Source organism: Chaetodon trifascialis, chromosome 7 (assembly GCF_039877785.1).
Source record: "Chaetodon trifascialis isolate fChaTrf1 chromosome 7, fChaTrf1.hap1, whole genome shotgun sequence".
Lineage (NCBI taxonomy): Eukaryota > Metazoa > Chordata > Actinopteri > Chaetodontiformes > Chaetodontidae > Chaetodon > Chaetodon trifascialis.
Genome location: NC_092062.1, coordinates 8,559,135 through 8,670,289, shown reverse-complemented (window position 1 = coordinate 8,670,289; position 111,155 = coordinate 8,559,135). Strand labels below are relative to the sequence as shown.

The following is a 111,155-nucleotide window of genomic DNA, read 5'->3' as shown; positions in this document are numbered from 1 at the left end:
CTGGCAGCTAATGGGAGAAGTTTTGGGGATGGTAGTTTTGAGCAGTTATAAGAGGCCTGTGTGGATGCGCTTCATTGAAGGAATAAAAAAAATGCTGCGACAACTGAAGTATCCAGGAGTCACACGTCACTATCTGTTTGGAAAACCAGAGTGGACTTCTTTAGCATCCAGATGCTTCAGTGTTTGATCACAACTTCACGTTCACGGCAGCCCTTTTGCAAATCCTCTCAACTGCCACATTCTCATCTGACTCCTGACTAAGACCACCCTCGTGGTGCCAAACCCTTCCCCAAACACAGCTCTCTCTCTCTGACGCTGCGGCGCTGATCGGATTTGAAAGACAACATTAAGAGGATAGAGCCTCTACCTCATTATGGCTGTTAAGTAAATCAGCACCTTTGCAGTAATCTGCTGCAACAAGATCATGACTTTTTGGAAATGACATGTTTTCCCAGCTTACACTTAGTTTAGAAGTTTATTATAAATACACATCAGCAAATAAGAGTGTAGGTCCCTTAGAGATACAGAGTTGAGTGTGGTGTGCCAGCTAAAAATGTAATTAAATACTCCAGAACTGAGGGGGACCATGGAAAAACTGAAGGGAAAATGTCCTTGCCACTCTTGATGGTAAACCCACCTTCTTTGCCCTCTTTCAGGCTGGTTATTTTACAAACATCAGGGTTTAATGTCCAGTACAATGGCTAAAAGTCAACTTAAGATGTCACAGCATTAGCAAAAAAAAGTAGTAAAAAGTAGGAAACAACCTGAAGGCGTCAGTATGCATTGAAAGAAATGTTGGTCAGATCGTCTAATGTTGACGGCACTTCATGGAGCAGTTGGTCAGGTGTGAACAGAACAGCGTTTGAACTTCACTGCCAAGCTCTCGATGTCAGGATGAGGCTACGACAGCAAGCTTTTTCAGGAGCAGAACACTTTTGTCATGTGAAGCATACTGAAACCTTAACACCGTCTCTGCTAGTTTTAATAATCAACTATAGCACATTTCTTTCTTTAAACATGAGATCAATTTAATCTGTTCTTAATTCCTTAAACTGTCATAGTGGTGGGAATTAGTCACTCCAGTGAACGGCGGAGAAAGAATGCTTTGGAATTGGTGTCCTTGTACTTCAATTGGTCACTTGCTCTTCCCATGACCGACACATTCAACCTTTTTCTTTTATTCTTAAGTGAGAGCAGTCTGAACGTGTCCCATGTGGGTGTGATCTTGGGCTCCACCTCATCTCTCGATGGCAGCCCCTCTGTCCTATGCTCTCTTCTCTGCCTCCGTCTACTTGACCACAGTCACAACATGCTTCTCCTTCTCAGACACCACAGGAACTGTTCCGGGTTTGCTGTGCTTGCGGACATTACTCTCCCTGGAAAACAAAAGAGGAAGAGATGCGAGTGACTCAATCTGCTGGTGAGAATATTCAGGAAGGGATGGAGGGGGGGAGGGATCAGCAAACAGAAAGGACGAAGAGACTGAATATGAGACTGTTGACCTAACACCTACGTCAGCGACTACACTAATGCTCTCTGAAAATAATGCATACAGCATGAATAGTAAATCATTCACAGTCCAAACACATGACTGGTGTGTCACAATACCAGTAACCAGTAATTAGGAAAAAAAGGAAAAAGGAAAAAAAAGCCACAGACTGAGCTATGAATCACTGGACAGCAGGGCAAGCTGGGACAACCAATCCACCATACGAGCTGTAGATGAGTATGTAAGGCCTACTGAGACCATGTCACTGGGGGCAGTCCCATCTGTGAGATTTTCCATGAGGTCGGTGTGACTGCGCAGGTCAGACATACCCCATCACCTCTACAGCGACGCAGAGGGGACGTCGTGTCATTCCTATAGATAAATTAGCGAGCTCCGTTTTCCAAAAAGGAACCGAGAGGAGAAACAATGAACACGTACTTTCTGCGGCGAGCCTCCTTCATAATCCCCAGCTCCGCTCTCTGATGGTAGATGCTCTTCGGTAGATGTCGGTGATGGGCGATGCGTCTGATGTGCGGGTGGTGCTGGAACTTCTCCTTCAGCTTCTGACTGTAGTTGGTGGCAGCCCTCTCCCTCGGTGACAGCTACATGAAACAAGAGAGGATGAGTTTGTTAGAAAAAAAAATGCTGTTGCCGTGTTCCAAAGTATCCCAAAAATGGCTTCTACGACTGTTTTCTGATCTGCCGTCATTATGGCTGAAGGTTAGTTAGATTCAGGCGGTTAAAACAGAAGAAAGGTGGGGTGGATTAAAAAAAATGCAGCTCGCAGTGAGATTATTTTGTCAACTACATTGCTAAATATAGGGAACTGGTGAGGTCGAGGTCTTATTGAGCCAAGAAAACAACTTGGAAACATGAATCTAATGTGAGTTCGTTCACACAAAATTCATTAGCTTTTTTGGTTCATGATGTGTCGTGCTGGCAACAGACAGACATGAGTTGTATCAATCTTCTCATCTAACTTTTGGGGAAAAAAAGCAAAAATGCTGCTTCTGAAAGACAACAGTAATTCATACTGCCACAAAACATCATTTTCAGGTAAACACTGGTAGTTTTAGGCATCTAAACCACCAATGCTGCTGTTGTTCTAGTGAGAAGTGTATCCTTCAGAACAGGCTACAGAGGAGGACCCTCTCTGAATGGAGAAGCAGGATACCTTCTAGAGATGAGTCAGTGGCCTTGTTACAGGCATTTAACTTGTAAAGTTGTATTGATACCTGCAGCGTGAACATGAATGTGAACAGCACAGTGGGCTCTGATGGTGAGAGAATTGTCAGGCTGGAGATGGTTGCTGATATGATTCACCAACTTACTATATTTTACTTCTACTTCTTAAACAAGCCCATAAAAGGCTAGAAAGAGGCAGTTTGCATTCGCCTCAGGTGGCATTTTGTTAATTACTGACAGTTACCGGACCCTGTCTTACATCATAAACCGCTGGCCGGTACAGTAAGCAACTTTTTTTTGACAACATACTCATTCAAAACGGAATCGATGTCCGTTAAAAAAGTGAAGACACCAGCTCAACAACATCCCTCCCTCTCTGTCTCCCTCGTAAAAACCACCAGCTACTCGTCCTGGCTGAGGCTGCCCTCCTCGAAGGCTTTTATTCTAATTAAAAGCAATGATTTGTCTCAGATTCAATTTGGTGGAGAAGAGCTGTTAGACGCTGATCCTGTTAGACTAAACTAATTCCCCTGGATACACACACGGTTAGGCTGCTAAACACTGTTTGTATAATCTCAACAAGATGGATATGAGATAGCAGAGGATGAGGCTTCATTTAGATTTTTGTTTGGATAGCGGGGATCATGTGATTTGTACCTATTTAGCACAGAAATATGAAAATACAACAGAGGCATTACTTGCAGGGGCAGTCAAAAAGCTTGAAGAATGAGTTCAACATAGAGACAATTATTAGAGAGTCTACAGCAGCGTGCCAGGAGTCACACAGTGACGTCAAAAAGAAGTGAGCTGACTAGATCTCTGTAACCTGCTCCTCGCTTTGACCAGAGAGAAGAATGCATGGATCACAAGCTGATCTCTGCTTATGCTGCATCAAGTTTGATCCTTTTCTCAAACAGTCAAACATATGAGCAGCTGACGGTGTTATACCTACTAACTGCTAAAGCCGCAGAGTCCTCCAAAGACTGCCTGAGTGCTCGTGTTTCTTGCTCCTGGTCCTCACAGGAGAAGTTTCAGCCTCATTCCACTTGCCCAGGTCAAATGAGGAACTCATGCGCTTCTATCTGTAATCAATACAGCTGTCTCCACCGGCTGTGCGAAGCTCAAGCTGCACTCACACGCATATCTTTTTAAGCTTCAAGTCTATTTTCTTCCACTTCACATGTGTAACTACATTGGCTGCGCATTGGCTTCGGACATGAGTGACCACACAGCAGCGTTACGCTGAACACTTCCAGTGCACACACGGGCAGAGGACTGAAGCCGTTCTTGCTGCGCTGCTGTTCCCTCTCTGACTTCTTTCTAGCAATGCCGCCATGTTCCCTGACATCAGCAATCAACTTGGTAAGCACAGCATGATTGCAAGCAGTAGAAATGATGGACGAACCCACAGAGATGAGACTCAATTTGTAATAATGTCCCATTCTCCTTTAATGATGCTACATGGTGTCTTTGATCAGACTGTAAATACCTGAATATTCTTCATTTGATCAATGGAGCACACAAGCCAAACAGTAACACAGCACATCAATGTCAGTCAGTCCAAACTTTCCAACCTTAAATGAATTGATAGTGATGAGTCGAGGCTCTGAGCGCAGGGCAAATAAATTTAACCGGACTGAAAATAAACAGGAGTTGATCGATTCGACATGTTTTAGGTCTCACAGAGGGCCTTATTTACACTGCAGTCAAGAGGCTGCTGCTGCAAAGTTATGAGGGAAAAAAAGTGATATGCTGCAACTGATAGAGAAGTCCCAATCGGCCCAGTGTGATGCCTTCAGATACAGACAAAGCCTCGATTCAGCATTTCTTGATAATTAAAGACCATTTCAGAACAACTTGATTGTTAATACTTCATTATGTTCAGAGTGGCCCGCTTTAAGTGATTGGCCGATTTAAACTGCTGATAGGAGCAGCCCTTGTCTGATCTCTTTAAGTGCAAAGCTTGTGAATAAATCTTCTCTTACACCGGGACAGTAAAACAAGTGCCAAAAGCGGGCCAATTTTCCACTCTGAAGCTGCATTAAGAGAATAAGCAAGGGTGAATCCGATTAGGAATGAAAGATGGCTGTTGGTAATGGCACATGAGACGCCATTGATTTTTATTAATCAGCCATAACTGGGATTTGGGGCACTGGAACACTTCCCAGCATTTTACAGGAGCTTTATGTGACAGTTGAGCATACATTAAGGCCATCGTTTCTGCTAGCACAGCCTATATTACGTGAATAGAATATACACGATCCTTATTAAACCAGATATTAAAAGTCAATAGAGATGTGAGCGTTTTAGCTGAATCTTTTGTTGCCGATCTGACAAACAACCGCACAAGTCTTTGAGTTTTTTGGACTTCCACCTGCCACAGGAGTAGCTGTGCCAACTGGTACATTGTACTTATTGAGAATGATTCTACCCTAAGTCAGCATCCATCAGGGCATTTGGCAACAGGAGCTCCTGGCACAGTCCCCCACGCTTACCCTGCTGAGGTGGGCCCAGGGCCACAGCTGTGTGGAAGAATGCAGCTAACTCATAAAACAAGATCAGGTAAGAGACTGGAGGGACATACAGTATACAGTGCATCTGACAGCTGAGGGAAATACAGCTGTTGATTGGTACACAGGCCACCACTAATAAGCAGCAAGCTGCCTTAAATATGAAAACAGCTGAAAACACAAGTGGAAGCAGAAACGACAGAGAAGACAAGGCAGGACTCACCACTCCGAGCTTCTCAGACGCGTTGGCTTTCCACAGTCGGATATTCATTTCATCAGACCCGCTCAGGATGTATTTGCTGTCTGCTGACCACTTTATGCAGATGACATGCTGCATGCGTTTGGTGTGGTACACTTCCCTAAATTTCAAAGAGATTTTGTTAGCAAACAAAATAAGCACATATACAGAATCAAGTGTTACAATACACAGGATTACCACCACTCACTCTGATCAGGAACACGATGCTGCTGCAACACTTATCATAAACCTATAAATAATGTTTTGGATTGCTAACAGCAGTGTCGCTTGTTAAAATCCCAGGTTTTGTGGACCTATTCATCCAATTTGTGGCTCTACAACAATGTCACACTTCTTCCTGCTTTACTCTCACTACCATGGCCCTGGTGTGATTAATTGAGACCACTGTTAATTTTACTAACCTGTTATGACAAGTCAAAATGTGCTGTATAAAAGGTCTATACTGGCAGGAAAAAAATATATATCCACACATAGCCAAGTTCCAAATGTTCTCAGATGTTTCTACAACACAGTTATTTAGCATTGTAAGGCTGGACCTGGCCTTGATGTGATGCTACTGCAGCACAACTGTGGCTATTTGTTCTGGAGCTCGACAAAAGAACAAAGAGCACTGCATGTCCCATTACGTCACATAGCGACCAAATAAATGCTATGTCTTGTTTTGTTTTTTTGGTGGGTAAGAAGGTCAGTCATAACAACTAGCATGCCATACTAGCTTTATCACCAAGAAACTATTATCAGCTATGCTAGCCAATAGGTTGATTTCACAGCAGACATTTTGAGTTGCCATAGTAGGTAAGACACGGGTGCTGCTGTTTCTTTAGTTTAAATATCAATAAACCACTCAAAAGGTATGATGTGATCCAATCAACACAGTCTGATCATGTATATATATATATACAGAATAAAGTAAATATACAGAGTAAAGTAAAAGCCTTGTATTGCTTACTCTACTGCGACTCATTCAGACCAGCAGAAATAGTAGTTGATTATGGACCACTAATATAATCACTGTAGACATATAACACAAAGACAACGGTCATCTTTTATACTGGTGTTACTGACCTGCTGCGGCCACCATCCTTAGGGAAGATTCGGATGGTTTTGTCAAAACTGGCAGATGCAAACTCTTTCCCAGTGGGAGAGTAGTCAAGATCCAGCACTGCAGAGACATGGTCCATGTGCACTGTGACTGGCTGCTCCAGGTACCTCATGTCATATGTGTAGAGACTGAGGAGATGAGGAAAGAGCAAAATTAGGCCCATGAATAAAACTGCACTTTACTGGAAAACACATCAGTAAAACAACAATGGGAAAGTGCATTCATCTCCCATCTGTTTTGAAGGTCTGACAATGATGCAGAGCTCAAAATTTTTACATGTAAGAATCCTTCTGTTGGAGTACTGACTCTTGAGCAGGTGAACAGAAGACTTCATTCAGTGCACAAGTACTATCACATGCATTACTCTCCCTGCAACAATCTTCAACACCCTCAACTCACTTGTAGTCTTCATTTGAGCATGTGAAATAATAGGCTTCCATAGGGTTCCAGCATAATGTGTTGCTCCTCATTGTCATGATAACCTGTAGAGGAAAGTAATAACAAAGACAGAAATCATCATTATGAAGAAATGGGGAGAGAAAGATGTCAATTCTTGTAGCAACTGAATGACAGGGCCGACCTTTTTAAGTGGTGCCGATTCTCTCATGTCATACAGTACTATACTTCTGTCAGAGGCACAGCTTGCAAGAAGCTCAGTCTGTGGAAAGAAATAAAGGGTTAACTTCAAAGGCCATCAGCAGGGTGGTGGATTTAAAGAAGTCTGACTAGAACCAGTTTGATGTGAGTATGGACATGGACAAAGCGTTCTTCACTCAGGGACAAGACAGGGCCCGTCTGAGTTTGGTGGAAACATTGTGTCTTACCTCCACAGGGTTGAAGCGGACAGAGCTGAAGCTGTCGATGCCCCAGGTGAAAGAGCGGATTGGGCTGCTCCTCTGCTCATCCCAGATGTCCACCTGCTGGCCACATGTTGCAAACACAGCCTCCTTCCGGTGGTGGTCCAGTCCTGTGAAGACTGTCTGCAGGGGGCAAGTATCTTTTCTTACAATAATAAAAAAGTGATATTTCACTGTCCCTTGAGAGGACAGAGGCCATGGTCATCAAAAGAGCAGGATTTTACCATAATCACAATGTAACCACAACTGTCTTTGATAACAACACTACAGCAGACGCCCACTGTTCATACCTTGCCCAGAATAGTGTTGAGTGGCTCCTCTTCCTCTCCGTAACCTGGCGCCTCTATCTTCCATTGCTTGATTGTTTTGTCGTCACCAACCTGTCACAGTCAGCATGCCAAGACAGAAAACAGAAGCTGCATTAGCGGTCAGCTAATTAAAGAAGACTGGGAAAAGTCTTCTGAGATGTTGCAGGGCAGCAGTCACCGTAAAGAAGGATGTTCCACAGTAGCGGACGACCATTCCCCGGACAAAACCTTCGTGTGCTTGGAGCGTGCGGACACATTCGTGTTTGGTCAGATTCCATATTTTCACCTAAGGATCAAATAAGACATTGTGTCAATGGCAAGAATGACAATGCCAGAGTTCATCACCTGGTATGGTAAAGTATTTGTACTTTGGCAGATAGTTACCTCCCCATCACAAGAGCCAGAGAGCAGGGTGGAGAGGCTTGTGGTGTGCTTGGCCATGCAGTTCACCCCATCTCGATGACCATCCAGAGAGGCCAGGAAAGGCTTGGCAAACACCCTGTCAAGCTTGGTGGCATTCAGAGCCCGGGTGTACTCCCTGCTCACCTCAAATGGATGAAGTGCTGGGTCATAGTTTCTAGGGACTAACAACAGAGAGAGGTCACTCCTTGATGAACTATAAGGACATTTAACTTAAAAGTACAAGATCCGCACACATGCCATAGGCTAATTCACAAATTTCCTCCAGTGACCTTAAATAAATGCTAATGTTGTAGCACACTTGCATGCGCATATTTGAAATGCATCGTGTTTGCTATGTATTTTTTTATCCAAGTTAACAACGTTCAATCTGATTTTATTTAATGGGTTGTGTGGTTGTTGTTTGCTGTGGAAAACTGGGCAGCAGTAGCCGAGTTACAGCTAGCAAACAGTGTTTAGCATTAGCATACCCGAGTTTAAATTTATGAACTTACCACGCTGAATATCAAGCTTGGTTTCCCGAACATAATCATCCGGGTTCCTCGAGAGGACTTTAACTTTCATTTGGTTGCAGAGTGAAAATGTAAACACACTAACAAGTTAGGTTTAGACGAAACAAAGAAAATATTAGCAACCAGTACCATGTGTTGAAAAAACAGAGGAACCGTGTTGCATTGTGGGACGTCCAGTCCTCCTGGCTGCGTCACTAACAAGTTTTACGAAATGGCTGTCAAGTTGCAAAATTTAATGAGGGAAAGACAGGAAATACAGCGATTTAGTCTTCAAACTTTTAACTTTAATTTGTTACTTTACGAAATGCTCGTAAGGAGTATTAGACATAATGATGAAGTTGAACAACAGCGTTCTTTAAAAGAGATAAATAATGAAAAAATACACAGGCTTGGACGAATGAACTGTAAATTTTTCAAAATAGGATTAAAAGAAAAAATAGTTAAAAAAGAAAAAATGATACAGTCATCAAAATGGGACATAGAAAATTTTGAAACTCTTATTACTGTCGTTTTTATCAGCGTCATTCAGATGTCTTGAGACCATTTTAACAAAATCCCATTCACCTTTACGTCACAAACTTCAGTGCTGAACCCCCAACATGTTTCATCTAAAGTGGTTTTATTTTGAAGGTTAAAACCGGAAGTACCTTAAATTATAGTAACTTCACAGATAGTTAATACTAGCAGCAAGGTCGCGCAGTGGCACCGTTGCATGACATGATGTTTAATGTTACAGCAGCTATGGAGTATTACCGCATGTCAACAACGTGGCTCGGCTCAGTTAGAAAATGAAGAAGTTTCCGGGAATTAGTACCGTCTGTATACCACATTTGCATTTTGCCCCAGTGTTACTGATTCGTCGTCTCACTGGTTTAAGATTTTAGCATTACCTTACCTCGCGGTGTAAACACAGCTAGCTGACAGGAGCTAGCTAAAAGTTAATTACGAGTAAACATGAGCTCCGCTCCAAATCCAGGCGCCGTTAGCGTCCCAGAACCAGGTCTGTCACGTAAACCTATTTCTGCCTTCTCAATAGCCGAACACGTCCGACAGGTCTTTAATCATGTCAAGATAGAAAATCTGGTCGCGGGACTCAGTGGAGGTGTGGCGTCAACACTTGTGCTTCACCCTCTGGATCTGGTCAAAATCAGATTTGCAGGTATAATGTTTTTCAAGTCCTGATCACTGTATGTCGTAATCATGTCATCGGTAATACTTTAGTTTCTTGCCGCTGAGGAGCTCTGGGAAGTGTGAACCTATTGTTTCTGTTGCTTGCATGGAAACATATGTTCAGCACTCCTGTTAGAAATCGTATATTTTTAAATTAATTTGCTTGATGACAGCGATACCATGCTGCTATGGCTTTCAGACGACATGACTTAACAAAGGTATTTGATGTCCTTTCAATATAGTAAGCGATGGATTGGATTTAAGACCAAAGTACAGTGGCATATTGCACTGTATGAAGAGTGTGTGGCTGCAGGAGGGACTGAGAGGACTGTACCAGGGAGTGACACCCAATGTTTGGGGTGCTGGATCATCTTGGGGTCTCTACTTCTTGTTGTACGTAACCTATAAGCTCTAAACCAGTTGGACCATGTGTGCGTCATGCTATTTTTCATGAATTGTTTTGGGCTTTTAAAAGGAAATGTAACTGTAACATGTCTTATTTCCCACACTCCCTCCCTTACAGCTACAGTGCAATCAAAGGATACACGAAGGAGGATCGTCAGACTGAGCTGAGTGCCACGGAGCACCTGGTCTCTGCAGCTGCAGCAGGTTGGCCTTACGTGGAACTGAACACTGCGGCCCTGCTGACACACACACACCATCAGCACACAGTCAACAACAACAGCCAGATAATACTGCTCTGAGCTGGCTTCCTCAGGCAGGAGGCAAACACAAATTAGGTTAAACTAACTCCTTCTGTTCATTTTAGTTTCACAGGGGCACATTGATCCGCCTCCCACGGGCCAGTTAAAGTTAGGGGCTGAAAGTGAAGCTTCTGTAGGGTTTTTATTAGAAACACCTGACTCGTAGTTTGCCCACACAACAGCCTTTCACGCATGAAGCATTAAGCTAGAAATGCTCTTGCTGCTCAGATGGCATGTTGGGATCTAATGTGAGTCAGGAAATGGCATGATACCAGCATGTCGTTCTTTAAAAGAGGTTAATTAGTTTCATGGATTCATGGTGTCAATGTAAAAATGTGACTATACTCTCACCATTTTATAATAGATGTCAAGATGTGCTGTTAATAATGTTAAAAACACTTAAAGGTTATTAAAGTAGCTGCTGAATGCACTCCAGAGAATCTGTTTGGTACATGCGGTCAGCCTCACTCTTAATGTGCCTTCCTGTCCTCACCTAGGCGCCCTAACGCTCACCATAACCAACCCAATATGGGTGACCAAGACCCGACTGGTGCTGCAGTACAATGCTGACCCAACTGGTAAACAGTACAAGGGGATGATCGATGCTCTGGTCAAGATCTACCGCCACGAGGGAGTGCCCGGACTGTACAAGGTTAGATATCAGGGGTATCTTTGTATGTTCAATATAGCAGTGCACAAGATGCTTGTTTTACCCAATGACAGGTAAGCTGTTTGGTAGAGGAAATACTACAGCAACAGTTGCCCTTTGACCTACTGGGCTGAAATGCTGGTTTGTATTGATCATGAATCACCACTAGAGGGCATCACCAGCCTACATTAGATTTAGTGGAGAACTCAACAACCCCTGGGTTTTGGCCATAACATCTAGAATTTTTAAGGTACATTTTAGCTTTATGTGAATTCTATTGTCCTGGCAGGATAAAAACCTGATAAATTAGCTTTTAAATAAGCACATGCCTACAAATATAAGGCTTCCCCACTTCTACATGATGGATATTGTGGATATATTAGTACGCCATGAAAGATTGACTTCCAATAATATGCTTGTCATAGGGTTATGTTCCTGGTCTGTTTGGCACATCTCATGGAGCACTGCAGTTCATGGCCTACGAAGAGCTCAAGAGAGACTACAACAAATACAGGAAAGCGCCTTCAGATTCAAAGCTGGTGAGTCATTAACCCCATCTGTCACAAGCAGTCTGGAGACAAGCTCAGCGTTTAATAAAACTCAGGCTTGTAACTTTTCAGTTTAATAAAACTCTGCCCACAGTTGATAACTAGCAGTGACTCATCAGTTTTCCTACTTTGCTCCCTCACTCTCTCTCCATCTGTTTATCTGTGTAAACAGAACGCATTGGAATATATCACAATGGCAGCATTATCCAAAATATTTGCTGTGGCCACAACATACCCATATCAGGTGGTGCGAGCCCGCCTGCAAGACCAGCACAATAGATACAATGGAGTTATTGATGTCATCAGACGGACATGGAGGTATGATACTGATCCACTCACAAAGCAGCCGAACATGCCATCTAGTCTCAGTGTCTAAATTTCTTTTTTTTTTTTTTTTCCCCCTTGTCTCGGCAGGAACGAAGGCGCCATTGGTTTCTACAAAGGCATCATCCCCAACGTGATTCGTGTCACTCCTGCCTGCTGCATCACCTTCGTAGTTTATGAGAATGTGTCTAGTTTCCTTCTGGGAAAACATAAATGAGGCTTTAAAGCATGGCATGGATAGCTGCAACGACTCTGAGCCATTCAGACGCACAAGGCGAAAAGTATGAGACTGAAAGCGAACCCTATGCACAGTGTGCGTGTAAATGTGCTGACGTGAAACGGTCATTTGCACTGAATGAATGAAGAAGATGCCAAACTGTCTAATGGAATGAACTGTGTTTAGTTTTTTGTTTGTTTTTTAAATACAAATTGTGTTTTAGTGAAATGTGATGATGTTGAAGATGGCATTTGTCACTGATGCATAACAGACACTTTGACTCATGGGAAAATCATGTTGCCGTACACACCAAAGGACATGCTGCCACGATGTTTGTCTTTTTTAAAAGTGATGTGTGTATCAGCATATCATGCTCATGTCAGAGGAGGTTGCTCAGTGTTTCCCCATAGTTCTGTTTCCGTTTGGTGTTTTCTGATGGCAGAAAGGGACGCAGGCTGAAATGTGAAAAGCTGATTATCAACAGCAAATCTTCTCAGGTTTCCAGTTGCCTGTGTGTGTAAAATGAGTTTGTGTCTTAAATTATTCCTTTACAAACCACAGCAATGGAGGTGATTTTAGTTCCCGACACACCAACACATTTATCCCTCAGTTCATAGGTTTGTTCAGATTATCTTTGTTTGCTGGCAACAAATCATAAACTGCATTGTCAGTATTTGATACAGACAAATACATTAAATCTATTGCTTTTGTGGCTACACTGAGTTAAGTGTGTGGTATTTCAAAGCTGCTCAACAAGGAGTCGTATAGTTTGTGTTCGGTTCTTTAAAAAAAGACTTTATTAACAGTAATAATGAATACAAACAGGTCACATGAGTACATAGTTCAAATATCGTCAGTGTCTTGTTGCGATGTCTGTTAAATGGTTACTGTAAACCAACAGCAGCCATGAGCAGTACAGCTACAGTACAAAGTTTATGTAAGACAGAATGACACAGTATTCTTGTTTATAGGCCTGTCAACTAGTATGGCACTGAAAGAAAACAAAAACATTCAAGTTACCATCAGTGATGCTGTGACCCCTCAGCAAACCATACCCGATCATTTTGAAGGCCAGATAACATACACTTAAACGACCAGCGCTGGTCCCTCCCTTGAACACAAACCCTTTTTTTTTTTTTTATTTGGGCAGCTCCTCAATGATAATCCTGGATACTGAATTCCACCCTGTAGACGCGTCACCTCTGGGGTAGTCAGCACAGGTCCCCACCCACACAGCCACATCCACCAACCCTGCTTTGACACCCTCACACAGCCCTTCAACTGGAGGGAGCAAAGAGAAGACAACACAAATGAAATCCAGGGAACACCCAGACTGTCTCAGGAGGAGGAAAACGTTCATTGTTTTATTTTCCAAACCCTAATTGGAAGAGTATAACTTTAGCACAGCAGTTAAATAACCACTTAAAGGATGAGGAAAATCTGCTTATTCACTCTCTTTCCAAGATGAGAGAAGACTGATGCTCTCATATCTGTGTGTACAGCTACAGTCAGCAGTGAGTTAGCTTGGCATAAAGACTGGAAACAGCAAGTCTGGCTCCATCCAAAGGCAACAAAAATAAGTAAAATGACTGTTTATGAAGGGGGAAATGTAGTACCTGTGCGTGCTCAAATGCTACAAAGGTAACAAAAGCTGGGAGCAGCCACTGAAGGCGGCCTGTGGAAACTTCAGAAATTACAGCTTCCAGCACATAATCCCCTGCAAACCGCAACTTGTAGTTTTTACACTTACGTTTTTCAATGGATTAAACAAGATATCACATTACTTAGTGAGCTTTAGAGGTGCTGTTAGGTACATTTCATTGAAGCTGCTGTAGGAAGTTTTATTTTGGCACCACTGGCCAAAGATTCCATAATAAACTTTCAGCATATTGTAATTGGAGTGGTTTGACAGAAAACTAGACTTCTGCACCTCCTCTTGCCTCTGTTTATGGGCTTTATAAAATCTTGCCTGCAATGAGAGACTTTGGCCAATCACAGGTCAAGAAAACGCTGCAACTTGTGATAAATTTCCAATATCTCCTTTCTGTAAAGTATAAAAACACGTGTGTGAGCTTCAGTCTCATTATGTTCGATGCTGGCAAAGCAGCATGACAACAAACGGTGGGGAGTAAGGGGGGGCAGTGGTGTTTGTGTGTGTGTGTGTGTGTGTGTGTGTGTGTGTGTGTATGTGTGTGTGTTTGTTTGTTTGTTTGTGTGTAAGTTTGTGTGTTTGCGTGTGTGTGTGTGTTTGCGTGTGTGTGTGTGTGTGTGTGTGTGTGTGTGTGTGTGTGCGCGTGTGTGGTGCACTAGCCTCTCATCCTGCTGTCAGACAGCGTCACAGCTGACTCTGAAGCCTGGGGCGCTCTGCCCTTAGGCCACAAAGCGCTGCTGGGGCATCTTTGAGAAGACGAGTCATGGCGAGAGGCACCGGGGTCTTGGTGAGGCTCACGCCATGGAGAGCGGGCCTTCTGAGGAATGAGGCTTCGCAGAGCAACCAACCCCCTTTGCTACCACCGAAACTCGTGAGCAGAGTGATACAAGGCAGCAGAGAGAGTGGTGGATATTAACTTTAGACAGAGCCAGGCTAGCTGTTCCCCCGTTTCCAGTCTTTGTGCTAACCTAAGATAACTGGCTGATGGCTCAAGCTACAGTTCATCTAACTCTCTGCAAGAAAGTGAATAAGCATATTCCTCAAAAAGGTGAACTGTTCCTTTAAACTTTAGCCTTTAATAGCACTGGATAAAACATTATTAGTTGTTTGTTGCATGACAAAGCCGATGAGTCGTACCTGAGGATGTTCTGTGGATGTTGATGGTCGAGTTGAGTTCAGGGCTTCCCTGGTCTAAGTAGATGATGGACTCTATGGGCAGGGGTCCTGTGCATTCTGCTCCATTGAAGGTGAAGTACCACCTCTGGCAGCATGCACTCTTACACTTGAGTCTGAGGGAACCACTGAAGAGGACTCTGACGGCGCTGTCTGAGCGTAGCTTGGTGAACGTACAGTCCTGCAGCACAGCATGCAGAATTTTTGCCACTTTTATGCATTGTACAGCACTTCTCTAAGTTTATAAAATGACTGAAAAGCAAATCCACATTCCTCAGAAGCATATCATTCCTCTGTTTCCAGATACTTACAGCTACTTTACCCAGGTCGATCCCATAATTCAGAGAGTTCCAGGCACACTGCTTGTAGTTGGGCCTCCAGGGCTCCTCGAAGATCTCATTAATGCACTCGCCTTTCTCACCTTTCTGCCCGTCACGGCCGGGGATGCCCGGCGTCCCCGGGATGCCGTTGGTTCCAGGGTTACCCTCTCTGCCAGGGAGGCCTGCGGGCCCCTGCATGCAGCTGCCATACTGGAAGAACGGAGAAGAGAGGAAGCAGCGGTGGAGGTTGACAATGAAAAGAAGGCACACAACAACATCTGCACAGTCTATTGTTATCTAACTTCCTGTTTGAGATTTTCTTTATCCTCCCTGGGGGATAAGTCCCTGTTTGGGCTGCATGCAACACAAACACCTGAATGCTGCCATTCATCCAACCATCACACACACACACACACACACACACACACACACACACACACACACACACACACACACACACACACAAGACGCCAGATTATACCTCATTAACCAGTCACATAAACAAAGCCAGTGCCACAGGGCTGAAATAAGTGCAACAGCAGATGTGATCCAAACCAAGGCAAAGCAACACAAGCAGCACACCATGAAGCCATGAAGCAAGTGAATGACAGATCGTGTGTTAATGAGGATCCAAAGGTTTGGTGACAGCCTAAATTAGTAGGCGTCTGGCCATACTTCTCTCGGTGTGATTCATTGTCCAGATGAATCTCCTGCTATGTTTAAACAGATGCCGCTTCTTACTAAAGCTGACTCAAGTACACACAGGGACACACAGAGACCGGGGAGCTTGCCAAAACTGCACTACCACATACAGAGATAGACACAATTAAGATCCAAGATAGCTTTGCGTAACGTTCCTCAAAGACACATTCTGAGCAGCAGATTACAGCGTGTAGGTTAACTGTCAAAGCTTTTTTTAGCTGGAGTTGGACTTTACTTTTGATTATGTGATGTCTAAGTGTCATACACTCATTCCCTCGGTCAGGACAGACATAAACTGACACGTAGAAGAACGTCCTCGCCCTTAAGCAAACACTGATGCCAAAAGGATTTAGGTCTGTGCTTTTGTTGGGTCATTGCTGCCCTTTTGCTCTGCATGCAGCTGTGAAGCAGTTATAGGGGCATGGGGCCAAAAGGCATTAGGGCAAAAAAAAAAAAAGTCCACAGGCAAGAGAGAACAAAGAGCTTTTACCCGAGCTTCAACGTCTTGTCTCAACTTGAGTCTCTGGGGTAAAGTAGAAAAATCTACTTCAGACGAGGTGAATGTGGAATATGCGTAAATATGGGGAGTTTTACAGTATTCTCATGCCAGCTGCTGCGAAACAGATGCTTGAGAGTCTGTTTTAGCCATTAAGTGGCCACGCTGGAGCAACCTGGAGATGTGAGGTCTGACATCATCTCTATAGAAAACTGGGAAGTATGTGATTAAAGCAAGAGATGGAGGGTTGCATGTTGTGTAATATACCTAGACTGCGTCCTCGAGGAAAAGGGACAAAATGTCCAAGCACCTCGGCTAAGAGGTGGCAAAATGTGGAAATATAGCATGAGACTGTTTGGTTGATCTTCAGCGAGGAAATATGTCAGTGTTTTATTAAGGGTTGGATTTTTGGAGACCTTTCAAAGCAGACTAATGAAAGGAACCTCTGTCCACTGTCTGCTGTTATAGCTGAGCTGCCTGCCTTCTTGGTTTTAGTAGCACACAGTCCATTACTGTAACTGAAGCATAAAGGCTGCATTTGCCCCAAAGTGCTGAGGAATCAGTAGAATTTCATGCATTAGTCAACACCGAAGCCAGGACTGAAGCTCTCCTGGAGCATGCAGAGCGTGGATACAGTGCGTGGCTCTGAGACTTTTTCAATTCAGAGGATCTCGAGAGGATGCAAAATAGGATTTTTATGATTACCATGTTGTTCAAATAAGTAGATCTTCCTTCTTCAGAGTGTCTAGTGCAGTTGGGCTTGTCTGCATCATTTCCAGTGCACTAGATACAGATGGTGACATAAAATGCTATTCATTATATCCTTCTGCTGCGGTCTCACTTGTGGAGAGAGGCTTTGGAGGATAATGGAGAGCAATTGCCCGAGCTCTGTGGTTCTCAGAGTGGGGTATGCAGACTTGCAGGAGTCCCTGAGGGAGGTCCACAGAGTCTGAGCAAAATAAACACCAGTTTCACTTTCTTTTGACTCCCAAGGGATTAAAGAGAGGACTGTGGGTCCACTAAATTCCGTCTGTCTGCACCTAAGGCGTAGACTGGGGTTATGTAATTCTATACAAAGATAGATTGGAGTTGTTGTGAATTGTCTGCTGTGGAATCAAACAGTTGAACCCTGCTTTAGGTATTTTTTGACAACATTATCAGGTATATTTTGACTCATTTCTAAGCTTTAAAATATCAACCACAAAGTTTCCCCAAAAACCAAAATCGTACATTTTTTTTTTAGCTGATGGTCAAACAGATAACAAAGAGACACAGACAGAATGAGCCAGACCCCAACTTCCTGTTAGGGGATTTCTTTCTGTGCACTCAGTGTGCTGGAGAGCAGCCAAACGTGGAATAACAGAGAGCCAGCTGACCATACAAAGGCTAAAAAGCAGCACTTTCTCTCCTGCTCCTGGGAGCAGGTAATTTTTGGAGCCCGTTTTGGCAAAGCGGTGACCACACTCACTGCACTGTTAGCCCACATGTGCATGAATCAGCGTATCACTGCTGTCTTTTTGGGAAATCAGTCTTTTAAGGGTACAGCTGAAAAACAGCAATGCATTCCGCAAGAAAAAGTAATCCCAGGAGTAGTTTTAGGAACATAACATGCGCATGTTAACAGAGATGCGTTCAAGGACACAGAAATGCGCAATAAGTGACAATAACGTCATTTCAGAACAATCATTATATTTTCCTTATATTTCTCAAATTGATACTTCTTATGATTTTTCGTTCTGAGAAGCTACAATATCTCTCCTGGAATGCCACATGTCTACTTTTGGAAATGATCACAGTGGCTATATGGTCATCTTCGAGCGAACTCTGTCTTACCTTGTCAGCGTCAGGATCCTTTCGGTATCCTCTATTTCTCACCTTTTCCACGCCATAAAGAGGTAAAGCCAAGCAGACAAGAAGCAGCAGGCGGGCAACAAGAGGAGACATCATACAACAGACGGCCGCGCGCTCCCTCTGAGGGATGTGAGGCGACAGTTTGACTCCAACTCCAGCCAGCGGAGTCCAGAGGAGGGCAGGACGAGAGGGAAGGAGCCAGTCAACGTGCAGAGGAAAAAACGGCCTCAGAACATCCCATCCCTGAGATGATCATATGTGGAGCTGTGATCCATAAAAGTGGGCTTAAAGTAAAATGTGGACTAAGGTCTGTCAAATTGCGTCATTACTAACTCACAAAAGTTCGATTTTTTATTCAAATGTGCTTTATTATAATGAAATTGGATTGATACAAAATTCAACTGACAAGATAGGCTACATAGAAACAGTAAAAAAAATTTGTAGAGAGCATTTCATAGTCTATATAGACTATGCTAAGTCCAGGTGCATTATGAGAAAGACCCCCATCCACATGATACACATGTGCTACACAAACAGACCGACAAGCATTCCCTTTTTCAGTGATACTGAATTGTCCCATGACTCCCAAATATAAAAGGTAAAGAAACTTAAGACTTGATCCCTTACACAGCAAAACAGACAGTACAGCATGACAACTCACAGAGGCTGCTCTGGAAGCACTTAAAATATATGGTCCTCGGTCCATATGTTATAAATAAGACCTGAAATAAGCTCCAACGTCTCTTTTTGTGTATGTTTCTGACTATTCATACTTATTAATGAGCAGTTTGTGCTTCTAATGACAAATAGTGCAAAGCCTGTTCGATTCATTTCCTTAACGTGACTCAAAAGTCATCAATTCATTACCTACACCCAGGTAGACATCACACATGCAGAGCATCTGTTCTGTGACGATAAGGAACAACTCAAAGGAAGGCACGTTCTTGCTGACAACTATAAAGCTATGTCCAAATTCACAGGACGCTTCTCTGAAGACATATGCACAAAAGGTGTTTGTACAAAAGAAGTGGAAGTCCATTTTCTAAAATAAAACTTTGCCAAATGAAAATCACAAATTCAACAGTCTAAAAATCAACTACATCAAGTTTAAGAGCATGCATTTTTTTTTTCAAAGAAGCAGTAAAGTAGCACAAAAAACAATGAGGTTTGAAGACATACCATCTTTCCTGGAAGAACAAAAAGACATTCATAAAACAGTTTACCACAGGACGACTCTTTACGTTGAATGTTTGGCATATCATGACCTCTCTTAACGTAACACTCAGTGTAGTGACTAGTCCAGTGAAAGACTTCATTTCCAAAAAAAAAAAAAAAAAAAAATTCTTTACAAAAATATTGCATTGGTTTACTAGTATGCATTCCATGCTATTCAACTAGCAATCTACAAAACAGTAGAGCTAAAGTTTTTAACGTATGCTATAAAAAATATATGAGCATTGGCAGATGTACAGGTGGAACACAGCTGTGCTGCTGCAACATTCAGGTGGAAGGCGAGGAGCTCGGTAAAGCTGAAAGACACACATCAACTGAACAATCCAATGCTGTTAGGCTCTCTGCTGAAACCCACAGATACCACGTTTGAAATACTCAAGGTGTGTTACATTTTACAAGCAATGAACATTCACTGTCTACAATGTGATCAATACAATCATAATCCACGCCTGAAGCTTATTATATGATGAATGACACAAACAGATACTATGGTTTCAAACAGACACATGAATGGGTGGTTTCACAGATGGATGGATGGATGGACTGATAAATTTGGGGGTGGGGGTCAGATGTCTCAGCAGCTGCTGTCCTTTGTGTCCTTGCTCTCCTCAGGCACCCGGTGCACCAGCTGGTGGGTGGAGTCCTGGATGCTGCTGCTGTGTGATAGGTTTAAAGCTGGATGCTGCTGTCCACTGGGGACCTGCCTGGCCTCTGACAGCTCGCTCCTCGGAGTCATCCTGAACCAGCCAGCAGACATCACACATGACTAGAGGTTATCATTTGTGCAGATACACTTCAGTATAGCAACAAACAACAGAGGGAAAAACAGGCTAAACAAAGCTGAGCTGCAACAGAGACGTCGATAATATCAACATGTAAAATACTGCATGCTGTCAAAAGTGTTTCGTTTGTGCTTCTCACACACATCAAAGACCCAACATTTAAGAACTTCAGCCAAGGGACTTCACACCTGTCTCACTTACCTCCCATCTGGGACTCTGTGCATACTCTCTGAGCGGCTGCTGATCTTACTGGAGCTTCCTCCTTTGCTACGTCTCTCTCCTCGCTCCCTCTCCCCCCTCCTGGAGCTTCGGCTGGAGGTGCCCCTGTCCAGGTGCTCCCTGACTGACGCCTCAGACAGAGAACCTTGCACATGGGGGTCGTGATTGCCCAGCGCAGAGGCTCCTTGATTGGTTATGGTGGCGGCGGTAGAGGCATTGGAGGTGGCAGCGCCGGTGCTCGTGCCCATGGACTTGGAGACGACCTTGAGCTTGTGGGAGCTCGGCTTGTAGTGCTTCTTCTTGTGCTGGACGCGGCTGTTGTGCTTGAGGAAGAACTCGCAGGACTCCTGCAGCACCCGGCGGCTCTCGCTGATGGGACTGTGGGTTCGAGAACAGGGGAGTTTAGTGACACTACATATTTATTTCTCATGCAAACTGAATTTGAACATGTAAGTGGACAAGAGATGTGGCCTCACTCTCTCTTGCGGGTCCGGTTGAAGAAGTAGGCCCACTCAGAGCACGTCTTTTTGCTGCTGACCCAGAACACTGCAGATATTCCAACCACCAGCGTCATTAAGTATTTCACCAGAAACAGGGAGAGGTCAGGGCGGTCGAGCTCTGCTGTCTGAAGAAAAGAGACATACACAAACCATAATGGGCTCCTTGTGATTTAGTGTGTGTAAACTAATTAAACCAATTTTTGACTTCTTCGGACTGAACTTCTAACGTCTGAGCTTGTTTGTTTTTCTTTTACACTGTCCTTTTTACATGCTTTCTTTGATTTTCCTTTTCACAACCTACAACTGCACACAATAGCTGGTGGAGTTAAAGTGGTTTATAGATGGACAGCCGCTTTGAAGTGAAAATATAGTTTACAGATTAGCAATATACTGTTGTTTTAGTGACTCTGTGTATCTGCTATGTATCTGGTTGTCCTGTTAACACTGACTGTCAGCCCTCTACCTCATATTTATATTTAGCAGCTTAATTAATTAATTTCGCACTGCACTTCTCTTTTACACACACATGCATTGGCTCATTTAGGGATTGGCCAGACTGACTGTTATTTCATTTTCAAAATAATTAGGTGTGTGAGTTGCTCAGGAAATTGTACTCTTTGCTTTAGAGACATTTTTGGAATGGATATTTATGGCAAAAAATCTTTCTGGATCAGATGGTGCTCATAAAGACTGTTTAATGTGGTGTTTCCATTATTAGCTTCACCCTAATACTCTCCTCTCAGTCTAACACCCTTCAATAGGAGCCATGTTTTGTCTAGTAAAAGCCAAAATTTCACATTTGTGTTAAATGTTAAACGTCCGGAGCTTCATTTGATCAACACAGGTGTGAGTACTAACTCTTTACATTTTTTGTCATCCAAGCTTTATTTTTAAACCTTGCAAACTATGTTAAGCTTTTTGAGCCCTTTGTTGAAAATTGCAAGTTTACATAACTTTTTTTTTTGTTACACAAAAACACTCACTCCAACATTTCCTTTTCAGCTACCATAATAAGCTGCACACTTTCAATCAACAGCATCAATCAAGTGGACATTAAAAAGACAGTGAGCTGGAAAGACTTTTCTAATGCGTCCTTTGGCCTTAACTTGTGTGGAGGCATAACAGTTTCAGTGAGTGAATGAGCCACAGCTACCTTGTAGGAGCAGGGGATGCTGTACTCTTGGCAGCGGTCGTTGATCCAGGTATTCTCCCAGGTGCTGCGGTGACTCTGTTCGTAGGTGTAACAGGCTAACAGGGTGACCAGCGGGACCAGGTAGAGGCAGCTGAACACGCCGATGCGGATCATGAACTTCTTCAGCTTCTCCTGGTTGCGCTCGTCGTGCTGGATGACCTGCCGGACATTGTTGAGAGAAACGATGCCTGCCAGGATGAGGAAAAGGCCGACGATGACGCCCAGACACAGAGGAGCCAGAACAAAGTAGCGCAGGGCGTCCAGGTCGTAGAGCCCCACAAAGCAAACGCCACTGATGTTGTCCCCTTCAACCTTGTTCAGAGCCAGCAGCATGACAGTTAGCGCCCCAGGAATCCCCCAGGCAGCAGAGTGGAACCACACCTAAACACAGAGGACAAATTTATCAATATCTTCAACAGCGTCCACCATCCTTCTGGCTGCTAATAGTTTGCACTTTCTATTTTTTATTTATATTCTATATGTCTTTGCTGTATTCTCTTGCTATTTGCTAACAACTAATGACCTTCAATTATTAAAAAACGTACCGCTTTCTTCTCTATGGCCTCACAGCTCCACTTGGGTCCAGCTGCCAGGAACCAAGTGATGGTGAGTATGACCCACCAGACGATACCGGCAATAGAGAAGAAGTAGAGCAGCATAAAAAGCAGAGTGCAGCCTTTGCTCTGAGAGCCCAGCACCACTGTATCCACACCTGTGGGATGAGCTGCTTTGGTACAGGCTGCATTGTTCCCCAGCAGGAAACCAATGAAGTATATGAGTGAGACAAAGCTGTAGCAGACGGCGTAGAAGATTATGGGGCGCTCTGGGTAGCGGAAACGCTTGACGTCGATGAGGAAAGTGAGGAAGGTGAAGAGCGTGGCGCCCAAGCAGATGATGGAGCACACGCCAATGAAGCTCTTGGCAAATTCAATATCGTGCGGTTTGAAGTACATGTTGGAGCAAGGTGGAGCACAGTCCTGGGCACCCAGGAACGATGATCCATGGCCTGGCTTGGTCTTCAGCTGCAGTGGACACCAGAAGCCAAGGTCCCTCTTAGCTGATGATGAGGGCATTGGGGTGGTTGCGGGAGGTGCCGAACCGTCAGGAAAGCCACATGGGTCCAATCTAGTGGGAAAAGAAATCTTTTAATGGACTGATCAAGAACCACTGGTGTTGCTCTTGTAAATGTGGTTTTCTTACTTGTCACATTGTAGCTCAGGGGGCCAGGTAATACCAAAGATTCGTATGTTCTCCTCACAGTCGGACAGAACGATCTCACACTCCTCTCTGCATGGACGAATCACCTTATTCTCCTCAGTGCATGCTGGGATAAAGGCTTGGCACAGGAAGTGGTGGACGTCTGGAGAGCAGCGTAGGTTTGCCAGGGGCATGAATGGCTGGGGATGGAGAGAAAAGTTACGTTGAAAGGTTGTGATCCATGCTGGAAGTTTATCTGAAAAAACATAAACTTGCACAGTGTACCTAAAGAGGATTTGACAGTTTGTGGAAATGTTCATGATTTAAACATTGGTTTCACCCTTGAAAACATTTGACCATTTCAAGCAGACTGTAGCAGTCTCTAAGGTCACAAGTATACCTTTGTAGATGCAACCCAAAGCTGGAAAACACACAGAAAGTAGCCTTTTGACTTGTGTCTATAAATTTTCAAAGGGACTCTATGTGACTTAATAATTGCTGAGATCACAAATGGGAACAGGTTTTTGCAAGACGATTAAAAACTAACAAAGCCGGCAATAAGCAGGAAAACCTGAATGAATCTATCTCTGAAGGCTTGCGAGATAAAACAAGAGAAAAGTGAATCTGATTTTGGTTGAACTGGTTATAATAACCTCTAGACATATAGAAGTGAACAAAAGTTGATTCTTGTTGGGAACCACTGCTCTGCATAAAGTATTAACTTCATTTAGTTGATCTGCGCTGATCTATAGCGCCACACAAAGGGGCCCATTCACTGGCTGGGAATCCATATTCTTCCATTTCAACACACTGGTCAAGAGCTTGAGGACTGACGAGTGAGTGTGTGTGTGTGTGTGTGTGTGTGTGTGTGTGTGTGTGTGTGTGTGTGTGTGTGTATGGGGGGGGGTTATAGGTGGCAGGAAATGAGTGCACGGACGTTTGGAAACACACAACGACAGGCCAGGAAGGCTGGAATGCACAGAGCTGCTGACAGGTTTGGCTGCAGATGAACCATCTGCATTAGTGTTCGTCCAGGACGATTTATGTGGATTCATCAGTGACGCACAGCTTACACTGGAGACAAAGTCAAGATCATGTCTATGCTAATGTTTCCACATCCTTGGCTTTTTAGTAAATGTATACGTTTTAGACTGAGAGTGACTTAAATCACACAGAATACTTTGCTCACTCACAGCTGCACAAAAACCATGTGGGATTTCAGAGTTTTGTTTCAACCTCATCAACCATTATCAGACTGAGATGCTTGGACAAACTTCTGTCAGTCTATACTGATAATATTTGTACACAAAACACACACATACACTCCAATACAGTCCACTATTCAATGTTTCCTCTGCTCTTTTTTTCTGACATGCAGTCTGGCAGTTGGCCCACGTCTCTGGGGCTTGGGCTTGCCCCCTCTGACAGTAAACGTCCTTGTTTCTCCCCCGTGGAGGTCCTGGACTCCTTCTCAATGAGCTGCCCATTGCTCAACAATCTGACCTTTATTTGCTTTACAGCAGAGTTACTGTAAAAACTGCCCCCATTTCAGAAACCTTCAACCAGGATCAGTGGTACAAGTCAAGCTGATTTGCTCTTAAAGGCAAAAATCCTCTGCAGAGAATTTCAGAGCAAAGTCCTTCAAGGATTAAATGATTTGTGAAAAAAAAGGCTAGAAAATCACTTTTCAAACTTCCGCTCCAACTTTTAAGACCCTCAAGTGTTCCCTGTACATTACAGTGTGTCAATTAGTCTTTCCATTCTCTTTGTGTTCTAAGACTTCAAACTCCTCTATTTTAAAAGCTGGCAAACACGGGTGGAATCTGGGACCAAGGGCGGAAAAAGGTTAGCCCTCCTCCGGAAAATCCTCCTGATACTGTAGGCCAGGCTGAGCCCATACTGAAACAGAAGTCTGCTTGATTACAGCGTCAGGGCTTTGTGATAAATCACTGCACACTTTCCAAGAGAGCTATGTACAGTATGTTAGGTTGAATGTAGGCCAGAGAGTGTAAGCCTGTCACCTGGGAGACAGGACTGTAGAGGTAAGACTGTGTACAGGGGGGAAATGAGTGAGTGATTAACAGAGAGAGAATACTCATTGTGGTATGCAGGGTAGGCTTTGTGTGAGACTGGGTGTGTCCCTCCCCTTCCTCCAGAAATCAAAGGCAGCACACAACAAAGTCAGCGATGTTGCCCTTGGCCAAGTTTGCTGTGAAATAAAAAGCCTGTACCTTCTCGCCTGCTACCTTTGCCAGTTGCCACACAAAAGACTCCTTCAACAGATCACTGTTCATGCTCAATGCACTGACACCAAATGTGTGTAACCCAAACCCTGGCCTTCAAGAATGTCAGGACACAGGATGAAACAACTATGGGAATGGAGATCACTGCTGAGGAGGGACACAAGACGACTCTTGGTCTTAGAAAAACAAGGCCAGTGACTTTCTGTGTTATTTTTCCCTTTTTCTTCAAAAGGATCAAGTCTTTTTTGGACTTATTTGTGTTCACAGTGTCCAAACTTCATGTCTCTGGGTGGGTGTTTCCCCACAGTAGCTGCTGACGGACATTTGAGTCAGCATGCACTTCTGACTGGAACAAGCTATAGTTTAAAAACATTGACAGAAGACGTTTTGATGCTCCCGCACTGGAAAAAGCCGTGACAGGAGGCAGTACGTTTTCCGGTTGTCCGTCTGTCCGTCCGCCCCCTTTCTAGTGAATGCGATATGTCAGGAATGCATTAAGATTTCTTCAAATTTGGCACAAACATCCACTTGGACTCCAGGACGAACTGATTAGATTTTGGTGGTCAAAGGTTAATGTGACCACACAAACCACATTTTTGGCCATAACTCAAGAATTCACACGCTTATTATTTTTAAAATAGATCTTCTATGCTGCCAGCTTGAAGATGTGTGTGAAGCATCCACATTTTACAGTTTACAGCTTCTTTGCAGCAACATCCATATTTGAAGCATTGTAGTCCACCACAAGCTCATTGGTTTTGCTCATATTCAGGTGATTGTTGTTGCGCCATGTGATGAAGCTCTCCATCAGTCCTCTGAACTCTGAAAAAATAGCCAACTACTGTAACTACTGTAGCGTATTGACTAGCAAGCTAAGTTAACAAGTGCTACTTGTGGTTCAGCACCTTTCAATGTCTGCTGAGTTATCAGCTCCAGCTCCTCACATAGCAGTGTTACATTCATTCTGCATTACACAAAGGAGGTTGTCTGCATCTCTTGCATGGGTCCAGCCGTGGTGACAGAAAATGACCAGATTCTCAAACCTCACAGCTTATGATGTCAGATCAGACCAAAAATTCAAACATAATTTCACTCTGACATAATAAAACACATATGCTCAACATCAGACAGGGAGCACTCAAACCAAGTTTACCTCCTTTGCACCTCTTCCCTTCCTTTTCTATAAAGCATCACAGAGCAGCTGGACTGAAAGCTTAGTGACATCGCCCCACATGGTTTGTGGTAATCCATCCATCCATCCATCCAACCATCCATCCATCCATCCATCCATCCATCCATCCATCCATCCATCCATCCATCCATTTTCCATCCATCCATCCATCCATTTTCTATACCGCGTATCCCTTTCGGGGTTGCGGGGGGTGCTGGAGCCTATCCCAGCCGTCAACGGGCGAGAGGCGGTGTACACCCTGGACTGGTCGCCAGGGCACAGAGGTTCGTGGTAATGAATAATAAAAATATATTTTTTAAAAAGTTAGCCTACCTGGAGCTGCTAATGGTCAAAACTGCCCCACACTAATTAAACTGAAACCATTGTGATTCTGTTGGGAGCGTGCTACATAACTTTCAGCCCTGGGTGGATGTAACCCGTCCACTGTAAGTAAGAGGACATTCCTTCTTCCACACTAATTCACCACCACATTTCAATGTGGCAATGATGTGCTACGGGTTTCAAAATCGATTATTTGAGAATTCAAAATGAATGCACATATTCATAGCTATCATGTCCTCAATAATACCACTGAACAATTTATTAACTCGACCGTGCTCTATAACAATCGGCATGATCTGTGGACTAACTGCAGCTTGTAAACTGTGTGTGCCTGTTGATGGCTATTACAAAATGGTAATTATGCTTCGCTCAATATGCGCATCTGAAGGCTGACTGACACTGACATTTATGGACTGGAGCCACCAACAGCACTAATAATAGCACTAATCCTAGCAATTAGTTTCAGATGATATTCATTATCTTTAAATGTGACTTGAATTATAATTTTTATTTGCAAGCAGAGGAGGGTTGTCTATCACAGGCCAATATAATTACAACTCCAAGGAAACCAAGGCTGAGGAGGGTCAGTGAAAACCTCCTCACACAAAGCTTTCCCCCTTAAAGAGTTTTGATTCCAAACGGTCTGAGAGTATCACACATATATTCTGTATCAGTGTGTTCCAGTTCATAAATTAAGCTCCATGTACATTTCCCACAAATTCAACCTGACATTTCAATGTTCTTTGGAAACTAAGGGACCTAGAATTTAAAATTAAATTCAGTGGGTTTATGGTGTTAAGTCAAATATTGTTCAGACCCACAGCATGGGTGTGTACTGACTGCCCCCCCAATACCACAATTAATCCCAGTACCACAATCCTTTTAACTCAGAACTGATTAAGAAAACAACAATGACTAAAGAACGACAATATGTGTATATCTTAAATGTAACTGCATATTCTACATACTGATGAATGAAGGGAAACACATAAATTACATTAGCAGGTGACAACATTAATTTGTTAATGCCCAACAATGCCAATTATTGGCAAAATAAGGTTGATCAACAAACTGATATATGTAGTGTTATGAGGACTCACCTCCATATGACTGGCTGCAATATCTTGGTCATAGTGCTCCATCATGTTGGGAAAGAAGGTCATGTTGTAGGGCATCCCCAAGCACCGATGCACTTTGATGGGCTCACAGGTAAACAGGCTGTGGGCACTGGAGCTTCCCAAACATATCAGAGCCAGGCACACCCACAGCGGTCCTGGCATCAGCATTGTGGCAGCTGACTGGGAGTGAGTGTGTATGACTGTATGTTCTTCTTTTATGTCGACTTGAACAGGTTTTGTTTTGGCTCAGTGTGACAAAATCTTGGCCCAGATGTTGAATTCCCCTGGCTCACACCGTCATCCACGTCTCACTTCTCCTGGGGTCATCTCAGTGGAGCTGATGGGCCTTGCAGCAGGTCAAACTTTCCCATCATTGATCTGCACGTGCCTCTGGGTCACAGATAGGAATCCCACATCCCTGAAAATGAAGTATTTAGACTGAAACTGGTCTATATTAGCAGCTACACAGCAACTACATGTAACACTTATCATGGAAGTTTCATTTTGGACCATGACCCACATTTCATGAAGACTTGTCTTCAGGATCCACAGATGAGACGATTTTTGTAGGTTGTTGTTACAGCATCTAATACAGAACTGCAGACTGAAGCTGTATCACCAAAGCAGTCTATCATAAAACCTCTCATTGTGCTATCCCCTGGAGAGCCAGAGTCAGATAAGCAAATTCAAATAAATTAAACATTTTTTCTGTGGACCCCTACATGTGCATTCACGTCCTCAGGCTCCAGTTTGAGAGGCACTGCTCGAGACATATCAGGAAAATGAAATTAAGGGACCAAAATCCAGTCAGTTCCCGTGCAGACTTGAAGAGCATGCATTAACACAGGGTGCGGAATGCTAAAGATCCAGGCTGATTCAATAGAATGAGTCTCAGCTTGTTGATGCACATTAAACTTCACATTCAAGTGTCACAGTTTCAAATACACACACTTGCAGAAGCAACTAAGAATGTTGAATGCCTGACAGAGCGAGATCCTCCTCAGTGAATACAAATACAAAGTATAAGTAGGTTATCATAGATGCTCATATACAACTAGTTAGATATTAGCTCACATGAACGTTGCATTTGAAGTTTTGCAAATGAAGATATGATCTTTCAAGAATTAAGAGATTGATTGTTTATATGGGTGGTGAATTATTACGTGCTGATAACATCACTGGTGGTAAGAGTTTACCTAGATTACCACGCCACTGTTTATATATATGCAACCACGTCCAACAATCTTCCTAGTGCAGTTTTTAGGTCTATAAGCGGTAGCAGAGTAAAGCATTTGGTGTTGTTATTAGCATACACTTTTTGTTAGCATGTTAGCAATGATTAAAGAGACAAAAGTTAGCAAAGCACGTACTGGACACGCAGCACCAACACCATTTCAATGTAAAAAGCAGACATGTACAGGTCAGTAAAAACATAATTAAGAAGTTTCTGTCACATTTGCATGTTTTAACACATCCCCGAAGCTAAGTACTTTAAGTAGAGTATGTCAGTGTATCGGCAGCGAAGCCGTTTTCCCGTATTTTTGACGGCAAATGCAGTGAGAGAGTACAGTAAACATCCCTGCCTGGGTCGCTGCCATGAGACGGGGGCCCGAAACAACTTCGGTACCAGAAAGTTTAAAAAAAAAAAAAAAACTTTCAAAAAACGAAACACAAACACTTACCCCCAACTGCCGAGGAATTCATATAACAGCTGACTACATGGACACTCGTTGGAGGAATTGTGTGGGGAATTTGGTAGCGTGTTTCCTGCCACAAGCTGCAGTACCGTCCCTCCGTCGTCTCTCGTCTGGCTTCGCTGAAGTGAAGCTGCGTTCAAGCGCAGTTGGAAAGATTGCAGTTTATCTTTCAGCCGAATAATAGTGGGATTTAATTTGAATCCGTTTAGCAAAAACACTTAGATCATTTTTAGTTGTTTTTTTCTTGCCAGTCTTTTACATCATTGAAACTTGAAATTGTGTTAAGATTTTAACAGTGTGGCAAGAGCAAAAAAACCAAACACATTGAAACGAGGAAAAAGGAGAATTGACGGGAAGTACTTGAACGCTGCATGCGTGTCCTGAAGGATGGGACGGTCCCAATCCAAATGTCGGGGAAACTGGAGGGATTTATGAATCTAAAATGTGTCGTAACAATTTGATTTCAGACTTTGCTTAACACAGCCAGCTTATACATGAATCAAGGCAATGTTTTTTGTGTTTTTGTGTTTTTAATTTGATGGACTTTTTTTTTTTTTTATCGTATCAATAGGAGGTGCTGTCGCTTTTTCATGGAAAGACGAAGATGCTGATGTAGTTTTACCACACACCGCTAGATGGAAGTCAGAGATTTAGCAATTTGGCCCAGAATAAATACCCCAAACACTTAGCACTTTCAGGGGATACTTAACAAATATCATAATAATAGTATACAGCCAATGAAAAAATACAGCTACAGAATATTCCAAATGAAAATGGAAATATTTTAGGATTTACAGCCTACTACTCACAGACTGAATGCCTCAGATGAAGGATCCAGGGCATTTAAAAACCCTACTGTCCATACAGATAATAACAACATCACAACCAAGTATAAATCTAGCCATTATATGCTTTATTTTTATATTAGTCCGTGCTCAGTGGAGCTGCACAGTGTTAAATTACAGTAACATTAATCATCATTTTTCTGTTCACCCCATGGAGATCCTACGAGGACCCCTGGAGTTGCTATGAGCCTCTGCCATACTGTGTGTAGTAAACACACAGGCAGTCTCATAAATTGCCGCGTCCCAATTATCCACCTGGAGGCGCTGCATCCCCTCTGTGTCCACATTCATGTGACCGCTGTGGAGAGGCGGGGTTATAATGTAACAATTTAGGTGCTACAGTGTAACCAGCGTAGTGTCCCTGGTAGCTGAGCGCATCTGCTCGCCGCTGCGCTCCTCTTTCCTCTCGCCGCCGATGCACAAGACACCAACCTCGGACATCAAATGAGAGTTGACACGGCGGCGCCGCCGAAGGGGACGGGACTCAATCACCACACATTCTTATGAGGTGCGTAAGCTTGTGGTATATTAAGATAAGAGGGAACAGAGTGCGGTGAATTCTGTAAACTGTAAGGTGCTCTGAACGCCAAATTGTGGCGTGGATTGTCTGAGTGCGCCCTGTGAGGGTTGCAACAGGGTTGCTCCGCTCGCACGGAGGAGCCTGTCCTTCGTCCCTGTAGTTTGTGGACCGAGGCGCTGGCCTGTTGCTAGGAGACCTTTTGACAGCTGGGAGCTTTTGGAAAGTGACAGTTGATGCACTAATGGTGTCTGCTTATCTGGCAACCCAAACCTTCCTGCCTCTCTTCAAATCCAATCCAGTTGCGCGCTGTTCGCGGGTAACCCCTAATTGCCTCTTGTGCGTAAAAGACGACATTTACCACTGTGGTTGTTTTCAGTCAGGAGATTACAGTGTTTTGCAGGGAACAATGGCCTAGTTGTTGTGATTATCGGATCCTAAATATATCCACCTTCCGGATATGTTTAATCTTTTCTGAGGCCAGAATGATGGCAACTCATTATGTCTCAGTTAGAGGTTATGGGCTCTGTTGCTGAATTTAATGCCATCTGCAAAAACTTCATACCTGTAGCCTATTGAGGACATTTATGGAGACAAATAGAGATATAGTAAGAGATGAGGAAGAGAATATAGATTTGCTGCCCTGATGTGATTTACACCACACGATATCCAAGTACATTCGCTTGATTTTCTTTCTCTACGCTAAAACTCCCATCATTAAGAGCTTACGTAGATAAAGCTATGAAATGTGCGCAGCATTTATTGGCCTGTTTGGGGGGTTGGACGGAGGAGCACAGGATAAGCTCCTTCTCTCCCTCATCAGTCAATTGCCTGTGGCCATGTGTGTGAAGGTCACTCATACACAGATCGATAACTAGATCTCGCTGGGGACTCCACTCAAGAGCAGCCAGCAGTACACTCAGCCTGCCTACACTTAAGCTGAACCACATACATGCAGGCTTGTGTCTATAGAACAGCCACGTGAGAGAACCTGGGGAGACTAATGGTATGGTGAATACATCTCAATCAGAGCAGCTTGGATTTCACAGTGCATCTGTGCTGACCTCTGTTTCACTCTGGTGCTGCTGTATCTCACAGGAGACAAGGAGGGATATCAGATTCAGGTGTGTAGCGCATTATGTCAAGGTTGTAGCTACACCAGAGGGACTTGGTGTAATTTGGACTCCCAGCTTGTTTTGAGAAGTGCTGATCTTGTTTATCCCCTTCTCTGAAGTCTAGCTGGCGGTGGCTGTTGCAGCCTCTGCGTTATACATGAAAAGGCCTCCAAGGAACAGCTATAAGGATTGTGAGAGTCAAGGCCAGTGTAGCTGAGAGATGGGAGAAGTCAGCATTAGGCTTGACGCGTGGCTGCATCCCTTCACACGTCGTGCAGGAGGTTGTCACAGTGCGGCTGGGTCGAGTGGATGGACTGAGTAAAGCTGACGTCCTGCTCTGTCCTATCAGGCTGATGTATGTTCCCGGTGAGGAGACTACAGTCCTCCGGAGCCACATAGCACCACCCCTCCAATTCCACCACCATCTCCTCTGTCTTTGTCCAGGGGCATGCCTTCTGAACCCAGCCTCAGGTAAGTGTTGCATGATACACTGGCTTTCTGATTTTTCTGGATCTTTTGTTTGGATGTGGTGGAGATTGACAAGGGTAATCCCATTTAGAGGAGATGGCTGTATATTCTATATATTTATGACTGTCAGCAAATCCTATGAAAGGACCAAAGACCTTTTCTCAATACTGTCAGTACAGCTTGTCTCTGGTGCTCAACCTCAAGCCCATTCATTTATACTGAGGGTGCTTTATTCTCATGTAAATCTTTCACAATGGGTCATAAATAGAAGTTGTGAATTTGTTGGGGACCATTTTTGGTTGTGGATGGGGCACAAGTGAGTATTTACAGTATTTACAGAAGGATGGTGCCTGTGTTCATCATGGTGGCTTATTTATGAGTTTTTGATAGATGTTTGAAAACCGTGGAGCTCTATGGCACAGAGGATTAAAATAAATCAGACTTTTGCGACAGAGCCAGCACACATAGGATCAGCTCTGGTTTTGGTCTTTTCATGGGATTTGTTGGTAACAATAAAGAATATTGTCAAACTTGTTTAGAATCGGTTTGCCCACCTTCTCCGTTGTAAAATGGATTTTTTCTAAAGCCACCATGTGCAGGATTTAAACATTTCAGACTTTGTGTTTCCCAGTGGTAGTGTCCAAAAGACACTGTTACAGACAGCAATCCTAGCTACTGAAAAATGCTGTAATCGCATTGTGGCTTTAAAGGGAAACTCTCAATTTTGTAGATCAAGGTCAGTTTTCTGGTCATGAGTCCTATTCAGTCTGTGAAAACAGTTGCATTACTGTACGTCTTCTGTGTGTTTGCGCTTAGAGACTGCAGTGTTTTAACTGCAAGCCTTGAGGCGTGAAGTATGAAGTTGCTGTTGCTTGCATTAAAGGGAAAACTGTCTCACTCTGCTTCAGTTTTGGCAAAATCTACCTCTTGTGAATCATCCAGTTTTGTGAAAGTGCTATATAAATCACTGGAATAGCCCTTTAAATGTGCACAATCATCATAGTCTACAGCTTCATCCTGATGGAAGTTATACGATGATATTTTCATCTTTCCTTTTCATATATTCATTATCATCAAGGGCATCCAGTGCTCCCGTCCCTTCTCAAAACCATTTCTCCCTCTCAAAGTTGTAAAATCATGTAATTTCCCTCTTCATTCATCCAGCATGGCAATTTTGTCCCTTTCTCCCCTGGCTTTTCCCTCTGGCAGAGTCCAACGACCAAACAAACAGCCTGACTCATCAGTCATCCTACCTCTGGCCCGCAGCACACACGCACCCACCCACACACACCCATTATTTCCCCTGTCTTACACCCCGTCACCATGAAGGTGACAGAGCAAGCCTCCTGGCAGACAGCAGCATTTAGAGTGACTGCTGCAACTGCAAGTGGACAGAGATGGATGTGGATGGACAGGGTGGCGTGCTGCTGATGGATGGGTACAAGCGGAGGGACTGAGGATGGGTTGGAAAACAGGGTACATTTGATGCTACATGGGTCCACAACAGTCCATCAGTCAGTCAGCCAGCCACAGTCTTTCAGACGTGTTCTGTAGTCAGTGTATTTGTCACATCCACCATAGAAAAAAAAAAAAAAATCTCACTTGAGGACTGTGAGCGTACTGATGGGCAGAGTGTTCTGTGTAAGTGTGGGGACATAATGGAAATGTCATTCATGGCAAAGAATTTTGTGTGAGTAATAAAGTGTCGCTTGCTTACGCTGCATTTAATTTCATTTAATTATTTCTTTTCAAATTTGAAGAAAAGAAAATGAAATTTTTGATGTTTGTTTTAGTTGATGATAGAAGATGCTAACACCATGTACAACTTTCAAACACTGCTATTGCTATGAAAGCATAAATGTGAACATATCATATATGTATCTATAGACTAGTTTCTTGCCTTTTTGGTCACTGGTGTCATTTTCCAAAACACTGCTTTGTCTTAAAAATATTAGAGGTACAATGAATTGAAGACTATGACTGAAAGAGTCCACAGCTAACAGCTCTGTTGGACTTCGGCCCATTGGAGCTTTTAGCTAAATGCTAACCCTAGCATGGCAACATACTCTCAAAAACAGTGCTAATAATGATGTTTTTATTAGATGTTACCATGTAATATCATGCACTAAACTTAATTTGAAGGATTCATTTCATTTCTAATTAGCAAGATTAGTCTGTTTGTTTTCATTTAGGCTGCATCTCCTCAGTAGGGATGTGTGTGTTAAGGGGTTAAATTATTGTAGTAGTAGCTGTAGTTGCAGTAGTCACAGTACAGTTGAACGATATAACCAAAGTGGAAGTAGTGATAGCAATCTTGTAGTAGTACAAGTAGTAGTTGATATAACTAGAGCTTTGTCTCATCTGCAAGGCCACCTCCAGATTCACCACATATCTTCTTTATCTGTGTGTGTGTGTGTGTGTGTGTGTGTGTGTGTGTGTGTGTGTGTGTGTGTGTGTGTGTGTGTCTGTGTCTGTGTCTGTGTGTGCAGCAGTAGGGAGATGCTGACAGGACAGAGGCTCTGTCAGTCAAAGTCCCACCAGGACTCAGTTCTCTCTGCCCTCAACCAGCAGAGGAAGGATGGCTTGCTGTGTGACGTCACCCTGGTCGCCGGCGAGCAGAAGTTCCACGCGCACAAAGCCGTCCTGGCAGCGTGCAGCGATTACTTCAGGGTGAGTCCTGGACCCTATACTGTAAAATGTACCTATGTTTGACAAACGAGCCTATGTAGCTGAACAGGAAGATGATGTGAGTTTGGGATTAAACGCGCACCTCCTTTGTTTCGTATGTACAATGGTTAGGCTGATGTAAAGGATTTGCACAAGCTCAGTCAGGCAGTGGATCCCGTTGCTGATGTGATGGAGGTGACAGGAGCGTGTTATGTAACCATCTTTAGTTGTTAAAACCACCACAAAACCTGTCTTACTCTGCTCACTTCATTAGCACAGATTACTAAAGGAGGGTTTTAGTGTCCCACAATGGTCTAAATGCTGTTTCAGGGCCTTTACACGCTGCCAAGAAAAATAAGTCTTGGACAAACTCAAATTTAAAAATAAAATGTGACTTTTTTTAGAATGAAACTGCTCAGGTTTGCATGTACAGATGGAACAAATTGCTTCAGTCTAGGTTAAAAATTCTACAGCAGATCATCCTTTCCCATCCCACCTGGATTGAGCCTTAATGTTTGAATTTGCTTCTGTCTGATCCGAGTAAAGAGACAGAGGTAGCTGCAGGTAGACTCACGCTGTCAGACAGCCAGACAGGAGACAGGGCCTCACAGGGAAAAGTGCACCGATGAGGTTTGATTTACGGACACTGAGCAGATTAGGAGGAAGGAATTAATCCCTCTTGAAAATGAGAGGCAGATTAAATATGTCCAAGTTGCCCAGGGATTACTCCTTCTGTGTGTGTGAGCGTGTGTGTGTGTAGCTTATTTTTACTTCTTTCTGCAGAGAGTTGAGGGTGGGCGAGTCACACTCCTCTCCTCCTTTTGTTCGTCCTCTTCACTTTTGTTCTCCTTTTGTTCTCCAGCTCCGTTTTTAAATGCCGCTCTTTCAAGTCCCAGCTGAGCCGAGCAACACTGTTGTTCCAGCACTCGGGTTATTAGATCAGCCTGTTACAGCGAACGAGAAAATTCACTCTGCTGCCCTGTTCTTGTGTGGGGGCTTAACAACATTATCTCCAGTTTGTCATCTGACTCCACTGCTGGGTTTGATTTAGTTCATTTAGTGAGGAGATGAAGGTGCCTCGTGTGGTGAGAAGTGACTGTGTGTCCTCTCTCCCTCTCTCTGTGCCTCTTTCTTTCACACTCAGACACACATGTAGCAGTGATTATAACACGTTATCGAGCCCAGCGGACGTGAGAGATCGTAATGAAATACCTGACCAAGCGTGAGTTGTTTACCTGAGACTTGTCCTGAATGTGTCAGCTACTTCTTCCAATGCCGTCACATTACTAAGCCGTCTGAAATCAGTCACACCAGCATCACACACCACCCCCAGCGAGAGCGCCCACGCACACGCACACAGGCACACACGCTGAGTCTCTGCTTGCTTTCTTTGTCATAGAGAGAAATAGCGTCTGCTGGCCCTGCAGCCAGGACAGAGCTCATATCAAAAGCTAGCATTGTCTCAAAGCAACATGTCACGCTGCATGCACGACGTGCACTGCACACAGCTCTGCTGCTGCTTTAACCTCCTTATGGAGGCCGGGATAAAACCTTAATTCCACAATAGTTGAGACACTGTGTGAAAGGAGTGCAAATAAATGGTCTGAATCAATGTTCCTGAGTCCTTCCAGGTATTTGCAGGTCGAAACTTGTTGAGCTACAACAACTTGTTGAAGGATAGGACCATGCATACAAACATCTGTATGGGTTTGCCGATTATATCTATATGCTGTAATATAGAAGCAACTGTTGTCATAGCAACAGATCCTTAAGCTTAAATGTAGAACAGTGCAGGCTTTTCTGCAGTCAGCTCGATCATGACCAGGCCCTTGAGGCCAGGACCTCATTTTCAGATACAGCTGGTTCCTCATCTGAGAGGGATGATGACAAATGTTGATGTAATTATGGTTTTAAAACAAGAAGTTATCAGTTATCAGATCAATGTTGGCCATTTCTATTTGAATGATAAAATGTGTAAGATGTGCTTGCATGATAAGTAATCTTTACTTATCTAAGTGCATTTACTTAGCTTACGACCCTTTTGTGAAAATTGCCCATACGGTTAATCTGATTTCTAAGAAGTTTTGCCAGAGTTTCATTTCAAAACTAGAACATTTGGAAGATAAGATATTGGATATTGTTGCTGGCAAGAAATGAAATTATGAAGATCCAAGGTACAGAGAGAAAGAAAACATAAAGTTCACTAGCAGCAGGCTAGCAGCAGCAGCTTTTACAATAAGTGAACACACTAATTGTGCAGACATCCCTTAAGGTCTAACTTAATTGACCCATAAGAGCTGTGGATGTGTGGAAACTGTTGTGGAGCACGACATAAAATGCAATAATACCATTAAGAGTGACACGAATGTGAAAAGGGAAATCATATGACTGATAGCAACATTTCAGCCTGAATAAGTGTAACAGTGTGAGGAAGGTGAATGGAGGCAACACTTTGGTCTGACAACACACAAACATATCAGAATAATTTACACAAGGTTTTGTGTTTAATGTCCAGATATGGTTTTGAGTTCTTCTACTTTTCCAAAAAGGAAAATTCTGTAATGCACCCAGAGCCCTGATCAGATATCTGTACTGATCTTCAAAGTAGCAGCTGAGCCTTGAGCATTGCAAGAGTTCTTCTCTGTGACCGCTTATGATATCTGTGATGTATCTGCCTGTGAATATAACCATAGACCCTCAGAGAAGGGCTGATATTTGGCTCACATAAAAATCACCTCACAGTAGTATCTCACTGGGTGTGTGATGGAAGGGATAAGTGCTCTCCGCTCTGATCACAACAAGCAGACACACATAAATTTTGCTGGCAGGTCAGGCTAACTGCAGTGCTGCACCCTCACTGCAGCATCATGTGAAAGCACTGCAGTGAGCGGGACTCTGTGGTTCAATGTGTCTTTGTCCAGGATCTATATCCCAAGTCAGAGGAGCCATCCGTCACCACCAGCTCTCCCTCAGGTCCTCCACCAAGGTCAGGAGCATTTGTGCCGGAGGGGAACAGCTCTGCGAACACTCTCAGGGTGCCCTCCCTCCTCCTCTCCGCTCACACGCAAACGTGCACAAACACGGATGTGAACATGCAACGCATAGGCAGTTTCTTTGTTACGCTCTGCCTGTCTCTGTTCAACTTTCTGTGTTTTGCGCTCACGCACACACTGACCACAGCCTAGCCACCCTCACACCCCAGGTTTAGCCACAGGCCTTCCTGTGCTCAGTGGACCAGTGGATTTTTAATTAGCGCAGTGGTGAATCAACAAGGCTGAGCTCTGAGGAGAGATGTGTGGGCCTTGGTTAAAACTGAGCGTGGCCTCAAGTCAACCCTGTCCCATACATCATCATCACAATACAGAGGGGCCATTCGCCAGAGCAGAGGGGCGTCTGCGCCTGGTTAAAGTTCATGCGTGCTATGAGTCAGGCAGAATCGGATGAGTTTTGGGAGAAACGGATGTCGTTTTTGTGACAGAAAGAGATGCTATGCTAACTGGCCAGCTGGAGGGACTTCAGAGCTCATGATTCTGTTATACGCTAGTCTGGAGAGATAGCGCAGAGTGACTGTGCTACAAAACGTAATTTAAGAGATATGTGGTATTGCATGTTAACTGGAGCACTGTCCTGCGGCAGGGAAAATGTGAGTAAAAGATGCTGTCTACGAGAACTGGAATCGCTTTTCAAAAGCAATTTATGGTTTCTGCTCGTCACATAGCAATCCAGAAGAAAAGTCCAAAGTATAACCTTGAAAGCTTCATAACCTTGCTGTCCCGCATAACTGAAAAGACAGGTAGTCGAGCTGATCTCCATCATGGCTACATTTGACCCGTCACCCTCCTCTCACTCTTCCCTTCCATGCTGCCGCTCTCTGCTGGTCGGCTCTGATCAATGGCTCTGTCACCCTCTCATGGTGTGACACAGGTCAATAGCTTTGATTAGCAAGCAGCAAGCTGGACGCACGCACAGCAGGGCCAGACTGCAGACGCTGCGTCTACTGCTTTGATTTCACATGGAGAGTGGCGTGCATTATGTGTGACTGTGTATGTGCGTGTGCATGACAGAAGGAGGGAAAGACAGACAGGCTGTAGCACAGAAAGTACTGATTGTGCTATTTATTGCTGCTGACCTCCCAGGCCAAGGCAGGTAAATCAATACAGAAGGGCTCCAGGATGTTGCCTATAGCATGTACACATACAGAAAAAAAAAATTCAGTCCGTCTGTAATATTGGAACAACAGATAATATTATCTGAATCGACAGTGAAGGAGTGGAAGAACGAAGCTGGATTGATTTTACCATCAGTCTGTTACTACTTAACAATTTTCTACACCTGTTTTTCTCTTTTTAACCAAACACAGAAAATTCCAGATAAACGTCTCTGATGATGTGGTGTTGCCATAGCTAACTTTCATGCTTTGGTTTCCTGTCATCAGGCTATGTTCAGCTTGTGCATGGTGGAGAGTGAAGCAGACGAAGTGACTCTGCAAGGAGTGACCAGCGTTGGATTGAAGCACGCTTTGGACTTCGCCTACACTGGACAGGTGAGTCTGACCCAGAGAGTACAGAAAAGAACATTGCCTACAGAAACTGAAATGCCATCGACAGGGAATCTGGGGAGAAGACATCAAAACAAAGCAACAGCACTTAACTTATGGTCATGCATTCAAATTTTTACATAAAGGAAAGCACCAAAGTATTATCAGTCACCAATAAAAGTGCCTCTATCATCAAATAATGGTGACATAGCCAGTGTTGTGCCTGAACTCGTTCATATTTTGGGACAACGTCAACTGAATGTACTGTATTACTGCCTAATGAACATTACTGTGAACTCGTTCATTCTGGTGTCTGTGAACGGAACGCTCTCTCAGTTTTCGTTCAATAGGGTGCCAGATTTCTATAGAGCCTTCCAGGTGAAAACCCGGCTAAAACACACCATAAACAGGCCTTAATATGTAGCAGAAAAAACACCCAATCTGGCAACACCAGCCACCAGTGTCGCGTTGCCGCATGCGTCATCAAAACAAAAAGCATCATGTAGGCGATAAAGCAGCAAGGAGGCGCCATATGATCATTGAAACGAGTTTTATGACAAGGTTGGTGAGGATGGGAAAAATCTGACATTTCTATGCAAACTTTGCCCGCTGGCTTTCAAAAAGAAAATCCGCACTTCAGTCACATGGGGTGAAAGCTGTGTGTATAGTGTGGACTGAATGGACAGTAACAAAGCGTTAAAGCAACAATGGAGAAATTCTGTCCCCTCAATGCTGATGTAAACCCTGGTTGGATAAGATTTCAAAATTGGATATGAAGATGAAATCTGACGCATTGTTACAGTGTTAAAACTAATAAAATAATTGCTGTCTGTGGTTCTATCTGGGTTGTGGCAATAATTTTGAAAAATAATAGCTCGCAGCAACATATGGAAAAAAACGGTGAACTTAGTTCAAAATTTTGAATTATGAACTATGAACTGAACTAGTTCATTTTAAAATTTGTGAACTGAACTTTGAACTAGTTCATGTAGAAAGTGAACTTTCCCAACACTGGCCATAGCCAACCTCACCAAGCACATGTTACAGGCTTTCTTAAACCCATGAACCTTGACGTGGCTAACAACAGGTTAGTCTGTAACATCACCAGCTAACACCATCACTTAACCACATGCTAACTGAAAACAAATGGCTAATAACATGCTAAACTAACTCACCTGTTGCTAGAGTTGTCCCAGACCTACATATTAAAACCACACTTTCTGCAAAATAGCCCCTTTTACAGTGTTTTATTATGATGCTGTTAATATTATATTATTCAGTTAGTATGGATGCAGTTGAATTTGAATGTTGTTATATATTATCAGGTAGTTTAATTTACAACAATGCATCATAATTTATAAGTAGATCAAATGTTAAACATGTAAAAACTCTAATTGCAAGTAATGAGTAACTAGAAAGTGCATCATTTCCCTCTAAAATGCAGCTGAACAAAAGTCGAAATGAGCAAAAAAAAAAAAGAAAGGAAATACTCACATGAGTACTACTGTACTTATGTGCAGTAGCTACTTTTCACCATTGCCAAATATGTCACCAAAATAAATCAAAACAGGGCATTTGCAGATTACCACTTTAATCTCAGCAGCTGAAGCTGCAGCATGCCTTTGGACACAGTGTTATCCAGGACTGTGCAGGTATCAGATTTGACCATAAACTGCCCACTGCTCTGTCCTCTGTAGCCATTATTCCAGGTTTCCAAATAAGAGAATTCAAGAAAGCAGAAGTAAAGAGCACAGTACTACATTTCCATACTGAAGCAGCGAGACAGTTGTGAGAGTGAAGTCACTGCCGCTGCCTTCTCATCCTGTCGGCAAAGAATAAGTGTGTGATTATTTCTAATAACCCCTCTTGACCTTGTTAGTGTCAGCGATGCTCGGTCCAATAAGCAGCCCAGCGGCTTATGCAGTACACTGAGAGGCCAGGAACTTTGTAATTACTCCTAATTTTATTTCCACAGTGGAAATGAGCAAAGACTGAGTGGTTGGGCAGTGTAAGTAGGTCAACAGCAGGCTTGCAAGCCGCCCTGCTTTGGTTGGCTCAGCTCCTGTCTGCCTAGAGGAGATGATAGCAGATGAGATGAGGGCAATATGCTTATCCCCACACCGTAAATAATGACCTACTAAAAATCCTTCAGCCACATGTCATAGGCCAGCAGTGTGAGGGGAGGACATGCTGCCACTGGATGTTCTCAGACTGGAAGTCAGTTAGTAACTTCAGTGAGATTTGTACTGTGGATGCTGTGGACCTCTCCATCAATTAAAGCCTTGAAACACCCTGCAGGTTTTTTACCCAAAGACACGTCATCCTTCAGACTATAAATGTATTTTTCTGAACTGAAAGAGTGAAGTGAAGTGAGCCTACATGGGGTCAGATCTTGGGTAGAAGACTTCTATATTCTGACACACGAGCGTCTCCTTTCATGTTGTCTTCTCCTCCAGGTGAAGGCTCGCAAGTAACAAGTGCAATAAATGTCGGTTTACACAAGAGCTCAGCACACTCCCACACTGAGCCTGCCACAGTGTTATAAAACTGACTTGTGCCGTGTGAGGTTGAAGTGTTCTAACTGTAGTGGGCCTCTGGAGCAGAGAGGAGAGCCAGGTATGAAGACCATTCACTAACAGTTCCAGAGGCCTGATGCTGATCACCTGTTTACCTCGGCTTATATTCATCTAATGAAAGTAGTGGCGATGTTTAGAATAGGCGCTTCTCTCCGAGTTTAGTTTTTTCCTTAATTTAAGAGACACTTATCTGATTGGTGAGCAAAGATTGCAGCCTTTCTGTTGTTACTGAGGCTCAGTGTACGTAGTTTCCAATAATGGAAGCAAAGAACCACTTAGTGTATTACTGCTTTCTAATATGCTAAGCTTATCAAAGCCCATAGATTGAACTGGTGTTTGACTGGACCACTGCCCATGCATGGCAGGAAACCATACTGTGATGAATGTGCAGATGCAGCTAATTGCAGAGAAACAAACATTGTATCAGCAAAGGTAGTTGGGTTTTTTTGTAAGTGGCTTTAGGAAAAATATTTTTTCAGAAACAAATTGCTTGATGGTTTCCAATGAACTGTTTCCATGAATGCTAAAGTGGCCAAACAATGTGTGTATGCAGCATAGCATGTAATTAAGCACAGAGGCTGATGTTTGTCGATTACACTAAGTGGAGAAACGTGCACTGGGACAAAGCAGTACATTTCTACTCAGATTTGTTCTATCCAGATGAAAAACTGCTGCTTTTTCTGCGTTCCAAAATACTAAATAATGAGTAGGCTGTAGCAGAAATGATACCCATGAGTGCTGCTTAACAATATTCAGCCCACTTCTGTATCAACATTAGTGAGAGGCGAGGGAGACAAACGATGAAGTCATTTTTTCTCACTTTCACGACTGATGCAGTCACGCCTCTGTGGCTATGTAGGGCAGTGCTGCTGAATGGATCATCAAAGGTTTGTTCCTGCCTTTTCAAACAATGCCACATTTCACATGGAGTAGGTGAGTCCACTGAGTGATGGGTAACACGGTGCATGTTTAGTCTGATTGAGCAATTACTCCAATGACTAATAGAATGTTTAACTCCATGTGGTTCTGTTAGTGTGCTGAGAATAGGCTCAATAAAGAGCAGTTTACCCTCCATAAAGTACATGAAATATGAACATATTACAGAGCTTTATGTTGAGCGCATATGGGTTGGTGTTAAGGAGAAACTAGAAGGATGCTTTCAGCTGCTCTTCATTCAGCTCATCAGGGAACATTTTGGCAGAATCAGGCCTGTAATAATTAGTAGTAATAGTTAGAAACATTACTTTTGAAATGGAATAGTTTCCAGATTACTAGTTACCTTTTATATAATAAGTAATGTGACAATTTTAATTACTTCATCAACTTATTGTGTTTTATTACTTTTCTTAACTGGCAATAAAGCTAGAAGTCCTTAAACCAGGCCGTGTAAACACTGATTACACATGATTGGCACATGAGAGGAGATGCACATTCAACCAAATGAACTAATCAAAAACAGTGAATTTTAGCACAATGAATGGAGCCTGTCTCGCTGTCCTACTCTTGATGGCGTTTCAGTCAAATTTGTCAGAGCAGCAGAACAGCTTTGCAGACCCATGTTGTATGGATGCTAAAAGAAAGCTTTCCTGCACAGTGAAAAGATGTTTTTTGTCAGTCACTGTAATGAATTACAATTAAATGCATTTTGTAATTTAATTACATAACATTGTTACATCAAACTAGTCACTTCCCAACACTTGGAATAATTGCCTGAATATGTTGCTTTGCTGGCTTGATGGTAATGGTGAATCAAACACATCAGTACAGGAATTACTTATGCCATTCAGTCTGGCAGACTCACTGTCCTTGTCTCTATTACGTCATCTAAAACATTTTTAAATAAGCTGGAACACAGACTGAATTCTCAATGACTACTGTCTCAATGACAACTGACTTGAACTAGTTGTTTTATGTTTAAAATGTCAGAATCTTGAGAAAAATGCACATTGTAATTTCCTAGAACCCAAACACCTAAGTAACACCCAATTTACAATCATTTGACAAAGAAAAACAACATATCCTCATATTTCATATTTGAGGAACGAATTTCAGCTCAAATGAGAAAACTCAGTCACACACAGCAGTGCCAGCATGAGGCCAAACAAACTGACCTGATACTGCATGCAGTGAATAGACTAGACTGAGAATCTGCAGCCATGCTAGCTGCTCCACGAGGTCGTACTTAGAGACATTGGTGCATTAAGCAGGCATAATGTTTGCCTTGTTCATATTCTTACTACACAAATGAAAGTGCTGACCTTATGATGGCTCTAGATGAAACGTTAGGGGCATCATCAAAGTCATTAGTTATTACAGTCCATCCAGTAGTTGTTGAGGACTGTTTCTCCAACACTCTACCAACCAGTGGTCTAACGTCATCACTCACTCAGTAAGTCAGGGACAGACTTCTGCGTTTCTGGACAAGCAAAGGCAAGTCCAGCCCTACTAGAATGATATAAAGTCATTGAGTCTGATAACTAACTGCAGTGAAACTGAAACTGAAGTACAAGAGAATTAAATGAACTCCACTGACCTCGGTCACCTCCTCTGGACAGATCCTGCTGGAGCCGGCGGTGATCCAGGACGTCCTGTCTGCAGGCAGCCACCTTCAGCTGCTGGAGCTCCTCAGCCTCTGCTCCCACTACCTCATCCAGGTACACACACACACACACACACACACACACACACACATACACACACACACAAACACACACACACACACACACACACACACACACGCACGCACCACTGTCCTCTTGTGTGTTCGCCAAAGACATAATAAGAGGAATCCGAGAAATAACCGCTTCACACTGGAGGTCCCATCAGGTTAATGGAAATCCTGTTATATCGTGGAGTTTTGAAGGCGTGTTTCACTCAGGAACAGTCGGGTGATTTAATTCTGTCTGCACTGAAGATCAAGGAAATATACAAACAGGCCACTTAACTGGAAGTGGAATACCTTTTATGTTGGGACTCATTTCACACGTTTATTGTATTAGTGTCAGAATCCAATCTCAACTGCACTAGAAACCAGGAGGTATTCTTTAGACAAACAGCAGAGCAGCATGATTTGTGCCCTGTCTTTCTTATGGGAAATGATGTTCTGTACAAGATTGTCACACTGGCAGCTTAATTTTTATGACAAGTACTGAGTACAACTACTGACATGGCCTCTTCATCCTGTCACCTCTAGTGGAGTGAAACACCAGTGAAACGCAAGAGCAGCCACCTTCAGGCTGTCACCTGTCCCAGCGTGATCTCAGTGTTATATGACCACCTGCAGTACAGTCCTGTCTCATGTGCTTCTGCATATACAGCCCTGATTCCACACAAGTTGGGACGCTCTGGAAAACGGAAATAAAAACAGAATGCAATCTTTGCAATGCAAAAAAAAGTGCATGTGTTAGTCCATGCAGTGATAGCATGTCGTAATATGCTTCAACAGTTTGGGAAATACACTTATTCACTGTATTTCTGAGAGTCATGCAGTGCAATTGCAGTAGTGTTAGCTTGAAAGAACAGTTTGACATTTTTGGGAGATGCACTTAAAGTTGTATTTGTTTTCTTGCTGGGATTTAGAAGATCAATACCCCTCTCTCATATCTGTATGCTGAGTGAAGCTAGAGGAGGAGGAGACAGCTGAGCTTTACACAAAGACTGGAAACAGTGGAAACCAGCTAGCCTGGCTCTGTCCAGGTTAAACACAGTCTGACTTGTAAAAATGACAAGTTGGTTTTAAGGGGGATGTTATGTCACTTATTGGAGTCTTGTTTTTGTATAGATAAACAAAGACAACATGAATTAGTGAGCTTTAGGGGAGGTGGTTACTCAGAACTAACTGTCTCCGGGCTCTACTTTCACTTTCAGCATACAGATATGAGAGAGTGGTATTGATCTTCCCATCTAAATCTCAGCAAGAAAGCAAATATAGTTGTAAGTGTATCTCCCAAAAATGTCAAAACTGTTCTTTCAGGCTGACATCACTGCAGAGTTAGATGTCAAAAGTAACTGAAAAAAGCACTGTAATGATGAAAGTTTAACAATGTCCAGTCGACTGCAGTCTACATTTAATGGTGTAGTTCGTTTGCTCCTCCACAGGGAGGTTAAAGCTGGTACACCTTCAGTGTGTTGATCAAGGACACTTCAGTGGGGTGGATGCTTGTCAGCATGAGTCCAGGTGTCTTCAAGATCTGGGCCACCCCGCTGCTTGTTTCAAGTATTTTATCACCGAGACCAATATGGATCTGTTGGAACAGAGGCGAAGTCAGCCTACAGTCCTCTGGGTGCGCTGCCAAAAGCTGCTGTCCAGAAAGACAAATCAGGTTAAGGTGGTTGCAGAGCAGAATCACTCTGGGGTATTTGATGCATAGTGTTGCATGCAGTGTTTCTTCAGTCAGTTACAATACATATACATACTCTTCAGTGCTAGTTATATGTACTGCTTCAGCTTGTGCGACTTAATTCGCTGTCAGCACACATCATCTTTTCAGACTGTATTTTACCATCCCAGTCTGTGCAGTTACATCACAATAGTGAAGTTAGCTCAAATGTGCCATCTGGTGGCTGCAAAAGCCTCATCTCTATTGATTTGTAGTGACCGTCCCACACCTCAGCATAAACAAAACAGCAAATAAGTCATTGATTTTTCTCTTTGCTCATCTCTGTACCGGCCAACATCCTCGTTTTCACAGCACGTCAGCTTTATTTGGTATGTGGTTAGAGTGCATAATGGACGCTAAGCCTTGATCAATGACATTACACACTGCACCAGTCGACTGAAAATCAGTTGTATTGTCAGTCAGGATCATCCAACTCCAATATGATGGATACTGATGTGCAGATCTCAGTTAATTGAATATTGAATAACTGATCGACGCTACACTTGTTGTGTGTAGCGCTGTGAGTCCTTTGTCTGAAATGATAATATTGACGTTTTTTGACGGAGCGTGTGTCTGATAGCTGCTGTTGTATTTGTATAATCACCGTTCTAATATTCAGTGATCTTCAATCACATATGTTTCAAATCCTGATTCAGGGATTTTTAAAAATAAGATACACACTGCATATTTTTTTTCTGTAACATAGCAGTGGTAGTAAAATTGAAATGTACTGCATTTTGGTGTGAAATGTGATCTTCTATGAAGGCATAATGTTATTACAGGTTGAACAACACTAGAGGGGGGTGTACTAACTGATGCAGGTTTGTGCTGTAGAGTATGTGCTGAAGGAGAGCCAGAAGATGGCAGTCTTATTCCGCTAGTCAGCCTTCATTGTTTTTTATTTACCCTCTTTCTTTCTGTCTGTCTCTACATCAGGCATCTGTAATGTTGTCATTTAACTATGGAATTGAAATCAGCTCACAGTTAATGTATACATACTGTATATGTACACCTTGTGTGTGTATATGTACCGTGCTGATTTTGCATTTCCAACTCTTCAAGATGAGTTGAAAAAAGAACAGAACAACACATCTATAATTGCTCAGTTTGACATATCCTGATGGAATGATGGTGATAATAAATGGAATCTTGCATATGTTAACTTTTGATTAAACCTCTTAATGAAAACACTGATGGTGAGTATGTGCATTCACTTGTATGTTTTTGCATTCACCCTGCAGGAACTGAGCAGTGTGAACTACCTGGAGTTGTACCGCGTGGCCGACCTGTTCCACCTCCCTGCCTTAGAGGAGGCCGTGGTGGGCTTCCTGGTGGAGCATCTGTCTGAGCTGAGCCAGAGCAGGCAGGACGAGGCCCTGCAGCTGCCCTACCGCCTCCTCAGGGAGGTGCTGAAGAGCGACCGTCTCACTTCCCTTAGCGAGGAGGAGATATGGAAGGTACTGGAAGTGTGAGTGTGTGTGTGTGTGTGTGTGTGTGTGTGTGTGGTGATGGGTTTTCCATGCAAGTAGAGACATGGGATGCAGTATTAAGCTGTTAAAGTGCAGTGTTATGGAAATATTTTGATAGAAAATAAAATGAGAAACAATCATCTCAGCTTGTAAGTATGAACACATTGCACCTTGGCACCAACGCATTCACACACACACACACACACACACACACACACGCACACACACATGCATGCATGCACAAGGAGACATGCATGACAATATCCATAGCACACAGATTACTACACAGGAAATGAAACACTGCCAGCTGTATCTCCTGGTACTGTTTGTTTATATTAATGCGGATGTGCAGTAGGACTGTTTCTGACTGTGTGCACATGTGTGATGGACACATGTGATGTGTGCCAATCCATGCATCCATGCGAGCGTGCATGGGTGTGTGTGCACGCATGTGTCATGAACTGCCGGGATTGTGGAGTGAAGCGGCAGTGCGGGGTGGGGACTTACTGTTTTGACTGTTCATTTGCACCAATCAGCCTCCCCCCTCCTGCTCTCCCCCTCCGATCTCTCTCCCTCTCTGTCTTTCTCCCCTTCTCTTCTCTGATTAGGCCCACCGCGGCTCCATCAGGGCCCCAATCCCCCAGCTGTCACTCGGCCGCCCGTCTGATTGAAAACAATCAGGCCTCTGATGGCACAATTACCCTGACCCTTTAGCCAGCCGCCGCTGCCATAATCAGCCTCTGATTAGGCTGCTTTGGGCCTCCTTCACTTCGCCCAGAAGGTTAATTTGGGCATCAGACGGAAGCGAACGGCAAGCGGGGGCCGTCGTCCGAAAGGGTTGGAGGGGGGGTTGTGCACGCCAATACTGGACTGATATAGCTTGGCCGTCAATCATTGTCACTCAGAGTTTTCTTAGAGTCTCTCACGCTCTGGAAATCACATTTTCTCTGGCTTTGTTTTTTTCCTCTCTCTTCTTTCCTGCGATCCTTTGCTCTGCCTTTCTTCTGCCCCCCCCCAGCTCACTCCCTCACTATCACTTTCCCTTTCCCTCACTCTCTCTCCCTGTCTTTTGTGGCCTCGCTCTCCTTTTCACACACGCAGACGCATACACACACAATCTCTCTTTCTTTTTCAGTGTGGAGGGGAAGGAGTTGATTTATTCTGTGCCCTGAGGAAGTTGTGTGATGCAGCGTGACCTTCACAGTCAGCTGCCGTAGTGCACACGCTCACACACACACACACACACACCCACAGAAGCACACACACACATATACTGTCACTTCAGAGCAATGAGGAGGAGAGAGGCGGGGTGAGCGATAGAGAAAGGGAGGTAGAGACAGGAGAGTGGCACAGATACCACAAAAAGACGATCCTGACTTGCATGTTTGTTGCATATTTGCTCCTTTAGAGGGTTGAAGGGGAAATAAAGGAAAAGCTGTTCAGTAGACGCTGGATGTTTGTCTGTACATCACACACCAAGGGCTGTGTTTTGATTTTGTTTTGATGCTGTGAATTTCGTCTGATTTGTCCGTGATCAGCCTGGTCTGCAAGCAGGCTGTTCCAAGCCTCCACTGCCCTGAAAACTGCCTTTATTCTGTTGCACAAAGTTCTCCATGTCTGCAAAGATTACGGTGAAAACCCACTTTGTTTTCCTGACAATGGTATCAGTGATCTCCAGTCATCTCGCCCACATTCACACCTCGTCGTAGCTTAATAACCTTCCACCACTCTCAAGTTCAATTAATCCCTTCTCTGCAACCCAGTCTGCCTGCATTAAACACAGGAGGGTGCCTGTGGATATTTACAGTCTGTATATTGAATGTTGCTGATTAATAAGTATGTGTGTGTGTGTGTGTGTGTGTGTGTGTGTGTGTGTGTGTGTGTGTGTGTGTGTGTGTGTTTGTTGGCAAGTATGGATAGCCTATAGGTGTCTTGAAAAAATAACTGTATTATTAGCAGTCTTAAACTCATTTTTCTCCACATTTTCTGGGTGAGGACGGCGCTGACCCTCATGTTTCAATTAATTAAAAAAAAAAAAAAAAAAAAAAAAAAAGCAAGGCAGTCCTCAGACTTATTAAAACTTTCTTTGGACCCTCCCCTTGACGCCCTCCATCTAACATGTGAAAATACTATCACAGTATTGAAGTGATTCAGCAATAATGAGGCAAAACACAAGGAATTTAAGATGTTGTAGCATGATTTTGATAGAGGCATCAAAATCCACATCAAACATGTTGAATGATGATCAATGATCCGGTTCTTCTCTCCCTAATCTGCCTCTAGTTGGTGGTTCTGTGGCTGGAACACGACTGTCGCTACCAGTACACTGAGGATCTACTCCAACACGTCCGCTATGGCCTGATGGACGTCCCCACATTGCACCACCTTGCCCGTAGCCACCCTCTGGTCCAGTCCAGCCCTACTGCTGCCGCCCTTGTGGAGGAGGCCCTGGACTACCACCATGCCACCTTCGCCCAGCCCCTCCACCAGTCAGCCCGTACCAGGCCTCGTTTCCAGTCTCTCACCCTCTACATAGCTGGTGGGCGGAAGCGGGAGGTGAGCAGAGTCAGGGAGCTGCGGTACTTCAACCCAGCTGCACAAGAGCACGTACGCGTCGCAGGTGGGTCGAACTGGAGCGAGTTAACGCCCATGCCCACTGGGCGCAGCCACCATTGTGTGGCAGTGATGGGGAACTTCCTGTTTGTTGTCGGTGGGGAGGCGGAGCATGCCACTGGGAGGACATGTGCGGTAAGGACTGCTTGTCGATATGACCCCAGGGGCAACTGTTGGACTGAGATTGCCCCCATGAAGGCCTGCAGAGAACACTTTGTCCTGGGTGCTCTGGGTCAGTACCTGTACGCTGTGGGGGGCAGGAATGAGCTGAGGCAGGTGCTGCCCTCTGTCGAGCGCTACTGTCCCAAGAGGAACAAGTGGATGTTTGTCCAACCGTTTGACCGCTCGCTGTCCTGCCACGCCGGCTGTGTAGCTGACAACCTGCTCTGGGTCTCAGGTATACAGCAATAAGGAAGAAGGACTGAAGACACTCACACACTCACATATGCATGGCATTTACCTTGATTCTACACATTCATATGCATACACAATCTTGACATGTAGTTCAGATATACGCTGCTTTATGCACATTTGCGCTAAAATCTTTGGCTCTCTGACAGAAGACAGAAGTGGTGTTGCTTTGTATTCCAGGTGGGGTGACGAACACAGCCCAGTACCAGAATCGACTGATGGTGTACGACCCAGAACAGGTAAATATTAAGTGATGAGCTCTCAGTGTATTAAACAAGACAGTTCTGCACCTATCAGTGATTTTGTGTGTTTTATACTATTTACTTCAAATTAAGTACATGTAAGTAGACTATGCTGTAGAGTTTCATGTTTTTAAAGCTGCTGGAATAGATATTTTCACATTAACAATGGATGAAATGACTCCATTGTGTGGTGACAGGTGTTGCTCATGGTGATGACCCTACAGAAAATTATCATCAGACTTTCTGACAGTTCCCTTCCTTCTGTGGAGTATTAAAGTGTCTTTCAGCTCATTGTTGTGGTTCGACGGCCCACGACGTTACTGTTTTGGTTCACACTCCCTGCTCTCACCAGTGCTGTTCCCAACAGATGGTAATGTTCCTCCACCTATCACAGTCTTTTGCAGGTAGTCGAGAGACCTATCTCCAGCAGCTCAGCCTCCACAGTGTTTTGCTCGGTGCTTTTTGGGTGGCCATCACCCGGCTCTAAAGTGAGCAGCACGACAGCACCGTATTTAAAGAGCACGGTGTTACCAGTCATCAAACGTGTGAATCTGATGTTCTCAAACCTGCAAGTGTTGCTATAGCATTGACCCTTGAAGACTGCTTTCCCTTCTCCATGCACTTTGCAAGAGGGTGAATTGGTGCCAGCAGCTCCCACGCTAATTCAGTTGTCAGACTTAAAACTGTGACTTATGTTTCTCCATATTGTAATTCCACCACTGCTTTTTCTGTCTACGGTGTACATCACTACTGTTGCTCTCCCTTGTTTTTCCACTGATAAAGATTCTTGGCAGTCTTTCCTTATCTGAATAAGGCTGTGAGGATAGAGGGAATCCTATTGTTCAGACTGTAAAACCTTCAGAGACAAATCTGTGGCTTTGGGCTACATAGACAAAAATTGGCCTGGCTTAACAGTTAATGCCGTCAGAGTAATATTATTGTTGTGAGGTGATGCAGTGCATACGTTTTGAAAAATAGTCTACACCCGAGCATCAACGTAACAATAATGGCTTTCCTGAGAAAATGAATGCAGACATTATGTTCACTATGATGAATTACACAACAGGCAGGTGTCAAGAGCCTGCTAATTGATTTTCACACCATATGGAAATTGAGGTGGCATCATGGAAAATACGAAAACTACATAAAACACTGAACCTCTACAGCTTACTTCAGAATACAATCAGTGGTTAAGAAATGGATTTGTGATTTGTTATTCATGTTTGTAGCTCCAAACCCCCCGACAGAGGTCCTTTAATGTAAATCCACCTGATAGTGCTTCCACACGGTTCCAACCTTTTATCCTGGATGCAAAGTGAGCAAACATATATGCGTCTAATATCTGTTTTGTTGCAGCCTTCAGTGCGTCGTGGACAAAAAATAGATTTAATTAAAAATCATTTCAACACTCACATAGAACTGTAGTGGAATGCAGTAAGCTGCAGTCTCTGTTTGTGTGTATATGAGCCAGCTGTTAAAGAGGGCTGGCTCTTGGTGAGGCTGTATATGGAGGTATGCAGTGTGTATATGTGTAAGTTGCACATCCATATGGGTCTGTGTTTGTACATGTCGGCGTGGACGTGAGGGAACGAAGAAGCGAGTGAAAGAGAGAGGGATAGAGTCTCATTTGTATTCACCATGAATCTACATTCACCTGCCAGAGCAACAGCAACCCCCCACCCACTCTACCCTCAACAGATGGCCACCCGTCAGCTCCCAGCAGACGCACACACACACACAAACACACACACATACACACTCTTATTCTCTGCCTCAATCAAACACACACACACACACACACACACACACACACACACACACACACACACACACGAAATAAGCTTCGACACACTTAGTGAAATGAGCAGGGATCCTCGGTGTAAAATGGAGTGGCTGAAACATATGATTAGAAATAGGGAGGGAAGTCATTAGTACAAACCAGAGCTCCAGTGTCACGTTATTTATCTAGCACTGAGCATACATCAATTACCCATGCATAGATATGCTTAAATATTAATCTTCTTATTCATCCTCCTTCCCTTCCCACCCTCTCTGTTTCTCTCTCCCTCCCTCTTCATACTACATCTCACCTCCTTCTCATCTGCATCATGTCATCTTCTTCCCTCTTTCTTCCCCTCCATCTGCTTTTCCCCCGAATCCATCCCCCACCACCTCCACCTCCTTTTCAGGACCAGTGGTTGGCCCGCAGTCCCATGTTGCAGAGGCGAGTTTACCACGTCATGGCGGCGGTGAGGAGGCATCTTTATGTGCTAGGTGGGAACGACCTGGACTACAATAACGACCGCATCCTGGTCCGCCATATCGACTCCTACAACATGGACCTGGACCAATGGACGCGCTGCTCCTTCAGCCTCCTCACAGGTGGGCAAAGTGAACAAACCACACATGTGACCGTGCATACACATCCACATTCACACTGTATGATTAATCAGTTGATAGTAAGCAGCTGGTCAACCCTCTGGTCACTAAAAAATGCTGCAAAAATAGCTTTCTTGCATAGAGATGAGATGATAGATACCACTCTCATGCCTGTATGCTAAAGATGACGCTATAGTCAAGAGCTAGCTTAGCATAAAAGACTGGAAACAGGGAGAAATGGCTAGCCTGGCTCTGCTTTGATTTTTTTGGTTATTTTAGGTTGTTTTGGGCTGCAGCAGCAGCGGCTGTTTGAGAAAGCTTTAAAGCTCTAACAGAGCACTAAACAACAGAGATAAAGTTAGCGACCAGCGAACGGCACTATGTTAGTGACATATTAATATTGTTGAGCATTTAGCAGCTTAAGAGCCAGATATTTCCCTCAGGAGTTGGTGGAAAGCAAAACATCGGCATTCCTCAGGTGGTCAGTTTTTCTATCTAGGGCCCTAGATCAGCTTCTGTGAATGAATATGGAAGCGCAATCTTCTGCCAAAGTTGGATGTCACATCCTTCTGCCACCAATCGGGATGGAGCAACATTTGAATCACAATGTGAGGATGGTTGATCACACCACACCCACACAGTCCTGATGGTGGTTAAAGTCTTAATAGAGAATACCTGTGAGTTTTGGATTTTTTTTTTTTTTTAATTCAAACTTAACTTTGACTGTAGCTTATTTACACATGAATATTTAACGTAAGACAGAAATCCCTAATGCTTCATGGGATTTAATGCTGATTTACTTCAAACACTGTATGTAAGGATCGACTGTATGTTGCATTCGGAAACATCGGTTGAGTACAGCTCTGCTTTATCCTCCTCTTATTAGATAAAAAACCTATCTCAGAATGCATTCCTGCTGGTTGTGAGTAGGTGGTAGGATGATATACAATGAAAACACATATATCTCTACTTTGGACCTGTGGGCATGCTGCATCTATGGCCTCCATGCTGGTGGAGGTGGTACTCCATCCCACCTCCAGCACAGACCTCGAGGGGCAAGAGTCACAATCTATCATGCACACGCTGTACTGGAGGATGTGGTCTTATTCTCTCATATCATGTATAGTCTTCAACGAAGGCTCACCAGGCTTAAAGTTCAGGTGACTTTACTATTCCTCCCTCCTTCTCTGCTCCTGTGTGACTTTCCTCTTTTGTTCTAGGATCTTCTGGTCATATTATATCTGTGAAAGTTTCAGACAAAGTCACAGCAAAGAGAGCGGGAGCTCAATCTTAGCTCTCCATACACACCCGCCCCTGCCCCATCTTTCTCCATTTATCTCCCTCTCTGCCTCTCGGGGGACATGGAAGTCATATTGTCAGAATGCCCTCTGCTTGGCACAGTGAAACATCGTGCCGGCTCTGTCCTCTCCAGGTCAAAATGAATCGGGAGTTGCCGTCCACGATGACAGGATCTATGTGGTTGGAGGATACTCCATTTGGACCAATGAGCCTCTGGCATGCATTCAGGTGAGAGGTGTGGCGTTAAGATTTAGCCTTATAACAGCTGTGACATGTCAGAATGATCGCATAAAGTGATATGAATTCAGCTATTCCATGTGCTGTTCATACAGTAACATGAATCATCAGCACGCTAATTACAAAATGGCCAGTGGATCGGACAAGACCATATATCCTGCACAGCAGGGTCCAGACTGTTTCCATCAGCCTGTACTTACGCATGAAGAGTAAATGTTATGAATGAAAAAAGCAGCACTGAAGGTGTTTAATGGTGTTGAAAAGATTTCTTTTAATGCTGCCTTCAAGTGCTGTCAGAAATATTGTATATGGTTTAATTATTTAGCAAAACAACTAGTGCTTTTTTTTTTCAGTTACCAAAATGAGTTATTTGTCTGTGGTGCTTTTCCTTTACTTCAGTGTGCTCTGCACTGCCCGATTTCTTGCCAAAAAACACTCTCGTTCAGGTAACCTCCACTCCAAATTGGCATCAAGAAAGTACTCATGCGCACAGTCTTCCAGGAATCTTTCAACTTTCTGTATAGGTTTGGTCAATGGAAAGAATTCTCTTTGAGGATTTTTATTACTCCGAAGATTAAAGAGACCAGCATGGCAGACCCTCATGCTGCCATTGTTGGAGACACTGTGATTACTAACGCCTGATCACTTAAAATCCAAAGCTGTCAGCTAGAAACAGAAAGTGAAACACCAAGTTTAGAGATTCATGATTGTTTCATCAGTCTTTATGTATTAGGCAATATAACAAGCATACAGCTCATGACAAATATCATCTCCAGGTAGAACTCGTAGCAAGTAAAACAAGCTGTGGCTGAGAAACAGATGGTCAACGAGCTTCCAATAAATGTAGAGTGGAATACTGATTGGAAAAGAATTTACACTGTGGAGAGTTTGGTTTTCTCCTTGAGAGTCTGTGTTACTGTCTGTGCTTGAATGAAAAGAACAAGGAAGAGTAATAACGCTTCGTCCACCCTGCCTTTATGCGAGTGGTTTACCTTGCCCCCCCATCTCCCACGATTTGTGCAAGCTCTTCAGATGCTAAAATTGCCGCTATAAGCTACAGGTGACCTTGAGCCAGACTCTGAACTGCAAGTTGCTCCGTATGGTCAGGCAGTATGTTGGTCTGTGTGTTTGTGATAGGGTGAATGAGAGGCAAATTGTAAAGAGTTTAGTCTGTTCAGGTATAAAAGCGCTTTGTAAATGCATTTACCATTTATTTTCACCTTATGAACCAGGAACGATGGCTGCAGGGATTGTGTGGATAGTGGGATATGTTGTAGTATATACAAGTACGGTTGTCTCTACAAGGCCAATGCGGTCTGTTGAATTCCAGTTGAGAACTATAAGGAGCTGCACTCCCACCATCCTTTGCTATTTTTTAAAATTCTCTTTCGTTTGTATTTTATTTTTCTCATGGGTACATATATAGAGCGACAAAGGCAGAGGAAGGAAACAAAGTTCTGTGTCTGTATGAGGTGGCAGAGGCTTTAATAATGTCACATATACAGAAAACCAGGCTGATGGGAATGCAGGTATTTGGTCATAAACCAAAGTGCTGGACAAATCAACGGTTCAACCTGATGTATGTACCAAATATCAAGGCGATCCGTCCAATAGTTGTTGAGATATTTCACCACATGGCAACAACTTCCAAAGGGTTAAAGGGACTCGATCACATGCATGCAGTACTTGTACTTTGTGTACTGCTGATTTTGACACTTAAAGTGCTCCAGTCCCTTTTTTCTCTGGGGCCGTTGAGGTATTTCAGTACAGTAAATGTGACACTTCCTCTTTCCAGGTGCTGGATCTGAGCACAGAGGGGAAGGAGGAGGTTTTCTACGGGCCAACACTGCCATTCGCCTCTAATGGGATAGCAACTAGTTTCCTCCCTGCTCCTTACTTCACCTGCCCAAACTTACAGACTCTACAAGTACCCCATCACAGGATCGGTGCTGTTTAAACCCCTGATGAACAAAACACCAGAAAACATGAGCGCGAGTCTCAACTCAACTCTGGACCGTCAGTACTTATGAAGGTGACTGACAAAAATGTACCTGATCGTAGTAATCATTGTGCAACCTGCCATCTCTGTCACACGAGTGTACGAGGATTTCTTTGAGACCCAAATGTAATAACAGTACTTTTCCTGATCTACAAGAGCCATGTTATTCTGCAAGCTTCTAGGAAACTGAAAAACAAGCAGCCGTCTCAGTAATACAGCATATCTGCTGTATTTCCCCCAAGACTGAGACGCTATTCATGATGTCCAGTGAAGACGTGATGAGCAAGCTAAGAAAATAACTCCACAGGGATTAGAATTCCCAAAGAGCACGGGAACAAAATGCCAATCCTATTACCAATTAAGTGACTTGTGGTAAAGAGACATTACTGAATTGCTCAACTGTCCACAGGTTCAAAGAAACGGTTGTTTTTGTAAGCCATTAGAGGGCTGTGGGAGCTTTTTCTCTGTATAACATTTTCATCAAACCTCTATAATCACGTTGGTGGCCTGAAAAACATGTTCAGGGTGTTTTTCAAGATGCAGAGGACAAGCTGTTTTCTCATTGACTCGCAGGTACTTTGAAATTACAGATTGGGTTAGCGTGTGTCAGGAGCCTGGGGCTGAAGCTCATCAGTGCATAAATGACCATGTCTTTTTATTTTCACTCAAATAAGGTCAAAAGGACTCTTATTATTCTGCAGTAACACACTGTGTATGCATGTATGTCATCGACCTGCAAGATTTTTATTACGCTCAGGACCTAAGACTGTTTATGTTCAATTGAATGTCCAGTCATCGTCATCATTCAGAGAATATCTGCTGAATATTCTCCAAAGTGTGTATATGATATTATAAAAAAAAAACATGCCCTTATGCTGATTTTCAAAACAAAATTGTTTTACCTTGACCAAAACGGAGAAAATGTGATACCTGCACTTCCCCCGTCTGCCCAAAATGACAAGTGTCTGAAAGAATACATGGAGCATTTTCAGAATAAAGAAGCTACATACATACATAAACGGCAGTGGGATCATTTCATATGGTCTGTTAATAGCTATGATGGGAAGAGGGTGAATTATTTAGCAGCAAAAGATAACAAATACTAATTAATTTTGTTTTTTGCTTGTCCAACCACCTCTTTATTCTGTATAGGGACCCCGTTAGCTGCTGAGCCTGAGTATAAAATGCAGCACCCCCACATTCGTCCCCATCTCTTCCATCCGTCAACAGTCAGCTCAGAGCCATCAGAAGTGTCGTCCAGGTGCGTTTCAGACATGAATAATGTGTGAAGAGCACATTCTGGTCATCTCATTAACCTTATTCATGAGGCTACATATGTTTAAGTGAGCAAGAACTCCTGTAAACCTTTCCTTGGCAAAGTTGAAAGCGAGGGCGCAGTTGTGTTACTCGGACACGTGAAACTGCTGAGAAAGGAATGCCGTGCAGCAGAAAGCTGCTCGGGGGATGCACTGCAGTTTGATGAGGCTGGAAAATGACTAGCAATGACAGAAAATGGGACTTGGTGATTGTGGGAGACAGGAGTGAGACTTCATGTGATTAGGTGCAAACTAAAGCCGGATTGCAAGAGATTGCTGCGACTTGGAAAGGCGAGAGAGAGAATTGGAACAAACAGTACTCCTCTCCTTTACTCTTTTTTCTGCAACTGAACTCTTTGGGCTCGCCCACGACTGTCATCAAATCTGTAATTCAGGGTGCCAACTGAGTAGAGACAGATCCAGCACCTGATGGTATGAGCACAAGCGCAGACTATTTAATAGTCTGTGCTCACATTCCTCACTTTTCTCACCATACAGCTGAGAAGAAACGGTGCAGATGACGATGAGCACATATTTAATGTCACAATTAATCTCATTAACAGTGTATCTGCCCTTTCTTTACAATATGTACATTATATACAAGCTGGTGACATTACGCACATAGTTCATGATCGGAACATCAGTCTCACACATGAAGAACAATGTAAGCTCTTAATACACTAAGTCCATTGTGTAAGACACCCCTGTGAGGCACCACTGCTGATAACCACGTTAAGATATTAGAAAAGGAAAATGAAGTTTGGTTGGACTAACAAGTGGTTCTTGGAGCTGGCAACAGGTCCTGGAGCTGCTCCTTTGAAAAAAGCTTCAGTCTGCTTCCAAACTGGTTATTTCTGCCTGCCCACTCTCCCCAAGGAGGCACAGCAACTTCCTATATGCACTCCTGTTACACAGAGAGACGGAGCAGTCACATTAGTGGACACATTAAAAAAAAAAAAAAAAAAAAAGCACACAGCTACAGAACATTTCCACTTCAGTACATAACACCTGCTCATTGTCTAGACAACTTAAAAATAGTTTTAATAGCCATGAATGCAGTCTGTGTCTTGCGGGATGTGATTCATGTGCTGTCTCACCTCAAGGCGATGTTCTTGCCCAGGCCTCTCTTGTGTTCAGTGTTTCTCAGGCTGACAGACAGGTTGGGAAGGAGAGCTTGAACCACAGAGGGATCTAAAACAGCCACCGTCTCCAGAACACCGTATACCTGCCTGTCATAGACTCCCTCATTCTCCTCCACAAACGACCTGGGAGCATTGGGATCACACAAGCCGTAAAAACCATGGAGGAGAAAATAGGCTGTAATGAAATACAGATAGTTCTACTCTGTGACTACGACGCTGATATCAGGCTTTGTGCATGCTGTGAACGGCGCACAGCTCTAATGTACACGCACATATTTGTCTGTTTTGACGTTATTGTCAATTACCGTAAGACAGTGATCATCTGGTCGCACGGTCCCTCTGTAGAGGCAGCAGCACATCGCTCCACCACAAGCTGTAAGGACTCTGTGCTCGTCTTCCTCACTGCACAGAAAAAAACAGCCCCTCACTGATTACTACAAACAAACTTGATTGTCAAAATGTGTTTCTGTATAAATTTCCCTCACAGTGACGACGGATGGAAATCCTAAGCATGAAGGATGTGTTTGCAACCATCTTGCTGATAGTAAATACTGTGATTACAGCATTTATTGAGCTGATATTGAAGTGAAGCTGCAACAATTGCAGGCCTGCTCAGATTTATTTATGAAGAACTCATAAGAACATGATGTCAGTCATGACTGGCTGGAGCGTGAGCATCAGGGAAGGGAGAGAAAAACTGGGCTGACACCACAGCACATCCTCCTTTCTACTCATGAGAAGGTGGTCTGGTTTAAGTCAGAGAGCTGTGGTTCTTTGGATAAGTCATGGCGTTCAGTTTGTTTCTTCCACGGGGAAATGCTGACCCCCAGATCGCTAGACAAGGTTATTCTGACGACCAATCAGGGCCACAACAGGTGAGCCAAATGATGCCCTCTATATCAAAATCTGGAATGCTCTCTCACTCAATGAGAGAAGAAAAGCTGCACTTTACAAACTTCAGATTATTCTCTGTGCATCTGCACAAACATGATCTCACCCTGTGGTTCGTTGACCAGCATCACACAGCGCAGCAGAGAGGGGAGGGGCAGAGTGAGGAGGGCGGGGTCCGAGTCACCGTTTCGTCTCAGAAGCTCCAAGAGGATCATCAGGACTGATGCTAGCCGGGGTGGAGGGGCGTGACCTTTGAACTGCAGGAATCTCTCACTGTAAAACAGGACAGGAACATTTCCAGTAACGTTCAGTTCTGAAGAAGAATTGCACAGATTCAGAAATATGTTTTTGGACAAACAAATAACTGTGAAATCTAAACTATTATACATCCAAACACAACCTGGGTATGAAATTGATGTCAAAGCCAGGTGGCTGGGGGGCCACAAATGGCAAACAACATCCCAGTTCTAGAGACCTACCAGAGCACCTCCAGGATGGTCTTCCTCAGTGCTGCTCCCCGGGTGCTTGGGTTGGCCTCACAGGCACTCAGAAGCACTGGGTGGTTGGCAATGATGCCCATGGAAGGTGAGGCAGGAAGGAAATGGTCCAGATATCTGTGCGTAACAGAGCGGAGCTGCTTCTTCAGGAAGACCCCCTGAGTCTGAGACATGCTGGAAGCCACCGAGAGACCCTGCAGGAGAGTAAATTTAAGGCGTCACAATGGAAATGTGAACAAATTACATGAGTGTAATTATGCTTATGAGTGATGAGAGGGTTTCAGGTCTCTTTCATTGTACATCTGGACCGACCGTGTGTGTTCTAGCTGCCCACATGTTTATGATTGAGTACGATATATGTTTGCCCTGACCTGTAGATACAGAGGCAGGCTGTCCCTGAGTGCTTTGTCCTGCTGTGTGAGGTTGTGGGGGAGCAGCAGTCCATCCACAATGCGAAACAGCAGCTGCTGGGCTTTAGATGTGGCCAGCAGGGGGCTCCAATGCTTCACGATGTAACCTGAATCAAATGGAGACACTCACAGAGTCAGATGCACAGCTGTGATGCCTCCTTAGAAATCTCAGTGACTTGCACTACACTGTAAAACGAAAGAAAGGAAGAAAGTAGCTCTGAAGCTCTGTCCGTTGTGGAATGTGTCTGAAGTACATGGGCTCTGCACCTACCAACAACCCAATAGGACAGCTGCAGTCCCTCTTGGTTCTTGCTGACTAGAGAGGGTTTAATGTATTTCAGAATGTCACCAATGTAGTCCAGGGCTCTGGTCACCATGGCTGAACGCTCAGACAAAACCTGCAGTCCACTGTACACGCTGCCTACAGCCTGACACCACGAAGAGATAAGAAAAGAAATTCATGGAAATGTTTGCATGCAAGTACAGGCTGCTGTAGGAGAGACCAGATATGTACTGTAGGTCCTACAGACAAGGGAACATCTCAGGAACAGCTGGCAATGTCTCACTAATGTATTTCTTTTAACACTTGATCCACTTAATCCCAGACTAATTTACTCCAGATACACAAAGATACAGGGTTTATGTTTGTTGACGCCATTAACAGACCACAGTGTACCTTTACAAACATCTCCAGGACTGAAGTGGGCTCTAGCTTGGTGGGCTGCAGGCCGGCTCTCTGGAAAAGACTGTCCACCTCAGGAAGCCTCAGCACAAGCCGGGTCAGTTCACACAACTGGTCCTCCGCGGCCCGGCCTGGAAGCAACGCAGACACAAACACAAGGTATTTCAATAAGAAAGAATCCGGTATAAGACTGTTCTCCACAAAATCGTTTCAATTCTGAGAAGTGTTGGAGTCACAAAGCTTCAGGATCTGCATCTGAGTGCAGGAACATTTCTAAAATCTGTTGTCGGTGCAAAAAAGTGTTCATGATATTGCAGACATACATGTCTAAGTAGATTTTGCCTCGTGTACAGCAAATAGTTATTTATTTATCACACTGCAGAGTCATTTACCCGTCCTGCTGTCAGACCCATCCGCGCTCTTGTGAAGGTGCTGCTGCAGAACACAGCGGAACCAGGCCCTCACTGACATGCTTTGCGCTGAACCGGACACAACAACAGCAGAATGGCTGCTTAGTGAGGACACCAGCTCACTGGAAAAGACAGAGAGAGAGGATCATTTCACACAAATGCAAAGTATGTTGTTCTAAACAATTGCTGATGTGCTGGTCTTTGCTACTGATGAAGATGTGAAGACAGAAAGCACTCAATACATGAGTGGCAAGTTCCTGCATATATGCACACTTAACATTGAAGCTGGGGTTGGTAACGCTGGAGAAACCAGCATGAGTCAGCTAAATGTTTAAGGGATACAACTCCTGCTATTCACAAGAGTGTTGAGGAGAGGAAGTGATGAGAGGACCAGTTCATTTAAAAAACACATAAATTATGAGTTGTGAGTGCATGGGCAGAGAGTCTGCGGGCAGGCAGGTACTGCACACAGGTAGACCCGAGTGAAACGACTGGATGGGTTTATTACCGTCCCAGAAGGCAGATTTCTCCCACTTCTTTTGTCAGAGCATTTGATGCATTGATTGCTGTCGGATGTAAAGAGAATTTCAACAAATCTAACAAAAAATGCCTCTACTGTACATTACTAACCCTAGCTTTAACATCAGTGTTAAAATTCACATTTTATGCCTCATCATGCTGCCTGGAGAGGTCATATGTTTTTGTCTTATCGATGGATAGAAGAGATGGGGAGAATATTTATACCAAGTCAGAAATCTCAAAAACACTTGTCTCTAACCACAAAAATGCCTCTTCCCATCAGATTTCTCCTGGGACAAGGACAGAGGGAGGTGAACATTTCTAAGGTGTGGTACTTTAAAACAGTTTTCACATGAATGAATTCATGACTTCATTTTATAAGTTACATATTGCTAACAGCTCAGACAGCAGTGAATGAGGCTTTGTAGGCACTTCTAAACAATGAATACAAGGAGTGTCCTTGTTCAGGCTTTATATTCAGGTGTAGCACCTTAATATCACTTGACACTGTCTGAAGAGGACCTTTGAGGGTGAAATAGTCACGTTTTTTTTCGACCCTTGAGTGTAATTCTGAAGGTGTGCAACATTTTGTATTCTGGTTTCCTCATTAAACCTATTTTGATAACACCAAGGACACTCACTGTCTAATTTATTAATTAGATAGCACCAAATATACCCACAGGATTTGACGAAAAACAAGTTTGTCAAGCTGTGTCGACCATGATGAAGCCTGATAGCTGACAGGTACAGAAGTGTGCATCATCTCCATCTGACTGACCTGATGTCTTCCCATCAGGAGCGATGTGATAAATACGCTTTGTGACTGAGATATAAGCATGAGGGATGGATCTTAAAGGCTGACTGTACCCGTTTTGGAGCAGATGTGGTAGGTAGCGAGTCACCAGAAGTGGATGAACCATGTCATCCCAGCCGAAGCATTGCATGATGGACTGGACTGGGTTAGGCTGAAGGTCCTGAGGGGCAGAGCTGGGCATATCAAAGGCCAACAGGGTGAAGCCTGAGGAGGACGAAATTTCATTTTTGTCTGAATTAATAGAAAGTTGTTAGATGCAGATACAGTGTAATAAGTGTAAGCATGTGTCTAGATGCTTTTTTTAAACATGTTCTCTCAATCTTTATATCCTAAACTGTCTTATCCTCCTCCCTAACTACTAATGTTCTTCCATCTGCCAAACTGCCATTCAAATTCTTGGTGCGATTAACTAAAATGATCAGTGTCAGCCATCACAAATCCATTTCTGTTGAACTCTTGTCCAGAACTCTTTGCTGCTCTCGGCCCACCCTGTCTTCCTCCAGCCCGCTCTTCCCTCCACTCAGTGTCTTTTTCCTCTGAGTGGGCATCACTGACCTGCAGCAGCATCTGCCAGCTGTGATGGAGGGGTCTGAGAGAGGCGTAGGCTGCGCAGGAAGGGGAAGAAGTGTGACCACAGTGCTGCTGCTACCGCTAGGTGGCGCTCTTTCACCACACTGGTGGTAGCAGGAGCCCAAGACAAGGTGGGTGCTGACTGGACACTGCGCTGATGGACCTGTCTGAAAGGACACAGACACACACACACAAAGAAAGCAGATAAACAAATCTATCCGATGAAAAATCCAAACATAACACTCCCTCTTGTGTACAACACCCACACCCTCCAACTCCACCCTCTACTTTCTCAAATCCTTTTGCTCCCCCGTTTCTGCCTTTCACTCCTTCTTTATGTGTTTTTCCTCTCTTCTCTCCTGGGGGATTACTGGGTGCGACGGTGCGCTGCAGTGTGGAGCAGAGCAGGGTGGAGGTAGAGGTGGGGAAGGAGAGGAGGATATTATAGGCATAGAGTGGAGTCTAATGCTGATCCCCTGTACACAGACTATACTTTGGCTCTTCTGGCTCATCCCTGGCCCTGGCCCCAGCCGCTACAGCAGCCCCACAGTGGCTGGCATTAGCCCAGATAAGCAGCTGAAGGAGCTGTAATCTCATTTAGACTGGAGATGATCCTCCTGTCCCCCTCATTCGCCTGGATGGGGGTGTGGGGAAGCTGGGTTGAGGTGTGCTGGGGAAGAAGGAAAGGAACCAACCCCCCCTCCAACCCCCAATCCCATTCTCAACCATGCACTCTAGTCTGCTGCTATGGCACACATATACATGCACACACCTCAGCAGTGCCTTCCCTTCCAGCAAGGTTGCATCTAATCCAGAGAGAGCTGAGACAATCGATTAGAGTCTGAATTCATTAGCCTCGTTACTACTGCGGAATGGGCCTTTCACACCCATCAACCCTCATTGTACAAGACATCGTCTGAGACCCCACTTAATCCTCCTCACTGCGGCTTCTTACAATGTGTACACACAAACGCGCACACACGCTCAACGGCAACACACCATTAGGGACCCCGTTTAACCCCTCCTCCAGCTGCATCCAACATATAGATACATAGAATAAAACAGAGCATCCTAACAGTGACAGAGACACATCAAACACAGACCAAGGCACAAGCTGATCTTACTCCATGTCCACTCTGTTTAATAGTGTCCTTGCATCTCTATCAAAATGCATAAGTGTAACTGTTTCCAAATTTCTCAGTATATAACCTAACAGTAATTGTCCTTGACTTTGAAAAGAGAGGCTCAATATCCGGTAAAAGGTCTTAATGCTCACAAAGGAAAATGCTTCACAGGGAGACTTGTATTTTTTCAAGCCAATGAGACGGGGATTAATTGTTTGTACCGAAAAGGGATCCAACGCGGTGTGCCAATGCCAGCTCACCTCATCAACCAGCGACCCCTCTACCCCTCCCACAGCAGAGGGTCATGGGAAGGAATAAAACTGAGGAATTATGCCTGGGACTGGCTTCTTGCCTCAGCACCATGGCGATGGCTATCAAGAGTGAATGTTCGGACCCTCCACTGCCTCAGCCATTGGCAGTATAATTCTCTTAATGTGTGCAGATTCCACACGGCTCTCAGTAGACATAATGATGCACAGGCTAAATTTGCCAGGCTACATAATTGCCCATTAATTGTGTCACAGAAAAGGCATTAATCAAAAAGAGATACTGAGAATTGCCAGGCCGAAGAATTATGTTTAATTTGGCGGGACGGATTTGAAAGAGAGAGCATGGTACTTTTTTATTTGGTTAAATGGGTCAGTGTGGTCCGGGCCATAACACAGAGGGCCTCTGGGAGTTCTCTTCTCTCTCTCCTTGGCCATTAATGTGCAAATGTGTGCCCTCCAACCCCGAGACCTGAGATGGGAAGTTTGGGAATTAGCAAAGCTAACGAGATATCATGTTATGGGAGCTCGGCACTGAAATAAGAGAGGAGCACACGTGGGTTAGTGTTTCGCTTTTGGTGTGTGGGCAGGTGTATGTTAGCGCGTGTGCGTGTGTGTAGGGTGGAGAGGAGTGGAACATAGACACTGGAGAATTAAAGCAATCATACACCTACATGAATCAGTGTGGAGGGCTCGGCAACACTTAACTTTACAATGTCCTTATTCTAGTATTTCAGCTCATTTATTAACCTTTTGCAAGCAGTGTAGGTAAGTGGCCGTAATACTTTCAGTGCTTTGTAAAACTCCAGATGAACACAATATATTTTTAGGGATGTAAAAACTGTCAGAAACTACATGCATATTGAAAAATGTCGGGCTAACTGGATGTGTCTGCAGCACTAAGTAAACTGTCAGGACTACACTGAATGCCAATCAGTACCACAGTTTCTGATTTAAAGCTGTTCAAATCAATATTTTCTTATTAACGATGGATGAAATGACTATGTGTATAATGTGAGAGTTGCCGCTCGTTGTGTTGAACCCATAGATAATTATCACCCAACTCTACAGTTTCCTTCAGTTCTATGGAGCGTTTCCATTGTTTGGCTTTCCAATCAGCAACTTCACTATTGTGGTTCACTCTCCCCGCTCTCACAGTATCGTTTCCAGCAGCTGTTGGCTGCCGATGTCAGCAACATAGCTCTGAGAAATCCACTGTCTACTACCTGGCCAGCGCCAAATGATAGCAACATTAGTGACCAGATGGTGAACATAAAAGAGCATTTAGTAGATAAAGAGTCAAATATTTCCCTCTGGAGTTAATGAAGACCAAAACAGAGGTTAAAGGTAAAGGTGAATTTTGAGTTTGCATTGGCCAGGTAACCAGACACATGACCGAATATGCATTGTGTAACATTGTGCTTACAGCTTCTTCCGCTGCCCCAAAGAGGCCAACAAAAATAAATCAGCGCTGGTTTATAATAACATTGGCACATTTAGACAAAGCTGTATTTAAAAAAAGCTCTTGCACAGGTTCTACGTTTAGATTTGGCTTCTTTTGTTAAATAAAAATAAAGGTTTTGTAGAAAACCTGTATTGTTCTGGTATTGCTACAGAAACTCAGGTACTATATCAGCACAGGTATCAAACATGTTTTTGACACCCAGAAACCAAGTGCAGCCAAAGCCCTTGGCTTCTAAAGCACGGGTGTGTTTACACTGCAAATATGACTACATGTAGACGTGATGTCAATCGCATTTTGAAGATATTGAGGAGTCAAAAAGTTTAAAAGGACTTATTTTGGGCAATTTCATGCATATTATGAACTACTTGCTATAAGGTTTATAGGAAAGTAAATGATTATTGCAAAGGTGACGTTCAACTCTTTATCAACAGATATAACTGACAATATACACACGGACTTGTAGTCTCACCTGATTTGTATCTGCTGTTACTTCTGTTCCCACCTTTACCTCCCCACATAAACAGACACTGTTTCAGCTGTGGCTCTCTGACCTTCAGCTGGGGTCGATCCTGTAATGCACACCCGTGTCCTACAGCTGAACCCGTCCTGACGCCCTACTGACCATAGTCTCTCGACATGCCCACAGCACTGCTGCCGTCCCCATGACGACAGGAGGGTCCATGGAGGGTCCCTTGGGCCTGTAACTCAACTCAGAGCTCCACCAGCACCTGGTGAGGGTGACCTGGGGGCCACTAGGCCTACTGAGACCAACAGGGGCCTCAATGCAACACAGGGTCTTTACAGACACTCATTGCTGCTGAAAGCACAAGCCGCCTATTGTCAGTATGACAAGTGAGTGGACTCTGTGCTGGGTTGGGAAGAGCAGAGGAGATCACTCCCCTCTGCTGTAGCCACTTATCTGATTTTAATAAAAGCTTAGCTTGGTCTTGGCCAGAAAACATTTGTCTGAATGTGTCCACTATTTGTAAGGGAGCAGCTATCAGTGAAAAGAAGGAATGAGAGAAACTGAGAGAAAGTAGGAGATACCTGGGAGCTGGTGAGTATTTATGGCAGCTGTCTCACCTGAGCTGGGCGAGGACAATCTGTAGAAAGCCCAGGACAGAATTCAGCTCTGATAGGCGGCAAGCAGGCAACAACCAATCAAACCCTTCGTTGAGCAGCTTTTCCTCCGACAGGCTGAGACTGGTGCTGGTCTCGAACACCTCAGCCACACCCTCTAGGTATGAGCCGAGGGGCCCCCAGAGGGCCAGTTTGCGAGAGACCTCTGTGGTCTTATTGTAGAACTCTTTGGCTGTATGATTAAAGGAGGAGGCCAGACAGCTAGCCTGTGCACCAACATCCAGACCCCTCTCCTGGAAAAAATATCAGATGATGTCAAAAAAAATCTTAAACTGGTGGAATCTGCATGTTGATAAAATCCCTTCTTGTATGCCCCACTACACACTTCCAGATTACATTTCTGATTAACAAACTTACCCGGAACAACAACAGCAGTGATAGCTGTCCCCTCCAGACCAGGGTGCGGTGGCCAGGGGGGCATTTAGTGGGAAGGAAGGAAAGAAGCTCAGTGGCTCTGCTGGCCACATCCTCCAGCTCTACCTGCCGGGCCACCACCAGAAACAGCAACAGGAAGTTCATGAGGCCTGCCTCAGACAGCTCCTGCATCTTCTTTGAGGAGAATTTGGAATAGATCCTGGATGCAGAAGAGAATAATAGAGGCAGGAAGAGACCAACTATTTTTATTATTTTTTTTGTACATGTGGCACAATGGTCAGCTGGAAAAAAAAGATCAAGATTACAATGTCTTCTCTTTGCAGTATCACTTAACAAGGCAACAAAATGATTCGTTTTTTTTATCCAATTCAAATTTTTCTTAACTTCCACTGACCAACTCCTCAGAGGTGATTTGTTGTTCTGAAACCCCTGACTTTAAATGCTGACTAACTGAACTTTCCACCCCCGCCGTGCAGCACACCACCTGCCTCCATCACCCTCTCAGCTCCAGGGGAGAGGCCGGGCTGTCCAGCCTATGTGTGTGTATGTGTATGTGGGTGAGAGAGAAAGAAAACGCAAGAGAGGGAGTAAGCAGGATCTAACAGCGTGCTGGGTGGTTCTCTCACCCAGCACGCTGTTAGATCCTGCGGGCACTGTGGAGAAATGCCTTTAAAGATCATGTTAAATGTCAGAGACACTCAGACACACAGCAGTAGGCGCTTGGTCCCTCTCTCTACAGCCAAACCAATTTACTGCAACACCAGAGAGAGATCAATAAAACTGCACACTCACATGCATTGCCACACATACAGCTTGCTGTTTGCTCGCCCGGCAGGAAAACACAGAAGGCTGGAGCTGCTGTTTGGGTCAAAACACAAACAGCGAGCATCCCAAGACAAACTCGGCGTAAGAAGTATGACTGATATAAAGGAGTGGAGAAAATGGGAGAGGAACTGAGAAAGACCAGGTTAACACCGAAATCAGCTTAGTTACACCCACAGAGGACTATAAAAGGAGAAGGTGGCCAAGCATGCAGTCAGAGTGTGAGGGGAGGGAGATTTAAATAGATGAATGGGTAATATGTAACAGGGATATAAGCAGCACGCTGGGAGGCAGCAGTGGGGATTTTCTGTGTTCTCCCAACCTGCCTGTCTGTTTGTTTATTCCGGACAGCTTTTTTTTCCGGAGGCGAGCAGATGCTCCTAACTCCCGGCACTGGAGATCAACATGCTCGTCGCGGGTGTCCCGCAGAGCCCAGCCAGGAGTAGGAACGCTGCCGAAACGTTGTAGTGATAGAGCCGGCACGCCTCACGCCTCCTGAGGGGGAGGAGGTAGTGGTGAGGGGGGGTGAGGGGGGGGTGGGGATCTGGACCTGTCCCAGCCCAGTCTGGTTGTTGCCAAACTTCCTACCACCCACATCTCCCCACTCCCCACCACCCAAGCTCCCCTCTCTATCCGTGTTGGAAACCAACACAGCTTCGTTAAGGCGAATTAACCGCCACGCTCGTTAGCTAATTAGCCCCCATGTCTGCAGTGCTACTGAGCACATTCCAGACAGAGGGAAGTCATTAGGCGGATTTATCTACGGCTGCCTCTCTCTGGCGCCCAGCCGGCCGGGGATATAGGATGGTCCATCGCTCGGTTCTGATGTGCACATGAGCTTGTTATCTTACCTCTCTTCTTTCTGATTTTCCTACACAAAGACACACTCTCCCACCATCCAATGGCCTCACACACTCTGAAACCATGTCACTGCTCTAGGGAGCAGGTGCAGTATGTGTGTGTGTGTGTGTGTGTGTGTGTGTGTGTGTGTGTGTGTGTGTGTGTGTGTGTGTGTGTGTATGTGTGTGTGTGTGTGTGTGTGTGTGTGTGTGGTGTCTGTGTATCAGTAGGAGGCTCCTTGGCTCTGGTCTGTGCTGAAGAGCAGGTGGTTGACTCCTGAGACACCTGCTCCACTGGGGGGCCTGAGTAAATATCAAAGACGCACAGGGAGACTGTGGTGCACCTGGCACGCACACAAACAAGACTGAAATGCATGCTAGTGTGCAAACACACATGTTGTTTGTGTATTCATGCAAGTATGCACCTACATACACGCACACAAATCCAAACAGCACACTGAACACATCACACATTAGAAGATCAAGGGGAAGAGAGAATCCTACAAAGCCTAGTCCTGATTAGTAATCATTTCTCACAGCTTTTGCTCCATGGTTTCCCTTTTATCTTCTCTTCCTCCAAAAAAAACTATATGTAATATTTTGTTGAGTCAACTGCCTCGCTGCGAAACCTGCTTTTCATGGTTACAGTGAGAACTGCAAAGCCTCCCAGCCGTCTATCCATCCTTACCTTCCTTTGATCTGTCTCTGTGGGACTCCACCAGCCCTGTCCTGGGCGAGGCACAGGGCCAGCACTCGAAGGAAGATGTGGAAGGAGTTGGCTGAGCGGTAGAGCTGGGTGTGTCCTGGAGAGCGGAGGTGAGAGGGAGAGCAGCAGCTGCGGGCCTGCTCCAACAGAGCCAGAGGCGTCTTGTACAAAGTGCCCATGCCAGACATCCCAAGCCAGGGCACAGTGAATGGAGCGCACTGGGGTGGAAGGACAAAAGATAATGTGACTGTACAGGTCTTGATAAAATGATTGCACGCTTTGTCTTTATTGTTGCCAATGAGAACAAAATTCTTAAAAACAAAGGGAAGGCAATGAGATGAAAGAATATGACATATCTCAAAAAGTGGTGCTAAGGTTCATTCATATTATGAAAGCAAGCTAAAGGTGGTCTGATTGCAGTAGATATGCTTCAAATGAGGCAACATATCAAGTCTGAGCAACTTTTATTCATCAGTCACTGCATCGTTTCATTTCTTTGTTTTCTCTGTACATTTGTCCTCACCAGATTCTTGCTGTAGTAATCCCAGAGGGTGGAGACAGCGCTGGTGCTTGGTTCCCACAGCAGACAGAGACTGAGACAGCAGTGGACATGCATCCTGATCTGCTCCTCTGCTAGACCTCCCTGTTATTAGACACACGCACAAGCTGCTTAGTTTACTCTGAAAATATGAAATCTATTGTATAATTATGTAACTAGAGACTAGAGGCAGTGCTGACCTTGGGGTGACAGGTTAACTTGAGCAGCTCCTCCACAAAAGTCCAATTATCCCCCAGATGTTTCTGTGAGCACAGATCAAATAAGATGACGCATTCAAAAACTATACTGAACACCTTAATTCATTTTTTAATCATACTGTAAATATGGGAATAACTGGTGAAAAGTCAATGTGTCACCTGCGTTCATATTTAAGACTCAAGTAGACAAGTCCTGCTGTCAGAGGACCTGCTATAGATAATGCAGAGACTCTGTCAACATCTGTCAGCCATCTAATTTTTCTCTTTTCACTAATGTGTCTAGTTTTGGCACCAATTATTCTTATTAAACTGTCAACACAAATTAATTCTAAAACCTTATTTTAGAAGTGCAGAAGAGTCTTGGATGAGAGGAAAAAATGTCCTCAAATATTCAACTTCTGAGAAGGATTTCTGTCTTCACATTGCACTACCTGGATGCATTATATGAACCTATGTACATTTTTAGTAGAACAAAATTGAAAACAATTAACATTATCAAAACAAAGCATCTTTAAGACTTTCAAGCTATCTAGAGTGAGCCAAAAAAAAAAAAAAAACTTCATTTAAACAAAAAGCCACTGAAAAAGAATTCCCAGACTAACCTGTCAGAAATACATCTCTCTGTATTTCCCCGTGGTAAGACTGGGAAACACTTTAATTTTTATGCCCAGGTTATTTTGCAATGCAACATCTTAAGGTGTCAACATTGTGAGTCTCTTACCTCGTCCTGCAGTGTGCCATTACGACAGTACTGGCCTAACATTGCTAAGTGAGTGACCATCCACCATGTGAATCCCAGAGGATCCTTACAGTGGGTGGGGAGGCCAGTGAACTGCTCTGCTGCCGGCTTCCCTGACACCAGAGGCCTCAACAACGAGTTCATGTAGCTCCAGAAAGACTAGAGGAAAGCACACGTTGATTAACTTTGCATGAACAGCCATACTTCAATGTGTGACGATGAACATATGTGTATTTGTGTTACCTGTGTGTGCAACGCTTTATTCCTGTATTCCAGAAGGTGCATGAGCAGGACCCACAGCTCTTTGGTGCAGGAGCAGAGGTTGTGATGGCTGCTCAGTGCCTCTGTAGGCCTCACCTAGAAATCAGCATTTAACATAGTCAGCCCCCAAATGCAGCTTTATTCTAGATAAATGCATGGGGTCCATTACTGACATGAAGGTTATACAATGAGTTTGATTCAATTTTGCAATACTCAAATTAGTCAGCATGCAAAAATATGTCTTTTATTATTGTCATTATTATCTAGTACTGATGCTGTTTGAGTCTTGTCCACCCTAAAAGGATAATATTCTGGGAACATTTTGCTGGCATGTCAGAAGAAAAATTCAGATTGGGCAATTGCTATCTGCCATTTCAGTCCAGTACTAAATGTGGTAATGAGTATATTCAATACCAGGATAGCAGCTTTTTCCAGCTAAAAAAACAACCAAGAAATCCCACTGATACATGTCGATGTAATGTGTTGTGGCCAGCCGCCCACCTTGCTGTATTTGCCTATGGCCAGACCAGTGAGGTCACACAGCAGACTGCACAGGTGCTCTTCAAACAGACTGGTATCAGTCAGGTTCTCTCCCGTAAGGTTCGCAAACTGGTGGGCGTACACCACCTGACCTGGAGGGAAGAACAGGTAAAATTACACAAAGCCTGTTTCCACGATAATGACTCACTATGAGCTGCAAGTCAGAGGATTATTGCCCGCACTGCTGGTTCTTAGATGTCATACACCAGTCAGTGTACAATCCTTTTAAGTGGCTTGTAAGAAGAGAGAATACAGTATGTCTCTGTAGAAGAATCTATGCAACAATTCCCTACTTTCATGTTATTATGCAGCTTTCCAATGGAGTGGATTCCAATGCTACAGGCACAATCACAGTACCTCTAAACTAAAACATAGCACAAGTCCCAGCTCACATTTCAATATCTCTAGCTTCAATTTCCCATCTAAGCATGATGTTGCTATGACTGGACACCGACCGTGCATCTTGTGACCAAGGAGGTGAAGGATCTCCAAGACCGACCAGTGGATGTCAAGATGAAGGTGTAACAAATGCCAAGAGGGAGGAAAAATCTGTGGGAGGAGTACAGAGCACCAAGTTCAATGTAGAAAAATCAACTGATATTTCCTCAAGTTATAGCAAAGAGGTTCTGGGTGATGGAAACTCTTAGTTAAGGGCTGTGAAAAAAACTGAGATCATAGAAGTCATTCCTCATATTTCCTTTGCTCTGTAAAACTTAATTACATTTACACCATCCACAATTTCTCTGTTGCAACAGCAGCTGATGCCTATTTATCAAACACACCTTTCCCTGGTTAGACATAGTGAAGGCAGCCTGAACGTTGGCAGGCAGGTCTTTGAGCCGTCCTATGAGAAGAGTGATGCCAAACAACTCCTCCAGAAGAGCAGAGGGGAGCTGAGCCTCCAGCTCCTCATAGGGGTGTAAGTGACCTCCATCCAGCAAGCTGGACGGTTCAAGGTACCTGAACGGATACAAAAGGACATGCATGTCAAAAAAAACATGCAGTAAAAGTTGACATTATAACATATAAAAACATTTAAATTAGTAGCACCACTGCTGACAGTAAATACACTGAATTACCTGTGAAGGAAGACTTTGACATACTGAAGAAAGGAAACGCACTGCTGTCTGAGGTCCTCTGCTTCATAGTGGAGGTTGCCTGCTTGACCTACAACACATGAGGGATGTTGTGGGAAGTGTTCCTGAATCTTACGTAAAGCATGCCCACTGTGTCAGATACCAGACATGACTCAGACACTAGAATTGAGCTGAACAATGCCTTTATACCAAACTCATTTTTTGGAACAGCTTGTTAATTACTGTGCTCACTCCACCACGCTGTGGCTCGCTGCTTAGACCAACTGCCCTTCAACTTAAAGGTCTTGGGTTTAACCTTCAGCCAACATGATTTCAAGTTTATAATTTGAGACATCGAAAGGATCATAATCATTTTTTCCCCCTGTTTTCTTGATGTAAACTGATGCTGAAATCCACTCTGTGCATTTGATATTTTAAAACAACAATTTCGTGTTTACACCATAATCATTATTTGACTGTTTGCCAATGTATATGAAAGTATCTGGCTACCGCATGACGTGTTTATTTCTGAAGGCAAATAATGGCTTAATGTACGAACAAAGTATTGACTGGAAAACTCAGACTGATGATTTGCTAGATATGGATTACATATTGCACATCATCTTACCAAAGTCATGTGAGCTGGACTGCACCAAGGTCTCCAGCCTGTAAACCTTTTGTCTGAAATAAACGAAAGACCAAATAAGACCAGTGGACAGGGTGTCAAAACAAATTAGGTCTAAATTAAAAAACAAAACAAAAAAAACATCAGAGTAGGGTGATTGTAGCAACATTAATTAACATTAAAAGTGCGTTTATTTTAAAAGCACACTTAACTGAGATCTGTTTTACATCTTGGCTTACCTGAACAGACCAAAGAGCAGCTTTGTCGATTCCACCAGTGCTGTCTCTGTAACCCAGGGGAAGCCAAAGATCTCCACGGTGTCTGTCTCATACTCTGCAGGGGCTGGGTCAAGACGCAGCAGCAGCCTGTAGGTACGATCAGTTAAGACTTTATTTACTAAGGTTATTCTACCACTGAGACATCTGCTGCCACCCCGTTACAATGGCGGTGTCTAGGATTTCAGTTGCTGTGCTGAAAAAATCCAAAATTGGCCTTTGAAAAAAATCAACGGAGTGTGTGTTGGCAGAAAAATGACCCAGTAACTCGGGTTAATTCACAGATGTTGCTGTCAACAGTTTTCATTGGCACCATTTCTCTGGGACAAAATACACAGAGTGAAAATGGTTGACCTCCATGTGGGAAAATGTTTTTTTGTGATAATGGTGAACTGACAGTGTTACTGTACCGTTTCAGGGAGCCTCTGGCGGTGTATCCCTCCGTGGAGAGTGCTCCAGTGGGGTCCTCCTTTGTTTCAGAGCAGCAGAAGCATGGTGGTCGGGCTGCAATCAGCTCACACAGACTGTCTGATGCGAAGGGAGAGACTGGTGGGGTGAGGGATTGGCTGAAGTCATCTGCCATGGTGCCTCTGCAGAAACAGTATCACCTTTAATCACAAAAACATGTTAAGACGTTTCAAGATTGTTACACAAAACAGAGGCAACATGGTGCAGTAGACGCAGACGAAAGTAGCAGGCATCCACACACTGTACAATATGAAAGCAGATTAAATCTAAACATACATAAAATAATGTTTAAAGCAGCATTAAATATAACTTAGCTCTCATTATAAGCGTACATATCTTAAGGTGCTGCTTCATTACAATAAAATACACATAACGAAGTTGCACGACAGCACTGTGTAACCTTAAGTATTGTGTTAATCAAACAGCTGTCTATCAGACAAACGTGATGTTTCAGTTGTACAAACAAATGTTAACCTTCAAAATCCGGTAACTGATGTTGCCTTGTTTCCAAACTAGCGTCAGTCAGTCACTTTAACAGTAATGTCCACACAGATAACACGCAACGATACTTTACACATACACCTTACGTGTGTAGAAGTACTCGCAGCAGCTATAAAGGTTCACGTTACTTCCCTCTACGGTGTGTTTGTTTGCCGGTAGATAAAGCGACATCATTATGTTCGTGTTAACTAACATTAACTCTCCAGTTGCTAGCTAGCATCTGCTTAATGTCAAATGCACAGTTAGCGATAGTAAACTGACAGGAAAACGAAACACGGGTGCACCTCCAGAGACAAAGACGTTATTGAAATACTGACAAACCTTAAATTATATTTCCGCTTCTTTTATGAGGTATTCTGTCAAATTAAAGCAAAGTACGAAGATTACGCTCCTGCCATTACTCCGTTGTTTGGGGTTTCAGTCAATCCCGCGCGTCCACAGCACGCATGCGCACCATTGCTCCTCGCTCGATGATTGGTCTGAAGTTTCAAAGTGGGCGTGGTCTACTTGTATCGCTCGAGAGACAACAAGAGGTTTCCCTGCAATATGTTTCCTTCGTTGCGTTATTTCTCCTGCGTGTGTGTTGCTGTCGTATTTACTTTTGTCCAGTCGTCTCGCCCTTGTTTCAACGTCTTTCTTTCTGTTTCTTATTTATGCCAGTTACAGGTCTGAGCTCTGTTTGTAACCTCACGTGACTTAAAGTAATTTAATAAGTTAAAAAAATGTCTATTTGGTCAAATATGGAGGCGTAGTCGTAGTTTAATTTACACAGAAGCTATCAGGTATAGGTCTAAAGAAACGCACGCGACATATACTGCTTAATGTGTCGAAGATGTCTAAGTTATTATCACTAAAACATCTTTTAGCTCACACTTCCGTTGCTAATAAAAGGCCTTTAAGCACTGAACCAAAGCTCCTGCTCCATGCTATGACTTTTCTAATAAGCTGAGCTATGTCAAAGGTGACTTCTTGTCCCCGTTGTCACTGTAGGGGTCCCAACCAAATGAATACAAAAATAATGCAGCAGTTTAAGTGGAATTTTAACCACGCTAACCCTAATTTCCATATGCAGATCTCTCTCCCAACAGTCCCTCTCGCCATCACACCATTTCTTGCATTCTAATGCATTCTCACATCTTTACAAAATCCCCCCTTCTGCCACACGCCGTGGATGTGCTCGTTTTGTCGACAGTTATTTCTGCACGTTTGACGTGTCAAGAGAGGAGATGCACGATAGATGCGGCGTTTTGCATGCTCTGCTTTGCACATTTTATGACCAGCAGTCGGTGGAGACAATAAAAATGGACGCGTCGGGAGATTTTTGTCTTCACGATTCATCGACCCGCCGCTCTCCTTCCAACAGGAGGCAGTCCGTCTGTGTGAATACTCTGTCGTCTCGATTGGAAAGGTAAATGCTTTTTTCTGCTCCTACGCTACATTCAATCCTTTCTACTTGGAGGGAGTGAGATCTGAACCTGTTTCATTCCCCACCCCTCCCCTCGCCCTCAGATGTCGACTCGTTTCCAGGTTTTGATGCAGGTTGGACTTTCTTGTCTGTCAAACCCCAATTCAGGATTTAGGACTTAAAATGTAATGACTGCAAACTTGATTCATACCATTCTCTGGATGTTCTCTCTAGAAATCCACCTCATCCTTATGTATTAGCACCAATATGAGAGGCTTTGCCTATAATGGATGCAATCGGACTTAAATATGTTAAGGTAATAACGCGACGTTGTGATTACTTGCAGCCTTTTGAGGCTTCCTGATAAACTTAACAAACTGTGTGTAAAGGAATACTGTAGCCAACATTAGGATAACCACTGACAGACTACTGGAGAGGCAACATCTGTTGAAAATCCTCCCCCTTAAAATATAATGATAGTCAAAAACATGTACCCACAGAAGTGCATGTGCAAAACCTGGGCTGGTACACCTAAATGGAATGCAACCACTCTTAATATTATTAGCAATGCCTGTGATATCTGTGAAACTCACAAAAGACAGTGGAATAATCAGACAAGTCAGAAATAATAAGGCGTATTAAATAATTGAAAAGAGTTTAATAAGAAATATAAAGCTTTAGACATTATACATAACCCAAGCAGCAGTTCCTATTTTACTTTCAATTTTCACTATTAAATGAGAAAAGGTGGCACTGTGCCACTGGCACATGAACTAGTGCCTGTGTGGATTTGTGCCACTGGCACTGGATGCCTTTTGTCCTGTGCAAATACACAGTTTACAGTATGTTCATATTCTTATTGCAAAGGCAAAACATTTCCATTCAGTCTTTGGCTTTACTGCAACTGTATCATTACATAAACCTATGCAAATAAACTTCAAAATAAATGGCCAAAGAAATCACTATTTGGACCCATACAGCAAACAAACAAACATACAAATAAAACATGTCAAATGCAAAAGAGGAAAAGAGGGGCATGACTCACCAGGTCTACTTTTTCCATGGAAAGTTCTTGCTGCTCTGTTTCCGGCTGTCCTCTATGCTTTTGCACAGCCCGAGTGAAGTCTTTTCATTTTGATCTGCATCTGTGTCTTGAGTCTGACCACTTAATAGACATCAGAGAGGAAATCGTCTCGACAAAGGCATCTGAGCCTGGTTGGGTGTCATGGAGAATGCTCCGATATGTCTTGCACTTTTAGCTAATGTGGCCTTCCTGTGCATATCTTTGGAGGCATGCTGAGTTAGGTCATTCTCATCTCTGCAGCCAACCGAAAATTCCCCACGACATAAAGTGCAGAAGGCTTCAGTTGAGTTAGCGCAGACAGGCTTAACCTATGTCCTTTTTACTTCTCTTTGTTTGTTGTTGCTCCACAGTCTTTTCTTTTTTCACAGGTTTATCTGTATTTGCCTATGCCAAACTTTTTTTTTTCTTCCCGTATGCAACAGCCCAATGTACAGGACAATACAGCCCATTCTGTCTACTTGCAGCTAACCATCTTCATGGAACTACACCAGCCATTGCAGGTGTTGATCTTAAATTAACAAATTTTGCTGAAATAAAAGTAATAAGTGAAACCAGATACAAGCAAACATTATGCTGTATACCTCCTTTCAAATTAGATAGATCAGATCTATTGGTCTTAATACTGGATTTGGTTTACCAGTCAAAAATTGGACGCACTTTTTCTTTATTTTTATTATTTTCCACAGCGTAGATTAATACCGGAGACATCAAAGCTATGACATAACACATGTGGAATCATGTAGTGAGCATAAAAGTGTAAACAAAGCGAAATATGTTTTCTATTTTAGATTCTTCAAAGTAGCCACCTTTTGCTTTGATTATGGCTTTGTACAATATTAGCATTTTCTCAGCTTCAGGAGGTAATATATTAATAAACTTTATTTGTATAGCACTTTTCATACAAAAAATGCAGTTCAAAGTGCTTTCCAACAATGTAATCACATGCACCAAGTGCTTCACATAAAAAAGAAATATAGAAATAGAAAATGAATGTAAAATGAGCTGGATAATAAAACCCACTTGACAATAAAAGTAAAGAAAAGGTAGGATAAGGATGAAAATGAAAAGAATGCATAACGTAAGATGAAAATAAAACCACTGAATAACAGTTATGAAATAAAGTTAGGAATGCATACAATCAAGTAAACTACTACAATTTAGAACAAGTGCAGCAGTGCGAGGCAAAGTGCAGAAGTTTCAGGCCTGTATCAGGAAGTCAAAACCAGCGAGAGGCTAAAGTGACAAGATAAGTTTTTAGCTTCCTTTGAAAATATTCAGCAATCTGCTTCCCTGATCTGATCTGTAGATACTGTGTTCCAGAGCTTTGGTGTGTAATTGACGAAGGCTGCATCCCCAGTTTTCTTTCGGCGGTTTCCTGAAACCTCCAACAAACCAGCAGCAGATGATCGTAGTGTTCGTTAAGGCAAATAGTGAAGAGGGGATATAGCTGCATCGCTTGGTCCTCATCCATTAAGAGCTTTGTATATGAGGAGGAGGACCTTAAAATGAATCCTGAATGTTACAGGAAGCCAGTGCAGAGCAGCTAAAACTGGACTAATGTGCTCTAAGTGTGTTATTTATAGTTTTGATGTCTTCAGCACTAATGCACAATGTAGAAAATGATATACACTACTCACAAAAAGTTAGGCATATTTGGCATTCAGGTGAAATTTCAGGATGAACCTAAAATACACTATAACCTTTACAGGTGAACTTAATTTGACTTTCTCTAAACTTTTGAATACACATGTCCAACTGTTCAAGGTTTCAGTACTTTTTCCACAACTTAGTGTTCTCTAACAAGGAGCTGAATGGCAAAATTCACAGCAGGTGTTTGATCCATGAATCAACCAATAAATTTCCTGGTTCGATTAGAACCAGGAAATTGGTATTGGTATTGGTATTTAAACAGTCCCCTTCATCATGTTGTTCACATTTTGACATCATGAGACCAAAACCACACCTAACAACTGATCAACAATACCTCATCACTGCGAGGCTTCAAACAGGATGTTCTCAGAGGGAAGTGGCCACTGAGCTTAGAGTGTCACAGAGTGTTATCAGAAGGTTGCAACAGAGATACAGAGAGACTGGAAGAGTCACAGAAAGGCATAGAAATGGACGTCCTTTGGCCACATCCCACACTGATGACTGCTTCATTGTGAACACTGCCCTGTGGAACTGGATAATGAATGCCACTCAACTCCAAGCACATTTAAGGGAGGTGAGAGGCACCCAAGTGTCACGTCAGACCGTTAGAAGCTGTTTACATCAGCGTGGTCTGAGTTCTAGACGACCTGCAAAGGTACCTGACCACACCTCTAGGCATAGGCGTCATCGTCTTGCATGGGCCAGGGAGCATTTACGCTGGACAAGGGTCCAATGGGCCTCAGTGCTGTTCTCTGATGAAAGTTGATCCACGTTGACATCCAACGATGTTGGAGACTTCAAGGAGAGCACTATGCAGCAGCCACTGTTGTCACCAGACGACCCTTTGGTGGTGGTGGTGGTGTTACAGTGTGGGCAGGTGTGTCTAGTCAATACAGAACTGCCCTACACTTTGTGAATGGTACAGTGACAAGACCATACTAACTGAATAACATCTTTAATTCAGTCATTGTGCCCCTGCATGAAAAACACAGGCCTAATTTCATCTTCATGGACGACGATGCTCCAGCTCATCGATGTTGCATCATTAGGGCACGGCTGCTGGAGACTGGGGTACCTCTAATGGAGTGGCCTGCGCTTTCTCCAGACCTGAATCCCATGGAAAATCTATGGGATCAGCTGAGTCGCTGTGTAGAGGCTCATAACTCTGTACCCCAGAACCTCAATGACCTGAGGGCCGCCCTTCAAGAAGAGTGGGATGCCATGCCTCAGCAGGCAAGAAGTTGACTTGTGAACAGCATGAGACGTTGTTGTCAAGCTGTAATTGATGCTCAAGGACACATGACAAGTTATTGAGACGTTGACATTTTTTGTTGTGGTATACCCACCACTTTTTACCAGTACTGTAGATGTAACTGCCAGTGATGGTGGCTTTGCTGTTTTTTTGACGCTTCTGTAGCTCTTTTCACCAATATAGAAATACTGTGGCTGTCAGGAATTTCCAAATATCTCTGGCTGATGTGAGCGTTTTTTCTGACTTGGCTGCTTTTAGTTATCTGAATAATAAGACGTGAATACCGCATTAGTATTATGCTCAAGGACACTTCTGCATTGCAACATGTCTCAGTCTGGTATGTTAGCCTGACTGGTGCAAACGAAAACAATTTGAGTTGTTAGAACAGCGGAGAAAATTGTACATCGACAGGAAAGCTTGGCAGATTATTAATGACACTGGACTGGCCCTCCACTCTGAATTTGAGTTAATGCTCCTGGACAGATCCGCGTTACAGATCAGCTTTTGGGAAACTTAAAGATATAAAGAAAAAACAGTATGATGAACAAACAACATCAACTTTTGCACATATATTGCTGCTGATGTGTGATTTTACTGACAGTAAACACAGTTAAAACAATAAAGATATATTGATTTTACTGTGTTTTTGTCTTGTTTGGTGAGACGCACATTTTTTCTGCTCTAGTGGGAACGCTTGCTATCACGGAGGCTTGGACTCCAGTTAAAGGATCCGCACTGCTTGGCCCTCATGTCCTTCCAAATCGCCATGTGAGCAGTAATAAAATGATATTTCACCGTTGCCACAGTGAAAATAGCCATGGTATTTCAGTTTGACTTTAAAACAGCCATCTATAAGTTAGGTTGGAGTTATAATCTGGACATTGTAAAATAATGTTATCCTATGACCGGTGGTTTGACCTCTGTAAATCCTGAACGATACAACTCCACACCATTAACTCCCCCTCTTTAAGGAGTATAGTCAGAGTCCTGTAATGACTTTGCATAATGAGTTACATTCTCTTTTTTTTCATTGGGTCTGCTTCCTAAAAGATCTCTGTATTGTACAGGGGAGAGTGCTAGTCCCTTTTATCTCCAGAAAAAAACCCTTGTGGCTACAGTTTGATCAATTAAACTCCTGAAAGGGCCCCCCCTCCTTTCATTCCTCTGCCTGAGAGGAATATAAAGTTATCAGTCTTCCCAAGCGATATGAGGACGGAAATAAGTAGTTTGTCTATAAAAATGTCCAGGTACTTTATCAGCGTCCCAGTAGGCCCCGAGGCCCTGACACTGTTCAATGTGGCTCTCCTGTACTCCAGTCTCATGTGCTCTCCTTTCTCCCTCCCTCTCTCCCTGCCCACTTCATCTCTGCCCGAGGCCCACTCCTCGCTGGGTGGGGTGTGCGCTGCCGGCCCTGCGCCTCAGCGGGATTGACTGGGGCCCGGGCCCCAAGTGAGGTTATCGATTTCAATCAGTGGCTTGAGAGATTGGAGCTGAATGATGATGTAGACTTTAAATGGTGGTCAGCTGCACTGTTTGTTGTTTGGGCCGAAAACGCTGCAGGAGAGGACACTTGGCTTTTGAAGAGAAGTGAGATAAACATACAGACAGACTTATATAGAGAGTGAGAGATCTTCATCTTCAAGTTTGCAGTTTTACTGTTCATTTTCAGATTGCGTCTTTTGTCCCATCAGGCGAAAATGTTTAGTTTGATATAATTGAAAACTGACACAAAAATATGTGAGATGCTGTAACCACAGCATTGAGCAATTCTGCTTAAAACTTGACTTAAACATCAATGATTAGCGACATAGTAACATAATTTTCTGACGACTGACTAATCAGTGAATCTACTAATAGCTGCAGCTCTAATTGGATGCAGCCTTGTAGTTTTTAGGAGCTGTATGTATGCACAATTTACATCACTGCTTTCCAAATGACATTCAATACAAACTAATGCACATACCATAAACAAATTGACCAACTTCATGGATCAACAGTTATTTTCATAATCTGGGGGAGGGAGTGGGAGTTAAGAAGTAATGTTCTTCAATACTGCCTTCTTCCAACAGCGCATTGGGTGTTTTTTCTTGTTGAGCAGATACCGAGAAGAGTGAGGTGACAACTTTTTGTTCCATCATCGTTCACAGGAAAGTGCAGGCATGAAGAAAAGACTGATAAAGTTCCTGTTTTGCTTAAAGAGGGAAGTTAGTTCACACAATGAGAGCGCCGCTGTTTTTCTGCTCTCAGAAGCATTTGCATCAAGGCCAGGAGATTAAACGTGTGGGTTGGGAACTGGAGCGAGTGTGTTGTCTCGCTTGGGGCCCCTGATGCCAGAGTGCTAGCTTTCATCGCACTGGGTGAAAGATTTCTCCTGGACGTTTCACTCTCTGTGGCTACAGGTGGGTGGTTCACATGCTGTAGGTGGCAGCCACTGTGGATTTCATGCAGAAGTACAGAGGAGGTGGCTGTGGGCAAATTGTTTCACAATTGCCAATGTTCAATACTTTGTGCTGAGATGCTGAATCCCACACTCTATAAACTCATTAGTGTGGTTAGATGGTATTTGGAGTGTTATGGTAATATTTAAAACCGTAGGTGTTTTGTGTTTTTCTAATAAAGATATTTCTAATGTCAGTTTTTAGACTTCGTTATGAAGAACCAATAGAGAGAGCACATTCGGTGAGGTACTGAATGCTGTTGCCTTTCAGAAGGAAAATGATGTCTGATGTATGTATAGCTGAAAAATTAATGGGCAGCTCTTTGGGTTATTGTAATCGTTTTTTCAAGACAAACATTTGCTGGTTCCTGCGTCTCAAATGTGAGAATTTGTGTCTTTGCCATATATAAGTGTAAATTGGATGTCTTTGTGCAGCTGGTCAGACAAAACAAGCTATTTGAATATGTCATGTTGGGCTCTTTTCACTGTTTTCTGACTTTGTAGACAAAACCGTTAATGAGGGAAATAATCAGCAGATTAATCTGAAATGAAATCGTCATTAGTTGCAGCCCTACTGCCATGTGCAGTGCAGTGGAAGGCTTTCATTACGGTGTGCCACTTGTTTCACTCGCAGAAACACACTCAAACATCATTGTAACACAGCAACGTGGGCTGAGACTGACATCGTGTTTTAAAACAAACATGGCTGATGTGAATTTGTAAAAAGTTTAGAAGAAGCGATTCTCTTCACTCTTTAAAAGCCATTTTCTCCTCCATCTTCTTCTTGAGGGCTCCATGTTCAGTGCAGTTGTGTTGCTGTTTGGCTGCCTGCTGCAGAGGAAGCTAGTGACCACAGAGGGGCATCGTGTGACCAACCGCCATGTCTTCTATGCAGTGCAAATGGACGGGGGCATCAGAGCTGCAAGAGCTCTGGCCGAGCAGCACGGGCTGGAGTTCATTGAACGGGTCAGTGCATGTTTAACACCCCTGTTGTTACCTCCACCTATGGGCCTGAAATTTACATTTCCCACATCCACCTACTGAGGGCCCTTTTTTAAGAGCTGTCACAGAGCTGACCTCTGTTTCCTATTTGAGGGACATGTGACTTTCAGCAAATTACAGCAGCACCCCTGAATATTTCATCTGATCAAAGACACACAGAGTAGGTGGCCCACACAGAGTGACACACATATATGCACCCAGAAAGGCACACACAAACATACGCTTCCATCTAGCCTACCTTAGGTTACGCCTGTGATACCTCCTATGTGGACATATATAATGGGCTCCAGTTGAGTGTGTCAGGAGAGGATTGGGTCTGTACCTATTTGCCTGGATTTTAATCTGTCATGCTGAAATCTTTCCATTCGTCAGAAGACTAGATGTGATTTATCCACGTCAATACTTTAAAGGTTACTTTGGCTGTTGAGTCTGAGCTGCCTCAAAATATGCAATAAGAAATAAGGGCACGGAACAGGTCATGGTTAGGTGAAGTACATTGGTCCTCCTTTTCTGTGAGAGCAAGTTTAAAGAGGCGGTTCAACGGTGTACAGTAATTTGAAATGGACTTGGTCTGATTCTCCTTTATGAAAGATTCACATTCAGAAAGACTTAAAAACGTGAGAGACTTTATGAATTGATGTCCTTTCCTGCTGTGCTCTGTTGTGTTCAGGATTTTAAAAGGGATTCTTTTATTTAACTTCCCCCTTTCAAAGGTAAAGACCTACTAATCAACGCAGATTCCTTGCATAAAATGTACAATTTGATGAAAAACATTATGTAAGCAATTCATCATTACTGAGGCTAAAGCATCCATGTATGTGACTGATCTCAAATACAGTGAGGATGATCAATAAAATGCGTTCATTGTATATGGACCATCCCCTTCTGAAAAATTAAAGCAAAATAGTGGATATCTTGTTATCTTGACATGATATTTTTAAATTCCATAGATCTGTATATAGCTGCTCATAGTTAGAGCCCTATAGCTGAGAAAGCTGAGAAAATCTTATTACATCACACCTCCAATCTCCAAGAGTTCCCGTAACGTGTTTTAATTGCACTTCATTCATTTGAAGTGTATTCCATGCTGCTTTAACAGCAGATGTACATTCCTCCATCGATTTTGCTCACAGCAGACAATCAAAAAACTGGTTTGAAGGTATTGATAAGGGACACTGGAGGCGTGTGTGTGTTTTGACATTATTGATAAGAGTTTGGGGGAGTGTCTGCTTGCCTGGTGTGAGGCTGTGTGCAGCTTTGGCTCTGGGGAATGGGGACATGAGCTCATTTCAACCTTGGCCTCGCTGCCTCTGCTGCTGCTGCTGCCTGAATCATGAATAAAACATCTCTTTGACCTTTATCAGGAGTGTATTGGACAGTCCACCCCCGTCTCTGTCTTCCTCTCCGCCTGTCTCTCTCTCATTGTCCCTCATGCATGCACACAAACACCTCTGGCTCTTCCTGCATTGTTTGCTGCTCTTTCATACACCACTGGTAGTCCCTGGATGCAGTGACCACATAGAATGACCAAAAAGACATATAGACTGCACTATGAAGCCCGTATTTGCACTAAGTGTAGTTTTAAAAAAGGTGTGAAGTCCTTCAGCATTGTAGAAATCAGCAATAGGCTGCTGTGGTGTGATTCTGTAGTCGCCCATCGTCGAGGATATGCAGAAAGTGTGTTTGTGTGTTAATCAGGTGCTCTGAGAAGAGCCTCAGACAACCCCCACTTTCATGATCCCCTCAGGTCCAATCTGCTGACTGGCTTCTTTTACCTGTCTGTCGCCAGAGGCTGATGCTAAATGTCACTGACACTAAATCGCCTTTGTTAAGTCAAACCTATCGCTGATATCATGGTATCAAGAAGGAGCCGAAGCTTCACAATTAGCTGTGATACGTGTTTTTTTTTTGTTTTTTTTTGAAAACATTGAAGTGGAATGAAAAGTTTGACAAGCCCAACGCTAGCTCGGGAGGATTGTGATGTCTGCTGGCATTCCAGCGGTAATGCCGCATGAGTGGAATGGGAATCAAATGTCTCCATGCTGGCACTCAACATATTGTTGGTCTCTTTGATTATATGCACAGCATCCAAGAAAATGTCATTGCGTCTCTCCATTGTGCAGACTTGACATATCCATTTTGCAACTGTAAAATACAAAGAAAAACAAAGAAAAAAAAAGAAAAAAAAACAAACCCAGATGATGTCTTTATGCCACACGGACAGATTCACTGTGATGCACTGCAGTTGTGTTTTGCAGGTGCACTGAAGCCGTTCCTGTCTGTCTTTAGGATTTTTAAATGTGTCAGAGTGATTGAGTTTATGTGTCCACATTCATCTTTCATTTGTTTTACACTTTGCTCATTTCGAAATGTTTAAATGTAGCTTATCATTTATCAACATTCCTTTGAATCAGAGGCTAAATCAGCTCCTTCCCCGGAAGATAAGATGCTGTGAAATGAAGCAACACTTAAATAAAGAAACAAACACCGTCAGAGCAGGAAGCTCGTGCTCGTAATTATTACAGCTCGCAGTGCTGACGTGGATTTTGAAGATTACTGCCGCACAATGGTGAGTCTCATCTCTGTCAAAGGCTGTGGTGGAGTAATGCAATCATTACAAACCAGAGAGAAAGAGATGCTCTGACTAGGCAGGTAATGGCAGCCATTACAGGTGCAGGGTTTCACACACAATGACGGAGAAAAAAGAACCTGATCGTGATCTAAAAAAGATGATTTTCTGTTTCACTTTATGCCGGCAGAGAACAACAGCGCAGTCTTGATATTACACACCGACTTCAAAAGCAAAAAAAAAAAAAAATTCAGCTTGCAGGCTTATTTACAATACAGCCGACCTAGTTTAAAGTTACATCACATGATGCTGCATTGTTTACAGGTATTATTTCTTGCTTGTTTATGAGTTTGCAAATCCGATTAGAACCAGATTAGGTCTATGTGTTGCATTGTTTTTATTTTAGCTGAGATCACACTTCAAGAATGAAGTGTGTGTGTGTGTGTGTGTGTGTGTGTGTGTGTGTGTGTGTGTGTGTGTGTGCATGCGCATGGTTTTTGTCTTGAACTCTGACACCAGGAAGTCCCTGGTCTCCAACCAATGGAGAAAGGCCTCCCAGATTCCCCTTCTCTCCAGTGAGGCGGAATACTGCTGGCAGATTACCATATCATTACCATATCATTAGCATAACATTACCGCGGCACAGCTTGGCTCGCTGTCTGCGGACGTGCTATCAACTCATCGAGAGATTCAATCCCCAATCCGCTCTGTGCCTCCCCCCTTCCCCTCCCCTCTCCTCCCTCTGTACACGCAAGGTGTGTTTTCCATCCAAGTAAAGCAGATGTAATTGAGGTAGAGCACTGGATTTACCGGCTAAATGAAATCACACAAACGCTTCACGATCAGCCGGAGCTGCGGTCGTACACATTCACAGAGCTCCTTCTCTGACACCTCATAGCGCAGCACCCAATTCAGAATTTCTAATATCCTCTCAGAAATAGCCTCAGTCAGATGCTAAGCTATGTCAAGCCTTACTCTGGCTGGATTACTCCAGGCTGTTATGTTATGACCAGGTGTGTGTGTGTGTGTGTGTGTGTGTGTGTGTGTGTGTGTGTGTGTGTGTGTGTGTGTGTGTGTGTGTGTGTGTGTGTGTGTGTGTGTGCATGTGTGTGTGGCTGAAGGAAAAAGGCCAATGTGCCACCATCCTCTCCCTTTTCTGTACCGTAGGGCACCCAGGGGCACGAAAAGGGACACCAATCCTCTAATGGTTGGAAGAGAGGGCCCATTCCATTAGTCAGGGAGCCCAGAGTTCACCGCTGCTCCTCAGCACGAGGAGGGCGGAGGGAGTGAAATGGAGGCAGGTGTTGGCCGGGGGCAACACGGAGGGCAATGCTGCACCAGCTGCATGCTGGGAAATGCACCATTTTTTCCCCCCTCTCCCATCTCCACTCCTTCTCTGCCTATTTCTATTTCCTCATGCAAGTACAGATGCACACACCTTGCACATATAACATGTTCAACACACACGCACACACGCACACACACACTCACACACACACACACACACACACACACACACTGACTTTCTCTCATCCGCTTTTGTCCCCAATTTTAATTCATTCCAGTAAGCTTTTCTCCATTTTCCTTATCTCTTTCTCTCTCACTCTCTCCCTCACACACTCATTCACTCACTCATTCACTCACAGCTATCTCCATCTCTTTCATTTTCGCTCTCTTTGCTTACTATCCCCCACCTCCCTACCCTCCCTTCCTCCGCCCTCCCCTCACTCCATCCCCGCTCATGCCTCACTCTCATTTGTAAATGGAGAGAGGACTTGACTGAGGAATATGTGGAGAAGATGTGGTTTCCCTCCCAGGTGGGAAACTCTGGCGGGAGATGAAGGTGGAGAAGAAGAAGAAGGAGAAGAGGAAGAAGAAGGGGGGTGAGGAGGAGGAGAGTAGAAATTATGCTACCACTCCCTCTCTTCTTCTTCTCTCTCTCTCGCTCGCTCTCTCTCCGGGCTGAGATGATGTATGGCTGCAAAGGCCACATGTTGGCCGTGTGATGGATTAAAGCACTTTGTAGGAAAATTACTGAGAGCGCCTCAGCACACACAAGTCTAGCCCTTAATAAAACTCTCTTCAATATTGAAATGGGGAGAGAGCGAGGGAAGGAGCGAGAGAAGATAAAGGAAGATGGTGGACGAGATCAGGGAGCGTTAGTAGAAGCACACAAACACGCTCATACACAATGCTCCTATAGATGATGGAGAATATGAAGAAAAATAGTCAAAGTGCACGTTTACTGTTGGGTTTTACTTGTGTGTAAGTGTGTGTTTGGAATGGCTTCCTAAAAAGAGCTAAGAGAGAAATAAGTGAACGTGAAGAAGATTTTATGAAGTGTTTGTTTATTAGAAGCTTTGTGGATGAACTTTTGTGACACGTTTGTCAGTTACTGCTGCTAACGAGTGCATCCTCTGCTCCACTTTCACTCATTTCCATTTCTTACCCAAAGTAAGAAGCCAGGAAAGTTTTGAAGTAAACACAGAATCCAGTCCAAACCTGTGTGAAGCGACAGTGGACCTCAGAGCACGTCAGTTTTCATTTCCAACCAGCAGATCGCTCGAGATTGTTTTTATCTGGAGGGAGAATTATCATTCACGGCTGAGATAATTGTGAGTTTTTAGGATTTTCTGCTGCAGAGTGGATTTCATTTTGGTAGCTGTGGGACTCATGAAGGACATAAATAAGTGTAGCGAGCCTGTAGCAACCCCAACTTGGAATGAAATAACTTCGTATGTGGGTGTAGAGTGCAGTGAGCCTGTTTATATAATACTCATCTAATTCCCACATAATGTAATGACATCACAGTGACACATTTCACAGTACAGCACTGTGCCTGAATATATTGTTAACTCATGACATAGTGACGTGAACCAAGCTGAGTTGTTCCATTAAGTGTCATATCATATTGTCTCTAGAGCTGCAGCCAGAGAATGTATTCAAGTTCATTGACGTTTTTCTTTTTTGGCAAATATGCCAACATTCACTTAGAAGACACTGAACATTTTTACACTTTTCTTGAGGTTGTTGACATGAACGGACCCCCCCCCCCCCACCTCACCCCATTTTTTTTCTTTCCATTATGTGAGCGTGAACAGATTTTTTGTTTTTCTTTTTAATTTTCTTGGAATTATTTCGCTCCTTTTTGCTCTTTTCGTGTGTATTCAGTTTTGTAATCAGAGGTTTTATCCTCCTTGTGTTTTGTGGAATTGTGTGAGTGCCCAGGTGGGTTTTGTTCACCTCCTTACGACTAATAACACACCTCTTCTGGCTTTTTTGGAAAATAATCTTGTCTTTCTGTGAGTGCACCATTTCTTGATTTGTTTGTGGAGCTGTCAGAATGTCATGCTTGGTTCATTCAGCTTTGTTCTGGTGTAGTTACCACCTTCCAAAATATTACCAATTAACTTGGTGAGTACTTTCTTTCATTATCTACAGAAATGATGGCTAACACTACACAAAATGAGTCGCATTGTAATAAAATGGAATTCTTATGTCAAATTTACACTAAATAACTCAAACCCATCAGTCCTCAGATTTGTCCCTTTCAGATGGACTGTAGAACCTTTACCCCGCCTCCCATCTCCTGCATTTCCTGCCAATACTGTAACCAACAAGGCTTAACTGCTCACCCCATTTAGCCCCTAGCATCTCCCTCCATCACCCAGCCCTCCTCCTATCTCTCCTTTGTGCTTCTCCATATTTGGGGCTGTGGAGGCCACAGCCCCTGTAGGGCTGCCAGTATACACACCAGCTGCTGTTTTCTCCATAGGGTGGGCTGCCTCACGTGGCTCTCGCACACTGCTTCAGTGACTCTTGATGTCTGTGTTTGTTTTTGTTTATCCTTCATGCTTTTCTCTTCCTTCCCTCCCTACATCTCTGTTGCTCTCTCCTCTTTCTGTTTGTCTGCTGGAGGCCGTCAGCAGCAGCGGGGCATGCGTCCCGTGGATGCTTCAGTCCAACGCTGCTGAACTGCTAGTAGATGCTGTAGTACAAATCAGGCTTATAGTGGTGTTTGTGTATGAGGGCTACCATGGAGATATCCTGCTTCCTTTTTTTTGGACTGAACTTGGTGATAGCTTGTAGTTTGTGTTAATGTGAACATGTAGTGTTTTTAGTGTAGCCTATAATTTAGGATTAGGATTTATTTAAGTCCAATATTCACTCTATTCCTCTTTTAGCTCTTTTAGCTTCTTTATCGCTCTCTATGGCTGCTAAATGCTCTGTAAAACTATGTAAAAATATTGGCAAATAGCTTTAAGTTTTTGTTGTAACAGCAAAGTATAAAGAAAATGAGGCAGCAGTAAAGCAGTTGATGGTGCGCATATCGTACTTTCTCTTACATATCAGCATTTCTTTCCCTGCTAGCAGTTGATTTGTCCTCCCTTTGGTTGCCTCCGCCTGTTCTTTGTCTCCCCTCTTCATGTTTTCCTCTGAGCAGCTGGCCCCCTCTCACTGCACATCTACCTCTTCCACTTGTTTGTGTCATACTCAAACTTCACACACTTTGTTCTATCAGCTTTTAGGTTTTCATCTTCGCCTTTTGTTTTGTTGTCTCGCTGCTACTTCATCCTCTTTCTGGATTTTCTCATGCTTTCTTTTCCTGATGTATCAGCACAAAGGAGCCCTACAAGCACAAGCGGCGCTGCAGCTAATATTTGTTTTCCTTACCAATTAATCTGCTGATTATTTTCTCAGTTCATTGTTTGTTCTGTAAAATAACTGAAGAATGCCATTGCACTTCACGTCATTGTTCTAGATGGAGCAGATTCCTCGAACAGTTTGGAGTCCTGCAGCTGCTTCTGTTGATGAAATTCTATCAAGCTCACAGTTACGTGCTATTTTTCTCTGATTATGTGCTGTTAAATGGTATTTAGAAAATAGTGGTGGCCTCAAACTTCTCTTCAGAAGAATAACAGATTCCAGTTTAACAAACACTTTCTTCCTGTCTTTCTTTTGTTTGACGTTACCGCAAAAAGTTTGTTCTATTAATTTCTGTGCTGTGACTGTTTGTTCCACTCAGCTTGTGAACAAAGGAAACACATTTGCTTCTAAACATAGTCTGATCAGCTCAGTTTACCTGCACAAACCCTCAGCTTTCAGCGCAAAGTGTAACAACATAACACCAACATTTTGATCTCAGTATTAATGTTGTCTTCTGCTTAAATTGCTGGTTACAACTTGTCAAATGTGCAGTTTGGCCTCTTTTCTAGTTCATATTGCAAATTGAAGTTCAGGAAAAATTAGTAATGCAATCCTTTTTGGCCCTGCTAACTTTCCATGGTATTTGTCAATCATCCCAGTGTCATATGAAAGTACTAATAGTTTATTTATTTAACTGTTAAATACCTCCATGGTAATCACACAGACGGCTTTCAGGGTAGAGGTGGGCAGTTTTGCCGTCAGCAAAGATGATTTAAAAAGGTAAAACACTTATCAGGGATCATCACAACGCTTCCTATCAAGTCACATTTTTAAGCTCTTTGAGCAAACAAAGAAAGAACTTAATAAAAAAGAAAAGGACACATAAGAAATAAACAAAAAAACAGACATTAAGGAACAAAAGATAGAACAAGTAGATCACAATAGCTGCGGCTCCCGTTGAGCTTGTGTGTTTGTCTGTGCCTTAAATCTGCTTTTTCTTTCAACCGAGCTGTTTTGGGATTTTGATCCGTGGGCCTTTCAATCATGTGCTGTACAGTACGATAATCACGTCTGACACTTGAAGAGGGAGCGCAGGTATTTCTTATCCATAGGAATCAGCATTAAACAGGTGAAGAATCACAACAAAACACAGGTAAAGTGTGGAATACCAAACCAGGTGTGGAGAAGTCACTGATTCATTGACTGAATGTAACAAAAATACTGCCTCACATAGTGGGCATGCACACTGTGGTAGTGTCCTATGAATTAGAGTCCTTTAGCAGCACCTAAATGAAAACCAGCACATCAGACACGTGCCTTAACAATTATTTAATACAGTTTCACAACACAATAGTTTTTCTTCCCCCTCCCCCCCGAATCAAGATTTCTGATTTTTTAATTCTTTTCATTGTATTTCAGCGGAAAAGAAAAATTGGGCTGTTCTCAAAGAGTTTAATTAGAGCTTTTAGTGTCCTTTACTTTGTCAAGTGTCGCAGCTGGAAGAGAAACCAGCAGAGATTTTCTGAGCCTCTAAGTGGAGAACAGTTCAACGTTAAGCGTTTTTATAGGCATATTAACAAAGGTGAATGTCTTGATTTCTAATGCTGTATCTTTTGGTATGTACTGTTGGGCTGTCTGAAGAGCATGTTGTGTTCTGTCAACCTTTAGACCAGAATGTAATGAAAAGGGACCCACGAGCAGCAGAGAGCAAAGTGTCATGTACCATAATGCCTTTTATACCTGAGCTGTGCTCGATCCTGAGGCTGTGCATGCAGTAGCTCCTCAGCCAAAACGAAAAGCCTTGATCTTTAACTAATTAATCTATTATTCTTCTTTGTATTCATATCATTGCAAATAATTTTTGGTCGGGGTCCAATATTACTCTTTATGGGAGCTTCTTATCAGCAGTTGTAGCCAGGTCTGATCCAAGTATGTACTGTGTGTGGCATATTGAAAGAGACTACCTGTCAGGTGTGCATCATTTTTTATTTCAGTTAATACACAGGAAGTGCTGGCCTAGTTAAAGGGAAATGTCATGGTTATAGTTCTATGAACACAGTTTAATTAGTGGTTAGTGTTTCCTTCCAGCTCAAATGTCCTGTGCTTGAACACATTGCTGTGTGGAGTTTTGATTGTTCTCTCCAGCGTGTGCATTGCTGCCTGCAGTCCTAAGACATGCAGGTCAGGCTATTTGGAGACTCTAATTGCACGTACATATGACTAGCACATTATGGTAATGCAATTAGTACATTGTCTGTCTATAATACTTCTTGTGTTATAAATGCGGAGCGCTGACAGGGTTACTTCCTCACATGGATGCTGAAAAGGCACGCGTCTTGGTGGTTAGCTGGTCATCTTTGCAGTGTGCTCAAGTGCAGCTTGTAGCAGGCAGTAGGAGGTGATGTGAGGTGAGAAGTGATGTTTTATGCAGCTGCTTTTACAGTTCATCTTGTACATGAACCTGAATAAGCATCTGCAGATGTGCTTAGATTCCAAATGCGATTGTCCCACTTGGAAGGAAACCATGTTAGTCACCTTAAGGAAAGTACTGCTCATTATAGGTTGGGTTCCTTTCTTTTGGAATAACTATTTACAACAGTATTCTTCACCTAGATTAGTCATAATATCTTAAATATGAATATAAGACATACAGTTATAATGATGGTGTATGGATGTTTGTGAAATGACACTTAATCGTGACAATCTTAGAGTGAATTTGCATTTCCAGTACAGTAAGTTGATATTCATGTATCATTTACATCTGTCAGAGCCCAGGGTTTTTGATTTCCTGCAGCAACATGGTGGAGTTCAGATATTATCCTTTGAAGGCTTTGCGGCACTCATCTTGCAGCAGCAGCACTGTCATGTTAATTCCCTCTTCATCAGCACTAAGGTCATTAGTTGGAGAGATTCACTTAAGCAATCGAGACGTTCAGAAGAGCATTTTCAATAGTTCTGTCTGACAGCGTCTACCTCTGTCTGGAGGCTCAAGGTCTTGTTGAAGTGTGGAGTTGTCCTCAGTCCGAGAAGAGGGCAACAGGTCAAGGTGACGTGTCTCCATTTGTACTGTATTTGTGTCTAAAATTCAGCGCCCACATCCTTCTTTAGAAAAACTTTTCAAGTAGTTTGTGCTTTTCTGAACTCGGATCATCACATTGTAACAATAATACACAAGTGACATGTGGGTGTTCAGTCTAAGACGCCTTTTAAAGAACTGCAGTGTAGGATTTAGGGAGATCTTACAATGAGGTCCTTATGTGCACAGAGGGAGCGGATCCTCTTCTACAAACCAAACACTGCCTCCAGGGTTTCACGGCCACTGTAGATTCTCCTACATACATGGCCAGGGGAGTTCAGTTGGTTGCAATCTGCAACCTCACCACTAGATGCCACTAAATTCTACACAGCAGTCCTTTCATGGATTCTTGGTAAACTTTGGTCCAAAGTTCTGCAATCAGGCAAAAACAAACAGGTTAGTATTTTGCTTTTTGTCTCACCAATAGTCCAACATAACCCGATCAACTATAAATTAATTGATCATATGTTTCAGTACTAGAATTAGTACTGTGTTTACAGTGGAGAAAAATGTGTGTGCATGTCCGAGTATTAGGCACTTTGGTAAGAGGACGTGACTGTTGTAAATGTGAGCCTGGAACCATTTAGTCAATTTGTGGACTTTTTTTTTTGGATATGTGTTGGGTGCCTAACAGAGGCAACACACACATACACACACACACACACACACATACAACAAACCAGACACTTCATAGAAGTATGAGTTTTCAATCAATAACCAATATTTGAGGGATGTAAACATCCGTCGTGTCACCTACAGTAACAGCCTGTAGAATACTGGTTATGGATCCGCTAAGTGAAGAGCTCCCTCTGACCGCAGTCAGCTAAAACATCCCAATCCACGTCAAGCTTGCTTAGTTCATTGTGCAATGATTCAAGCATACAGTATCTATCTATGTGTCTGAGTGTGTGTGTGTGTGTGTGTGTGTGTGTGTGTGTGTGTGTGTGTGTGTGTGTGTGTGTTTGAACACTCTCATGATTAGTGTTCTCAGTGACTGGCTGGCTGATGGGGTTGATTTGTCCGACAGTGCTGTGTGTCAGGCAGGCTCAGCGTCCGCACTGGAGAACATGAGTGAAGGAGCGGATAATTGATAGTGACAAGGCGCTCCCAGCCTTAATTGCTACTGGTGAATTAGATTACCTTTTCAAAGTGCCTTCATTAGCAGAGGGAGAGCCATACCAATGGTCCCCTGATTGGCCTCATATTGTTTTGCTGTGAACCTGCTCTGGCAGGGCACAAGGATGTGTGTGCGTGCATGTTTTGGAGGGCGTGTGCGTGTTTGTTTTGGTCGGATTGAAATTGCTCACTAATTTCCATGTACAGTTGTAGTTTGACTGTGTGTACATGTGTGTGTTCGTTGCTCACTTCCAGTGTCAATAATGTCAAGCTGTCGAAGTGACACATTTAGCAGGAGGTGTTTCTCTGTTTGTACGGGCCACTGACTGCTTTCACTCAGATCACAAAAACAAACAGATTGTCTCATTTAACCCTTCTACTCTTCATTTGGTCAGGTTTTGAGATATCTGCCTCTACATTTCTGCTGCCACCCCAGTACAGTGGGAGTGAATGGAGAATTGCAATTAAAGAATTCAATAGCAATGTGTGTTGCACTTCAAAACAGGAAAATGAAGTTCTGGTTACTCTGAATAGTTCATATATCATCCTGTAACTGCTTTCTGCAGAAGAAGAATTTCTTGAGGGACTATTTCTTGGGGCTAGCAGGCCATCCACTAATTGTACGGCTGGTGACTTATCCTGTCCACATGCCAAAGTGTCCTCACGCAAGACACTGAGCCACAAGCTGCTCCTGATGGTTAGGCCAGTGCCTTGCATGGTTGCTCACTGCCATCAGTGTGTGTGTGTGTGTGTGTGTGTGTGTGTGTGTGTGTGTGTGTGTGTGTGTGTGTGTGTGTGTGTGTGTGTGTGTGTGTGTGTGTGTGTGTGTGTGTGTGTGTGTGTGTATGCGTGCGCGTGTGTGCACGCGAGTGAATTTAACAAAAATTCTAAAGTCAAAGTCGTACTTGAAACTGGCATGAAAGCTGGGTGTGTGTAACACGGCCGAACTGAACCTGAACACATCACGAGACCCTAAGCTATGTTTTTGCTGTAATTCATCCATTACCAGCCATTTGCTTGACAGACTACTTCCAACACATAAGAGACATGGACAAGAAAAAAAAAAGTCTCACAGCTACAGGATCAGCACCATGGAGAGCACCGCAGAGCGCAGCACCGCCATGCTGTTGGTGGTCCTGGAAAGACATAACACCATTGAGTTGAAATGCTAATTAGACTCCATTCACCTCCATTGTATTGACAGGAAGACACTTATGTTTGTTCCATCTGTGTCCAGACATCAAATCAACAGTTTCATCTAAGTGTCTCACTGTGTCGTCAGTGGAGATGCCGGCTATCAGGGTCAATAAACGAAACAGATGAAGTACTGGCTGTGACGCTCCACATTAAGTATAGTTTCTTTGCAAATTTCATGAAATGTAGTGTCTTCACATTCCGTTACGGTATAATCATGAAGTCACAACATGCCACAGACTCTGTTAAAACCTAAAGCAGGCAACCAAACAAGAGTGCAATCCAGGCCTGATTGTTCCTAATTTACTGTGAGAGTGGCAGTAACAGAAAAATAAATATCACAGTGCTCCTTAATTATTGTTGTTAATTATTTAGTTATTCATATATCTCTTGCTTTTTCCAAGCACAGTCAGGGTCAAGGTCTCTTACAGCACCCATTGAGCTGGTAGGAGCATCAGTAAGTCATATCTTGCTTGAAATCCAGAGTCCCCAGTCGAAGAGAAGTTTCTATGACCCTGCTGACCCCCAGAACAAAACATAAACACCCTAAAAGCTAAGGGAAGAGATGGAGGGGATTTTTCAGAGAGGGAGCACTGAAAGTAGAGAGGGGTTAGAACTCCAGGAGGCGGTGACATGAACAGCTTCTTCAAAAAAAAAACTGCCCAATCCAAAAGTCTAAAACCTTACCCCCTCTTCATCCCCTGCAGCACCAGTTTCAGCTCCAGCCGTCCTTCCTCCATCCTTCCTCATCCCATTTCCATATCTGTCTCCAGTCACTGCTCCATCACCAGCCCCAAGTACCCCCACCATCCCTAAAACCCACTGGCATCCCTGTCTCATGCTTCATCCCTGCCCCAGCCAGCCTGCAGCCCCCTGCTGAGTTAAATGGAGTGTGCCAGCGTCAGGGGAGTCGCGTGTGCTCAGTTCAGCTCAGCTCAGCTGGGCTGCCAGCGTTATAAACTTACTGTGTGATTATTGTCGGAGCGAGACTCCTCCACCCAGGAGGTCTGCACTGATGGGTACTATGTCACTGGGTACAGCTAGCCATGGAGGGTGGGATGAGAGAGCAGAGGAGAGATGGAAACCAGGGTGAGGAGAGGATGCAGAGAAGGAAGAGAAATGCTGTGGGTAGGGGAGACTGCAGGAAAGTAACATGGATCGAGGGAGAAGGGATAGAGAAAAACAAGCAGGAGGGCAGAGAATCATCAAAGGAGAGAAAAAGCCAAGCTGAGCAAGAAAAGACTGATGTATACCTATCTCAGCAGACAAAGACAAGAGAAGACACACGGGGAGTGATATAAAGAGGCAGAAAGCAGAAGAATAATGTGCCGGGAGAAGAAAGAGAGGCAGCAGGGAAATCAGCAGAGGAGACAGAGAGAGGGAGAGACCGGGAGGGTGGGTAGAAAAGAAAGGCAAAGAGAGAAATTAGAGAGAAGATTTTCAAGCGAGTGATGTGTGCTGTGATTGTTTTCTCTCTCCCTCTCCCTCTCTCCCTCTCTCTCTCTAAACGGTCGGGATGTGGCCTGTATCTGCCGGCAAGAAGGAACTCAATTTGGGACAATTTACTCGGCAGTCTCAGCCCTGATGCACCTCAGGGACAGAGAATAGAGAGAATGAATGTGAAGGAAGATAGAATCAGCAAGCTGCGTGCACACACGCACACACACACACACACACACACACACACACACACACACACACACACACCACCAACATGCGCCTTGCACACAATTGCCGCCGAGTAGATTTCACTTAGTTAGTTCTAACTCTCCCAGGCGGTCAATACGATGTGAGTTTATAAGGCTTGGAAATGAAAAGCCCAGGATAAGGTTAGATAAACTGTGTGCTATTTGATTTCAGCCCACCTCTTGCAGAAAAACCCACACAAGACAGATGGCCGGAGGGGATACGCTTATATCATGTTGGTCATATGGGTGATTAAGGATGAATACCTTATATGTTTAGAGCCTCACACTGTACCTGTATTGGCTTCCCTGAAATGATGGAGACACTTGCTTGCTTGCTTAAATAAAAGGCACTCAGCCAAGCAGATTTTACATCAACTCTTAATGCCTGAACATGAGGGGTTTTCTGCCCTGATCGAAATATGTTTGAATGCTGACAGGTTGGCAGCCTGGAGGATCTGTACACCCTGAGAGACAGCAGGGGGCGCCCTGACAGAGCCACCTTTGAGAACAGACTGGCGTCAGCAGCAGGGGTAAGTATTTTTAACGGTTCCATTAAACAACCACCGCTGAATAAAGCAACCATCAACCTGCAGCTTCCCTAAAGAAGCCACTCTGAGGTGTGGTTTTTTTTTTTTTGGCCCGACTCACACTGTCTGTGTAACGCAGCGGGAAATGGATTTGTAACTACAGCAAATCAGAGCGTTCAGCTACTTAGACGTGACTGTTTGATACATTTAACACGGCCACGTCAAGGTGAATTCACACTCTGGCATCGGTTCTGATTTTACGCAGCATGTATATGCAAATGGAAGTTCATTTGGCTGGTGTTGATGTTTTAATCAGGGTCTAGTGTTGATTAGTGAGAGGGATGAAAAAAAAAGGAAACAGCCATGTGGCGAGTAATGGCTGAAAGTTGTTTACCTTGCTCGTGTAGCTCGTGTGCCTGTTCCACCCGATATCACTTTGTGCCCCCTCCCTCGCCACCTTCAAGAAGCTGCTCCCCATCACCCTCGGAGCGCACAATGCAGCCTCCTCGCCGGGCTTTTGTTGCCAGGGAAACCGTCACCCACGGAGACATCCCATGACAGCACAGGGTGAGGGAGGAGGGACGGGAGGAAGGGTTTTAGACGCGACTTTGGCCCTGTCCACTCTCCAGGGTGCACCAGACCTCTGGCCCTGCCCCAACACGCTGCCCCTTCAGTGACACACTACAAACAAAACCGCACAACAACAACACATACACATGCACAGAAAGACACACATGCATGCACCCAAACACGCGGGCAAGAGAAAGAAATGGACGGAGAGTAAAAGAGAGAGAAGAGGATTCCAAACTTTCGGATTCAGAGTTATCACCTGAATCACTGTGCGTGTGATTAATTGAAGTAATTTGTGTGCAATCTCCAGTGACTCCATGTATGCTTCATGATTTCATTACACTGTAACTTTAATTACTTTTCTACCATCGTAACTTCAGGTGAAAATGAATTTGCACCCTCAAAATGTCCCACATATTTGTAATGAGTCTTAAATTTAATGGATTGCACAAATAATGTTTTGAGATACTAAGCAATTGCATACTTAGACATTGCATCTCCTTACCGGGCGCTGTTGCATCCTTATTTGCCTTGCACTGAAGTCAGTTTGGTGGCAATGTTGTTTTGTGTGAACTAACCATTTTTAACATTGAGGCAAGTAAACGGGAACCCAAAAGGAAAACCTTTTTACTTGGAAAGATAATGCCTTTGTCCTTCAGCCAATCAGACTAATAGAATTGGTTTTAATAGCATTTATTGGGCTGAAAACAGTCAATATTGTAAAAGGTATATGGAAGATGTATTTATAGTAGGTTATGTGTTCCTAAACACAATTACAGCGCATGAGGTAGAGTAGCTGGCCTGCTGCCAAAGCCTGAGCTATACTCCATCCGCCCACCTCTGACCAGGCCTCTGTCTGTACAAACCTGTGTGCTGCATTTCACTCAGCATCACACCGTCCTTTGCATTGTGTGTCAGGCAGGTTACCTTACTTGCTTGCTAATTACTGCGCCATATGAAGTTAATGTCAGTTTAAAGCTTCATATACTGCCTTCTGAGGTAAAAACAGTGTTAGTAGTGATCAGGTGATATGGTAAAATACCATTTGTGGGATCACACAGAAGGTGTCAAGTGTGCTGGTCTTTGAAGGAGTTTCATTTGTTCAAAATGAAAGAGTTACTGGTGCAACATTGTGCAGCAGAAGCATGATAAGATGGTGTTTTCATGCGATAGATTTAGTGGAACGAAACAGTGTTGTTTGTTAGCCACGGTTCTCTGTGAAGCTTTGATTTTTAAATAAAAGCATTTCTTTAAACTTTCCTAAGTGGTGAAATCACGCTGAACTCAAGCCTCTGGAACATCAGGAGAGACATAAAGGCTGCGTCCTCTGAAGCCAGAATGAATTGATGTCAACATCACACATGAATCAACATCCTTAAATTGAATCTGCCATTGATGTTGCTTTCTAAATAACAGCGCATGAGGATGGATAAGTGACATGGTCTGAAGAGAAGGTCAAACAATGTCCTGACTGTAAATGGTCCTTTCTTTCCTGAAGCTGATGTGCCATTAAAAATTAGAAATTATTTGAATGCTTACTTAAAATACAGTACAGTAAGCAGCAAAACCCATTCTAAAATATCCAACACATACATGACCGTTGATGGCAACTGTTGCTCGGTTAGTGAAACATTTCAGTCGAACACAGGAATATGATTGTGTTCCATAACAGAGGAATAATCAACACACTTCATAAATCAGTGTAATCTGCAACAGCTGCTGGAGCTCCTATCAAACACTGAGTGAAAGCCGTCCATAGGAACGTGGCTCTGAGGTTCACATGTTGAGAGCTGTACCATAACAGCCCACTGCCAGCAAAGCAACAATCAGCTGGTGTATTAATCACTCTGCTAATGACATAATTAGCAAGGCTGTGCAAAAAAAGCTCCATACAAACGTGAGGGCTCAGAGACACAGATAAGGCCGCAGTACGCACACATGCACATTTACACAGCTAACAGACAGCTGACATCCTGACTCAAAGTCAGACATACCGAATATATCCACACAGGCAGGCAGAGTTAATGCGCACACACATATGGCTGTTGTGTGACAGGACATAATAACATCCATGTGCTTCCCTTTTCTCTGACTGTACCGTGTTTTCTTCAGGCTCTTCCTCACCTCATTGGCCCTTTCCCTAACTGTCCTAACCATCGTACTGCTTGCAGTTTCATTCTCAAACGCGCAGACATGTCTCTGACTGAACTCTACACTGACCTTTTACAAAATGTCTCAGATACTAACCCCTGCCAGCTCCAGACATACACACACCGGTCCCTGCTGGTGCACTACACACTTAACACACACATACAGGAGACCCCTGTGTGGAGTATGCCTGGTCCTGTGACTTTTTTGTTCGCCATATTGTTGCTTCTGCTGTAGCAGCAACAAGGTTCTCAACAGTGAGAGAAGCCAAAAACCTTTGCAGCAGAACTGTTGTGATGTTGTCCTGAAGGAAACTGAAGAATTGAATGAAGTTATGAAGATGTAATCATTGGAGGTCCAGGTCAGGTCAACCAATCAGCCAACTAAACACAACTCCACCTCTTCTTGAGTGATAACCTCCTCTAGCCACCCAGAGTGAAGCCGGCTGATCAGTGGCAAAACAATCAGTAAACAGGCAGCAAAACAGCTTCTGCAAGGTACTAATAAAACATCTGACACTGCGCGGATGCTTGATCTCCCTGTGTTTTAACACATATAGATAGCTAGGTTGATACTTTAATAGATAATACATGTAGATGTTGCTTTAAATTACAGTATCCATGGCAACAATCCACCAATGCATTGCATTTTATGGAAACTTACAGCCAAGTGCACCTGACAGGTATGCGGCAGTGTGATGATGATTCATAAGTTTTTTGAAATCTCACTTTAGTGATCAGCGTAGCTGTTACATAGACAATACTGAATGAATGAAGAAAGGCCTGATTTTGGACACAGCCTTAGTTTCTAATCTTTGGGTGTGTAGTGAAAAGTTGCATGTGCATAATCACCCAATCAGGGTAAGACGGGTTGCAAGTTTGACGATTTCCCACAAGTTGTTGTGTTGAGGAGAGTTGGGTTGACTTACATGCAGAGGCAAGACTGGAGTGTTTATCACTGACGCCAAGGCAGGTGCAGATAGTCACCAGTCTAACGTTTGGAAATCCAGTCTTAGTGTGTTCAGAGGTTTAAAATTACAGGGATGTCGTCTTTGGAGGAAACCTTTCAGAACTCTTCAGAAACTCCACCCTCATATGGAGCGATGACATGGCTTCTTTGCTCACTGCGATCCCTTTTCCTTGTGTTTAGCATGTCACATTAGTGGGTAATTACAAGATATATACATTCTAATCTACTAAAAGATGTTTTAAGGAAGTGCCAGTTTATGTTAATGATGACCAATCGCAGTGTCTTGTTAGCTAGCATCATCAGATCATGCTGCTTCTCCAGGTGCTGGGTAGCTTTGTTGAGTTCGTTCTGTGCAGTTACTTTTATTAGTGATCCGCGTTGTTTATCCAAACGTGGTATTTGAGCACCTGTTCTATGCTCACTGTTCGCTGGTTGGTCTTGAAACTGCTTTGTGATTGAGTGTTTGTCCAGGAGACAATTTGAATGTCAAAAATTCAATGCAGATGCTAAAATAATAAGTTTCTAGCCTCTATATTGCCATTGACTAGCCTCAATATTGGGTGCTTTGAATGTTCATTCTTGAATGATCCATTTTAAATGTAATATCCTCAAGTTTCATATAGCTGTTACGTTCAGCCCCACGAACAGAACAGGTGGTGAGCTAGAAAGCATTATTAAGATAGTTTTCACTCGTTCACTTTTCGCTTTTTCGTTTCCTCTGCGGATGCTCTCTCTCTCTCGCTCTCTCTCTTTCTGCCTCCCACCCACTCTTCTATCCACACAGGATAGAAAGTACGTTCGTATTTTCCCTCAGTGCTTCCTCACTGCAGAAGCATTTGTGTGCTTTTTTCTGTCCTTATTTTTCTTTCTTTCTTTCTTTCTTTCTCGCTTTTCTTTCTTTTTTTTTTTTTTACTGTTTTTTTTTTTAAAGACTCCAGTCACATCCGCAATCCCGCGGCCCTATAAGGAGCTTTCACGCTTTTTGGTTTGCTTTAGATGTTTAATACCCCCTCTCTTTTGTGTCAGGGAGCCGGAGAGGCGTTAAGAAGCGCTGATAAACCCCACTTAGATCCCTTCCTGGCCCGTCACCCCGGCCTGCCGGGCCGCTTTAGCAGGGAACTGATCTGTGACGGCCTGCCACTCAAACTGAGCACTTCTGAAGGCTGACACAATGGAGTGAGCAACACACCAGAGGGCCCAGGGGCGGGTGGGGAGGGGGAAGAAGGGAGGGTGAGGCGGAGGAGGGAGAGGAGGCCAAGAGGTGCCCTAAAAGAAGGCCAGAGGAGGGGCCAGAGTGTATCTCCCTCTTATCTTTGTGCTCTCTTTCAATTTATGCAGTTTCTCCCTCCCTCCCCTCGTTCCTCACTACTGTAGAGCTCACACATTTTTTTTATTGTGTCTCTGTGCTGGCTTCACTGTCGGCAGTGACACACAGACACACATCCCTCTCCTCTGTCTTTTTGCTCTCTGTGGTCAGCCTGGTAGCGAGAGATGAGGGGGGTGAGGTCCAGATAGGGATCAGCGGTGTAGGTGCTGGGGTGCACGTGAGGTGGGTCATGGGGTGTGTTCACTGCTGCGTGGAATAATGGGTCCAGCCAAGCCCAGGCTGGGGCAGACAGAGCCTCTGGAAGCACAGTGTTGTGATTGACAGGCGGAGAGAGGGGGTGGGGGGCGGGGGAGGCAAGCGGCCAGTGCCGCTGCCATCGCCATCACTTTCCCATGGGGCCGTGGGTGGGTAGCGAAGCCCAAAATGTCAGCGCTGATATCTGTGCCGCTCGGCTCGTATCACACTGCTGCAGCTGCCTGCCATCCACCACATCCACTCATTCATATAAAGACATGGGAGTATTATGTGTGTGTGCGTGCGCACGCACGCACACGCACGCACACACACACACACACACACACACACACACACACACACACACACACACACACACACTTTCTTTTCTGTTTCTTCACCACCTTCCTCAATCATTCACTTCCTTTAGTGCACACACACATACAGTATATTCTTCACAGGGACACACACACACTTTTACTCCCTACATCTTACTGTCTTCTCCTGCTCCTCCACACATTCACATTGTGCCTCTGTCAGTTGTACCTCAGCCGTTCAATCATGCAAGTGCTCCACTGCTCTTTTCTTCCTTGCAGCTGGAAAACAGTCTTTTTTTTTCTACAAATAAGGTTTATTTTTCATAGTCCTGCCTTTACCTTTTTTTTTTTTTACTGATCCCAACCCTCTATGTAGCTAAGCTTTTATTTTGAAGGGAGAAATGTCAGCTTCTTTAGGATTTGATGCTGAAGTTGCACTGGCTGACTCTGTATTGCAACATGTGTTGGGAAACCATTCTTATGGTTTTGCAGTTTGGTGATGTCATTTTTCAGTACATTTACATGTGACTTTTTTCATTGCGTGTACTGTGTGGTTTTGTCTGTGTGTGTGTGTGTGTGTGTGTGTGTGTGTGTGTGTGTGTGTGTGTGTGTGTGTGTGTGTGTGTGTGTGTGTGCTGCCTGTATGTCACAGCAGGATGATGAATGCGCTGACAGTGGAGGGGTCAGTGTCACAGACAGTGTGGTCAATTGCCCCTTGTCCCCCGAGTCTAACCTTGAGCAACACTCCCTAAAGAGTCTCAATCTGCCATTAAGGCCCACACCAACACACACACACACACACACACACACACACACACACACACACACACACACACACACACACGCACAGAAACGCACAGACATTTCCTAGTGAGTGTGTGCCATTAGTAGCTGGCAGGGCATGGTTTGACAGAGAGCGATTAGCTCCCTATCATGTGTATTGATCACCGCATCCTGGCTGCTCCTCCAGGGGAGGGGCTGGAGGGGTTTTACAAGGTACTCGGAGCACGCACACACACGCACAATCACATCCTTGTTATCTGTGTGTGTGTGTGTGTGTGTGTGTGTGTGTGTGTGTATGTCTTTGTTTTGTTATATATAAATTAGCAACATATAGAGATTTTTTTTCCCATTTGCATAATTTACAGTGTAGTAAAATCAGGAGAATTATCATGTTTCTTTATGTCTTCATGCATATGTGGCATTTATAGAAGTAAGAAGTGTTTTCCCAACAGCTTGTGGACAGTGTTGATATACATTTTGGAAAAAAAAAAGCTTAATAGTTACCAGGATGCACTTTTGTTGACAAAATGATAAACTGAGACTCCAAACCCGTGTGAGAGTTTGGAGTGCAATAGTGTTGGCATGAAATAGCTAATTAATTGCATAATTAGATCATTTTCAGAAGGTGCACCTTTTAAAATGCTGAATTTCCACTCATTTTGGATACCTGCACGGAGGGCCATTATCCAAGCCCACAATGCATGGTGCAAGTGGTTTTTAAAATGGCAGGACGACACGATAAATTATATCTCTCCATCATCTGTAAATCGTCTTTACAAATCAAGCTTGAGCTTGTGCAGATTTTTTTTTTTTTACATAGATGGGATATATCCATGGAGGCGAACTGTAAATTACAAGCAAATGAAAGGTAATTGAAAGCGTCTGTGTAATGAGACATTGTAAGCCAATGATGAGGTCTCACAGGTTGGATCTTGCTAACGTTGGCAGAGTGCTCACATGATGTGTCGTATTTATGATAGCATTATGATATGTATGCCTCTGTACTGTATGTGCATGGGTGTATTTGGTCACTCCTAGATTAGGTCTAATTTCGCATTTATGCCGTTTCTAATAGTTAGCAGTAAAACAACAGTTTCTGTTCATTCATTCTGCGTATACTGTGTATATAAACAGTATTCATGAACTGCTGTGTGCTGTGGTGCCATAAAGATCATTTGCCTGAAATGCTGTGGTATGCCTACTATATTAACGCATTTGTAGATATAAAAAAATAATTATGCTGTTCCTCTTGTTAATTAGGCATCAGCTATGGCATGTTTGCACTAATCCAAATATTACACTCATCTTATTACGTTTTTATTGAACTTCATTTTAATTCAAGGTAAATCAATATAATCAGCCGACTATAAACACCAATTTGAGGACATTAACAGAACTGTGCATGTAACACATCAACTTTATGTGTGGGTCTTCTGTATTTAATATCACACATGTAGCGTTTTCGGGTCTCGCAGCCCCCCCTACCCGGCGTCGGTAGTTTAGACCAGCTCTTGTTAATTGAGTCAAAGTGAAGAACATGAAGGGGAATAAAGCAAGCAGGCTTTTAGGACATAAAAGACTGCAGCTGCCTCTCAATAGTATTTATTTTCAACCTCTTCCACTCTGATTTAAGTATAAGGGGACAATAGTGGGCTGACACTGATATGTGTGTGTTTGTGTGTGTGCGTGTGCTTGCCTATGTGCCTGTGATCTGTTGTTTGATTTAGTGTGCCCACCTTCACAAGGGCCAGCCTCTTATCAGATCAAAGCTGCAAGCAGCAGCCTATGAAAGAAACTGTGTGTGCGTGTGTGCCGTGGAGGACAGAGGTGTAGGTGAGGTGGGGGGTGTTTTCGTTGCTTTTAACCCAGGACAATGGGACTGCAAAGGAGAGCGCGAGCGAGCACTCTTTGAACTAATGAAGAGGAAACCTTTTACTCTCCTCTATAAACATCGCCAACTCTCCCTGCGCTATGGATTTCCCCTCTGTTTCAAAGTAGAATGAAACAGAACGGAACAAAATATTTCGTTTTGCTCTGTACCTCTCACTGCTGTGCTTTTATCCTCATAAATCCACAACCCTAGCTGAACAAAACAAAAGTGAGACTTCAGGAATGGCTGAAGATTAGAGGCGTTGTACACAAGTGTCTAATCAGTAATGCTAAACTTACCAGAGTGATGTGAATGCAACTTAGATTTTGTAGCTTAGTTTATACGGGCAGCATCATTTCATATTGTCTTCATAGTAATGCTGTGTGTTGTGATTTCCAGGTTGACTGGGTGCAGAGGCAGCGCAGTCATTATCGAGACAAACGGGCTCCTGTGACAGGACTGGACCACAGTACCAATCACAGTAAGTTTGAGCCACACAGTGATGCTTTGTTACAGTGCTGGGTATTGAAAATCTTGTTTTTGCTGACCTCAAGTGGTTTCAGACCCCCAAAACTGAAAGTATTTACCTCAAACATAAATGATTCATGACTAAATAAAATAACAAAGTCCAGGTTTAGGGGAAGAAACACGTCCCCGCTCATTTTTTGGTGTAACATTTAACAACTTAGCTGATTTGCCTCACAAGGACTGTGTGGGTTTCATCCAGTTTGACTTACAGTGGCCTTTCTCAGGCTTTCTTCCCCCCGTTAATCGAAAACAAATTCCCATTTTATCACAACCGAAGTGTTAAAGAGTGTAAAAAGAAGGTGCAATCAAGGAAATGTAAAACAGAAAGGACGGGGACAAAAAATAAAATAAGTAAATACACGTGACTATGTATATGTAACATTTAATTGTGTGTTTTTATGCAGCTTTAGAGGGTAAACTCATGAAGGGAAGAAGTAAACATTAGCGTTCTTTTACAAAAGAATGTGTTTAGGGGTCTTTAATTTTTTTATTTCAAATATGTGATGACATTTTCAACAGACAGCTTTATTTGTGGTTATTATGTTGAAAATGTCAACTAAAGTCAGCTGTAAAAGTTACAGCTAGGGAGGAGAGGAATGAGAAGGCATGGAAGCACACCATGGATTTCCAACTGAGTCGCCCAATAGTCAAACTTATGAGAATATGTCTCAGAAATGTATCCCGAGAGCTGTTCTGTTTTCTGCAGTGGACTGAAACAATACCCTTTAAGTGCCGTTACTTCTTACCTGGCTGCAGTCATGTATATGTGTATTCCAGGGTGTGTCAGTGCACGGTGACGTCATTGCTGGGTGACACACGTGAACAGACTCACGCACTAACAGGCAGGGTTAGATCTGCTGATGCATTCAGAATATGAGTAACCTGACAGAAATGAAGATGAATAAATTACCACGGGTTCACGGCTCTGAAGACACAAAGAGCAAATACGTGCTTCTCACGGGTTTCACGTAGCGACGGGACAGGTGTAGCACAAATTAGTTTGCAGTGTTAGAAACACTCACAAAGTGGAGGTGATACCAAGAGAACTTGTGCTGTATTAAATCTGCTCTATTTGTTTTCCCATTATCATGTGCTTACAGGCTAATACTGAGTAGGAGCAATTATTATCATGCTAATGCTGTGAAGGTGGTAAGACTGGCAAAGGAACAGTTTTACAAGATGATTCTGGGCTTACATACCTTGTACTGGAGTCAAGTCAAGTTGGCACACTATATATAAACACTTTGCTAAAGGATTTTGACTGCTTGTATTGATAATACTTTGTAGAATTTGACAATTGCCACTGGCACAGAATAAAATAACTACATTAACTAACTACACGTTCCAGACTGTCCAATTAAATGTCCATACAGACGATCAGTTACATGCTTCACCTACAGAAAGATTTTGGACACTCCTTCACAATCAGTCATTTTTCTCTGTTTTTATTTTTGTTTTTATTATTTTCAACATTGTAGATTGATGCTGAGGACATCAATGCTATGAAATAATTGCACATTATTTTCATTCTCTCAGCCATCTTCATGAGCTAGTCACCTGAAATGTCCAGCAGTCTTGAAGGAGTATAAACATATAAACTGAGGACTTGCTGGCTGTTTTTCCTTCTCTCAGCGGTCCA

At 43.6% G+C, this 111,155-nt stretch overlaps 7 protein-coding genes across 10 annotated transcripts in view; 3 read left to right on the top strand and 4 right to left on the bottom strand.

Annotated features, from left to right (window-relative positions):
• Positions 1-458: 458 nt before the first annotated feature.
• Positions 459-8,813, bottom strand: LOC139333633 (DDB1- and CUL4-associated factor 13-like). Its single transcript, XM_070966195.1, has 11 exons — positions 8,625-8,813; positions 8,095-8,294; positions 7,889-7,996; positions 7,693-7,782; positions 7,370-7,525; positions 7,126-7,203; positions 6,945-7,027; positions 6,509-6,673; positions 5,408-5,543; positions 1,928-2,091; positions 459-1,376 (listed from the first exon to the last, which is right to left on the bottom strand). Exons 1-11 carry the CDS (start codon positions 8,692-8,694, stop codon positions 1,289-1,291), a joined length of 1,338 nt encoding a protein of 445 aa, XP_070822296.1. The 5' UTR covers positions 8,695-8,813; the 3' UTR covers positions 459-1,288.
• A 484-nt stretch (positions 8,814-9,297) lies between these two features.
• On the top strand, positions 9,298-12,975 carry slc25a32b (solute carrier family 25 member 32b). Its single transcript, XM_070967040.1, has 7 exons — positions 9,298-9,801; positions 10,055-10,205; positions 10,336-10,421; positions 11,014-11,168; positions 11,591-11,704; positions 11,886-12,031; positions 12,128-12,975. The coding sequence occupies exons 1-7, from the start codon at positions 9,597-9,599 to the stop codon at positions 12,252-12,254; spliced, it is 984 nt and encodes a 327-aa protein (XP_070823141.1). The 5' UTR covers positions 9,298-9,596; the 3' UTR covers positions 12,255-12,975.
• Positions 12,976-13,025: 50 nt separating this feature from the next.
• On the bottom strand, positions 13,026-18,585 carry LOC139334260 (collagen triple helix repeat-containing protein 1-like). Of its 3 annotated transcripts, XM_070967041.1 has the most exons (5): positions 18,430-18,585; positions 17,302-17,379; positions 15,390-15,608; positions 15,043-15,259; positions 13,032-13,535 (listed from the first exon to the last, which is right to left on the bottom strand). In XM_070967041.1, the coding sequence occupies exons 1-5, from the start codon at positions 18,541-18,543 to the stop codon at positions 13,393-13,395; spliced, it is 771 nt and encodes a 256-aa protein (XP_070823142.1). In that variant the 5' UTR covers positions 18,544-18,585; the 3' UTR covers positions 13,032-13,392. The 3 variants fall into 3 exon arrangements, with proteins under 3 accessions (XP_070823143.1, XP_070823142.1, XP_070823144.1); XM_070967042.1 differs by lacking the exon at positions 17,302-17,379 and having other exon boundaries at positions 13,026-13,535; positions 18,430-18,572; XM_070967043.1 differs by lacking the exon at positions 17,302-17,379 and having other exon boundaries at positions 13,274-13,535; positions 18,472-18,554.
• Positions 18,586-18,803: 218 nt separating this feature from the next.
• Positions 18,804-30,278, bottom strand: fzd6 (frizzled class receptor 6). The gene is made up of 8 exons (XM_070967188.1): positions 30,127-30,278; positions 28,427-28,862; positions 23,574-23,770; positions 22,919-23,498; positions 22,335-22,754; positions 21,158-21,306; positions 20,664-21,059; positions 18,804-20,417 (listed from the first exon to the last, which is right to left on the bottom strand). Exons 2-8 carry the CDS (start codon positions 28,610-28,612, stop codon positions 20,255-20,257), a joined length of 2,091 nt encoding a protein of 696 aa, XP_070823289.1. The 5' UTR covers positions 28,613-28,862; positions 30,127-30,278; the 3' UTR covers positions 18,804-20,254.
• A 1,029-nt stretch (positions 30,279-31,307) lies between these two features.
• Positions 31,308-58,913, top strand: klhl32 (kelch-like family member 32). 2 transcript variants are annotated; one of them, XM_070965864.1, is made up of 11 exons: positions 31,308-31,494; positions 32,968-33,089; positions 35,576-35,756; positions 40,189-40,296; positions 45,422-45,520; positions 48,487-48,702; positions 50,998-51,724; positions 51,919-51,977; positions 54,170-54,362; positions 55,792-55,886; positions 57,691-58,913. In XM_070965864.1, the coding sequence occupies exons 2-11, from the start codon at positions 33,067-33,069 to the stop codon at positions 57,850-57,852; spliced, it is 1,863 nt and encodes a 620-aa protein (XP_070821965.1). In that variant the 5' UTR covers positions 31,308-31,494; positions 32,968-33,066; the 3' UTR covers positions 57,853-58,913. The 2 variants fall into 2 exon arrangements, with proteins under 2 accessions (XP_070821965.1, XP_070821966.1); XM_070965865.1 differs by having other exon boundaries at positions 31,332-31,494; positions 35,579-35,756.
• Positions 58,914-59,993: 1,080 nt separating this feature from the next.
• mms22l (MMS22-like, DNA repair protein) lies at positions 59,994-79,647 on the bottom strand. Its single transcript, XM_070965863.1, has 26 exons — positions 79,574-79,647; positions 76,565-76,762; positions 76,119-76,244; positions 75,883-75,935; positions 75,258-75,345; positions 74,961-75,138; positions 74,634-74,727; positions 74,140-74,270; positions 73,621-73,734; positions 73,360-73,536; positions 72,621-72,683; positions 72,406-72,525; positions 71,865-72,100; positions 69,498-69,714; positions 69,084-69,373; positions 65,131-65,312; positions 64,629-64,779; positions 63,225-63,364; positions 62,827-62,963; positions 62,422-62,578; positions 62,112-62,257; positions 61,723-61,934; positions 61,350-61,516; positions 60,658-60,754; positions 60,308-60,475; positions 59,994-60,114 (listed from the first exon to the last, which is right to left on the bottom strand). The coding sequence occupies exons 2-26, from the start codon at positions 76,735-76,737 to the stop codon at positions 60,039-60,041; spliced, it is 3,693 nt and encodes a 1,230-aa protein (XP_070821964.1). The 5' UTR covers positions 76,738-76,762; positions 79,574-79,647; the 3' UTR covers positions 59,994-60,038.
• A 5,154-nt stretch (positions 79,648-84,801) lies between these two features.
• The window catches only part of LOC139333454 (furin-like protease kpc-1), a 158,950-nt gene continuing 132,596 nt past the window's right edge, over positions 84,802-111,155 (top strand). Inside the window, exons 1-4 of the mRNA XM_070965867.1 lie at positions 84,802-84,913; positions 85,741-85,917; positions 100,681-100,773; positions 109,388-109,469. Coding sequence (XP_070821968.1) covers positions 85,747-85,917; positions 100,681-100,773; positions 109,388-109,469 — 346 coding nt within the window. The 5' untranslated portion in view covers positions 84,802-84,913; positions 85,741-85,746. The remainder of the gene's footprint in view (positions 84,914-85,740; positions 85,918-100,680; positions 100,774-109,387; positions 109,470-111,155) is intronic.

Coding starts and splice junctions, on each gene's coding strand:
- fzd6 (XM_070967188.1), bottom strand. CDS start 28,612: ATGCTGATGCCAGGACCGCTGTGGGTGTGCCTGGCTCTGATATGTTTG. Junction 23,771..28,426: donor TTGCAGCCAGTCATATGGAG/GTGAGTCCTCAT, acceptor CTCCATCCCCAG/CCATTCATGCCCCTGGCAAA. Junction 21,307..22,334: donor GCATCCCCTGCTCCTACAAG/GTAGCTGTGGCT, acceptor TCTTTTCTTCAG/ACAGCAGAGCTCGACCGCCC.
- mms22l (XM_070965863.1), bottom strand. CDS start 76,737: ATGGCAGATGACTTCAGCCAATCCCTCACCCCACCAGTCTCTCCCTTC. Junction 72,526..72,620: donor AGTTAACCTGTCACCCCAAG/GTCAGCACTGCC, acceptor GTCTAATAACAG/GGAGGTCTAGCAGAGGAGCA. Junction 65,313..69,083: donor ATTGTCCTCGCCCAGCTCAG/GTGAGACAGCTG, acceptor GTGTCCTTTCAG/ACAGGTCCATCAGCGCAGTG.
- LOC139333633 (XM_070966195.1), bottom strand. CDS start 8,694: ATGAAAGTTAAAGTCCTCTCGAGGAACCCGGATGATTATGTTCGGGAA. Junction 6,674..6,944: donor TGCTCAAATGAAGACTACAA/GTGAGTTGAGGG, acceptor TCATCTCCTCAG/TCTCTACACATATGACATGA. Junction 1,377..1,927: donor AAGGAGGCTCGCCGCAGAAA/GTACGTGTTCAT, acceptor TTTGTTTTCCAG/GGAGAGTAATGTCCGCAAGC.
- klhl32 (XM_070965864.1), top strand. CDS start 33,067: ATGCCTTCTGAACCCAGCCTCAG. Junction 35,757..40,188: donor CGTGCAGCGATTACTTCAGG/GTGAGTCCTGGA, acceptor TCCTGTCATCAG/GCTATGTTCAGCTTGTGCAT. Junction 40,297..45,421: donor ACTTCGCCTACACTGGACAG/GTGAGTCTGACC, acceptor TCCTCTGGACAG/ATCCTGCTGGAGCCGGCGGT.
- slc25a32b (XM_070967040.1), top strand. CDS start 9,597: ATGAGCTCCGCTCCAAATCCAGGCGCCGTTAGCGTCCCAGAACCAGGT. Junction 9,802..10,054: donor GGTCAAAATCAGATTTGCAG/GTATAATGTTTT, acceptor CTTTCAATATAG/TAAGCGATGGATTGGATTTA. Junction 11,705..11,885: donor CGCCTTCAGATTCAAAGCTG/GTGAGTCATTAA, acceptor CTGTGTAAACAG/AACGCATTGGAATATATCAC.
- LOC139334260 (XM_070967041.1), bottom strand. CDS start 18,543: ATGATGTCTCCTCTTGTTGCCCGCCTGCTGCTTCTTGTCTGCTTGGCT. Junction 15,609..17,301: donor CTACTTATTTGAACAACATG/GTAATCATAAAA, acceptor CCGTTCTTCCAG/TATGGCAGCTGCATGCAGGG. Junction 15,260..15,389: donor TCGACCTGGGTAAAGTAGCT/GTAAGTATCTGG, acceptor GCTGTGCTGCAG/GACTGTACGTTCACCAAGCT.